Source organism: Siniperca chuatsi, linkage group LG22 (genome assembly GCF_020085105.1).
Source record: "Siniperca chuatsi isolate FFG_IHB_CAS linkage group LG22, ASM2008510v1, whole genome shotgun sequence".
In the NCBI taxonomy this organism is placed as follows: domain Eukaryota; kingdom Metazoa; phylum Chordata; class Actinopteri; order Centrarchiformes; family Sinipercidae; genus Siniperca; species Siniperca chuatsi.
This window is the reverse complement of record NC_058063.1, coordinates 18,355,196-18,493,414: the sequence shown is the minus strand read 5'-3', so window position 1 is coordinate 18,493,414 and position 138,219 is coordinate 18,355,196. Positions and strand designations below refer to the sequence as shown.

The following is a 138,219-nucleotide window of genomic DNA, read 5'->3' as shown; positions in this document are numbered from 1 at the left end:
TGTCCAGTCAGACTGCAGTATTACCCTAGGCCCATGAGTTTAACATACAACAAGAGGTTGCAAAAAAGATACCTTAAACCTGCATTCATTGATTTTTTTTTTTTGGCCACTTGGAGGCAGTGCAAAAAGCTCTAAACATAACACTGACATTATCACTTAATGTTATAAAGTTGATATGCAGAACGCGTTAGCAAACACTTCTCTATTTACACATCCAGCAGACACAGAGTAACGTTAGCTGACAACAACAACACTGAGAGCGGTAAAGGGGGACCAGTAAAGTTGTGGGCCGTAAAACCAAAACAACAAGCTCAAAGACAGTAAAACGCTCTGCAGAGTCGGTTGATAATTCTCTGCAGGTTTGTTACTACAAGCAACCCCATTCACATTACATGTTCACCATTTGATCCATTGTTATTATAAAATATTGTTTAGTGCAGCTTTAAGATCTGTTAACAAGTAATGGCACTTACGGACTCAAAAGACTGGACCTTCTATATTTTAAACAAGGAATTTCAGAGATTTGAGCTCGCCCAGTAGGCCCACACCTAACAAATAGTTTGAACCCTTCCCGAACTCAGTGTGTCTGGGGAAGGTAAAGAAAGGCTGACAAACTATTTATGCCCTCCAGGTATTTAAAACTTCATAAAAAAAAAAAAGCTTTTAGGATTGCAAAAAGAAATTATGAGTCAAGTCACACAGTATGTAGCTCCAGCACAACTTACAACTTTAACCCCACGTGGTGCTGGCAACTAATGAAAACCATGAAATTGTATTATTGCTCTGATATTTCTGCACTAAATTAGTTTTTTCTAGTGATATACTGCAGGGTTTTCAGCCTTTTTGGCCTCTGCTGGTAGTTAATCAAATGAAACAACCTGAAAAGGGAAAGTCATTCCTTGGTTGAACTGCACACGCAGCCTCTGATTGGGTGACGCGAGAAGGCACTGCTTCTGTTTAAGAGCTCTCAAGGCAATGAGGTTGAGAACTGCTGATAAAACTCAGAATTTAAAGAGGTGATAAGAGTGTGATTGAATCCAGAGAAAGTGGGAAATGGAAAGAAAACTTCTATAGGGCCAATATTCTCTCTGGTAGTTTTGGTTTAACCCCAGAAACATCACGTATTGGGGTACCTGAGTGTTGAGGGCTTGGATCGACCCATCCTTTCCTGTGACGACTATCACTGACCTCCACAACACACCTTAAACTAGATCTATGGTTGCAGTCAGAATGGTCTTCATCCAACATGTTGATCCACTGTTGAACGGCGTGTTGTAATTTTCCTCCATGGACACTGGAAACTAGCTTGAGGTCATGGAGTGCCACTGAGCCAATTTATGTCCCCGAGCTGCAATATAATCCTAACTCTGCACTTTTTGTAACTTCATGGAAGACATGCCAGGACATTTAACAACACTCAAGCACGTTCATTATTTCACAGAAGCTTTCATCTTACCCCCACATGGATATATATTGTGTTAAGTTTTCTTCTAGCATTAGCCAAACCCATTTAAAGAGGTAATATTAATGGCCAGTCTTGTTGTCCAACACCAGTATAATGGAGGTTTGGTTTAGCATTGTTAGTATTGCTTAATACAGGTTTTCTGTAAACTGGTCAAACTGCACCTTTGAATTTACCAGTTTACAAAAAACCTGTATTAGGCAATACTAACAATACTAAACCAATTAAGGCTAATTTAACTAAAGCACCAATATGTAGTTGTACCATTAAATGCACTAACTGACATTAACAGCCACTTCACTGCCTGGTAAGCAAATTATGATTTTGATGGTATTAGTCATAAAATGCTAACATTTACTATCTTAAAAACTCTTGTGTTAGCCTAAAAACGATTTACTTTATTTATTTTAGCAGTTATTTTGAACAGAATCTGCAAGGGTGCCCAGGGAAGTTTAACTGAGCAAAGCAAGGCTACGCTAGGTTGAACATTTTAAACATTTAATGGCATCGTTTTTAAGGTGATAGCATGTGCCCCTTTCCCACTCCAAGGATTGGTATACATGAGATGACACTGTCTGATGACTGCAGCCCAACACACATGGACTAAGAGAGCCAAGATTGTGGAGATTTCTGGTATGTAAATGACATGTGTTTGTTATTACAAAACCGAAGAGGCAGATATACACAATAGAAAGAATGGGGAACTGGACTAAAAGGTTTCCCTGAAGGTTTGACCAGGATACAGGCGAAATATTAAACATACTGTAGCCTACAGAAACATTTATACAGTGTAAAGCAATCCAGTGCAAAAACAACTGCAATAAGTTATACTTTAAACTTGGTACTTTAAACAACGAGGTGTTGATTCAGTTTTATGGTATGTTTGTATTAACTTGTATGTATTATAAATAGTCAATTTACCATGCATTCACAGTCATTTTCCCCGCATGAGGTGAAACAACTTTACATGGCACACATTGTAAAAAACTTAATGTGTTAATTAAGTTCACATGTGAGAACTACTGTATTTTGCTTATTAAAACACATTTCTCATTTGCTCTTTTTCTGAGCCAAAAAAATTGGCTTGTTGGTTTAATATTTTTATGGTGCGTACTCAACTATAAAAAAGCAATTGGATCTGGATTTTCCTGTAAAAACCTTAGTTAATAATTAATATTTCCATTTAAAGGCCCTGCTCACCCAGCAAGGTTTTCAGTTATTCTTGCTAATTAGATCTCAACTTGGTTTAAGTTGGGCACAGCTATGCTGGGAATTATGTGAGGTCTTCCAGACTCCATGTACCAATAAGATTCTCCTGTTAGAGTCCTGAGAAGACGTCTAATCAGCCACAACAATTATCATCACCTGTGTGGGTTTACCAAGCATGTGCAGGGAATTCTGAAGCTTAAGGTTTGTGCTCACTACATATTTTTCCTACTTAAATTGGATAGCTGTACATGTAATACTAGTTATGTTATACATAGTATTGTATGGTAGAAGTACAGAGCTAGTTGTGTAATGAGACTTTTAACAATAATGTTACAGTGACATGGTAATTTGGCAACTACAGTGATAGTCAAGTAAAATTTACCATGGCTGTACCACTGTGGTACTGACTCAATTACCATGACATTTCTTTATGGTCCTTTCTTATGATCATATGCAAGTCCATTATTTCTTTCTTAATTTACTCATCCCACTGCGAAAACATGTTAAAATCACATTTATCATATTTCCCTCAAAAGCCCTCTTGAACGTTCCTCAGAATTGTTTAACAGTAACAATCAGTGCAGTTAATTTATTGCAAAAGTTATTTTATTCTGCCACTAATACTTTGCCAACGCACTACTCTACTCAGATTCCAACTGTATCGCCTGCTTGCATCTTATCCCAAACACTGTTTAACTGTTTTGAACGCACCCTGGAATACAGTTACAAAAGCAATCAGTGGACTTTATTTGTACCAGAATTGATCATGCCTGTCACTCAGTGAATGAACAATGTCTGATCGACTCCACCACTCTGTGGCACTGCGCTGCCCTTAGCATGTTTTCCACATCCATTACATTTTTTTAAACGCAACCCACATTCATACTATAATAACTGTCCATCAAAGTATTGACAAGACATTTAATCATACTTGGTCTGTTGCATTATGGCTGAAAGTTTACACTGGAGCAGTTTTCTGTGCGTTACATATTTTTGGCTCAATTTTCTCAAACTTTCCATAACATGTCCCAGATTGCTATCGCAGTAACCTCCAGTCAGGTTTGTTTTCATACCCAATGCCATGCTATAGAAACTTTACATGCTCCCCACATATTGATCCCATTCCTGGTCTGGATGTTATTTAGCCTCTCAAACACTCTGCAGATGTGTGTTTTAGTAACCTGAAGTCCAGTTGATATTTGACGGAGGATTATTATGCTTGTCACTGATTTATAGAGCCCGTATGGCAGGTTAACTGCAGTCCTTTGCAGTCATATATGTCTTGATTCCAAGTCTCCGCCTGAACAGAACTTTTCCAACATTTCCGTCATATTCATCTATATCATTTTATGTTTGATTTTCATGGTTTTTCCCATGTGATCTTTCTAGAGAGTTGTGTTGCTGTTGTCTGTAAATGGCTGCTGCATTATTTAGAGGGTATTTTAAACTTTTGCTAAAATAAAATTAGAGAGCACAGAAGTTGTTTTTCTCCTGTGTTGCATGTTGGCAGCAACCTTTCCACCTATCCACCTTTCCATTGCACCAATCCCAAGCTTGCCCGTTTTTTACGCATAATCATTCTTCTTGCTCCTCTTTATAAGTTCACAACAATCTGTAAACATAACATTGACATATATGACCTTATAAAGTTGATACAGCCAACATGTTAGCCAACAGTTGCCTATTTACACATCCAGCAGACACAGAGCAACATTAGCATTGATTTGAAGTCGTGTTTTGGCAGCCAGGCAAATGTAAATCCAATATTCGCTCTCCTTTGAGCTCTGTTTTGGTCTCCACCAACTCCTGAAGGAAAAAACTTGCATGCAGTTGGTTTGTCGAGCTTCTTTTGCTGAAAACAGCTGCCTACTGTGTCTGGAAATGAGTTTGTTGAATCAAAACAGTAAAGCTTCGTCCGTAAAACCGAAACAATGAGCTGAAAGATGCTACAACGCTCTGCAGAGCTGAGGGAAAGTGCAGAATTACACACATGGTCATTTAATCCATTCTTTATATAAAAGCATTGATTATTTCAGCTTTAAAATATCCGACAGTTTGCAGATAGTTTTTTTTTTCCAAAGCAGATAACATAAACATTTTTCCCAAGATCCCTGGAATTAGTTTTTTGAGTAATTTTGACCTTGATGGGTACTGAGTGGGACATTTTACAGTTGGAAAAATAAACTTGCCGGTTCTCTCTGGTGGATAAACTATGTAATGGTAGGTCAAAATATCATTTAACATGACATAACATGGCTTACATATGAATGCTCACACAACTTTTGGCACATTCACTGGCAATGATGCTTTCTAAATTTCTGTACTGCCATTTGGTACCTATTGATTCAGAAATATCAGCAATAAGCTGGCGTAGTACGATTATTAGTGTAACTCTTCTGATATCACTTACTTTATCCTTCTCTGCATCTTGCTCATACTTTTTTGTCCTGATGATGTTCTTTGAATAGTTCCTCTCTACCTGTCTCTCTTAACAAGATACATCCAAACAAGTGATGTCCCCCTGATAACATTAATCAACTCCTACAATTTATAGTGTTTTCCTTCCACTAGAAAGCATCCTGTTAATGGAAATAGACATTTTTCTAAGGGAATATTTAGTTTCTGTTCCCAATCAGTGAATGACTGGATCCATTCAGTGAAACTGTTTTTGTTTTCGTCTCTATAGTTTGTTCACATCTTTCATTTGGTAAGGTTGGTTGCCTCCAGTGACATTTCATTTCTACGACGAACCTCTTCATCTGTGTGTGAAAAAGCGATGACTCTGAGCCACACAGCTTTTCATTTTCTCATTCTCCACGGGTTGTTTCCTTCAGCTTCCTGTGACAAACCCTTTGTGTGCCCAGCAGAGCTGCTTTAAAGACCTTATCAAAGGCTTAATAATGTTTGTTGCTTTACTGCAGGAATAACTGCATTGTTTAGGTGCCATGCAAGGTATTCTGATAGCACCACTCCCACTGATTCTGAAATTCCCATTTCCAATGGCCGGTAGTCGGGGCAGCAGGGTTGAAACGGTAGTATTGTTCTCCTTAAAAAGTGTGTGTGTGTCAGGTTGAGCACTGGCCCCACTTAGTCTCTTCAGGATGTTTTGGGTTTTGTGTGTGTGAGTGAGTGAGTGAGTGTGTGTGTGTGTGTGTGAGAATATGTGTGTGTGTGTATGCTTTGCAGCTTTATAAAACTAATTTCCTGGCTGGCTCTTTGGAAAACAGAGAGTATGTTGGGTAATAATACAGGAGATGTGGACAGAACGGCAGCACTGTTGAAATGAAGGGTGTGTGGCAGCGCTATGATGGATGTGTCGTGTTGGTGTATATGTATGTGTGTGGGGAGACGGAGGGAAAACGGGTGCAGTATGAAGAGAATGCTGATATGGAGATAACTGCTCTATGTAGGTGACTGTGGTGTGTGTGTGTGTGAGTGTATCAGGAAGGGTGGTTCTGTATTGGAGGGGCAGATTAAAAAAACCAATAGTTCTTTTGTTAACACTCATATGAAAACACAGTGGGTCAGAGAAAAGTAGATAAAGTGTTAAGTAAGACCAGTGGCCTCCGTTAATCAAAAAGTCAGTACTAGACAGGTATCAGGCAGCCACGATCAACAGTAGCCACTTCCTGGTGTGTCCAGGTACTTATCTTTTCAGTAGTGCTTGATATATTTGCATGTTTTGATCTATCGAAGACGTTTCCGTTGCAGACCTCTTCCTTGCTGCACTTGTCACTCTCCTTGACATAGTATATATAATTTATGTATTTAATAATATAATTAGGTACATAATAAAGGCCCGACAGTGCCTGAAAATTCAAAACACATCAATCTAGTATAGTGTTGATTCAACATGTGAAATGCCATGCTGAACTATAAAACTATATACTGTGTAAAATGCATTCATATGCAGTGGTGGAATGTAACAAGTACATTTAGTCAAGTATTGTTTGAGACAAATTTGAGATAGTCTTTTCTTTTTATGTGACTTTCTACTTCTACTCCACTACATTTCAGAGGAAAATATTGCACTTTTTACTGCACTACATTTATCTGACAGCTTTAGTTACTACTTACTTTAAAATTAAGATTTTTGCATATAAAACATGAAGAGTTAAATATGATGTTTTGTGATTTTCGTACTATTAGTTGGACAAAACAAAACATTGTGAAGGTGTCACTTTGGACTCTGGGTAATTGTGATAGCATTTCTCACTATTTTCAGGATTTTTAGAAAAACAACAACGGCCCTATCTAGAGCCAGTGTTTGGTTTGTCCATTCTGGGCTACTGTAGAAACATGGCCGTGCAACATGGCGGCCTCCGTGGAAAGAGACCCGCTCCCTCTGTAGATATAAATGGCTTATTCGAAGGTAACAAAAACACACTTATTTTTAGGTGATTATACACTAATGAAAACATACTTATAAATATTATATTGCATTTCTGCTAGGGCTGCACAATTAATCAAAATATTATTGAAATCGCAATATAAGTGCAATATCCAAATTGTAGAAGCTGCAATTTTTTGATAAAGATCAGATATGTGACAAAACAGCATTATAATGAAGTACTGTAGTGCTGCAGAGATGCCCCGGCCTACAAATCTTGTTCTCCAGATGTAATAAAAAATGTTTGTTTGGTACAGACCCCAACAAACGTCACATCATCATGATTTTAATAGTTTTTTCAGTGAAAATTGTGATGCAAAAATCATCATTCCCACTAATTGTACATCATATTACAATCGTAATATCTGTCAAATTAATCACTATTATTTTTTTTTACAACATCATGCAGCCCTAATTTCTGCCAATTGCGCCTCCTAAATGTTACATACTGGACCTTTGTAAGTACATTTTCCTGATTATACTCACATACTTTTACTTAAGTATCAAATCTGAATACTTCTTCCACCACTGTTCATATGTCATCTCTCACATGTACACATTTTCCTCCTCATGCCACACACATGCTTTCCTTGTTCCAGATTTATTAGTCTTGGAGTCTGATGTTATCATGGATGGATCTACACGCTGTCCATGCAGCAGCGAGGACACACACACACACACACACACACACACTCACATAGTACTTAAATTACACACATTCTTATCCCCTCTGCAGGGTAATGAAACTGGACATTCCTTACATTTACAAAGACACTGATACACACTTTGTCCACCAAATCACGAGGGAATTTTAGCATGGCTTATATAGCATCTTTATGAACCTTCTTTGATTTTTCATTACATTTTTTCATCCTGGTATTGATTGTGTTTTATCCACTAAGATAGACATGAAAACAAGTCTCTCTTAGTTATTTTATGTTAGAAGTTACTGTAGTTGTTTGTCTTTTTCATGTGGCATTCACTTTAGTTGTTTTGTCTGGGAGTGGTCTAGGAGCTGCTAACTTAAGCCAGAGCTGAATGTGAATCTCAGATGTTACTGCACTTTGCCTCAAATGTACTGTGTCAACATTACTGTCCTTTGTGTAATTATGATGGTCTATATGGATTTCATACTGGATTCTTTATTTATGGAGCTGAGAAGGTGATAGGCAGGACACGTATAGGAGGTAGTCAAGTCAATTTTATTTATATACCCTAATATCACAAATCACGATTTGCCTCAAGGGGCTTTATAATCTGTACAGCATACAACACTCTCTGTCCATATACCCTTGATTCGGATAAGGAAAAGAACAAGAACAAGAACCCTTTTAACAAGGGTTAAAGGAAAATGGAAGAAACCTCAGGAAGACGGATCCCTCTCCCAGGATGGACAGACATGCAATAGATGTTGTGTGTACAGAATAAACAGACAATTTCATCATCAGCCTGCCTGCGTTTTCTCTAAAACATCCATCAGTCACTTTAATGGCCTCATCTGACTTGTTTTAAATCCAGGAAATGTCAGAGTTCCATTGCCTGGATGAGTCATATAAACTGATGATGTATTGGCGACAGGTGTAACCGAGGCTAAGGGCCTCACTTTAACTTCACTTTAATGTACATTATGTGTGATGTAGATTTCTTTAGTCCTCACAGTTTGTAATTTTTTTCTTGATTCATTTGTGTTTTAGTGTTTTTATCAAATCCATAATTGAATTCATCCGAAGTTTATAGACTGAAATGCTGTAGTTAACACTGCCACATTTGCAGAAATGTTTATGAATGTTTATTGTCATAAATAAATAAAATGTCAGACTCTACTGATCTGACTTTGACAGCACTTGTGGATCAATGGCACTTTGTTTTGGCTCTTAAAACACTGATTGCTGTAAAGGTAACTCTACATTTGAAGGGAAACATTTCTAAAATATATATGGCCTGACTACTGCCACATTATTGATTGAATCTTTAAACCTGAAGAGCAATAGCGCTGTATTTTTATGTTCACAAATCACATAGATTACCAAACTGACAGCAGCAGAAAACCTAGTATCAACATTTTAAAGGCTACATCTACTACGTTAGTGGTCAAAGTTTGACAGCCTAGAAGAATGATGCACTGTAATCTGGTATTTAAGATTAACACGGGTGAGCCTGATTAGAGTGCTATAAATATAACTCCATAAAGCAATATTTTTGTATGAAATGATTCTTTGTGGTTCTACTGATCCCACTGAGAATCAACAGTCTCCTATGCAGCTCTATGCAGATTTCAGAATGATATTTCAGATCATTGTTTTGGTTTTGTGGCCCCCTGATCTCACCGATCTTAGATACTTTCAAAAACTGCGAAGTACTCGTTCACAAGTCACAACCGGCAGCAAGATGAAGTAAACAAGTAGCCGGTGAAGAGAGTCAAACATCTAACTCGAGACATTCAAGAGTTAGTGGACTGAACCAGGGCAAAAAGTGTGTGAATTTTGCACTTAAATTCAACAGGTGCCAAGAAAGATGAACATTACCAAACATTAACCAGCCTATTTTCTGCCCTCTCATGGTCAAATGTTGCTTACCACAGTTTTAAAAGGCAAAATTTGAAACGTGAACGTGATATCCCAGAAATTTTGAAAAACAAAAAGGTTGGCACTTTATTCTGGCTTTTAAATCATTGCACTAATTTGGATGGGGCTTGAGAGGTTATTCTGTAATAACAGGCCAACATTTCAGAAAGGCAACAGATATTACACCACTGGTCTGATTTTGGTGGTATGATACCTTTTGTTGCTGCTGCCTATATCCATTCTTATAGTGCTTTTGTAAATTACTAACCTGATCCTGTCAGGCATCTACAACCTCAGTCAGCAGGAGAGACCACTGGAAAAAATACATCATGGTGGTCTCAGCACAGGAATTTCGGTGGCCCCCTCTGCCTTTTTAATTTATGAGGTAATTTGTAACGGAGGCTCAGGATGTTGTCCTTGGCCCCCTCTGTTCACAATTCACATCATCTGCTCTGATCTGGATACCAAAAGCATGATTGCAGCCTTTATAAGTATTGGTTTGTGAGGTAGCAGCTTCATTAGGTGAATGAGATTAGTGACAAAGCACTTGCAGATGCTTTCGGTTTTGATGTGTTGCCTTGGTTCACACCCACACACACCCAGAGCAACACACCTAAAAACACACTGATGTTATTAAGACCACTGGACTTCTGTTTGTAGCATTAGTCCAGAGAAACACAGCTGCTGGTTTTATCTTTCTCCGACATAATACAGAATCGGATCCATAGAAAGGTGAGGATTGAGTTTGACAGGGAGATGTCTGAACAGTTTTGGCCTCCAAACCTACTTTCCCTCTCTGCTGTTCCTACTGTTCTTCTTTTGAGACTATTTGATTTACTAGCTTCAGCTAGTTATTGCTGTGTAACTGACATTACTGACTCATTCTGCAGACTTTGAGTCTTCTCTTCTTGTACTATTGTTACATAAGCCTTAGGATGTTCAGGTGTAGCCCGCAGCTAACTCAGTGACTCCATGACAATACTTCCTGTTTATATTACGCAAAGCAAGATGGGAACTGTAGTACTCGAAACATATGCATCCATGTCTCATTAACATTGTTCTTACGTGTTTGGAACACTGACACTCTCCTCTGTCCATTCATATTCAGATATTTGCTGTATGCTGAAAACCTATGGACATGCAGGCAATAACTCGAACAATTTCACTTTGCTTAAAACTTTTTTTTCTTCATAAAAACTTCCTTTGAATAAGCATAGTACCACTGAATACCAACTGATGCCATTTCTGTGTAGCCTAACATATCCTTAAATTACCAATACTGTATAGTATGCCTAACTAAGACATGTAGTGACTATTATATTAGCCTGTAAATAAAGGGAGTAAAAACAACCCAGGGGTCAAAAGTTTAGGACCTATTTGTAGGGGATATTTATGATGTTATGTCAATGATGAATTACCCACTGACTTTTTGGCAGCTAATTCAAATGGGATAAAACCAAGTCTGAAATTCACTACACATTTTAGAGACGTTGTTTGCTTCCAAAGTTATCACAAAACAATAAAACAAATGGGCTTGTTGTCTTCTAATATTTGATTTATTCGTTCATTGATTTGATTAAGCTTCCTTGTTATTGCTTTCCATGTTTAGATGCAGCAGTTGTGAGGTTTGCACTCTAAAGTAAAACAAATAATTCCTTCATTAATTTCTGCATCCATATTACAACGGATGGAAATGGAAAAATCCTGCCAAAAGCCAAAATTATGGCTGCATTTACGGAGAGCTCAGTTTGCACGAGATCGATATTATCAGGAGACCTCCGTTTTAACAAAATTATGGTAGGCAATTTGTGCTGGAATTTTTATTTGACGAATTACAGACAAGGTAGATTTACATGAGGTCACAATTACTGACAATCTCTGCAATTATCACAAATTACTGGATGTCCCCAGATAATAACATTTCTGCATGAATGTGGCGCAAGACACACACCAAAGGTGAGCTTCAGGTCTGGATTAACCTTTTAACCAGGCAAATTGATAATAAACACGTTTGTTATTTTATTGGCTTGGGGGAGCAGTTGTAGTCCAAATGTTTATGTGTGATTATGGTGCCCAAACAAATATATTTTGATGTGAAATGGGCTGCTATAAATGCTCTTATAATATAATATATATATATATATATATATATATATATATATATATATGATAAAAAATTACCAAAATGTATCAAAATTCCTAAATTTCATAGCTTCTTAGTAATGGAGAAAGCCCAATATTAAAAGTTTAGTTTTGAAAAGTTTAGATAATGAAACTGAAACATAAATGTTTAAATTTGGTTCAGTAATGATTTAACTGCCTGCAAGTCAATTTAACCTCCTACTGAACTACTGAAAAATCTAATGCAAGTAACATTTTTTCTTATAGGTTTAACTAAGGCAAAAATAAATGACTCGACACTGACATCCCCGTCTGACAACAGGCACTTTATTGGAGCACAAAATAACTCAAGGCACTAGGCAATCAACAGAACTTTTTACACGTACATTCCTCAAGTGGTATCAAATTAGGTTTTTAAGAAAAGAAAAAAATTTATATTGAACAATATCTACATTCATAGGCAGTGTTTTGAGGGAGTGTGTATGTATGTGTGTCTTTGAGACAAAAAAAAGGAAAAGAAAAATGTACAGATCTGAAAAAAATATAATCCAGGAAAACATAAAAGCTGTATTGCAAGTCTAGTTATGGCGAGAAAATAAATTAAGTGTGAATTATAAGGTGGAGTGCTAAGGTTGATACAGTTGGCCTGTAAGCAGAAGGTTGCTTGTTTAAATCCCGAAATCGAACTAAGTAGTACACACTCTGAAGTTTTAATTATACAAGCTCAGTCTCGTCAAAGTAAAACAGCAGTAAATAAGGTCTTGATGTCTGTGTGGCTTAAAACTGCGTCTGTGGCATGTGTTCCTACTCATTGTGAATTGTATATGAGTTACTGAATCTCTATTTATATGAGCTCACAATTGCAGGCCTCTAAAGTGTGGACAATTTGCCTGTCCTCACCTCTTCAAGGCGTATATTTATGCTTTGGGCTTTGATTTCAAGTTAAGGTTAGAGTCCTCGCAACTATAGTCATACAAACCCAATTATGTTTTTCTCAAACTTATTCTTAAATTGAAAGATCTGGAGGGCTGAAGGTCTGGATTGCATTTAACATCTTCGGTTGCCACATTTGATAAGTTTGCCAAATGTGATTATGCTGCTACAAACATTGTTTTTCATTGTGTAATGCTGAGACAAAAACTGGCAACAGCAACACATTATAGTCAGTGGAACAATGTCCATAATCTGGTCCTGATGAGTTGATATGTTGATCCATCTCAGTGCCAGCAACATGAGGTCACAGCGTATTTGCTACAGTCCAAGTGTGTTTATCACCAGCAACAGTTGGGGGTGGATATAAAAACTCACTAGCCACTTTCGCTATTTAACAACAATAAGTTTTATAAGTCACAGATGTTTCTTGGAGCTAGTGTGGATGCAGAAATAATCTCATTGGTTCAGTTGCAAGAGCCATTGAACCACTTTTCTAGGAAATTAGCTAATGAGCTAATTGGCATGAACTGTGATTAAATCATAAATATAACAGTGAGCTCTTTTTATCCATTCATGAAGGTGGTATTTATGTTATTGATGTTAAAAGGTCAGGAGACTAGCTCACTAACTAACTTAGGTATTTTTTAAACTTGGAGTAAGGCTAGTTATCTTATCCTGCTTTCTCTGCCTTGTCTTTTTTGATGAGATTTAATCAAACAAGGACATTATTTCTGCATCAGATGTGTGTAGCCCACACAGCATAGCTAAAACTACAATCTGCTACCAAACAATTGTTGATGAAAGGTACCCTGTAGAGTTTTTTAAATTTTTTTTAACATTAGTAGCGCTAGGGAGCAATGTTTTTATGGATGTTACCATGTACAGGGGCGACGCAACACACAGTCCTGCCATTGGTTTCAAGCTATTCCACCTATCAACAGTTGGTGATGTTAACACGACAAGAAATGTAGCAATACGCCCAAAAAAGGCGGGGAAGCTAGCAAAGACAGACATAAACAATGCAGGTTTTAATTACACATAGCTAGTCTTGAAAGATACACACAGTGCATTTTGGTGAGAAACGGTAAAAGTAAACATTTTTTGTTCACAACAAAACAAAACCTACACAGGGTACCTTCAACGTTTAAAGTAGAGACAAACCTCGGTAGACAAATCTCTCAGCTACGGCTACAGTGGCAGGCTGGTGGTGTTTTTCTGCCCTCTCCAAAGCCTAAGCAAAATAAACTGTTGCTGTTAGACAACCTGTCTGTAAAGCTGAAATAGAGCTATGTACATCCCTTGGAAATATATAATTATGTTCAGCAAGCCACACTATTTTAAAAATATAAACACAGCAAGGATCTTGGATGGGAGCTCCAAAGAGAACACAGCCAGAAACTGGTCTCAGTGCTGATTTATGTGAGGTTTAGATCTCAGAGCACTTCACAGTAACTGCTCAGTATCTTTCTCCAGCTCTAATGGAGAGCAAATGATGGACAATGTGTCCGACTCGCGGTCTGGCAATTTCTAATGTAATGCTACAAACTGTAGAAATGGAGTTCAAAAGGCACTTTTGTCCAAAACCACTTTTGTGCATTTTTCTGCAGAGCCACACACAAGAAAAGACACAAGACATAATTACACAGAGTATTTTACATAAATATGAAACATGGGCATTATTCAATAATACAAACGGAACTGCCAAATTCAACAGTACCGGGCTGTTTCCATCTTTGGGAATGTAATTGATTAAGTTGGCCTTGTATTGGATTCACAGCAGGCCGTTAACAAAGTGTTTGTTTCAAATGTCAGTGCACACTCTCCTGAACTCACATAAAATGACTCCAGCTGATTTGAATTGGCTAATTAGTTGTTTTTCTTTGAGAAATGCACGTTTCAGAGCAACACTTACATGAATTAAAATCTAATTTGATCACCTTGGTGGCATAAATCTTCTTTGGGCACCACAGTTGTTCAATGGTTAACAAAAAGGTCTTGGGTTTGGACCCGACCCGGCTGGGAAAGTTTGGTATGGTTTGAATTTTCTTCCTGTTTCTGCGTGGGTTTTTCGGGTGAATTGGAGACTTCAATGCAGTCAGAAAGTACAGTGACCGTGACACCCTCTTATATCCATAAAACTGAAATTCAACAATTTAACCTCCTACTTATTGTTTCATTACAAACCCAACCAATGTGCTAGAGTACAGAGCCAAAACAATTAAAACGCTGCGCCAATACTTCCTGATTTCACTGTACATTGGCTGTAGGTGTGAATGTGCTTGTCTGTTAGATGTATTAACAGAAAATTAGGCAGTCACCAGACTCATTGCTGAGTCGGTATCTTGGACCTAACTTGACTACTGATTAGAAATGAAGTGGCATCTAGATTTGGCCTCTATTTTTGTTACGATTAAATGATGAACTTATTATGTTTTTATGCCTCAAAATGCAGCCTTTGATTTAGATGTCTCCAGTTACTAAGAAGATTTGGGATGACATGGCCCCACACTGTGCAGGCAGATTAAAGCAGCATGTGTACTCGTGGTTTATTAATTTATTATCTAGCAGAAAGTGAAGTGTTGTGAAAGCGCCGAACGCTGAGGAAGCTCACTCTGCAGGGTGGTGCAAATGAAAAACATTTAAACTCCAGGAACTTGATTAACCAACCAGTGGGAGTCATGAGTTGTGTTTTCTGCAAAGAAATGATTTTTGGACTAAATCACAACAGGATTACTGCCAATTATTTGCAATAGTGGGGTACTTTATGGATCCCTGGAGGTTTTCTTTTGTCTCCCACTGCTACTCCCACTACTGAGGTCAAAGGTCAGCTGCAGACCAGAAACTGTGGAGTGCTTTCACTGTCTCCAGCAGAATGATTGCATCCTGGTGAGCATTGACTTGGGGAAATAGAGATCAAACGACGATGGTTAAAATAAAAAATTTAGATCAGCAGTTTGAAAGATTTTAGGCATCTTACCCCTTAAAATAAAGCTGTGTTTACTTGGAACCCATCGTCACTGGTTTAAGATGTTTGTGAGTTGTGGCCAGTTCCAACAAAACATCTCCAACTATCCAATATTTGACAAAAAAGCAAAGATTAGAGAGAAAAATACCCCCCAAAAATACAAATTTGTCGAGCAGAACTTAGTTTTTTCTTCTTCGCTTTCCCATTTATCATTTTGTAACCCCTCAGATTCACCTTGTGACCCTTCGGAGGGGACCCGACCCCCAGGTCTAGATTACATAACCTTAACCAATGTTTCTAAAGCATTTAAATGACCATATGACTGTGCGAAGGTTATAACTACATGTTGAAATACAGTCATAGAAATGCCTTCAAAAACAATGGTTATTTATAATTTTGATGTTTAAACAAAACTTTAACTTTTCAACCACTTTTTACCCCAGTTTTAACTTACGGCGGGGACACACAATACAACACAGACTGTTGAGCTGATTATGAATATGACTGGGGCGTGACGACTGATCGGACCAAATTGAAACTGGGTCTGTTCCAGTCTGCTGATAAAATCATACAGTGTGTGATATGTAAATATTATAATCTTAAATCTTTAGATCCAGTTGCTGCCAGTCGTTCTCATAAAAATGTTTTTAACACGTTAGATATTTGCGATGACATCACTTGTATGTCGCCTGAGGGAACATACCGGTAAATAAACAAAAGAAGAATGGCGAGCACAATCTCACTCAAACTCAAACTCAAACTCTTTTTTTCCTCCTTTTCAGTCCAAATTGCTCTGCATATAAACAGTGCAAGTGGTTGGTTGCCATCCATGTTTGTTTTGGTAAAAGAACACGTGACAATTGGCGTCTCGCGGGATATGCAGGTCGTCTACAGCCAGAACTCCAGTCACCACTGACCAGTTGTTCATTATGTTGTCTGGTTTATCCCAAGCTTTAGATGCCTACTGTAGACATCTTCTGACCTTCGAATCACCAAAACTGTGCTTACTGGGATAAGCTGTTGAAGGATGTTTTATTTGCTCACTACATTGCCACACTGTAAATCTCCACATACACAGCGAAAGTTCAAATATTTGTTTATTTTCTTAGCAACAATGTGCTACACATGTTCACAGCTACAAAACTGTCCAGTACAAACACACCTTATACACATTCAAATCAAAAGTTTTCCCAGCTGGCCTAGGGATTTAGGCTTTTAGATTACAAGTGTGTACTTTGCATTATCATCATCGCTGGACCTGTTTCAATGAACTGTTTGTTTTGGTTGGAGTACAAGAAAGAAAAGGCCGTATGATTGCTGAAGTTTAAATAAACTGACTTAGGCTCAAGTTCACGGAGCATCGGTGGGCTGAGAGAAAGCCCAACAGAAACGTGAGCAGGTGCATGCCACCCACCAAAAAACGCAGGTAAAACAGCAATCAAACACAAAATTAAATTTGCCCTCAATTTTGTGCACAGAAAAAGTTGTGTTTTCATAGCTTCCCTAACAAATCCATAGTTTAATGTAGCCTTGCATAGAGTGTACACACAGGTACAGGTGAACCGCAGTGTCAGAAGGCTGGGCTTAGCCCGGATGTCACCTTATTAAGTGTGTGTCAAAGTGTGTGTGTGTGTGTAAGCATATAAATCCTTTCCTCTCAGGGAAAACAAATTGAGGGTCACGTACACAAACAAAATTATGTGTGTGTATGTTTGTTTGACCTTGTTTTATGAATTGTCCATGCGAGCCAAGCCCTTTGAACAAACACATTCTGTAAGTGTACACACACACACACTCCCTCCATGCCTCTGACTGATTACTGACAGCTACCAGATGGCATAGGGAGGCTAGACAGTGTGGATAAATAAGTGTATGTCGGAGTGTGTTTGTGTCTCTTAACACTGCATGTTCCACTGGATGATGTGTGTGTGTATGTGTGTCTGCGGAGCACAGACTAGCCTGGATGTGGTCTGAGGTGATATGTGTGTACCTCCTTTATGTGCATACATGTGCATGTGTGTGCCAGCCAAAAAAACATGTAGGGGTTGAGTCTGTGCTAGTCGGCGCATGGTTTATGTCTGCGAATAGTCTCTCTCGCTCCTTCCAAGTCTTTCTTTATGTGTGTCTGTGTCTGTGTTTTCCTAAAATTCACCTTTTCTGTGACCGCTTGGCAGCCATATTGGAGGCATTCATCTCTTGTTCAACAGCTGTTGGTCTGTCTGAAAGTACAACTTGACCATGATTCTAACAGTTTCAGCACTAATACATCAAATTTTGTTTTCTTGTTAGCAACTAACTTTTATCTGTCCAACTAACTGTTACTATAATGTTAAAACACATCTGATTAAGTGGCTGGATGGTGCATACTAAAGGAACAGTTTGACATTTTGAGTTATATGCTTATTTGTTGTCTTGCCAAGAATTAGATGTGTTTGATACCACTCTCAAAACTGTCCATTAAATATGAAGCTACAGCCGGGAGACAGTGCTTCCGGTCTTTGTGCTAAGCTAAGCTAACTGTCTCCTGGCTTTAGTTTGATATTTAACAGAAAGCCATGACAGTGGTATCAAAGAAAGCGAATAAGCAACTTTCACCAAATGACAAACTATTTCTTTAATGTTAATCTTAGTTTCTGTGCTCAAGTAAGTGTGCTCCAGCTTCAGGTCAAGATGTAATTTTGATATTTTTGTGTACCATCAATTCTCCAGCCCTAGCTGTCATTTTTTGGTTTGTGATGAAACCAAAAAGCAACTGGTTTTGGTGATTCTCAGGACAACAGATGTCTAGGTTATAACTCTAATTTGGTGCAAAAGTGATTTTTTTCTTCAGATATCTACGTGTTTTAACAATATTTCAGTGAGTATATTTCAGTGTGAAGCAGGTTCTACCAACAAGCTGAAACATTGCTCTTAAAATACTGCCATAACTGTTTCATGTAACCAAGACTTCTAAAGAACCTAGACCTTTTTCTTTTGATCTGAAAATCACCTAAACCATGTGCTGTGAATGTTTTTTGTGTTTTTGCGACTAGCCTATTTGCACGTGTGTCTGTCATCTTGTTCCCGTACTGTGTGTCTGTTGTTTTCTGGTTGGTTACTTAACGGATCCTTAAAACAAAACTAAATGCAGCTTCACAGGGTGGACAAGAAAGACAAGATAGATCAAATTCTTTACATGAAAAGAAAGAAAAAGATTGTGAGGGAAATTGAAAGAGAGAGAAGAGAGTTCACCAACATAGACTGGTCGGGCTGCATACCACCCTCAGCCTCTTTCTCTCTCTTTCCTTTTATCTTCTTCTGCTGGGCTCATTCTTATTGGCATTTCTTTCATTCCTCCTTTCCTTGCAGACTCCTTTGCTCAGAAGGCACTCTATGCTGCTTCTCACAGTCTTATTACTGAATCCAGTACAAAGAAGTAATCCTTATCCTCCTCTTAAAAACACCCTTGCATAAAATCCACAGTTCTAGCATTGCAGGTAGATAGTCCTCAGCAAGATCCAAGTGGTTTTAAGTCCAGTCAAGGTAAAATACATATGAATTACTTTTAAAATCACAGTTCATTTTCTAAATATCATTCTCAGCCATTCATATGTTCAGTACGCTCATGGCACGCTTTAAAAAAAGTTATATTCCAGAAATCTTTTGCTTTGGTTTGATCATTTGATTTTGTTCTGCTACCATTCCACTGTCCTTCCTCACATATTCGATACAGAGGTTTGAGTTTTTATTGTGTGTACATTCTTCTGTCTGGAATCCAAATCCAAGGGTCCGATTGCTTCCCACAAAAAGGCTGTTGATGTGCGAGATACACCGAGATTCATGTGTTAATTTGGGATACAGGCAGCAGGGTGGCGTAATTTTTTGGGGTGATTCTCGTCTAACAGGAAGACCTCAAGGTTTTGAATGTTTTTCTGTGGTTTACTTTTCTTTTTGACATCCAAAAGGCAATTTCCTTCCTTGAGAATCAACAGAAAATCGATATCCTCACATTTACTTTCGCATGATAGCACATGTATCTTTGTATAGCTTGCTCTCGGCGGTTAGGTTTCTCTTAATGGTGAGTTAGGAAGACAAATCCACCCTTTATTTTCCCTTTCACCACATCATCTTGCTGCGTTCACTCAAGCGAAGCCTTCAAACCTCAATCCTTCCATCCGTCAATGCATCCGTCCAAGCAAACATTGAGGATCCAAGATCCAGGCCAACATCGCACAGCTCTGTCTAAATGACCTGTTTTCCAATCAACGGCTATTCAAAAGGCCCCTAACTCATCATCTCTAGCCCACCCATTTATGCATCCATTGTCCCATCTGTTCCTTTTTTCTTCCATCCTTTCCTCTCAGAGGTCTAGGCGGAAGGCGCCAAAGTAGCTGGAGGAATCGTCTGCGTTGACCATGGTTGGGGAAGAGACGGAGACGAAGAGCTCGTCGCCGGCCCTCAGCTCAAACAGTCCTCCCTGGTAGACAGAGTGGAGGGCGTACTCGGCGTCTGGAGCCCAGCACTTTGTTCCCACCCCCTTCAGGAGCTGCACAGAAGTGAAAATTAAGGTAAGAAAGATATATAACAGTTTGTATCGATCAAAGTGCCCATATCATTTCAAGTGAAAATGGGTTAATATACCTGTATAGGGCTTGGGTAGGAGGTTTTCTTGTAGACACACTGCACCAGCTGGTGGCTGACACTGCGCTGGTCTCCGTCACTGGCTGCTGGGGACGGATAGCGAAAATACACCTGTAGGCAGGAGAGAGCAGAGTAGGAAAAGATGATCAGATGATTAGGATTGTTCCACTCATACTATTAAGGCATGCATCTAAGACACTGAGAGGCACTTTGGATCAATGCTTAAAAGATTATCCAATTAATTTAGTTATTTTATCAAGAACAGCCAAGTATTTCTAATGTGTGAGGATGTATAGCTGTTCTGTCTGATATCATTAGAAACTGGATTACTTTGAGTTTATAACTTGTATAGGTTGACACCTTGAGCTCTGAGAACTTTCCTTGGGCATTTGACCTAATTTTCTGACAATTTATAGACCAAAAAATTAATTGATTAGTCTACAAAGCTAACTGATTGACATACGATACAAATGTACTGATTTATTGAGATTATTAATAATGAAAATAATCATTATTTGCAGCTGTACATTTGATAAGAACATCCACCAGTGTGCATGCCGTGGGTGGGATAAAATGAATACACTTAAAATGTATTTGAGCAGTATTTCTCTTTTAGGTCTCGATTGTCATCTGGGATAAACTACAAATGTCAAACAAGTAGTTAGCATTAATCAAAGTACTATAGGCCCACTTTTCCCTTAGATGCAGTCATGTGACAGTGCAAATGCATCACCACAACTATCATCACTTCAGCAACCATGTAAAAACACAAAACCTAATTTATAGGCAACAAAAATAGTAATTTCTGTAATAAAGAATATCATTTTCTATTTGTTTTATGGTCAAAAGGTGCTCATCCATGTGTGGAAAGAGAAAGAGAAAAAACAAATAGTTTTCCTCTGAATGAAATAATATTGAAAGTACAGTATGATCACCTGTGAGTACAGGTAGTACCGCCCATCTTGAGGCACTCGCAGCTTCCCATTGGACAGGGTCATGTTGTGAAGGTGAGCTCCAAAGCTCTGATTGGCCCATGTACGGACTACATGGCGACAGGACTGGTGGAGGCCTGGCGTGGGGATCGGGTAGGGAGGGAACCCTGTTGGAGAAGAGAGTGGTGAGAAACTAATTTAAAACAGAAGCAGGAAGGATGAGCTGCAGATATAGAAAAACAAACCAAAAAATACGCTGGCTGAATATCAAATATTCTAACAAGTAAGCATACCATGTCTCGAAATTATAGCTCAGTTCATAAAGTATGATTCTCATAAAAAGAAAAAGGGAGCCAAGGTACTATAGGCTGAGCAAAAGAGAGGAGCATCATGTCGACGAGTATTTTCCAAAAGCTAACCAATATACCTCGACTCAGGACAGTTAACCTGTTGATCCTAACTTTGCACGAGGTGTCCTGTTTAATATGGTTTTAACTAACAGCCAATCAGTATTTTTTGCATCTGTAAAAGTCAAGGCAGTTGTCTTTATTTAAAAACAATACACCATCAGCTCATCTGCTGGCTGGTTCTGAGCCAGCTATTACCCACTTGCCAGTGGTCAGCAAGGCTTTCCTTCCACATTCAACAAGCATCTTTTCCTGTGCATGCATGCATCATTTCCTGTCTCCCTACTTTATGCCTTCATCCTTCATGTGCATGTTTGCATATTGTCTAAGAATGGCAGCTTGCACTTTCAGCATAGGAAAACTGCAGAGAAGAGTTCATTGTGGGAACTTTTCAAATGCTACTATTGGTGTTCCTGCCGTAGTAGGGTAATTGCTTGTATCATAGCTACTTCTCTGTCATATGTTGAAGGTGTGTGTGTGTGTGTGTGTGTGGTAATGCTCTGGCTTGGCTAACACCCTATTGTTTCCTTCACATTTGTAAGATAATGGTTTATTAGAAAAAACATCAAAGGTCAACCCCCTTGCTGTTGTACTTCCTTATGAGAAATCCAGACTGAAAGCGTGAACCTCACCCTCTCTTCCTTCTTCCCTACACGCATACACACACAAATAACATATACAACACCATCTTTGCCCTTTGTCAGCTCAAGGGAAATAACATCAGGCGGACTTTGCCAGATTGTCAACACCCTTCAGCTTGCACGCCAGTCTCAGATGAAACGATACAAAGGTCTGGATAACACACACATGAAAAACACATTCCAGCTTTAAATTCCACGTTTAACAACACACATACATTTGTCATGTATATGATATGTATTGTCATATATGACGCTGTCCTAATAAATATCTGTTTTACTGTTTTATACATTGATATACCTCACTGATTTAGCCCAAAGCCAGTGCATAAAAGCTTTTCTTGTAGGAAAAAGCATCTGGCACGCGGGAAGTGATATTTATTTGAAGAACAATTGGTCAGACACAAGGAAACTGAATTCTTCAACAACTAAATGTTTCATATTTGAGATTAAGGTGGAATGTGCACAGAATAAGTAACTTTAATGGATAATACAAATTAATTTGATCCTTAATACAGCAAGTTTAAGTCCTAATGTTGCTTATGCTCCTCAGCCTGCCCTTCAAGCACCCTGTTCCCTAAACTTGCACAGTAAGGGAAGATTAAGGGATACCATTCAGTGCTCTAGAGCAGAGATCCTGAATTTATGTTAAAGTGTACGTGAAGATGATTAAGGCAATTTAAAGAATATTTTAAGGAATGTTTTGTCCCCTTGTGAGTTAGCATGAACAACAGCTGCTCCTACTATCCAGACTAAAATGTATGCTTTCATGCATCACTGTTTGAGTCACTGATGCTTTTTGAGGCAATTTTATAACATTTTGGCCATTTTGCTTCTCATTCGCTAAGCACACAATGCACCAATACGTCCCACCCCTGCTCAGCTGTGTCAGTGCTCCTCTGCCTTCATACACAAACTGTTTAGTGTCTTGTTTTTATTGCTTAGCACAAAAAAAAAAAACGGGTTTTCCAGTGCTTCCTCTAATCTTGACATTAATGATACACACAAAAAATAACTGTTTGTGATATGCAGTTTCCTTTTCTTTGCACTCTTCCTGAAACCCTTGACCCAAAGTAGTAATCTCAGCCTAACCACTGAGACACAAATGCCTCACCTTGAGAGCTGGTGTCTCTGAGGGTCAAGTGGGCAGATGGCCTCTGGGCCACCGATGTCATGAACTTTGACCCCGAGTTGTTGAACGAGTGAGGCATGGTTCTCGCTTCTGAGGGAGAGAAGAGGAAATGAAAGAATGTCATGATGCTGTTGCATTGTGGTCTCTGTGTGTGTGTGTGTGTGAGAGAGAGAGAGAGAGAGAGAGAGAGAGAGATCCTCACCTATGAAGGTTTGTTTGGAGATGATGTTCTCTGTCACCTGAAAGAGAGGGGAAAAAATATTGTCAACAACAGTAACATTTGTAGCTCACAAAAAATGATTGGCCATGATAAATGTTGACTAGAGATTTGTTTTCCCACTTGAATAGAGCTAAATGGTTTTGCTTGTTCTTAGTGTTTGTTTAACTTTTATGAATGTGAAGTTAATAATTAACCTGCAATTGTTCAGTATTTTCTTTGCTATGATGGATGAATAGCCCATACTGGTTGTGAGTGTGGTTGTGCAGACTGAAATGGTTGTAATAAACATGGTTGTAATTTATTTTATAGTTAACTCAAGCCAGTTTTATTCATATAGCCCCAAAGCTGACACGGAGGGCTTTACAATCTTTTACGACAGCCTCCTCAGACAACCTTAGACCTTTGGTTCGGGTAAGAAAAAACTCCCTTAAGCAGTTAAAAGGGGAGAAACCAGACAGACATGCAATACTGTAGATGTCGTAAATGCTGAGAAGACAGAAGTAGCAGTAGTAAGAATGACCATATTAAATAAAGTACAAACATATAATATTAAGTAAATATCTGTGTATAATAAATTTCAGGCACAGTGTAAACGTATAAGTAATATGCTTATGCATGTTTAATATGTACTGCACATATGTGCACATAACTTTAATTAGATTTAATAATGTTCAGTTGCTAACATTGAAGCTGGAGTTGAAATCATATTAAAATAAATGTATATACGTACAAGTATGTAAGTTTGTCCTATAGTATATATGTATCCTCTCTCAGTATTCTACCATTCTCGTGGTGTGTCTTGACTCTGCAGGCTTTTGCTATTAAGAATAATGATTCACAGAGTACTATTTTAGTAAATCAGAAAAAAAACAACACACAAACAGGAAATATTACGAAGAGCTTTTTTGCTTTCTTGCAGCTGTGAGTAGCTCCTCCCTTTCTGTTATGAGTTGCACAGTCTGTCAACACCACTCTCAGTTACTTTAGTGTAAATGGTGGCATGGAAATGGTAGAGTCTGGTTTGAAGTTGGAAGACAGGCCACATCTAACTTCTCCTCTCCTGCCTCCTTCCATCATTACAGTAATAAACTATAAACGTTGCCTAACATCTTCTCTCTGTCCTGTCTCTGTTTTATTTCTCCTGTTCCTCTATATCATCCCTCGCTCCCAGTGAGCCATCTCTGTTTCATCTTCCCCAGATGTAGACACAGCCAGGCCATGGAAATATATATGTACACACACACACGCAGATGCATTTTCTCACTCTCACGCACTCAGTAATTCGTCTTCTCTCACATGCTCATGCTAATGCTTTCTGTACAGACTGCACCTTGTTTATGTCTTTCCCACGTTGTAAATCAAGCTTCAGTCGCCCTTTTTCACATTTTTCATATATCTTTACTTTTTTTCTAACATCCTGTCTCTCTTCTCTCATCCGTTTATTTTAACTTAACATTTGTCACTTGATCACCTTTCATTCATAAATCCTTACTGTTAATCCTTTTCCCTCTTTCTCTGTCTACGTGCTAACCTTTTTACTTCTTTCCCTTTCTCTTATTCCCTGCTTTTCTTATATTTTTCTCAATTTCTCCTGCATTATGTCTTTCCTCCTTTTTATTTCTACCATTCTTTATGTCTGTTCACTTTTAACCAAGAGGTCACAGGTTTAATCACCCGTTACTAGTCATGTGGCCTGTCTAAAGTACCCTGAGGCAAGACACTGAGCCCCCTGTGGTATAAAGCTCCCTGATTAATTTACTGAAATGCCACAAAATCCTGAATATGATTAATTTCACCACTGTTTTTAATATTCATCCCGCTATAAGCGTGGTGTTATTCTTGGCAGCAGACCTGTTAATCCTGCACCGAACACTCAACCCAACCTGCAAATTGGACATGATCGCTCTGGGGTTTGGCGTGTGTGTGTGAGTGTGTGTGTCTGTGTGAATGCAAGCACGGGGCCCCCCACTTGTGTATACCCTATATACTCTAAGGGGAACCCAACACAGTAAAGTACAGAGCGTTGACCCGGGTGTGCTAGCTCGTCTCGCTAGGTGTAGCATGCCTGTCTCGGCGCCACGTTCCTCAACTCCCGAAAGCAGAAAATTACACGCTTGCACACTCACATACACTTAAAGACACAGAGAAAATTGCGAACAGATTTTTTTAACAAAAGCAAAAAAAAAAAAAAAAAAGGAAATGTGGGGGGATTTTTCAGATGCTTGGACCCACCGTGGGCAGGGTGACTCCAGAACAACATGTTTTCAATAGACAAGTTCAACATGTCTGCTGTCTTTAACGACTAAAAGCTCACATGGGACACTACTGGATGGCTAAAGAGTGAAATCAGCTGTAGAGGCTGCGTGCATAATTTATATTCACAGCAGTGGAAGCTTTCTAAGTTAGAGACTTCTGACCAGCTGCATGTTTAAATGTGAACACCACTGTCATGTAGAGTTAGAGTCCATTTTCAGTGTTTTCTTACTCACTGTTTGCATCTGGTTTGTATTTAGAACACATTGTATGGAGTTAGATATTAATACATTGTAGAGTGAAAGATGTCAAACCTGAAATAAATTGCAAAGACACTAAATTAAAGACATGAATGTGACAATTAAGGTAGTGAGGAGATATCGTAAGTATTTCCTGAACTGTTAGGTTGATTGGCGACTCTAAATTGCCCATAGGATGAGAGTGGGAATGGTTGTCTGTCTCTATGTGTCAGTCCTGTGATTGATGCCCGCCCCTCACCCAATGTCAGCTGGGATGGGCTACAGCCCCCCGTGACCCTCTAAGGAATAAGCGAGCATAGCTAATGGATTGAAGGACTGGATGGATTTTTCCTGAAGAAGACTTCTATGAACATATGAAAACACTCAACTTGGCACATTGAAAAGCAGCTAAAGCAGAAACAGATATTCTCAGCAGCACCACAGCACATGAGTGATTATTTCCATCAGGTGTAATCACATCACAACAGTTACTATGTAGAAACAGTACATTCTTGGCTTTACAGGTGGCTCCAGTGTGATAAAGTCAATATTCTGCCCTTTAAGTGAAAGGTCAATTACGGCTAACATCATGGGATAATCCCAGGTAATAAGTGCTTTAGCTTGTTTCAGCAGTTTGCTAATGGCAACAGCATGTATTGAAAAAAAACAGTGTCAAGATTAACCTTTCAATGATCTATTTCCATTTATCAGAATGGGTTATTTGTACCATATAGCTCCATAAAAATAAAACCTGAAATGCTTGACTTAAACTACTTTAGATGAATAAAAAAAAAAAGAGCCTGAAACAAACAAATTAGAAAGGTTGCACTGAATGTCATGCTGGTCTTACATTCATGGGAACAAGCATAAAAAGGCATTAATCTTTTCATTGATTAATAAAAACTCAAACAATTAACTACTGGTGGCAATTACGCAACATGTTACTAATTCCTACAATAATCTACAGTAAGGTGAGGCTATGTTTTGCATTTGCATTTTGCAGCCTCACCATTGTTTTTCTTTCCCTCAATCAAGTAGATTTCAATAACTACTGACTGCCATGTTTGTTAGATTGGAGAGTTTTTGTTAAACCAGGTCATTATTATTTATTACTGCAGTGAGCAGTATGCAGCATTTGGCTGCAACAAAAGGAGTAGGAGTTTCAGCAAATCTGTCTTTTTTCCCCATTATTTTCATCTTATTTTTATTATTATCAAGTGGGTTTTATTTTCCATCTTAGTTTACATTAATTATGGTATCCTATCCCTGTTTTTATGTTAATTCTATGTCTATTTTCATGTGAAGCACTCGGTGCATGTCACTTCTTTATTGTAAAGCACTCTGAGCTGCATTTCTTGTATGAAATGTGCTATACAAATAAAGTTTATTATTATTATTGTTATTATTAAATGAGTCAGATATGTCACTCCAAAACTTACATTAGAACCAGCACTGTCGGGATATACATGTACGATTAGTTAACTCTACTCTACATTCCCTCCAGTGCTCACAATAAGGATTTCTGAAATGATCCTCTCCTAGAGCTCTTCGCTTACTGCTAGTTCAAGCTAATCCCTGTTATTACATTCACTGTTGTTACATTCACCTCTTGTTTAAGGATGAATTATTCCTGAGGTGCTTTTCATTAAAGAGAGACCAGAGAAAAAGGCTGAAAAGGTCATAAACAGAACTGCATGGCATGCATGCCTGCGGGGCACCAGGATGACCTCTGATAACATCACTTAGGGGCTCCTGCAGATTTACTTGCCCTTCAAATGTATGTTTATATAACACTTCTAACTCTTTGTCCTATCAGCAAGCATGGTGAGTGAGTGAACAATATCCCCAGAATGCCTTTTTCTATACTTAACTATCCAGAAGTGTCGTAGATTTGGTGTGACATGCCTTCCTTTCCCTAGTTTGATGGATGCTTGTTGACAGTTCCATTATTATTCTTGCCTTCATAAAAGGACGATTTGAGGTGCGAATACTGTTTGGTCAAGGTGTAACACAATGACATGAAGCATGATCCCGCAGGAAAGTCTTATATATTTGTAGAAAAAAAAACCTTTTTATTGCATGAATTAAATCCTGATGTGCTAACGCTACCCTTAACCTCAACTTTCTAACCATGATCCTAACCACTAAACAACAGCCACAACTTTGCCACTCAGTGAAATGCTTTGTGATTAACTTTTTTAAAAGCAAGAAATACTCTACATCTTACCTTGCCAGAAAGTTAATCACAACATCTTGCCCCATGTGGCGCAAAGGCTTCTGGGTCTGCTTTCTGTCACCAGGAAGTCATGTTTATGTGTTTGTGGGCTTTGCCCTTAATGAGGGTTTTAGAGGTAGTCGCGTGGTGGTTTACTGTGAAAGACTACACTCCTGCCCTTGCTAAGTGGGCCGCTTTTGTTTCCAGTAAATCAGCCTGTAGCCTGTGATGTGACAAGCCTCAAAGTTCAAGTTAATTGCCAGCAAGACCGTATGTGTGTGCATGTAGGCTTGACTGACACCAGGGCACTGTCAGTGTGTGTGTGTTTCTATGGGCTTTAGGGCAGTCTGTAACAAAACAAGTCTAAAAACCTTTTCAGCTGCAGTAACAAAAACAAATAAACCTCCTCTTTCACCCTGTTTAGAACATAAGATAAAAATAGTCTGATTTCTTCACGTCATGCTTTGTCTGGCCAAAAGCTCAAAAAAGAAGGCATAAATAAGAGAAACAGATGGGAAAAATTAAAGGTTACTGTACAAGGGGAGAGAGAGAGAGAGAGAGAATAAAATGAGATGTTGTGGCAGGTCTTATCCACTTGCCTCCTGTTGCAGTTGTGGCCACAGCACAAAATACTGATGTCACAGCAGATATTTTACCTTTAAAGGTGCACTCCAGCAATTTAGTGTTACACTTTCATAAAGTTGGGACACTTGAAAGAGACTAATTTATAAAAGAATTCAATTAAAATTGAAGCAGCTGAAGCTGGGATAACCTGACTTTTAGTCCGTAGTATGGGCCAAGCTCCAAAACGCTAGATCCTACACCTCACACAATGTGACTCAATACTGTATTTCCTCTATCAAGACCCTCTATGCTACATACTGTAAATGCCCACTTCTTTCAAAATATACACCCCTAGTTTGTAATGACGTTTTTCTATTAACAATAGTGAATCTACATCCATGCTAGCAGAATTTAGGATTTTATTAGGATCCCCATTAGCTGATGCAGAACATCAGCTTCTCTTCCTGGGGTCCACACAAAACTTAAAAGCATGACAACAGATAAGACACTTACAGACAAAACAACCACATTATTTTTTAAATCAGAAAAAGAATTGGTCAAGACGAGCTGCTTTGTTCTGAGCCAGCTGCACTTTTCTTTGCAGCACCTGACCTTACCATTGGGCAATAGTCTAGATGTGATAAAACTAGAGTCTGCAGGACTTGTTTGGCCAAGTATGGTGTTAGAAAAGCAGAGCACCTCCTTAAAACAGATATATTCCTCCCCATCTTTACAACAAGAGAATCGATATGCCTTGTCCACAGCAGTTTACAATCTAAAATAACACCAAGAAGCTTTGAGTTCTCTACTTGCTCAACAGCTACATTGTTCAGCATCAGGTTCAGCTGGGGTCTAGAGCTCAAGGAGTGATTTGTACCAAACATAATGCTCTTAGTCTTTGATGTGTTTAAGACTAGTAACCCATTCTAGTAGCATCTGCAACTCTTTGTTGAGGGTTGCAGTGATTTCATTAACTGTGGGTGCATACATGTATATTGTTGTATCATCTGCATACATGGACACAGGCTTTTTTGAGGAGCTCTATGAGGCTGTACTCAGGCACAGTGCTGCTTTGAGCTAAATGTGAATGTCACCATGCTAACAGGCTCACAATGACAATGCTAAGACGCTGATGTTAAGCAGGTATAATGATCACCATGTTCGCCATCTTAGTTCAGCAACTTAGCATGCTAACAATTGCTAATTAGCACTTAACACAAAGTACCACTGAGGCTGATGGGAATGTCATTAGTTTTTGGTTGTAAACCAAAGTATTGGACAAATAGTTGACAAAACATTTCACTCAAAACCACAAATGTCAACCTCATGGTGGTGCTACAGAAAAAGGAATAACCAAAAATAAGTAGGATACCTCCTCTGGCAACCATGAATGTCTGTACCAAATTTCATGGTAATCCATCCAACAGTTGTTGGTGGACTAAGTGGCTTATTGACCGAAATTGCCATCCCTAGTGCCAAGCTGCCAGTGTGGCTAAATATTTAAGGTTTCAAGCCCTTTACAAGATATTATAGAATGATGAAAACATTGGTGGAGTGCCCCTTTAACAACTGAAAACACCAGTTTATGACATGGCTGATTAGGGTGCAGCAAGAAATGAAGCCAGAAATGATTTAACCTTTGGACAACTACAATCAAAGGATCATAATTTTAATCTGATCAAACCTGCTACCTTTGTGTCCCATTTCAAACTTTAAAATATCTTACAGAACTGTTTTGTTCTGTACAAGTTTCACTAGCAACTGATAGAGTCATTTGTAAAGGGAGTCGAACCATGCAGAGTAAGTGAGACTGCAGTACCAAAAATCAGAAGTTGGTGGGGAAAAAGAGAAAACCAGAGAGCGAAAGATGATGGAGAATTATAGGAAACGAGAAGAAGAGGAATGAGGACAAAAAAAAGTTGGGGAAACACAGAGGAGAGTTAGAGTGGACAAGTATGGAAAAAAAAGAACAGGAGGACAACTGAAAGAGAGGACTGAGAGGAAAAGGAGAGTAAAAGAGGGACAAGTATGCACATGAAGGAGCGTTTCTTCTGCAGATCAGCATTAGCTGCAACCCAATACTTTAATATGCTGCTCGACCCTGACAGGCCTGGACTGGAAATGTGTGTGTATTTGAGTGTGTGTCAGCAGTGTGTAGCTCTTTGAGCTATGGCGACAAACTCTTATCAACCCAAATCTGGTCTAAGAGGCAACCCATTCCTCACGTGTGTGTGTGTGTGTTTGTGTTGCCCAGTTTTTGTATGTATGCAAATGTGATTTCTGGGAAGTGTAATGCAGAAAAACAACATCAGCCGGTTGAGTGCATGTGTACCAAACATGGTGACGAAATACCTGCCTGTTTGTGTTCCTAATGGCTAATTCTGCTCCTTAAAGCTGGGTTGATGATTAATAAGTAACTCAGACTTTGTTTAAAGCAAGATTGGTATGTAGATTTGGAGAAAAAGGAATGTGAGTTTAAAAAAAAAATTAGCTGTGTTGTTCTTCCTGGTAAGGCCGAGTCAATGGGGGCACTTCTGTTTAAGAATAAGACATCCGTCATTCTAGGAAACTGGAACCAGCTCCAGAGTGATAACCCCACAAATTAAACGTCTGCACTGATAAAGTTTTTTGTATTGAATTCATGAAGCATTGTCTACTTTGGCCTTAAAACAATATTCCAGTGCCATTCCCGTGTACAACAAGGCTCCAAAGCATGTTCAAAAGCACGTTAGGCTGCAACTAATGATTATTTTTGCTACTGTTTAATCTCTTGATCATGTTGCGATTAATCAGTAATTGTTGAGTCTGTAAAATGTCAGAAAATACTAGAAAATGCCAATTGCAGTTTCCCAGAGCCCAAGTTGATGCCTTTAGATTGCTTTGTCTGACCAGCAGTTCAAAACCCAAATATATTCCATTTAAAATTATAGAAAAGGAAGAAAAGCAACAAATCTTTCCATGTGAGAAGTTGAAACAATTAACCGATTAACAAAATTGTTGTTGATTCATTTACTGTTCACGGTTTTAAAAGATGATTTAGCACTACACTTCTATAACACTGTCACTGTCACTCATGATGGACAGTTCATAAAAAATGGATCTTTTTTATTCCATACATCTTCTTCCTTGATAAAACCTGGCGTCTACATTACCTACAATGCACAGTTCGGTGTGTTATTCTAGTAACGGCTGATGTAGCCTCGAGGCTCTAGCCTCATGCAGAGATGAGGAGGAGGAAGGTTAGCAGGCTCATGATATGACGGTGGTCGGAGTCCTCAGACCAGCTGAGTAAATCTGGATGCAGAAGGAAAAGATTATACCTCATTGCATTTGCTGAACAGAAGCCAGTCCAGCCTGGTCTTGCAGAGCCACGGTGGCCAGAAAGTAATAAAATAAATTTTCTTATTTTTTAAAATGAGGGCAGAGGAGAAAGGCAGAAGAGCAGTGGAGGTTGACAGCATGTCAAGAAATCTGGTTATGTGGCTTTTTTTTAATGGCATCTTTTGTAACTTACAGCTCTTCTCACATCTGATCGTGTCGTGTTTCCTTCACTGCCTTATCAGATACTGTATTTCTCAGTGCTATGCAGCCTTAGCACAGCATATTCAGCCATGACAACAGGTAATAAGACACTTTTCTCCTCTATACCTCAGCCTTTATATCTACTTTACTAAAACGTTTCATGAAGGCTACATGGCCTAAACTATGATAAAGTATAAGCAGTACATCTGTTTATGTGTACAAGCAATGGCTAATTTGCTAAAAGAGTTATTGTACTGTAAGATCTGCACTCTGAGTAGAAAAGTCTGAATGATAAATAGAACGTCAAAGAACTGAAACTGCATTAAAATAAATCAACAATTAATTAATTGATCTTGAAGATTCATTACTGATCTTTAAAACAGTAGTTTGACAAAAATCCTTAGCTCACTTTCTGGAAGTTTTCCAGAGCTTTCAACCACATCTCTTGAAATTCCATACTAAGGCCACGTGATAACTAAGCATCTCCATGACAACTGCGCAAACTCCATCCACTGATGAAGGCAATGAGATGTGGCTGAAATCTCCAGAGAATTTACAATAAATGGACCTTGTGCTAAGAATGTTTTTGTCAAGAAAAGAAACTTCTTTACCTTAAATGCTCAATAAATGCTTCAACTGTGGAAAACCTTGACATTTTCTATAATGCAAAAGAATATTTGTTGCAGCTTGTAGCGTCAGGGTGACAAACCTGCTTTGGTTGTCACATTCAAACTTCAAATTCAAACCTGAAAAGCACAGTTGGCTAATTGCCTAAAATGTGTTTCATTATCCTAAAGCACATGGATCTTCTATATTAAGCTTCGAGTGATACTGCCAGTCGCCAGTCATCTGACTGTGATTTACCCACTCTGCCAACAAACAGGAATCGCTCATTAGCGAATAAAAGTTTTACGACAGGTAACGCACCAGTGGCTGACTCGATGCCAGTCACTGATAACCGACCTGTTTGGTGTGGGAGTTTCCTGCCAGACAAATGTTGTGTACAGCTAAGGAAGCAGTTGACTTCACACACATGAGAAAGGAGAGATTCATATCACCCTTTATTGCTTTTTCTAGTTTAGTTTCACCGGTCACATAGATGAGACTTTGGGTTATTAGCTCGGTTCTCTACCTCCCGCTCTTTTATCGATTTCAGCATACAGTTTCACAGCCAACAATGAAAACACGATAAAACTGTCTGCATAACAAACAGTGCATTATTGAGTCGGTTCTCACTTTGTATGTATATTTACCTTCCTATATGCGTTTGTTTGTGTTTCTTTCTGTATTGTTCTCTCTGGTTCCTCTGTAGGAAGACATGAACTACTGTGAAACTCTAGTCGAAGGGGCAGTTTCTACACAGCTAACTATTGCATTATTTCTCTCTCTTTCTCCTCCCTCCCTGTGTCTCTCTATGTCTCTCTGTCTGTCACCCTTAATCTCTTTCACAACATGGTTTTTACTCCTAAGGACACAAACAGCGTGAAACTAGGCCAGAGGCGGGATTGTTTTACTGCCTCAGTCTTCTGTTTCTTGGGCCCTCAGTGTTTTAAGTTTTGTTTCACATGAGTAAATACTAATATCACATACCTGCATGAGTACGTCATAATAAAGACACATATATGGTGTAATACAAACTCCAAGGATGCAATATTTAAGGTTTTCTGGGGGGGATATCATTGTTTTATGATTGTATTTTCTTTTTCTGTTCCAACTTCTATGTTCTCAATCAAATTCCTGATGTAGTAATAATCATATATATTAATATCTATATGTAGAGTAAATGCCATGCTTATACCCCTTACATCAAATTAGCGCTATAAATTTTGGGCTTAATTGATCCAATTGCTAAAATAAGTTCTGCATTTTATATCAGTATGTTGACAATCCTGCAATGAAGTGGATGTTGTAAATAAGATATCACCTAGGAATAATACACAATCTCTATTTGAAAATGTTCACGTCCCAATCTCGTCAGAATACTGTGGCATGTAAACAACTTAAGTCATCCGTGCTGATCGTTGTGTCCGTCAAATTCTGTTCCCAAAAATACGACGTGATACGGCATGAAAACAAGACCATCCTAGGTGCTTGCCTCAGCAGTACTCGTGTGTGCAGGCAAATACAATCATTGTCCTGCATGATATCCTCATACCTCCAGTCAGAATCACTTTTATTGTTTTAACATGGACTTTGATCTTGTAAGACCTTTTATAGGCATATAGTGCAGGAATAACATAATAACATATTATGTTAAATACTTCTACTGCACGTGAAGGAAGATTAGGTGGAGAACTGGCTTTGTGCAAAGTATATGGTAAACATGGGTCTACTGTAAGAGAAGTTAAGTACATATTTGGTTACCACAGGTTACATGAGTTCATATAAAAGTTGTATGTGCATTTTGAATATTGAATCATAGGTGGATTATGCTAAAAGTAAAGCTCATATTTACTATTATTTCCTTGTGTGCCAGAATACAGGTACATATTTTTTTATTATTTACAAAGATGTAGAGAAGTCTCAAATCGAATCAAAACAGGCTTTTGACCGTGTACTGTATCATGTAACGCGTTACATCGTGTAAGAGCATGTAATCCAGAAGAGAACATAAAGTCGGTAATGGACCAGTTAGATAAGATCCCCGTGCCCTGATGTTGTGATCCACATCCTAAAATAAACCCTCATTCAACATTACCCCTGCCTCCTGGACTTGTGAGTACACTGGTTTAATTCACAAGAAAGTTTGTAAGAAGAAAGAATTTAAGTAAACAGAACACACTTTACGACTTTACATCCGGTGTGTGCTACAGGCATCAATAAAGCAGTGTTACATGATGTGGCCAGTGTGTGTTGCACATGATGCACATAGCCTCTCCTAAAAATATGATCTAGTGAGCAAACTAGTGGCGGAGGATTTTTGGAAGTGGTAATCAACACTGACAGAAAGTGGGATTTAATTCAAAGTTATAAAGCAGTACAGTTGAACCTTTTCTGAAATCATCCGTGGTGAAAATGTTTGCTCAGCCGTCAAAACCCAGGAGACAGCGGTGGTTTGTCTCTTGTACTCTTGGAGCGAGTTCGAGTTGTTCTGTTCACAGTGCAAGCATTTACAAATCAGAGTTATTATTCATTTTATTAGAGCCACCCATATTTTATCTCCATTTTAGGTACTGGTGTAGGTATGGTATTTGTAGTTAAGTTTTTTCATATCTTTGCTTTTATTTTGTTTCAGTTGTAGTTTAAATATTTTGTATCTAGAAATTGTATTTTTAATGCATTATATATTGCATTATATTTTCATATTAATTTGATTAATTTGCATGTAGGTGAGATAGTGTTTGGTTAAGTCTTGTTTTGTCTTGTCAGTTGTGATTTTGTTTTGCAGCTTGATTAAGCTGTCAAATGTACAAATGTGTGTTCCAACACAATAAAAAAACACTGATTCATCTGTGTTCATTTTATATTGTCCAGTGATCCCACCCATCTGCTGCATCTGGCAGGTGAAAACAAACGCTATGATTCAGTTTGGCCCAGACTCGCCTGTCTGTGGTTTACACAAAAGCATCTCTCAAGACCACAGCTTCCTTTGAATATATTGTAAAAAAAAAAAAAAAGAAGCCCTTAGGAAATATATTTTATATAAAAACAAATCTGGCAAGTCTTGCTAAAGCCTGCAAGGTGGTGAGCTTCAAACGCTTATTATTTTGACTGTCAAAATAGGCCCATTTATCAAACGTTCAGCGTGGTTTCAGGCTTTCTGCATACAGTGTGATGACTTCATAGGAGTCGTGTGTTTATTCATTTATCTCACAGTTGTGTTTATGCCAACGTTTTTATTTTTCATACAGAATAGCAGAGGCAGACTGTGGTCAAGGAAGTCGGTGCACATCTAGGGAATAGGCTAAAAATAAAAAGAGATAAAAGGCTGAGCCAAGGAGACAGTGTGGTCCAGAGATGATATTAGATGTGAACACAACAATTTAAGAATTCACAGAAGCTCCTCCTGCGGCCGTGAGTGTACTGTGGGGACTTTATTTTCTCCCAGAAGGAAACTCAATAAAACCTAATCAACAAAAACATCCTTGATTGTGGTGAATGAAACCATGACTTCATCAGACGTGACCAACATGTCACATTTTCAAGGTTGCAGCAAAGCCTGCAGTATGTTTTAGCAACGACAATGTTGGGCCTGTTTATCCCAAAATACCTACTGTTGAGTATTTAACTGAAGCTAGAAGTCAAGTTTACCAGTTGTGATGTTATAACAATGTTTGGTCTGTAAATGCTCCATGTACAAATATGTAGATGCTGGGGACTTGCACAATGTTTCCTAGAGGTTTTTCCATCCTTATAAGGGTTCATTGGAGCAATGCTGCCTGTTTTAACCTAGAAAATATACAAAATTTAAGATGCTGTTGAAAAAACATTACATTTTCTTACGAAAATTTGATAAAACAGGACACTAAAATAAAACAGTGTTGGAAAATTTTTTAGATTTTAACAGCATCTAAATTTGGAAAAGTCATCAAAAATATGTTTACAGCCTGATCACACCAGAAAGTGAAATATTTGATTTGGCTAATTGGTAAACTATTGTATCTGGTAAGCTAACAGTTGGGAACATGCTAGCACTATTCAGCCAGAATAGCTCTCAAAGCTTCTTTCTATTTTTTCTGGACCGTTTACTCCTATCTGGAATCTTATTCCATAAAGAGTTACTGAGGGGGGGATAAAAGCTCTAACTATCAGTTAGCAAGGGACAAATCACAATAAGTTCACATAGTTTATTTAAATGATGTATTTAATCATCAACTCCTGTCTCATAACTGTCTGCAAACCATACCTCTTTTGTGGATGGTACAACACAGCTAATAAGCTACAATAACTTCCTCTATTTTGTACTCTCTGGCTCTCTGTTCCCTCAGAGGTCAGCACTATCAAGACGAGAGTCCATCAAAGTTGAACTCAATGCAAAAAATGTATGCATATTTACTCAGCCCCTACGAGCGAATCCAGTGATCGCTATTGTAATGATTTGATTTGGATGCAAAACTTGAAGTTTTCATCAAGGTTTCCTATATTGTGTTAATCAGATCATAAAAAAACTCTCGACACTTATTCCCCACTGCATAAGAAATACAATCCTGAGACTTATTCAGTGTTATTTTCCTTCAGCAGGTGTGAGCTGAGTGTGTTGCAATCTGCTGATGTTAGTTATTGCTCACACATGTATCGACAGGTTTCATCAAGAGCAATATAAATCTTGTCTGCTTTTTTGTCCCGCTTTCCACTTCCCTCACTCTGGTTGTGGTTTACCAACCCTTTAACCCTGCACCCTCTAATTTTTTTCATTTTGGATTCTCACTGTCTTTTCTACCTTTTATTCCCATATAAAATGTTATTTTTTTTTGAGTGAACCGTCTTCCAAGAACCGTCCATTCCTCCTTTGTTTGTCTTTTATGATCACTCAGAGCCAAGATAATAGAATATTTGAATAACATCTTCTGTGTATCAAAAAGGAGAGAAAGCTGCGAACAATGAACAGATCAGATTTTCTTTGGCATGATCATCAAACTGATCACTGAGTCACATGTTGAACTTGTTTAAGGGTCTTGAAGAAAAGTGAACAAGAGAATGACAAGTTTGAGTTAGTTTAAACCGCAGTTTAGGAGTAAAAAAGCTCTGGCTGTGCCTGGCTTCTTCCAGTACTTCCAAAGCATCAATAGATCATTTCTTTATTACAGTAAATGATGTACAACGTTTAGCTGGAAATGAAGGTAGGTGGGAAATCAGTTGGTGCACCTGTACATTGCTTACACTTTGCTTTAGTAGTAGGAAGGAAAGGGCTGATATGGAGAAGCTAAGTCTCATCAGGCTTTACTGACAAGTTAAAGCAAAGTTTAAGCTGCACAGGTGCTGTAGGAATGCTGACTGTGAGCTTTATTTTATGAGTTTTGAAATGTGTGTATACATATAAGACTTAAAACAAGTGAATAAGTTATTCATCTGACCCGAGCTTTCTGCTTTGGAGAAATCCCCCCAAGATGGTATAAGTCTTGCATTTGGCAGTTAATACATATATCGTGACAGCACTGAAGCTTCTTGTCTTTTGTATTAAACAAATAGCTGATGCTAAAGAAGCTAAAGAAACTTCAGTATGTGTAGTAGTTGGGATGTAAAGATGGAGGTAGGAGAGGGATTTTCGGGGGTCGCTGGACAGAAGCTTGGACTGAGGGAGGGTAGGCGACGCCAAACGCAGAGGTCTTTTGTGTTTGTGTATCATCTGGAAATCACTAACAACACTGCAGCCCTCCACCCCTCCCTGTCTGTGTGTGTGTATATATACACAGCATGTCGGTGACTGACATTTGCATTTGAATAGCCAACTGTAGAGTAGAGTAAGATAAGGAAGTGTTGCTCAGAATGAAACATGAAACAAACCCCAGATCAGACCAAGTGTTTGCCACTCAAAATAACAATGTTGCTACGGTTATGTCACATCTCTTCATTACCCGAGAGTGAGATGACCTACTTTTGATGAGTTCTGATTTATGATGAGGTGGTTACACCTACTTTCTGTATGAGTCTCACAGGAGACTCATACATACATTTTTAATTTTTCTCTTTAAGCCTACTAAAACCATAACCTTTAATCAAAACTTTAAATTCAAAAGGCAGACGCAAATACATATCACAGCAGCGTCATAGTAATATGAATTAATTAAATCTTAAAGGACAAGTCTGGTGATAGCTAATCGCTAACAATGAATTGATCCTACTAATAAGTATTGTGTGTGTATCCAAAGCTTCATATATCATTTTCCTCAGGACCATTAGCCTCCCTTGTTGACCAAAAACTATTAAAAACACATCAGTGAGGCACACCTTTGCAATGGATGTTCTTACATTATGATGAACACGAACACTGTAGTTTATTTTGAGTCAGTCCAACTGCTGTAAATACTCACTAGGGCACCAAATGTGTTAAGTGTGTTAATCCACGGCTGAAAATAGTCCCCAACAAATGAGATGGAAAAAAAGAGATGGAATAACACATTGCTGGTTTTGGTCTTTTCATGGGATTTGTTGACAATAATAAAAATATAGAACAACGCCAGCCTTATCCTTGAAGTGCACCACATACAGTTCTCATCATGGAGCAATGCGACTTTTGATGACCTTTAATAGACACCCATAGCACACATGCATCAGAAAGAGAAGAAATATTCAAAATCAAATGTGATCAAGTAGCTGCTTTTCTGTAGCCTTGTTGTGTGTCGACTTTGGGAAATAGGACAGTGGCAGATCCTGACACGGCGATGGGCTGGTGTTCGGATCATACGCAGCCTGTGTGTGTTGTCCTTTAGTAAACCTACCGTTATGAAAAAATGGTGCCATCACTTTTCACAGGATATGATGTGAAAATGTGTCCTTTTCACTAATTTCTGTAGTTAGATGGAGAAGGAACAAGAGAAGGGAGACATAATTATCTTTGCAACACACAGTCAAACTAGTGTCAGTGTTTTTAGAATAATAATAAGCGTTGCTAATTGTTCATTGATTTGAAAAGACTATACTGACCAAAGCTGACTCTTGCATGGGCCCATTGAGTTCATTTTGGAAAACTTATTTAAAGATCATTTTTGTGTCAAAGAACTCATGAGTTTTTAAAATCCTTAAAGGTAATGAAATGTTCATGCTTGATGATAAACTGCAGAGTCATGTGTCTCTTTGACTTCTATCAGAGCTTTGTGAATAAATGACTTTCAGTTCAGTGTTTCTCTGTGTACGGGGTCATTTCAGTACTATCCATTTAATTTCCTTTATTTGTAGATGATTTTTCAAGTGTTTCCTCAACAGAAGAACCATTTTAGCACAGATTTTAAACTGTACACTTGTAAAACACAAAGGTCATTTGGCAAACAAGAGAAAAGCAGAGGGAGAGATGAAAGGAACAGAAAGTCCACTCAGATTCTTACTGTGCGATATCAGAATAAGATAAGAGCAGACTGAGAGGCTAAGACATATTTTATTCATCAATAAAATTCAACAAATTGTACTGTGGCACAAAAAACGCCCTTGAACAGAGCCGCGCGCATCCAAATGCATAATTTGGTTTCAAAGAGCAGCTGAACTGAATTGCATGGTGCAATGCTTTCTGAAGGTTAGAACTTTGAAGCCTGCTGCGTGTCCGTCCACACCCTGACAAGTTATGTCAAAACAGCTGTTTTTCATCAGCAGTCAAAAGCCAAATATTTGCTATGACATCACTGCTTTGACATGGAGCAGATAGAGATACAGCACCCACAATACATCTGTGTGAGACAAAGAGATGCCAGTGGAGCTTTGTTTCCTTAAAGAAAGTGACCTTTGATTAGAAAATACTTGCTTGACGGGTCGACAGTAAAAAGTACCAATAAAACAGCTTCTTCTTGTTCATCTTTAATTATTATTATTATTATTATTATTATTATTATTATATATTTTAAAATCATACAAGAAAATAAAAAATCTGTTCTCAGATAGAATCGTACTTCGTACTGTCGTACTTTGTGAATTCATTTAGTTAAGTATCCTTAAGTCATCATTAAGTCCTAGTCTAAGTTTTACAAAACAATCCCAACTCAAGGTCTACTTGGGGGCTTTCAACCATATCACATGGTCTTCATCAGCAGATAATGGAGTTTGCTCAGTGGTCATGGAGATGGATCTGTGGACATGTGGGCTGTCCATGTCACTTTTAGGACTTCTATTCCTGAAAGTTAAGCATCAAAGTTCATTCTTGATCTTGGAAATAGTAGTTGATGCTGATGAAGATGGTGTGACACATCTGACCTCTGATCTTAAAAGCTAATTTTCCACTTGTCACAGCGGTTTCCCTGCAGCAACTTGTTAAGTGACAATGAGAGAACTAGGATGCAGGGATGGTGGCAAGCACACAATTTTTTTCGGAGCACTTTAAATACTCCTCGTCCGTGTTGGCCCATGATGAAGATGATGATGAAGCTCAGGTGATATGGTCAAAAGCTTCTGAACAGCTCCTAAATGGAACTCGAGGCTAGATTGTTTTGCTGTTTCCAAGGCCAAGAATGAAGAATGAACTTTGAAATTTAAGGTTGAAGTGCTCTAAAACTACACAACTCTTATCTGCTGATGAAGACCATGTGGTATGGTCAAAAGCTCCTGAACAGCTACTAAAAGGACCTGTCTTTGAAACTCAAGCTCATTTTTATATTTCATGACATATTTAGCAGGTGTTCTTATCCATCATTATTACCGAAAGACAAATCTCAGCACCCTGCAGACAAAATCATGATCAGTTCGGTTTCAGCTGCTATTTCTACACCTTGTGTTAACCCTGGCCTCCCTAAAAGGAAAGGTAAATCCCTTCTCTGTGCTGGGGAACCGGTTTTCACCCTTTGACCTAAACCGGAGGAAGGAAAAACATTCTTCAAACAAAATAACTGCAGTTCAGCCACTGTAGCATCTTGCCATTTGCACACAGTCAGCTATCTGCAGCACATGTGGTAAAATAGGATAAAATAAATCAAAGACATTCTTGGAAAACAATCAAGGCCACCTACTCTGCAAAAAACAAAAATTGAGTCCTTACAGTTAGACAGTCACGCATGCAGCCATTTTTTACCACACTGATCTTTGAGTAAGAGTGATGGTAAAGACACACCACAGCTGAGACCCAGGAGAGAATATCTGAGCGAGCGATAATATGAATTCCTGCTGTGACTGTTATAACCCAGGCCCTTATCCATCACTGCAACTGGAAGCTGAGATCTGATGCATTTCCAATTTTTCTCAACAGGTGCAGATGTTAGCGCTCTGTCTGTCTTAAACTGAGAACAGCAGGGTAGAAGAGCAAAGGAAACCCACTGAGCAATAGACCTCATTTTAACATCGCCTCTATGCTTTAGCTCTGATATAGACCAGGATTTATCAGCTACGTAAAACCAGAGTGTTTATTTTTTTGTCATAAACACAGATTCTGTTTACTGATATCCCACAATGCAATGTTACGTTAAGACTAGACGTCTACTAAACTTTCACTTTTCAACCTTGAATAGCCTTAATCTAAAGTAGATGTCTACAGACAAATAGACTTATAACAGACATCTATTAAACGTCAAATTGCCCAGTGGGAAGTTACTCCGGTCTCCAACACTTGAATACCTGAGCTTCGTAACACGCATGACATCCTAAATCCCCCTGTGCTGTTTCTCTCTTCTCTCCTACCCCATCACTCTCCTCCCTTCACACATATTTAAGTTGTTTTCATGCAGGAAGCTTCTGAAATATGATGACCTTTTTCACAACTGGCAAACCTGTCTACTGGGTTTTATTTTCTGCAGTCCTGAATGTGATGCAAGAAAGTATTTAAAATGGTTTCTGCTCTCAAAGGCTATTACCCTGCTATGATCATGTAAAAATAAGCAGTCTAATTGTTTACACTGAAGCAACTGCAAGTTGATTTTTATACTTTAATGAAATGAATTGAAACCAATGGCTTCCTAGATGGGATGCAAATCAATTTAAATGCTTATATGCTTTGGAAAATAGTCAGCAGTAATGTAAAGTATATCTGATTTGTAGTTAATGAGCTTAAATATGCAAAATCAGTGTGGTTCTTTTAAAATTTAGTCACAATAAAAGTCACAGACACACATACAAGTCACATACAAGTATTGGATTATTGTTTTGGTCGTTTAGTTAAATGTTTCTTGTACCCAGTGAACTTTAAGTCAGCCAAAAGGATTTTTTCTTCCCGCTATTTTGCCTCCACACAATGAGTGCATAATTAAAACCTCATTGTGAGACATTTTATTCTGGCCACTACCTTACCAAGTCCTTTTCTTTTCTCATCTCTCTACTTCTTCTCCTGCAGCACCTCTGTTTTTGGCTTCCCCTCTTTTCAACCACATGTCTTACATCGTTCTTTTTTAATTTTTTAACTCATATTAGCCGAAGCTAATATGAAGCCTCATCAGTCTGCCTTTGCCAAATCATGTGGATTTCTCTTTCCGTTTCTCTGGACAGTGTTTCTCATTGTTATGGACTCTCAATGTTTTATGTTACATTTTTATGATATAGGCTGACAAACAATAGTGTTTTTCATAAAAGTCACATGAACTTATTTGAAATTTGTCTACTTGGTTTGATTCTCGCCACCGTACAGTAGAACTTCAAAGTGATGCAAGGAAGAGTCTTCAAAATAATGTACTTTGATAGTGTAAAAATAAGCAGACTAACTGCTTACCGTGTTGGATTAAGTATACCCCGGGCAAGTTTTAAGTGTCTACAAGTTGTTTTTATATATGTTGATCCTAAAATGGTTTGGAAAACATGCAAAACATGCAAAACCACCAGTGTGGTCCTTTGTATTATTATTTCAATTTGAACTATTATTTGGACGTTAAACAAACATTGCTTGAACCCACTGAATTTTAACTCAGTCAGTATGATGTTTTCTTTCCCTTCTTTTTCCTCCACACAATGTTATATAATCAAAACCTCATTGTGATATATTTTTTTTTGCTTTCTTGGTAACTTTCTTACCAGCTCTTTTTCTCTTTTCTCATCAGTTCCTCCTTCTTCTCCTGCAGCACCTTTATTTTCTGCTTCCCCTCTTTTCCTCCACGTCTCTCATCTTTCATTTTTATTTGTTCCTGTCCAGCTGGGTTTGTTAACAGCTACTTTCCTTCTCACCTCCTCCCTCCTTTTTTTCTTTCATACACTATTTCCATTATTCCTCCCTTCTGTTACTCCAGTTTGGCTTCGTTCGGCCCAACCTCTGACCTTGACGTCTTTCAGTTCACTCCCATCACTGTGGTCTCAATATTTATCACCATCCATCTCATGCCAACACCACTATCACCATCACTGTCTTCCTCCGTCATCCTCTTGCACGCAGATTTGTCACATCATCACTCACTCATTAAATACAATTTGTACGCATGTGTGCCCCACAGAGGAATCTATATGCAGAGCCAACACATTTTATATAATTTCCATTAGTTTGGAAGTTTTAGTTTTCCATTCTAATACTCTGCTCCTTTCACACTCACCGCTTGTCATTCTCTGTTTTTTTATAACCGACATGACCGGGTGAGGCTGAACACGTAGCCAAACCGCATAGTTTAAGTTTTTCAGTGAACCAAATCCAAGCATCTGTTTTGGGCTTGTTGGACTGTTGATTTTGTGCCAGAGCTAAAAGGCACAGAGACAATGTGTGTGAGTTTGTGTCAGTGAATTCTCAAACGTATTAGTGAAGAGTTAGATAGGTTTATTGCATTTATGTGGGTAGTTAAACCTTATTTTTGACCTTGGACTTTTCAGATATCTGATATCTTAATCCAAAACCAATTATACATCCATTGCCAACTAGTCTTTTTCTTTTCCCTCTTAACTTGAATGGATACGGTTCATTGTTTCATGATCCTACCAGCACTAAGGGCGTATCATTTCCATCCAAGTACTATCAAAACAAAACATATTTCTACTTGTTGCAAAAGAGCATTGGATCAAATAGCCTTAAGTAGTTGATTTGCAGTAAGGAGCCGTGATCAGCGCTTCCTCCCAGCACCTGTTAGCTGCAACAGCCGGGACACCTTACAGACAAGCTTCAGCAACACGTGGCTTTGGTCAGACATTTGTCCTCAGGAATATTATCCCAGTGACCCTCTGCTACACATTTACACCTGGGACCTTCTCAGTACACCAGTACAACCACAGCGTCACCACTGAGGGTTAAAGGAATAGTTCAAAATTTGGGGAAACATGTTTATTCGCTTTCTTGCCAAATGTCTGATGAGAAGATCGATCCCACTCTTATATCTGCCAGTTAAGTATGAAGCTGGACCCAGGAGAAGGTCAGCCCCAGTTTGTGCCTCCCATGTATTAGCATACATTCAAGTCAAAGATATAACCGTTAGTTTCTCTAAAACATCATTAACTAGCGATGTTTGAAAAACCCAGAAGGTCGTTTGCAAAACTTACCATTGTTCTGAAGGCATTTCCAAATCCAAACAAAGATAGGATAGATAGATAGATAGGATTCCTGGATAGGAAACAGTGTCACAACTTGGGAAAACGGGTTAAAAATCTTTTTTATCGTGCAGCGAACTGAATATTTTTTCATACAGATGGTTAAAAGAGTCTTCGAGGATTCGAAAATACCGTCAGAACAAAACTATGTTCTGGGTGTTTCAAACATCGCTGATTAATGATCTTTTAGAGAAACCAATGGTTACCTCTGTGACCTAATACATGAGCAGCACAAACCGGGACTAGGAGACGGTTAGCTTAGTTTAGGATAAAATCCTGGAAGCAGGGAGAAACAGCTATCCTCACTCTCTCCAAAGGTCAAACCAAAAGTTGTCGTTTATTCACTTAGATTTTTGTACGGATTAACTCCCAGTTTTTATGCTAGGCTAAGCTAACCATCTCCTGGCTCCAACTTCATACTGAAAGGATAGATATGAGAGTATTAATCTTCTTGTGTACCTCTCAGCAAGAAAGCAGATAAGCGTATTCCCCAAAATGTCAAACTGTTCCTTTAAATGCCTTTTCCCAACAGATCTGGGGATTCAAGCCTGTGACCTGTTAGTCTATGGTCCAGAATCAGTGCTAGAAAAGACAATGAGAGCAATTGGTGGTGGTATAGCAGCAGGATCATTCCCATTCCTACGATTGTCAGATGCCAACCAAGGAGAATAAGGAACAAGCCAAGTCAGTAGCCAATCAAATAAACCAGACCATGTGAGTCACAAGGCACTGCAACTCAATCGTAGCAAGGAAAAATGCCTCAGAGAGTAATAAGGAAAAGCTCCCATTAGCCTGTAACGTACCACTGGCTTCCATCTTATCAGTGGCTACATCAGTTGCCAGCTTCAATGTCTTTTGTTTAGTACATTAGGACTTTTAGTCCTGCGGCATAGAGATCATGAGCTGCTACTCAGACCTCTCGGCTACTCCTGTCCTGTTGTGTCTTAAAAATACCAACAGGGGTGAGGTGAGGGGATTCAAGCTAGGTTTTTATTTTCTTTAATTTTGTAAATGTACGAGCATTTTAGGCTGTAAATGCTGTGCATATGCTTCTAGATTAGGTTATGTTAGAGAAAGCATTACTCATTCACCTCCATGTTTGTTTGATAAATGGAAATGGACATAAAAGAAAAAAGTACTGTAATTAAGGCCTTGATTGCTACATGCACAGTTAAACATTATAAAACTGGTGTAATTCAAACTGTTTAATTGCTATCCAGCCTCAGTATTCATCTGTATAAAATGTAAAAAGCTATATAGATTGTTGCCACGGTTTAAAATCTGGATCGCCAGTACTTTCACTGAAGCATTTTATAAGGAAAGAGACGGCGCCTACTTGGTCTGCCAGCTCGAACTAACCACCATTTTGGCTTTTTCGACTCAACAACTCCTTTTTTTGAAAACCTTAATCCTGTAACGCAAGTTTGACGAAGAATACAACAGGGTGTTGTTTTATAAGCTGTGTTGTACTGTTAGTCACCAAGACGCTCTACTGGAGCAGACAGGGGTTAAAATGTCTTGCTCAGGGATAGCTTGCCTTTTTCTCTGCTCTTTTTCAAGCAGCATCAGTACAAAAAAAAAAAAAAAACACCCGAAGTGCTGACATGGAAATTAATGGGATTTGGATTAGCTCGATAATACGTCTGTCCGCATGTGTGAATGTTTGGAAAAGAATAATGGGATATTAATCTGTTTGGATGTGTGTCACCATGCATTTTCTGTGTTACCCATTTACACAGGAGTAAAACTAGACGTTCCTGTTCCCGTCCACTGAGGACCAAGGGGGCATGGAGCAGCACTCTGCGATTGTATCATACAAGTAGAGCAGAGAGTGGGGTAGGGGGTGAAGAGGTGAGAGGTAAAGGAAAAAAGAAGCATATTGGGAGAGCAAGTAAGCCAGAAAGAGAGGCTTAAACAAAGGCAGACGGTGGTTTGCGTTTGTGTGTTTGTGTGGATGCTGTAGGAAATGAGGGGACTGAAAATATACTGCTGTAGGCGTCCAGACATTCAGACTAAGTTGGAAAAGTCCTCTTGGCTATGTCTGCAAGAAGATGACTTATATCAATGGAGCGACTCAGTGGGCTTATGAATGACTGTGTGTGTGTGTGTGTGAGAGTGTCGGGGGATTCTCAAACCACAGCTTCCTGGAGTCCTTGGTATTTTCATGCTGATTCAACATATGCACAGAAGGGAGTCTGACCTTAATGGGTGTCAGTCCCAATCTATTTACTTACTGCAGGAGTGTATGGGTAATAGTAATGTGACTGACTTGTGTTTAATTAGTGTATGTTTGTATCTCAGTGTGAGCATTTATTTTGCCATATGACTCCCAAGTTTAGACCTTTGAGCCCAGAGGAAACCATATATACAAAAGCTATTGGTAACAGTGGGTAGTGTTGTGTTTTTGTGTGTTAAAACACGTCTTTATATGCAATATGTGATATAAATCCCTGGCTGTGAAATCATCACCTGTCAGATTAGATCCCACTTATCAATGCCAACTAATACCACTGGGTTTAGTGTCTTGCTCAAGGACACTTTGACATGTGTACAGAAGGAGCCATGGATCAAAACCACCAACCCTGTGATTTATTGCTGCTCTACCACCTGAGCTACAGCTGCCCAAAAAAACAGTTTAACTAAATTTGCCTACAAACTCTCCCTAAAGGGCACGGAGGGAGAGACGTGAGGCAAACATACTGCGTGAGGTGAAAGGGACAGGTGCAATTAAATTACTTAAAAACCCTTAGCACCTGTAATTAGCATAAAAATGAATACTCCTTGGATAACTCAGTCAAATCTGAACACACAGTGAGGATATCATTATCTCAGATGTCCATTCTGACTAAATGTCCATAAATGTGCTTAGATTTAGCAAAAAAGACGTTCCTTACATACTGGTACCACTGCTGAAATTTCATTGGCACAAGTGACACAGTTGTAAGTGGGTGTCCACATTTATTTAAACTGTACTTGACTGAGGTCTGGCACAGGTTCATCAAGCATCGGTTTTACAGATAAAGCTAATAAAAGCCAAGCAGGTTCAATCCAAACACTTGCAAACAACACTGTGCAAACACAGCCAGAAGTGTATTTGCCAATCTGTGTGTGTGCTAACATGTACCTGAAAACACCCAGGGGCACAAAACTCTCTCAAGTACAGACTCATACACAAGTTAGAGCACATAAATGTAAACTTGTAGCAAAACAGGCTCAGTGGTGTTGATGCCATGAAGTCTGACGTGTTAGCAATGATAGAAAAAATAAGGCTCTAGTGCACTAGGTGCACTAGTTCTTATCAATGATTGATTGGCTTTGTGATACATTGTTGACAGCCTGAATCAGAAAGTCATGTTTGTACTTGCACACACCCTCGCAGGCAGCAAAGTCAAAGGTTAGGCACAGCCACAGAGCCATAAACTCTTTAATTAATCTCTGCACCATCACTAACACCACCAACTACCTCTCCACAGACGCTAAAAATATAGAAAATAACCCAAATGCTCAATTTCATTTTGCTTTTATCGCAAATTTGCAAATCTCCACAGCTAATGTTGGGTGCTTTGAAGTGAGTCGCTGTTACTTAGACGGTTAACTGTAAAGGTTTCTCTGGAGAAAACCAGTTGAGCAGCCGGCAGAGGTGCAGCATCAGTGTCATCACTGTCAGGTACAAATGGAGAAAAATGAGGTGGCTCACTTGTAGCTCTCTTGTTTCCAATACTACTAACGGTTCTCTTCCACTCAGTCCATCATATTTTACAGTTTACCTTTATATGATTAATACTCACTGTCTTATTAAGTGTTTTATTGTTGTTTCAAGGGTACACTTAAGTTCACGGCTTGAAATTAGATGATTGAGCAGATGAAATAGGCCATAAAGTTTAAACATTATTACTATTATTGAATATATACTATTATTATTAGTACATCTGCTGTTTTTAATAACAAAAAATGGTATAAGCCACCAATGAATTCCTTGAAACTGTCCAAAATGTTTAGAATTTAGTCCAAAAACCTCTCATAACAGCCTCCCATATGAGTTAATTTAAATAATGTGTTCTGGGACCTGGAACTCGTCACTCAATAATTTTAGCCATTTGTTGGACATACTGTATGTCTGAGGTAAACATTCTGCAGGAGATGGAGTCACGTTAGGACAAAAACTTAAGGATCTGTATCTTCTCAATTTGTCCATCTCAGTCTGTTTAAGTCAACACATATGCCCCTTATATATATTTATTTGATGAGCGTTACTCCCTCGCAGCTGAAGGTTTTTCCATTACGATGACAAATACGCCCAATTAGTCCCACCCTGAGGTACAGTTCTGCATCAATCACCACAGATGTTTCTCAGCTCGCTGTAACTGAGCAGACTCCTTCACGCTGAAACCAGCCTCTGCTCTTCATCCCCGGGTCAGCAGAGCCGGCCGCGTGCACACACACACACGTTCATTTAGGGTTAATATCCAAAATATATAATTTAGGGGTTAAAAATTATAGTCTGGATTTTCCATTTTATGGAAATGTTCCTTTTACCCCTATTTTTCTTATGATATAGCATACTAAGGACTGATCAGTTCTCTATTCTGATTGGTTGTGCATTGTTTGCTGCTTTCCTACAACAAAACACAGAGAACAAAGCCCATCTTGCCATCAACTACATTTATTTTATCCAGAGTACAGCTGAAAAAAAAAGCCTCTAAAGCTCCTTTACTAAAACATTTCCTTTATGTGAGTGTGTGTGAGAGTTTCCTCCGAAAATAATGTCCACCACTGGAAAACTATTGGACCTACTTTCCTGGAAACTGGACTCATACCAATAGCAATATCAATATTCTAATACCATAGAGGTTATTTACCATTAAAAGCCATTTATTCTACAAAACAATCATGTTTTAGGGGATTTATAGGGGAAATATATAATATTAAAAATCTGTGTGTACTGTACTTATTCTGAATGTCAATAATAATGTCATTTTTAAAAATTAAATTTTTCTTACCTTGGAGATGTATGCTTTGATGCCTTCGGCCAGTTTGATGCAGGGCTCTCCAAAGAGCTGGGCCAGCTGGTCGGGGATGTCCTGGTCCTTATCCAGGGCATTCAGTAAACTCAGGCACTTCAGCTCCTCTGTGACACCCTGGCTACGCACCTACAGAACAAATACAAATTAAAACGAAGAATTACCAGGGGTAGATATAAGCTATACTGCTTAAAAGGGTTAAAAAGTTAGAGTTTTACTGCCTTGGAGCAAACACTGACCATCTCTCTGCAGGATGTTTATATGGTCAATACCATAATGAGCTCCAAACCCATTATGGTGGTTCAATTCAAAAGTGAATGAATAAAAGTCCTCATCAACAGTCTCCATATAAACTGCTGGCACCCCCATTTACAGAACATTCACAGAGATTAAAAGTGTGCCAAATTTCAATTTTGTAATACATTTTGCAGAGTTACAGTGGCCCTCAAGCACAAAACATGAATAAAAGCCCCACACACCGTCTTGCTTACTGCTAGTATATTTATTTACGACGTTTCAGTCTACATGACCTTTATCAGGTATATGGATATACTGTATATTTAGATGCTGGGTAAATTATCCAATCAGAACACCACAAAAACATTTTTTTCTTAAAAAATAAATATATAGCATCACACGGTCAAAAGGTTAGAAGAGGACAAAGGTAAATAAGTGGCCAAAGTGCCAAAATCCATCATAAATTGTAATCTTACTATTTTATGTTGCATTTGTTTACTTTTTCTGAACATGTTTTGCTATTTTCAGCATTTTCTGGATTTTGTGCACATTTCGCTAAACGTGCTTTCACTCGTGAAGTGTAACTGTCCTTGGGGGACACTGTATATTTGTCTTATAGTGACTTGTAGAAAGAAAGACAGAAGAAAATGAAAGAAAGAAAACAAACCGCAGACGTTATGACCACTCTAAAATTGGGAATGAAACAACCAAGAGACCAAATGTAACTATAATGTTTTGGCACACGGACTGCTGGATCAGGCAGCTGAAACACAACTCCTTATGTAACAACACCGAATGCATGTAGGGTCTTACTGAAGAGTTTCTCCTGGAGTGAAGCGAACTGAACACACACACATACACACACACACATACTGTATATAGTACATCCATATCGAGACATCTAATAAGAGACAATTAAATGAACAATTCCTCTGAGGCAAAGGGGAAATTGTTTCTTTCCCCTTTTGCTACGCCTCCTGTTTGACAGCGACTTCCATCTGAAAAACGAAATGTTTTCACATAATTTTGGGCAGCACAGATCAAATAAGACATATTTGGGGAGTGAAATGTAGAGAGAGGCTTTTGTAGCCCACAGGCTGCGGAGTTATGTGCATGTAAGTGTGTATATGTGTGTGTGTGTACCCTTCAGGGAGGTTGTCAGCGTCACGGTCTGAAAGCCCTGCTAATGACTCTATAACAAGGACTGATGAGGAGAGAGAGATTACAGAGCTGCACTCCTTCACCCCTGTTCTTTATTTTTATTCATTTCTTTCCGTTTGACCCCTGTTCAAATGAAACCCATTCCTTTAGTCAGCTTTCTGTTGTTTCTGTTTCTTTCTTTGTCATCCCTGCTGTTTTCTCACCGATACTGTTCATGTTTATGCATGAGTGGATTTCCCTGTTCCTGGTGAAGATAACGGTGTGTCTATGTGTGTGTAAATTAGCTCAAACCAAGCAGGAAGGATGGGGCACTTACGGGAAAAGCTAGGTTTCTTTGTGAAAGAACGGGGCAACATCTCAACAGTCTCAACATGTTGCCCAGTCCTGAAAAGGATGACTCATGTCTTTAATGGCTTCATGTCTATTCAGGGACGAATCATAATGAGTCTAATTAGATGCACATGTCATTGTTCCAGTTGGTGCACATTCCGGTTACAAGCTTCTATCTAGATTTTGGTCAACTTTGGGAGGCTTGAAATTTCAAGATCAAATAAACAAAGTGCAAAAAGCTGAGAAGGATGCTGCCCTAACTGTCTGAATTTTACTTGCTCCAAACATCTAGAACATGTCAGTAAACTACACACAACATGCTCAAACACAAAACCAAAACTGTATTTGATCCTTTTTAGCAAAAGGGATGAGAAAGGCAAAACATTAGACATTAGAAGTCCAGTTTTCTTCCTGTTGGCAGATAAATTTCTGCTCCTGGGATCATAATTTAATTTGGGCACACATTACAAATCTAAAGATTTTTTTGTATGTGGATGGAACAATCTTCCCCATTATCGCCCCATTTTGAAGCTGTATTTTTTATACCAAAGTTTAGCATTGCTAGAATATTCTGAGCTGCTTTTTGTTCACCAAGGACCAAGGACTTCTCCAGTGCAAGTTAAAGTCCTGCATTCAAAGGTTTACTCAAGTAAAACTACAGAAGTATTATCAGCAAAAATGTACTTAGAGTATCAAAAGTACTCATTATGCATATTATCCCCTTTCAGAGTGTTATATTATTAATGTTGAAGTAGCATTTAAATAACATAATAATAATGCATCAAATTTTATAACATAATCATGTTTTGCATGCACAGTTTAATCTGAAATGTAACTAGTAAGTGTCAAATAAATGTGGTGGACTAAAAAGTACAATATTTCCCTCTGAAATGTAATGGAGTAAAAATATAAAGTAGCATACAAGTACTCAAGTATTTGCATAAATATCCTTAGTTACTTTTCACCACTGCCAAGGACTTAGGGAGCTTAAAAACTCCCGTTTCCATATACTCTTCATTGTCTTTCAGTATTGCGATGAGAGAAAAGGAAGCACAGTAGGTCGTCATATATCATCTGCATACAATCAGGACACATCCCAACAAAAACTGCTGACAGTGGAGTCTGGGCAGAGACAAAGAGGTGTGTGATGACAGCTACCACTGGCAGAAATGTTAGGGAGGTTCACACATGCATGAGTGGATCTGAGCTCGCTCACCCCGACAAATGGAGGTGAAAGTAGGCTTTGTTTCTTCCTTGCATGTCTGCCAAAACACACTCCCTACTTTGGTGGTTCTGGTTGAAGGATTAATTGTTATTGAAGAGTGTCTTTTGTATATGAGAATAAAAGGTTAGACTTTACAAGTCATGCAGGTGTGTGTGCGTGCAGGTCCGTGTGTTGCTGTGTGCGTGTGCATGCATGTGCACGAGTGTCCATTAAGTTTTGACAGGGCCGGTAGGGAGTGTCTCATCTATGTTAGTGAGGAGATAAAGTCTGTACACATCACTGCACTGAGCTAAAAACAAGATTAGCAGAGAAAACTTTCTGCTCCATTAGTACATGGAGACGAGGCCAGAGGCTAAACCAAGCTATGCAGAGAAACATTATCATCACGTTGATATACTTTCTTTTCTTCAGGTTTAAGCTGCACAAAGAAATGTCTCCATAAGTATAGTAAGTGAACTACTGAACTAACTGGACAGGATTCTTTTGTTATATAATAGTTTTAATCACCCAGAGTGTGTTTGAAGGTTGTGTATTAGCAGGTACTTGTAAACAAGACTAATAATCTACAGTCACACTAACTGCTCTGAGCTAAATGCTAATGTCAGCATGCTAACATGCTCACAATGACAATGCTAAACATGCTGATTTTAAGCAAGTATGATGTTTACCATGTTTCCCATCTTAGTTTAGCATGCAAGTATGCTGGCACTTGCTAATTAGCACTAAACACAAACTACAGCTGAGTCTGATGGGAATGTCATTAATTTTGAAGTTATTTGGTCATAAACCAAAATATTGGACAAAATTATAATTACGACCGATTGATGGTGCAATCCATCCAACAGTCAAAACCACAAATATTAACCTACTGGTGGCGCTAGATGGAAAGTGGATCACCAAAGTCATGGCACCATGGACATGTGTACCAAATTTAATTGCAATCCATCAAATAGTTAAGATATTTTAGTCTGGACCAAAGTGGTGGACCGACTGACAGACAGACATTGCCATCTCTAGAGCCACGCCGCCAGCGTGGTTAAAAAAAGGTTTCCTGGTCAAACAACTCAATAAGATTCAGGCCTGTTTGAGTTTTATCACATTGAACATATATCTGAGAGAGTTACAGCTCAAAGAAACATGTTATATGCCAAAATTTATTTATGCTCATTTAAAAACAGTATGGTACTGGCTGTAACTGGAAGTCAGCAGCACCACGGCGCCAAGCTGGTTCTTCCTCTTTCCAAGTCTGGTCTCTCTGCAGGATCTTTTCCTTAATTTTTCATCAACTTTTCTGATCCTACTAAAACCCTGCAAGCCAAATTCTGCAGCTCTGTCGGCTTGCTGTGCAGTTAGTCTTTCATTCCTCTCAGATGACTATTCTGTTGCATTGTCCTGTCATTGATTTGCATCATAACAATATCCTTTGTTCCTTTTGAGGCCAAGGAACTGAAATTAGATCTTAATTTAAGTGATTTTATCAGTTATTTCCCTTACTCATCGCGTTTTTGGTTTAGTAAAACTGTTGGAAAGCAAGGAGAAAAATGCGAGAGATTCTGTAGGCCAGTAGAGACATGCAAGCCTCCGGAGATGGGGGACCTCTACATCATTACCATGCTTTAGGAGCTTGCAGCTGGAACTGCTCCACAGGTTTTAAACATGAACAGTTAGATGAAGACCCTTCCCCCCTCTCCTGAGCACTCCTCCTGACAGCAGTTTCTCTTTGCCAAGTCCTGACTATACTTAGCCAAATCCTGAAAAATTGCAAAACTGGTCCCATAAGCTAGTTACGCCCAGATGATTCAACATTAACAAATCAATAAGCTGACAGCAGGTCAGCCTCGGCTGTTAGAATTGTAAAACTTCATGTCTTGGTTGTGTTTTAATAGAAATGACTTCTGACAAAGACTTGATTAATTACTTTTAATTCCCAAACAAAAGTCTTAAAAAGAATAATGATCTTACTAGTAGCCCATAATCTGCTTTGCAGTTGTGCTGTTTTTCTTCTTAAACAGCATACTTCACTCTTCACAAGGGGCATATATCCTTTTTTTGGCAAGCAACTCTTAAATTCTCTTCCCTGTAACTTGTCCCCTGAGCAGCGTATTTTCTCAGTGCGTTGACATCGATGACTTGCCCTTCCCTTGGCAGTGAATCCATCGGGCACGCTTAGCAGCCAAACGTAGGCTAACACATGCTAAAAACATTCAGCAACACCCGAGATCTGATGTAACTCTCTGTTGTGTTGTTAACCTAGGTTGAATGCCTATGTATGATACTGGCTCAGATGTAGGAAGAAAAGAGGAGTGGGTGAAAGTGTATGTAAATCAGATTTTCAGTTGACATTACCAGTGACAGATGTTTGGTCCTAACACCTCCACATCCTCTCAACACAGATTTTACACATAGTATGAAATAGTATGAAACAGCTGGCTAAATGTATGCCTTAGTGGTCTGCACCTGACTGATTCAACAAGTCCTCATACCTAAACAACAAAATAGGTTGATTTCCATTATCTTCCACAACAACCACATGACCCTTCAAAAACTACTTATTACTTAACTTACTTAACTACTTATATGTTTTCTGATCTGCCATTGTTAAGGTTAGGGAAAGATTGCTGTCATGGTTAAAAGAAACGTGTTAAAAGCGTGGTCTCCGCTGTCGAAGTGACAAACTTTGTACACCCAACCATTTCTAACCTCCCTTTAAAGACAAAAACATCCTGCTACATTCGGCTTTGCTAATAAGGTGTCATTATTCAAATGACCACAAGGAGTCGCTTTTCAGGTAAATATAAACTTTCTTTCAACTTTTCAACCAATAAAAAAGTATAAAAAAGTGAGACTGCTCAATGTAATCACCAGAAGACTTGGACTAAAGACAAGACAATTATCTGTGCGTTGGATATGTAAATACGACCTTCAATAGGACTGGGCATTGAACCTCAAAAAACGTTTTAGTGCAGACTGAAATTTGTCCCAAATAATTGAGTATAAAAAGTGTCAAGTACCAAAACTCGGTTTAGATGATAAAATAGGGTATTTATAAAAGCATGTTCTTATTCGTCACGTTTTGGTATCGGTTCTGAAACTAATATATTGTAATGACATCACATTTACATCTGGCAAATCGCATTTTCTTGCCGTTTGAAAAGGTTTTGAAAAGGTTTCTCAAACTGTCAGAATGTTATTTCAGGGCTTTGAATCCAAACTTTAATAATTTATAGCTAACTACTGTTCTCAAAATACAAGAGCTAAACTGGGATAGTCCCTGTTGGTCTGCTTTTGGAAACACGCACACATTTGAGTGATCTACACTCTTTTTATCCCTTTCTTAGCCAGAAGACATGTGGTCTCTCATGGCTGTCCATATTGAATTGGGTGACCGGGCTCCAGAGAGAGACAGAGAGAGGAAGGGTCCAGGCTGACAGAGCTCCTGTGATCCCAATGCCGGCTCTCTCAGGAAGCAGTGAACAATGCTTCACTGTTCCCTCCTTGTGTGAGTGTGTATGTGTGTGTGCATGCACATATGTATTACGTGTGTGTATCTGTGTGTGTGGCCTGCCCCTCAGTGTGTATGTGCAATAGAGTGTGTATGCAGGAGTGTTTGGCTGGCCCTCGCTGGACACCAAACCCTGAAAGGAATATCTCAGAGGGCCACTTGGAAACTCAGCTACAATTTTGTGTGTGTGTCTGTGCTGGTCTGGGAGTTCCTTGGCAGTCCAAAACTCTCATTTGAAGGGATTAGGAAGAGGAGAAGGTGGCCACGTAACTCAAATCCAGCAGGCCAGAGGTCTGAGGACCAAGAGTGTGTATGTGTGTGAACACAGAGGGAAAGAGAGGGACAGAGTTGGCTGTATTTCAGCATACTTTGTCTGTTCATACTGAACAGACAAGACAGAGAGCGGGGTGAAATAACAGCTGAGACCTCGCTCGCAGTGGCACTGCACATAAATAACTTTACCCAAACAAAGAGGCAGGAAGATACACAAGTTCAGAATTGAAATAAAACACGAGCCAGCTTCATCATGTTGAGTTACGCCCTGCTGTGGAACTCACAGCCTTGTGAAGGTGGAAAGCGTTCTAGCAGGTGTAAGGTGGAACTGGCAGAGCTATACAAGGCTGCATATCGTTAGACATGATTGTCAAGCTGATGTGTGATGTGTCTTCAGGCAGAAAGAACAACAGTAACAGAAGGACTTTGACTAAGTTTTAATGTCTTGACAAAAACATATGTACTCACAATTTGGAGTTCTTAACTGAGTGAATAATGTCTGGTAATGTATAGCACCTGTAGTGGTGGACAGTGGACACTAGAACTAGGGATGCACTGATCGAACGTTTTCTCCTAATTCTGATACCCACAACCTGCTGAACAACGTAGCCCATCTATGGTGATTTTAAACACCAGTCGGAAAAAGTTTCTCGCTAATAAGATGTAACATCAGTCCTTGTCTGAGCTGTTCTCCTTTATCAAGCTTTGTTAATCATGGCATAAAACCATTATGTAACATTCATTAAGTAAATCTTTGGTAACGTTAATGAACCTTCATTGTACATGCAGATGCAAGTGGTGTAGTATCAGCACTAGCTTTATGCATCAAAATTAGCTCAAAGCAGAAAATGAATGGAGCAGAACAGCAAATATTAAGTATTCATTGGTCGTTGACAGCTGGCCAATACCCAATCAGCCTAATAAGGTCAGTATCGGCACCAACAGAGATCCATTTGCTCGGATCTGGATATTCAGCTACAACAGGCTTTTATATATATATCTTATCGTACATCTATATTACTAATACTTTATATATAGTTATACTTTATATAATATTGCAATCGTAGGTTTTCGATTTTCATTTTACATTACATTATTTTAAGATCTAGGACAGAGACGTTGCACATGTTTGCATTTTTAATGATAATGTCTGTGGGTATTTCATTCTAGAGGTTGCATTCTCTGTATGAATCTCAGTCTGACTATTAGGCTAGTCTTTGTGCCCCAACCCCCCCAAAAATTGGAGCCCAAAACCATGCTGAATAAAAATAAATGCTGTCACTACTTTAAAAGGTTTTGCAACAGCGTTTCATATTACAGAGTTGTGAGTAGCAGTTATATAGTTGGATGTAATGAGACCTGGTGAAAAATGCATGCTGAACTGATTTAGTCTTACAAAGCCATGAACACCGGTACATTTATTATGAGGTGGGTGTGCTGTTGATTTATGACCTTTTCACTTAAGCAACAACTTCTTGACTGTTAAGATGAGACTTTGGCTTCATCTGCACTCAGACATTTGCACTCGGACTCTCTTTTGTGAAAACTTGCCCATAGCAATCGTTAAAAACTGCACTGTATGTAGTTTTTCTCACCTAAACCAGGAGACTCGTATGTTTGTATGAACATACAAGCTTCTGGTAATTAAGTGAGGTATGTGTGCAAGGGTGAGAATGAGTCCATTTAAGTTTTCATTTGACAGCGCATGTGTGTGTTTATGTACTTGCTTTTAAGTGTGTGTGCATAGGTTTATATCCATGATTTATGGTATTTAATGTAAATGCATGTGCGTGTCTGCAGGTTGGTGTGCAGCCTGTGTGTGTGTGTGTACGTCTTTCCCATTTTATCATCCCTTCAGGACTTCAGCGTATCTGGAAGGCGGCCAGGGTGGTGCAGACATTGATTTATTTGTTAAAGCTGTCTGATTCATCCCTGCTATTCGTTTGACGACCAACAGTTTTGTCAGCAATCCATCAAGTTGTAGAGCAATCAGGCTGGGACAATACAAGGAGTTTTTGATTGCCAACCATACACAAAGGAATTCAAGAGGAAAAAATATAGGCCATTTCGATTATGAACAGTGGATAAACTGTGCGTTTCTACCTCACTTCACAGTGCATGCCAAGTTTTTGTCTGCAGTGAAAAGACAGACTCTCCCCCACAAAAGGCCTGCCAGAGCCCCACACACATACAGAGCAGCTTTCAGGGGAGTATTTTGAAAATCGGAGCCAAAGACACAATCATTAGATGGTTTAGGAACAGAAACCACAGTTTTAACCTGGGTTCATGCAACAGCATGCATCCTGGTCTTGTCTCACATGTCAGCATCTGTTTGCTTCAGTAAAGGAACCAAACTGTAGACAGAGACATTTTCAGTGAAGATATCAAATGAAAAATCTACCTAACTAATAACGCGGTATGCTGTGGGTTTAACTCATACACATAGTACACATAGATGTATAAAAAACTGACACTGGTTATAAAAAGGCTTTGGCAATTTATCCTCAAATCACTGTTCATCACGAAACACGAGGAAGTCCCGGCCCTGGCCTAAAGGTGATTAAAAACCACCAAAACTGATCCTCAACTTCCGAACTCTACCTCCTCTTTCCCCCCGTCTCAATGACTCACTTGTCTCTCCTTGAAACGCCAGTCATTTGGGAATGTATGTTTGGTCTTTGTAAATTTCCCCAGATAACAGCAGCAGGTGCCTTAAAATGTAGTGATGAGTTGGCTTTGTCAAGGTCAAGACAATACTTAAAAAACGTCTTCTGATGAGTTGAATAAAAAGTGAAACAGTCAAAATCCTGAATCATGTGCAATGTTAGGGGAGTAATGCTATTTCACACCACATTTTAGGCATTTAGCTGACCTTCGCTCACAGAGTGCAACAGTGAAATAGCCTTTATTATGAACAACGAATACAAAGTGCAGTTTTAGAGGATGTGTGGGTCATTCTTTTCTCATCAAATTTCTTTCATATTTCCTGCTTAAATTTCTGACTGACCGAGCCCCAGAGTCTTCACTCTAAGCTGACTGAGTCGTCAAATTTCAATCACACTGCTTCCAGAAACTCGATTCAGGACTGCCTTTCTCTCTCACAATGATCTCACTCTAAATCCTGTCTCTTTGAACTTTGATTTCTGCTCTTTTGACATTAATGAGTGTGTATGGTTGATGGCTTACAGCCTTCAAAAAGCTGCTCTGATTACAGCTAAAGCTAAAGTCTTTCTTGAGAAACCATGATGTTAATCACAACACACAATCAAGGAAAACAAATATGAGATTAAAACACAACTCTGGAACTTCAAAAGTACATGCAGATATATATCATATGAGTCTCACGTGCACAGCAGACAGACAGCAGAATATACAGTTCAAGGGACAAAAGACTCCATATATCTCTCTGCATTTAAACAGTCAGCGTTTTATTGCTGCACATGTAAGCAGGGGTTGCAGCTGTAGCCGGAGGTAAAGCCCTTGTTGGGTGAGTTGTTTTAACTTGCTGGTGTTGGGAAAGGGGTGCAGAAAGACAAAAAAGAGATATTCCACATTCCCTAGAACCACGTAGGAACTGATTTATATCTCAAAATCAAAACAAATGAAATTACGCTTTGAAGGATGCTAGGCAATCTGTGTAGCTACATGATGAACATGAAAAGACTGAAGACAGCATGTGTGTTCAGAGAAATCTTATCAGCCTACATAAAAAATTAGGGTTATAAAGAAAAGCCATCCATTGCCACTGTGAGATGCTGTAGGTTTGTCCTGTTTGACCACATTAATTCTGGTGTCAGATACAGACATTGTGATCAGATCTGTTCCATGCACAAACACACAAACTGAAGGAGGAAAAAACACATAAAAAACGATCCCGTCATCCACTAACAAGACTACATTTAAGTCTGAAGAGATTTTGACATGCTATGGTTTCTGGCTACTAAAGTCTTTATAACTCCTGGTTCAACGCTCCCCACTGAGCTATAGACATCATTTCAACATCCACTCTATGCTTTAGCTCTGATATAGACCAGGATTTATCGGCTACGTAAAGCCTGGTTTTAGACCATATTTTAAAAACATCATTACATATTTAGAAATGCATAAAAACCTGTAAATATTTAACATAAGCACTGCACACCCCGCGTTTATTTTTTGTCATACACAGATTCTGTTTACTCATATCCCACAATGTAACGTTACGTTGTTACGTTAAGACTAGACGTCTACTAAACTTTCACTTTTCAACCTTGAATAACCTTTATCTAAAGTAGACGTCTACAGACAAACAGACATATAATAGACATCTATTACACGTCTTTTCAAAGTCAGATTACTCAGTGGGGAGCTTTAAATCATAGCAACAGACCAGATTTCAAACACACGAGAAAGTAGTGATTCTTCTTCACCAAAATGGATATGAAAACTTTACATATGGTCCTCACATTCAGTCCAGAAGATAGTCTGCTTCGGCTTAGAGGTATTAATGACATTACTGGCAAGCAGTTACTTCCTTTGTGTCCTGTTCATTGTGTGTTTGTGTGTGTGTTTGCTTTTTTTGTGATGAGGAATGCTGTAAGTGATCTATGTGTGCTGGATGCTTTGGTGATTGCGGGCTATTGTTTTAACTGCGAGCTACAATGCATCTATTTCACGCACCTGTGTTTGTGTTTGCACGATTGCGTGTATGCATTCATGCACATGTTTGTAAGTGCCAGTGTTCGTGATAGTGCGTACAACCCCACAGCAAGATAGCAGAATACCACTCCCTGCCTTTGCGTGTGGAACTATGACCTCTCTTTGTCAATTTTGCTGTTTTGGATTTCATCCAGTTTAAATAAAGTTTAAACTGGATGTTTAATAAAGACGTACAAAAGCAGGGCGGACCTGCCTGCTGATATTCCAGTCTTTTCTTTCTCTCTCTTCCTTGAACTTCCTTGTCCCTTAAAACAATCGAGAATGTTACTGTTTAGGTAAAAAGAGCTGTTAAGATTAGTTGTGATAAAGACACAGACTCTCTGTGGGTATCTCAGAGTTTATTGGGAGTTGTTTATAGGAGTGTGAGCTCTGTTATCTAAGTTAGTGGCGTTGAGAAATTAAGAGTCGCCATAAACTTTCATTCTCGTTCCAAGGGTTAAGTTTCTGGTTCTTGTCATCTGGCTTAGAACAGTGAAGAGAAAAAGAAAAGAGGGAGGATGAGTGAGGTAAAGAAAAGAGCAAGAAGAGGTCAGGACTTTCCAGTCTCCGTCACCTGTGCACGCATACCGATGGAAACGCTCGAGGCGGCTGAGGTGAAGTGATAGGGACAGAGAAAGAGAAATATTTAAAAGGAAGAGTAATGAGCTGTGTTCAGAGGCTGGATCTTCTTAATTGTGCGGACTACGAAAGTCCCAATATGTATTTGGTCAAGTCTCACAGAAAGCAAAACTAATGGTACATTCAGGCGAGTCAGTCATTTCCAAGTTAGTTTCCAATCACTGGGAAGTTGCCCTCAAATTTCAATAATAAACTGGGAAAACTTTTAAGATGTGATTTTTAACTTAAACACATCATGGACAACTGGCAAATAGTGCAACAGGTTAATACTCAATATCATGAACAAACAGCGGTGTTTAAACCTGGCTTCCATTTTTAGATCTTGGAGGGTTTTCTTGGTCTTCTAGTCCGTGTGAAATATTTACCAATGATTGTTGACTTGAGCACAAATACCTGGCAAATATTAAGTGGTCACATTATATTTCCAGATTCTACAAAATGATGACAATGGGATTAATCCTTGTCAACCCTCTAAACAATTTGACTGGCATTTCGTGGATTATGGGATATCAAGGACCACAAAAGATACATTTGTTGTGTCCACCAAATTCAGACAAAAGAAAGCTGCATTTCTTAGTTCATTTGGACCCGTTGGCGCAATCGTTGATGTAATCTGTCTAGACATGGGGACTTCTATGCTAGGCCCAAATTGGGATTCAACCACCAATTGAAAATGAGCTTAATGGTTGCTACTTGACAACCAATCTAAATTAGGCGAACAGCTGGACATCATTTGTAGGCCTGGTGTATACTTTACCTGAAGTAACCTCAAATTATTTAACTGCAGTTCTGATAGGCCAAACAACTAGTTTTAGCTTCCCCCAATGAGCCTCTTAGCAAGTCTGTTTTATGCAATTAAGCCTAAATTCAAGGCTATATTTTCAACTACTGGATGATTACATTATGGATTGCATTTGGGAAAATTAAAGTGAAGGAAAGTAAACAAAGTAAGGCAAATTAAAGGCCGATGCCTCACCAAAGAACACACAATGAAGTTGATAAATGAAGCAAAGTTTAGGTCAGCATGCTGCTGTGGGGTTCTCTGTGTGCCTGTGGGTGGGCAGATCCAGCATGGGTGGGCAAGTGTGTCTGTAAATGTGTTTTTGTGTGCGGAGGTGGTGAGCAAGTATGACTCAAGTGAGGCCTTTACAAGTGTTATTGTGCTGGCACAGATTATAGCTGATCTCTGTTTTCTCTGGTGGGGTCCAGACGTCCCCACAAGAATGAAAAAACAAAGAAAATGGGCTCTTTGAATGGCTGAAAAGGTTATTTTTAAAGACAAAGGATAGAATTATTTTTAGGGTTATTGTGAGAAATGCCAAAGAGGCTGAACAAGAAGAGGAGTAAAAATATCAAATGCTAACCCGTCCATTTTCCTTTCGTGCTCAACACGGTTGAGAGAAAAAACTAAAGCAATTTTTTTTTAAATGAACTGTATGACCTTTTAATTAATAAATACTTCTTTAAATTGGGATGAAAAAAATAATTTGCATGCTGAAATTGCTGAAGTGGAGGTGCAATGACATCACTCCCATGTGTCATAATGCATGCATGAGTGCCTGTGTGTGTTGATACTGTTCTGGCAGATGAGTAGCTGATGGTGTCACCACAGCTACCACAATAAACATACTGTTGACTTCTGGGAATGCTCTCTTGACACTTGCTTATGCAAAGCACAACAACACGCAAATATGACAGCTATATGATCTCACCGGGGAGATCACATTTTGAGAGAGAGAATATTTAATATTAGGAAGAAACTTATTATAATCAGTTGGGCCTGAAATATATTTAGCTTCCTTGTGACTTTAGCTCTAATATAATGTACAAATAACAGTGTAATACATTTATGCTGTAAATTACAGTGTTATTTACAGCCACTGTACCAAAACAAAGCCCAATATTTGCTCAAAAACAAACCTTTAACAGCTATTTCCTCAAAATAACATACTCCCTCTACACAAAACACTCAATATGCAGGGAATTTATGCTCTCTTATGTATGTTCACGCACATTAAAAATGTCATATTTATTGGATGACAGAGGTTTCCCGTGTTACCTGCACGCCTCAGCTTAAAACCACTTCACTCCTTCAGCTGCATTCTTCATACATGACTCACTTAATAGTTTAAATGAATAATAATAAATGATGTAATTATGATATAATTGTAAAGACATCAGGGCTGGTTCTGCAATCGTCTAACTAAATGTAAATATATGTAGAAGGATTTCTATCATCAGCGGTTGTTCAATTACGACTTACAATTAACTGTACTTTACACTTATTTTAATTGTATACTTATTTCCAGTTGGTACTTAATTTATCTTGCCTGTATTATAGTGTATTATATTCTGATTTGCTTAGTACTTCTATTCCTGTGTGCACTGACGTGATAGTGAGCTGCTGTAACAAAAGATTTTCCCCTCTGAGATCAATAAAGTATTTCTGATTCTGATTCTTTAACAAACTTGCTTTGAGGATAATTGTAGACTTGTGAAGCCTTGACACTGGGAAAAAAAAACCTACCACGGTTAAACTCTCCACTGTAACAAACAGTTCAAACATTTATTAGTTATGCCAATATTGCAGGTAACACTCAAAATGACTACACTTAAACTTTATCAAGCAAGACTTCAACAAGACTTTCTGCTTTAATCATTTCCTTTGCTTGACGAGAAGGTCAAAGGTTATTGTGAGCTGTGACTACCACTGTGACTGATCACGAGGCTCCAAATCCTTGAAATGGAAGCATTAATTGTTCAGATTGCTTACTGAGAAATGTGCTTTAAAATCCTGATAACAGAAACCGAGCGAAAAATATAATTTGCTTTGATGTGTTTACTTGCATTGTGGAGAATCAAAATAATACATAATACAACAAAGTCAGTAAATGGGTGGTTAAGTGTCCAGCTGGTTTAGCATTCGTTAGCGTTTCCTGATGACAGGAAACACTCAAGAGGATTGATCCCACACGTTTTCTTCAGAATAAATTTTTTATTTGCAATGTGTTTCTCTTTTCAGTTGTGATTTGAATCAGTCCAGCCTTATTTGGTAAAACCAGATCGACTGCATGAATTGCAATTTCAACGCCACACCAGCATGACACTACCACAAGCCTTTTCTGCGGCTATTTGTTGATGTGCTCAAATTTCACCTTTCAATTGAAACCATCATTGTGCATTTGTGCAGCATGTTGAGAAACATCTTGAGCAAGCGCTGAATGCTGCCTGCACTGCCAGCTCACACATTTGCCAACTCTTGAAGGCCAGAGAACCTGTTTGCGATCTAAACTGTTGGGTTTCTTTGCTACTATTTTGTTGTTTCCAAATGCCTTCACCTTTCCAACAATCTAAAGTAGGATGGTGAAGTTATTCCAGTTCTTATTGACATCTAAACTCCTTCCTCCATATGAGAAGGTCAAGGTTGTGATTTGAGCTTATGGCTGAGGAAATATGCTCTCGGATTTTCGAAACAGTTGCCCAGAAAAAGCCCAGAAAACAAAGCCCTTTATGTCTTTTTGTCCTCATTCTGAGAGAAACACTAGAGGAAACACATGCTAGTGGCATGGCTCTAGGGATGGCAATGGTCGGTCGGTCAGTCCACCACTTTGGTCCAGACTAAAATATCTCAATAACTATACGATGGATTCCCATGACATTTTGTACAGACATTCATGGTCTCGATACGATGAATCCTAATGTCTCTGATGATCCCCTGACTTTTCCTTTAGCACCAACATGAGGTTGACATTTGTGGTTTTGAGTGAAATGTCTCAACAACTATTGGATGGATTGCCATGGAATTTGCTACATTCATGTCCCCCTCAGGATGAATTGTAATAACTTTGGTGATCCATTGAATTTTTATCTAGCGCCATCCTCAGCACAAATTTTAATTTGTCCAATACTTATCATTACCAAATCCTTGAAAAACATCCTCCCATCCTCCCATGCTCCCAAACTCCCATCAGCCTCAGCTGTACTTTGTGTTTAGAGCTAATTAGCAAACACGCTAAACTAAGATGGTGAACATAATTAACATTATACCTACTACACATCAGCCTGTTAGCATTGTCAATGTGAGCACGTTAGCATGCTGACATTAGCATTTAGCTCAAACACTGCTGTGCCTAAGTACAGCTAGCCTCTAGCATGGCTGTAGACTCTTAGTCTTGTTAAAACATTTCATTTTTCGACAGTTTAGGGAAAGAAATTAAAAATAAGCCTTTGACTTCAGAAAATTGCCTTTTCAACCTTTAAAACCTCATCAGTCACAGTCTAGATGTTTCTGTCCCTTCCTGTTCATGATATTTTGGAAGCAGCAAGGCCTGAGATCTTTTTTTGAGTCAGCTGAGAAACACAATTCTAGATTGGACACATGTTTTCATAACATTCATGTAAGATTTTTATCTCCCCTACGAGAGGCCAAGACATCCAAGTAGCTATTTCTGGAAACAGCACTTCTGTCTTTTGTCCAAACAAGTACAGTATGTTAGCATTTCTTTGCTGCCTCTGGAAAGTCTCTTATAAGCGGATTGACTTCTTTATAATGATGACTCGTCCTGGTGCAGATCTAAACATAATCAAGTTAATGATTCGTTCATCCAAAGTTTAATTTCCTAGAGAGCTAAAATGACGGTGTAGCAGCCAACATCTGCTTTCTTAACCATGCTCATCTCCAACTTACAACAGACAAAACTTCTACCAAAAACGACAACATTATATAAAGTCACAGCCCGAAGGGAAGCTTCGACTGCCCGCCTGACAGCTTTTCTTATAAGGTTTTCCATTCAGCAGCTGAAGACAAAGCCAAAACCGTGCCCAGTGGTTGATTCATTTATTCATGGATGACCTGCGATTGCACATGTCCAAGAACCTTACAAGCTTCTAATGAGGCAGTGTTATGTTGTGAAACCCTAAGTCAAAAATTAGCTGCAGTCTGGAGCTCAGTGTAGAGCTGAGGAAGTGGAACATCAATGATAATGTTTTTGTGTTTTTTTGATCTACAAAAGCAATGATGATAGGTTACAATGGGCTTTCATTAAAAGCCAAAACCACAGTGCTCTTCATGGTCAGTGAGATATGAGAGAGACAAAGGGACGGCCAACACTAAGTTTTAAGGCGGATGCAACCGTTGTGGAAGTGGGACAAGAGTGGGTGGAAAGATAAAAGATAATTTGGGAGAGATTAGACGACAGCAAAGAAAAGCGTTCACTGGTTGTTTAATTGGTACAGAAATGAGAGCTGACATAGGGACAGCAGGGTCCTGTTACTGGGTTCTGAGTCAAAATGCTGATTTCAGAGAGAGAACAAGAGTGTGTGTGTGTGTGTGTTTGAGGAAAACATTTGAGTAGACAGACTTTCGACTGACACTAACAAGCCCTCCTTCTTGTGCCAGGACAGAGATGTCTGCCCATTCCCAGGGTTAGATCACGTTAGACCAACTGAGAACTTTCCGTCCAATTCACCGCTGGCAAATCAGGTAACACACGCACAAATTCATGCACACACACACACACACACCTTTTTTTGGACACAGCAGTATACATAAACACACACAATCTGCACATGTGCACATACAAGATATATTGTACACACATAGAGTACATACAGGAGATGGACATACAAACTGGTTTGCCAGTACATTGGGCCATTATTGACCTTATTATCAAATATTGGATAACAGGCATTCTTTGGTGGGGCCATAACAGCTAAAATTCAACTAAATTCAACTGCCGGCTGTTGTGGTGTCTGCAACTAACAATTAAAATAATTTCATTATCGATTAATCTGCAGAAATATTTTTCTTGATTAATCGTTTGGTCTATAAAATGTCAAAAATAGTGAAAAATGACCACCAATCACAAGTTCCTTAAGCCCAAGGTGATGTCATTATTTTGTTCGACCAACAGTCCAAAATCCAGAGGGTTCAAATTTGCTATCACTTAAGACAGAAAGAAGCAGCAAATCCTTATAAGCGAGAGGCTGGAACTTGGGAATGTTTGGCATTTTTTCCTGCAAGATGACCTAAATGATTAATATCAAAATAGTTGCCAGTTATTTTTCTGTTGATCACCTAAGCAAAAAAATGGTCACATTTAACGACACTGGATATAGTATCTTCACTGTAAAACATTAAATTGTCTGTGGTCTTCAAAAACCCTTGCAAAGCATGTTAATAACACATTTAGAAAAACCTGAAAACCCATTTTCTGTACTTTCTTTTCATTTCCCCCCTTTTTCCCTTCTTTTGTCACCCCCCCACCAAACTCAAGGTTTAGCTGTGGTTCAATTTGAAATGTTCCAACAGGGCAAAGTAGCTTCTTTTCCGCCTCTCCTTTGATACTATACATGTATAGAAAGTATGGGAAGGATTTGGTTACCATATGATGGGAGCCATATGGGGCCTTTACAGTGGAGATCGGAAATATGAGAAGATACATGGACGAGAGGAAGGACATTTTCGTTGTAGGAGGTCAACACGGAGGTCCATTCTCCAATTAATATACATTAAATCTTTAACCATCTGTTTCCTAGTAACACCATAAATTATAAAAATTGTTTCTGGAGACTTTTATTCACCCAAACTGGACAATTTTGCACAGGCACAGGCATTGGTTTTTGATTATGAGACCTTATATGGGAGTAAACGCTCATGCATGGGCTCCATTACTCTGCAGAGTCTGTATCGTTTAACTAACACATACTAAAAAAGTTTGGACTCTTATCCAGTGCCAACACACTCAGTTTAAGGCCAGACTGTTGGTTGTTTCTGACTGTGGAGGAGGTATTATATCAGCTATTTCTTCTTTTATTTCATCTCATCATAATTATGGCTTAGTTGTTGGACTTGCACAATTAAGTACCGAATACCATTTTTCGGTTTTTGCTGTTTTTTGCTATTCACCATTATTACCATAAGCCTATGGCATTTTACATTGCGGGGAATGCTGGTGGGGAGCAGCGCCGGAATGGGCACCAGAACCAGAGTCGGGAAAGCGGACAACAGACCGCTAGCTGCATGGCTAACTGAGCTAGGATACTAGGAGCTAAATCACAGACAGTTGAGGCAGAGCAGCCGAAGGATATCAGAGGGAAAAACAGAAAATATTTTCTCCATAAAATATGATCCAGTTTCACCAAAATCAGTGAATAAGTAATCAGTGAGGCCCACCCCTCAGAAACACTCTAAACACAATTTATATAATCGAGTAAGTAATTTCTTTGGCAAACATTTACTGGTTTCAGCTTCTCAAATGTTAGCATTTTCTGTGTTTTTTTAGTTTTCTCTGATACTAAATTAAATATCTATCCGTTTTGGACTGTTGTTCGAGCAAAGCAAGATATTTAAGACATCACCATGGGCTCTGAGAAGTTGTGATGCCATTTCTTACTATTTCCTGACATTTTATCGACCAATTGATCGATTGCATGAGAAAATAATTAGATAAGTTAGATAGATAGATTAGATAATAAGTTAGATTAATGTATAATGAAAATAATCACTAGTTCAATGTATTTCCTTGTGATATAATTTGTCTTCAGAAAAAAAATAAAAAATAAAAAGGTATAACTTCCTGTTATATCAGAAATAAGTTGTAATAATTACTACTGTGTGTTACCAGCCAGAGATAATGATTAACGAAAACTGATAGGAAATGGTAGAAAACAGATATTCAGCTGACTCTGCAGTCAACATGCTATAAAGATAGACATTATATTGCTACCAGGTGTATAGAAAGTTTAGCAGCACTGATATCACTTCCCAGATGAAGCAGATGTTTATTAGGAGCTTTAGTCCCCTCAAATCGCATTTATCAGCGCTTTATAGCCATGTTGACTGAGCAAACAAAGTGATAGCACACAGCACCAGCTGTTGGCACACACACACACACACACACACACACCACAGCTGTAGCCACATCCTAATGAGCATTCCAACGTGGGAACGCAAATATCCTGTTTTCACGTGTCAAGCTGTTAAACCAGGGTCGATTGTGTGTCTGTGTGTGGTTAGTCTGTATATCTGTACTCTATCAGATGACATAATGTATAGCAGCACACTCCTCTCCTGTTCTCTTATCACATATGAATAATCTCTCCCTTTGTTGCAGATCTCCCCTCTCCATATTTCATCTCTTTCAGCCTCACTGCTTCCTTATTTCCAACGATTTTTGTGACGTTTGAGACACCTTTGTGGTGAGGTTTGTAAAGGAGTACTAAAATCATAGAGGTATTTTATTTTTCTGCCTCACCACTGATTCACCATTTAAAGTGGCACTCCACCAATTTTACACATGAGTTCACCCATCACGAGAAGTATTTCTCAGCTTGTGAAAACAGTTGGCTCTAAAGGAAGCTTTCCAATATTTGACTATAAAGAAATGTAGGATCCAGTCCTTTTGGAGCTTGATCCATGTTAGGCATTGAACGTCAGAATATCTCGACCTCTGCTGCTTCCATTTGGACCTTTTTTTTTTATCTGTCTCGTGTGAATCCCCCAAATTTATGGAAGTGCAATACTCCAAACTGTTTTATATTTTTTGGACCTCATCTTCTTTTATGTCTGTGTATCATCATCATCATCTCCTCCTGTCGTCCCCCTTCACTTTTGTCTCTCTCAACTGTCTCTTTTCCACTTTCTCCTCTTCCCTCTCTCTTTCCTGTGATCCCTGCCTTCCTTTTCATCCTCAACCAAATGACCTGGCCATGAAAACACTGAGCGTGCATGCAGGTCTGTGCAAAGACACAACACTGTGTCTCACAGATGTGTCTCCACAAGTCTCCCAAGCGTGTGCCCCCCGAGTGTTTTTGTGAACATAACCAGGCCATCAAAGCATATATCAAGTGAATGAGAGCTTTTTTTTTTTTTTTTTTAGCAGGAAATCGAATCAGGACATTTCTTTTTATTTGTTTAAAAATGACTTGTATCACATATGATCATGGGAGTTTACTAAGAACAACAAAGAGCCAATTCTTGACAGAAAAAGAGACAGAATTTGTGTGTACTAGCCAACATGTCTTTTATTCAGAAATTTCAAGAGATAACTCAGTTGACGTCATTTTGGCCTTGTCATCCTCATTGAGTCATGAAGACGCAAGGCAAAAAGCAAAGCCAAATACATTCACCATCCATTAACCACATGCGTGTTTCCATGAAAGTACATGCACATTCAAGCCTCACTCTCTTGTTCTTTTTTGTGTGTTACACCCATATAAACACCTTACGTAACTTTGGAGACATGCCCACAGCTTGTTTAGATGCACAGAGCACACACACACACACGCACACACACCCACTGCCAAAGAATCACTTAACTTCTAAACTCCTACCTCATAAAAGAAAAGAAAAAAAAGTTCTTGTGTCACTCCTGAAAAATTTGCCCCTGTAACTCGATTCTCCAATGCGGACTTGAACCATAACACACAGACTGCAGGGGGGCGGGAGGTGAAAAGGAAAGAGAGAGAGGCAAGGTGTGATAGAAAGAGAGAGAGAGAGAGAGAGAGAGAGAGAGGAAGACTTGTGTGTTTTGGCAGCAGAGTCTGGTGTGGGAGGTTTATATTAGTTGCTTTGAATTAAATCTAAATATTTGCAGTGAGGGATTTGATTTTACTCTAAATTGGTAGCTGATGATGAACATGTGTAAAGTGTGTGTCTTTTTGTTTGTGTGTGGAGGAGAGGTTAAAGTTTGAATTCCTCTCTCTCACACAGAAATACACACTTCCCCACTCAATGACACCAAACCCCCCTGTAATGCACACGTGTAGCATGCCCCCCCCCCCAATCACTCATACACACACTGCCACATGTTTTTGTTAGGGCATCCACTGATTCTCTAATGGTAACTTTAACCTTGACCGTCACCAATAAAACCTGATCCAGTGTGAGACTCTGGGATAAATATACAGCAGATTTATGTACTAATGGAACAACTGGGCTATACTGTTCTATACTGCACTATAGGAGGTTGCGTCAGAAATGTCTGAGGCCACACAGGGAGGCAGGACTGAGAAATGGCTTTGTGTGGAGAATGGATGAAAATTACTGATATTAACAGGCTACTAACCCTATCTTCAACCAGGCTAGCCTGTGTGCAATCAGCCAGTAGTCAGTGTTGGTTACTTTAGTTTATTATAGCAGGAAGCTTTTAGCAGGTGCCAGCCAGATCTCATGGCTCACTCCCACTCACTTAAAGTGCCACACGTTCCTGTGACTAGACGTTATGCCAAGTGGATTCAGAGGCAGACTCAGACATTCAGAGTTTTCAGCCCTGCAACTGTTTTTAATCTTAAGTTTCATATTCAGCAAACAGTCGCTGCAGATCTGTCACTGTGAGCGGGAGGAAACACGTTCACAGTAACCAAAACAGCTCTGAAATTCAAGCAATATGTCCCTGGTTTGATTCTGGCTGCGGGACCTTTTCTGCATATCATAATCCATCTCTCTCCCCTCATGTTTCCTGTCTGGCTCTTCCTTGGTCATTAGCTAATAAAAAATAAAAAATAAAATACCACAAAAAAACAAGCAATATTTGTTTACCAACATAATCGACATGTATGCAGATTGTTTTGTTTTTCTTCTTTCAACTGTCAAATCAAGGCGTTTTTGTCTTGATTTGATAGTTAAATGTATAGAGAGAAAATATGAGGAGAGAGTAAGGGGGGTGACATGCAACAAAGGTGCCCGGCCGGAATCGAACCGGGGACGGTGCGATTACAAGGCATGCGTCTTAGACCACAAGGAATTTGTTTTTTAACAAACTACCAGTAGAGTCTGGAGAGGCAAGTTAAATTGTGGAGGACTGGATATTTTAAACTCAAATAATCCCAGTCGCCATGTACACCTGTATCTATGGCTGCTAATAACCCTTATTTTGATTATCAATTAATCTGTCTATTGTTTTCTCAATTAGTCGATTCATCGTTTTGTCTATAAAATGTAAAAAAAAAAAAAAAAGTGAAAAATGCCCACATCCCAAGGTCATGTGTGGCAAAGGAAAGCATAAAATCGTCACATTCAAGAAGCTGGAACCAACAGTTATTTGTTTAATGACTAAAACCACAGCAAAATAGTTTCAGATTCATTTTCTGTTGATAGTAGACTAATTGACTAATTGCTGCAGCTCTACTTGTATCTGTTTCTAAAGCAACGTAGCCGTCCATTCCTGACAGTCACAATTATTGCCTATGCTGAACTCACCTTGAATACAGAAATGATCCAGTGAGTTCAGTCCTGTTGACTATAAGCTTTTGAAATGTAATTATATGGTTGTCAAAGAACTGAGGTCCTCCTATCTACTTAAAAGACTTTTAACTTCAACCTTAAACCTACTGTAGTTTAACCCTAACACCTAATCCAACCTAAAATCTAAACTGTGACCCTAAAATTATTCCTGTAGCTCAAACATTATCAGGTATCTTATCTGACCTGTATTATAGTGTATTATATTTTGATTTGCTTAGTACTTCCATTCCTGTGTGCACTGACGTGATAGTGAGCTGCTGTAGCAAAAGAGTTTCCCCTCGGGGATCAATAAAGTATTTCTGATTCTGATTTCTGATTCTTCGGTGTGAATCAGACCACACACACAGACCCATGCACGCACACACACACACACACACACACAAATACACACCACACCACACAAACACACCGGGAGTATTGTTGTATATAAGGGTGAGTCAGGGCCTATCAGTGAACCCAAACAATAATAAAGTGGACCAGTGAAGTGTAAGGAATGGAATGTCAGTCTCTCTCTCACACACACACACACGCACACACACACACGCGAAGAGAGAGATAAAACAAAAAAACTCCAAATTTCACACAAATCAACACAAATGGCATGAGAACCTATAATGTGCACACAAACAACCACTGTACATCGAAAGTAAACATCAAAGCCTTACACCTATGATAGTTTTATAAAAAATAAAATACTGTAACTGTTCCAGATCTGGAGGCTCATAAAGGAAGTCATAAAACATGTGGGAATTAATCAAGTCTTAACGCAGATACAAGATGCAACATAACAAATTTTCCTCATAATGACCCACTGGACCTGCAGCTGAAACATGGCTAATATAGTTTCATCCCTCCAGCCTAGTTTTTCCACACAGATGAAAAAGATCTTAAATATAAGAAGACATCTTAAGAAATACATTAAAGGATGTCCAACACACTTGATCACAGTTATTTAATGTACAAAGAACATATCTGATGTAGTGTTATGCGTATAAAATGGACCTTTGATAACCAGTGAACAATAAATATAGCAAGCTTCCTGATATAAATAAAGAATTATTTCAAGAACAAACAAGCAAAGCACCAAATCGGTGTAATTTGTAAAGCGTAATTTCCAATTTTGACAAAGTTCTTGAACACCATAAAGTCTTATTGACTAGGATCAGAACGTCTTGAATTATTGGTCACTTGTACTCACTTTACTACCTGATGAAAACGTTATTTAATGAATGAATTAATAAGTTAGATAACAGACAAACATAACAGAAGTGCTAAGTAGGGCTGCAACTAATGATTCTTTTCATTATCAGTTAATCTGCTGAGTATTTTTTTTTTGATTAACAGAATAACTGTTTGGTCTATTAAATGTCAGAAAAAAATGTAAAATAAAAATACCCATCACAACTTCCTAAAGCCCAAGGTGACGTCTTCAAATGGCTTGATTTGATCGACCAACACTCCAAACCCCAAAGATATTCAGATTGTTATCACATCAAACAGAGAAAAGCTGCAAATTCTCACAATTGAGAAGATGGAACCAGAGAATGTTTTGCATTTTTGCTTGAAAAATGACTCAAACAATTAATCGATTATCAGAATACTTGCTGATTGTTTTTCTGACTTATCGTCGCAGCTCTAGTGCTAAGTTTCCTGCTCTTACCCGTTATTTTTTTATTGGACTTTTGTTGTAAGTTCATTATTTAGAAGCCCATAAAGATGCTCTGCCATTTCAAACTGCAATCTGTCTGACATTCACTAATGTCCACAAAACACACATTCAAAGTATATTAAAGTGAATAACCGGTTTTCACAAAGTGCCTCAACCAGCAGCAATGGACACAAAAGCAACAGAGGACATACATCCATGATACCAGGAGCTTCTGTGTTTACATGTGTGTATTTGCTTGTGTTTGAATGCCGCAGCACTGAGGCAACACTGGAGCATTCCTCATTGTGCGACGTTCATTGTTTCCAAGTATCTTTTGTCTTAACCGGTCTGGCATGGGCTGTAACTCTACTGCAATTCAAAGAAGTGCCTGTTTCCAGATTAAAAATAGCTGGCCTTCGCATGAGAACCAGGGGATTCCCCACATGCAAGATACATAGCTCCATGTTTTTCATTTCGTCTCTGTCCAGTATCATCTCTAAACTATTCCTTATGTGATTTCCTGCCACCTCCGACATGTCCGAAAAAGAAAGCCTGAAATCAACCCAATGATTAAGTTCTAAATGAGCTTTTGAACCCATTTAGTAAATCTATATATTCACTTATTATCTAAACAATAAAGTATATGAAGACATTTCTACAGCTGACACAGGATTGTTATTTCATGCCAGTAAGTCAATTGGAAGCAGACACAGCCGAACTCTGATACATAAATGTATGATTTAAAATTAGTTTTCATCCTTTATGTGGACACATTCACATATGCCATGAATGTCTCTGTTTTCTCTGTTGATGGCTCTCCAAGACAGATGTTGTATTCAACTCAACTTCAAAAGGCAGTGCAAAAATAGTTTTAACAGACAGAATCATCAATCAAAAGGAAAAGAACATGTATTTCAGCTATATTAGCTACTGAAGGCAGTGTATCAAAGTATTGTACAGTATTTGATCAACTCCATGATAGCCACTACATCTGCACTGGCACTTTTCATAAAAGATACAGAGGCTTATATCTTATATAAGTTATAACTTATGTGATCATTTCAGTATTCAAATATTTGTCCATCACACTGAATTCCTAATCGCTCGCTCACTGCACATCACTTTGGATAAAAGCAGCAGCTAAAAAGCTTGAAATGTCATTTAACGACTGTTTTTAATGAACACTAGCAGCAAAATCATTAAGAAAACATCAGATTTAATTTTTCTTTCTTCATTCTCAAGAGGAAATGTCGAGATGTTTTTTTTTTTCAGCCACCACACAGAACACCACAACAAAGTGTGGCAGAGAGATACTCAGGTTTTTCAAACGGCTAATATGTACACTTTCCATGAAGTGTGTCAGAAACCACATGTAATGCCTCTTGCTGTATACCACATAACCTTCTGGTATGTGGGCCTTTAAATCACAATGTATCGGGCAGGTAGTTTGTTTTTCCTGATACCAAATCCATAACAAAGAAAGGAGGAGGACAGAGATATACACAGAGTGACCTCTGATGTTCAATCTGGCTGATAAGCTTATCGCTCCCATATTTTCTGCCTCCCTTCACTGCAGATGAAGACAAGCTTTTCAGTTTCTAATAGCCACACAGGTACATGTGTATCTGCAGCAGGACTAATAACCAGTGCCACAAAGATCAGCCTTCTCAGTTTCCCCTTTCACTAACTGCAGCAGTGACAGCAGCTCTGCCTTTTGATTTATAGGGGGAGGAATTGAACCTCAGCTGTGCAAATAGTGCAGCAAAAGATGCTAAAGACTGTGGGAATGTTAGATGTTTAAAATACATTTAAGCATGTTAAGTTCTTCACAGCCGAGAACTACAGGCACATTGCAAATACATACAATATTGTTACCTGTATTATTTCAGGAGATAAAAGCTAAATCAAACCCCAGGGGATGGCCCACCTCCATCACTGACCCGCATATTTCACCTCTGCACACAACATCTGTATCCTACTTAGAAGCTATCTTGCCCTACAGCCTCAGACTACTCTCTGCCTACCCAAATGGCTACAATATGTTCCTTTAAGCACGCAATTTAACTGGCTTAGTTCGATAAACGCTGCTGGACAGACAGACTACTTATTCCCTCTGCCTCGATTTCTTATACATTTCGGATTGCATTGTTTAAAAAGTCCAGTCAGGCAAAGCTGTTTTCCAAGCGCATGTCAAGACAGAGAGCGGGGGCGAGCTTGGCCAAACCTCTTCCAGAAATGAATTACTCTCCAAACTAAAGTTTCACTTCATCTCCTAAAAAAACGCAATAATGTTTCTCTTATATTTCTGTTGTGACTTGAAGCAACTGTGTTGTTAAACCGTGTGTTTATTGACTTTTTGTTGACGTTTTTAAGATATCTGCACAAATGTGGCTATTTCTCGGTGTTTTTCACGCATCACTATAATAGTAAGAGTGCGTATGTGATATTCAGCTGTAAATTCAGACTCATGCTGATAGATTTATTTTCAGTTCAGAGCGCCTTCTCTGCAGCAAAACTAAATTTCCCACAAAGGGGCACATGTGGCCCAGGGTATAGCATATGAACTCTTAAAGTGAGTGGAAACCAGGTCTTACCTGCGATATGGACATGTTCAGGTAGAGAAAGAGCCCCGTGGTGGAGGCAATCTGCAGCACCACGACCACTATCACTACCATCGCCACCCACATCTTGGACGGCGCTTCCCGGCGCCTCGTCCCGCTCGGCCCGCCCGGCCCGCCGGTCGGGACCATCATGTAGGTGGTGGACTCGCTGCTCACCGATCTGAAATAATCCTGGTGCTGCTGCTGTGCGCTCGGAGTGGCCATGGCATTCCCGACGCATGAGCAGACCATAAAACCAAGGGAACAGCAAAACAACAACAGCCAACAACAACCTCCACAGACTTGACCCGAAACTTGGAGCAAAATTAGATCTCCATGCGTCCGCTGCCAATGGAGCTTTTCATTCCGAGCTCAGCGGGAGAAGGCTTTGGGGGTGGAGAAGAGAGGAGAGCTGCAGAGCAGGCAGGAGAAGAGAAAGACGACTTGAAAGTTACAGTTTGGGTCTGACCATGTCTGTTCAGCGTTCAACTGCTGCGTAAAGTGGGATTGGAGCTGCTGAAGGAGGCAGCGCAGGACTGATGAGCTGCAACCTAGAGAGATCAGCAAAGAGGGGCTGGCTTAACCTTTTCATCACCCTGGAGCTGTGGAGGACTCTCTCTCTCTCTCTCTCTCTCTCTCTCTCTCTCTCTCTCTCTCTCACTCTCTCTCTCACTTTCAGTTTAAAGGTGCTTTCTAGGCATGGGACACTAATGCCATACATTGCCAAAGTAGAACATAACAAGAAAAGCAATAGCAGATAGATATTTTCAAAGAACATTATTTACCCCCACAATTGTTCATTATTTGCACAAATACCTTTAGAAAGTGACTAAAATTAATATATTTTGCAGCTGATGTCCTACAATGTATATCCCTTTTTGAGAAGTAGGGATTTGCAAATTCATAATAGTTATATAGCCTATCTTTCATTATTTCAGAAAAAGAATATGTCACCCTGTCACTGCAGAGTAGAAAGTAGAAGCATTGGACTGCCAATGTCAACCTGTTTCTATAGCCAGACTGTGTCCACTTAAAATCGATGCACCACAAAGATTTGATGCATGTATATAGTCTCTGTTAAAGGTCAGATCTTTATACTTTCTTACCCATATGTGTCATGATATTTTAGTTCTTTAGAGACAGTGTTGTTTGGCTCGATTGACTAAGAGATTCTTGTCCTCAGCCTCAGTTTCAGGACGAGCTGGCAGAGGGCGCTCTGTCTTTTTTTTTTTGACTCACCTCGGGACTTTGTAGCTGTTAAAAGTGGATTGAAAAAAGATGAACAAAATCGATTCACACAAATTAATCAGGAACAATTCTGGTAATTGATGAATTGTGTGAAGCATTTTTTAAGCAAAAAGGACAAAAATTCACTACTTTTAGCTTCTTAAATGTGAATATCTGCTCAGAATCAGAATCAGAATCAGAAATACTTTATTGATCCCTGAAGGGAAACTCTTTGTTACAGCAGCTCGCCTTCACGTCAGTGCACACAGGAGAAAGTACTAGCAAAAAATATAATACAATACATTATAAAAACAGGTCAGAAAATAAATTAAGTACCAGGTGGGTATAAGTATAAAATAAAATAAGTGTGAAGTACCAAGTGGGTTTACCGGTTGATGATGATAATGGTATAATAATACAATGAATGCTGGTTTCCTTAGTCCTCAGTAATAATAAAGTGAATAGCTTTGGGTTATGGACTGCTGGTCAAACAAAAAACTGACATTTTATAGAAACTTTAAATAAACTACTAATAGATTAGATAATAGGCAGATTAATCAATAATGGAAACAATTGTTTGTTGAAGCACTAAATCAAAGCCTTTTTGAATTTTGATTGATTGAGTTATTTTGTAATAATAAAAAACAACGGCAAAACATCTCTGTCTTTACCCTCTCTCTCACTCTTTTTGCTCTCTGAGCTGCTACCTCCAGTGTTTGTCTATCTCTGGTCTAATTTACAGCTTTACTCTGTTCAAGAGCAAATATTTGCCTACCGCCCGCCAGTTTATCACTGTGAAACAAGTGTAGCTGTGACTAAATATTTGAACTCCAGTTTCCAAAAACACCACAAAGCTGCACGCAGGCCACTGACTTCAAGAGATTTATACATCTAGATTTTATTTTTGTCCACAGCCAAAAAACAAACAACATTTGAATGCCCTCTAAATCCCCCCCAAGTGGTCTGCAGATTTATAGATAAATATTTAACTTAAGATAAACAATGAATAATAATTAAATATGCTAATATTTTATATTTCTTTCATTGTCTTTCAAAATTAAAAATTGCTTATATTTAAGGGATGAGAGAGCCAAATCACCCATATATGATGTTGACAATGATAGTTATCCATCTTCCACAAGCAGCCAAAACCTGTCTGGTTTTAGTTTTCTTGGTCCGGTAGATTCAGTCCTGTCAGACTGTGTTGAGGGCTGAGATATATCAGCATTTCCTTGAGCTCTGTTTACCATGTCTGGTCTTTCCATCTCTTGCTCTGACAGAGACTATTTTTCGGACCGCCAAGCTCCTGAAAAACTCCCGAGCCAGAAAGCATGTTGTGTTACTATGACAACCGGCAACTGTGAGTTTTGATACGTTTGAAAATGTAACATAAAACGTAGTTAATAAATGTAGCTGATTTTTTTTTTGTGGTGAGACGTTATTAAAAACACACAATAAATCTTGCGGCACCCTTGGCCCGTCCTCTGGCCTCCCCACTTTGGGAACCACTGCTCTAAACAACAGCCTTTCCTTTGTTTCCTCTTCATCACCACAAACAGCTGGAAAGCGCTCTGTGTGTGCCCAGCAGTCAGAGCTGTTTATGAAGGATGGGAGGTAGAGGGGCTTGGGTCACTGCCAGTCCAACAGCTATGGAGCATCAAAGGGCCACGGGACTTTGCTCAGACTTTGATTAAAAAAGGAACAGGTTCAGAGGGGGTTGAGACCAAGTCAAGAGTGAGACCATAAGAAAATCGAGTCCAATTCAACACCAGACACTCCCTAACAAAGTTACACACTGCTCTTTTCTCTTTTCCTTTTGCACTATTTAGAATAGGGGGAGACCGAGGACGGTTGTGACAAAGAAAGCAGGGATAGTTGAAACAGCCCCACTTTCACCAAGAAGGGATGACCTAAGAGTCTTGTGGCGAATTTCATGTATGACCACTTCCTTCCTGACAACGCATGTGAAATTTCATAGCTGTGTGAAGAAGTATGCAGATTTTACAGCCAAAACACTGATTTTCAGGAATGAAAGTACTTTATTGGACAAAGTCTATGTTTTGATTAGTACTGATACTAAGAGTAGCCTCTTAGGTAAAATGTGAGGCATTTCATGCTAATTTCAAACCACCATGCTGCTACAGGTAGCTAAACAATGGCTGATAAGGGTGGGGATGGTGTTACAACTAACCTTGTAATGACAACTAAACACATCAGATAAGGTGAGGCAGGGAAAGACAATAAGGACTGTCTACTCAATCTGCCATGTGACATTGAGCAGATACTGCAAGAAATTACAAAACCTCAGAGAACAAAAGTAAAACTTTACAGCTGTGGTAAGCAAACAGCATGATTTCCTATTAATCTACCATAGAAAAGAATGTAAATACAAGGCTTGTATAAAATAATAAAATAAAATAAATATGACCTCATACAGTAACATCTAATACTGCCCAAATTTGCAGAGAGGCAGCAGGCTTTCTGAACAGTGCATGGTGCTGAAATTAAGTCTAATAAACATACCAGATGAATTACACATAAATAATATAATTTAGCCTATTTGACCAGATGTCACGGATACGCCAGTCTCCACCGTCTACTAATCATCCACACCTGCTCCCTATCACACTCCTGCTCCCCATCAGCTCCTAATCACAGCAAGCATAAAAAGCCCTGCACTCACCTCAGCCAGTTGTCCGACCTCGTTTGATACAAGGACTCCCCATGCTACTCTGCATAACCCCTATCGCCCTTCTCCAGCGATCTCCACACCAGCGAGTCTTCTCTCCAACAGACTCCCCCATCTCCATGCCTGCACACCTGTCTTACCTGGCTGTAACCTAATAAACAACCATCTGTCTCCATATCGGTGTCCCCAGCCTGCCTGTCTGTCCGTAACACCAGAACAGATTTGTGTCAACAACAGTAATTTTATCCAAACATAAATGAAGCAACGTATCAGCAGCAGCTCGTTATTGTGGATTACAGTCATTCTTAAAGTGATTTAAAAGTCAGCGGTGAGTTTTTTTTGTTATTGGCGAACCACAGGAAGATGTTGAAGTATTGACACATGCACAACAAATTTCTTCAGATGCACATTTTGTGGCGTGGTCTCAATTTGTAATTCTTCACTCTTAGTGTTACAACTTACCCCAGGTTGTGTTATAACTTACCTCGGTAGTGGGGCAGGTTGTAACAATGGAACTCCTTGTATTTGACATTATTCAATTCATTCTGTGGTACAGGTGGAGAAGTTGGAAACATTGCTATTTGTAGCAGACAAATTAGGGTACTTTGTGTCAAAATTTGAGAGCTCTAACACAAAAATTCTGCAAGTTATAGGTGCTGAGACAAAAAGTGTTACAACCATCCCGGTCTCCCCTAAGTGACTTTTTTGGTGTAACACTCCTCAGCATCGTAATCCGAGAGCTTTTTCTGAACTCAAGCCCGTTTGCACGCCCTGAGAATCTTTCATTCATGAAAGCTGCTGTCAAATCCAGAAGTCAAGTTCCCCTCAAGCAAACTCCAGTGAAATCCACCTGGGGCCTGCACCACATGTGAAAGCCATCTGTTCCCCTGTCTGGGATTTGACATGCCCATGCTTTCAGGACAATTCTTGGTGGCCAGGAAAGGGACGCTGCGGTCTGCAGGTTAGATGGAAAAAAATTCGGACTGAAAGAAATATGAAAAAAAACCAGATGGATAAATCCACAGCATTATAAAAAATAAAAAAAAACTGTGAAAGAAGAGTCAAATACTTTCCACGTCTACAAAAACGGTTGTTATGATGGAATTGACATTGTTTTTGGGTTTGGACTCCTTGACACCTGTGGATGGAGTCTTTGTCTGGAAGATATTTCAACACTGCAAGGTCATAAGTTTGACCCCTGAAACTCTCTGACAAAGAGAACGATTCTTAGCACCTGCAGTGATGCCTCTAGTCAAATGTACAAGTGTCCCAGTGAGATTTGCAAAGAAGCAAATGATCCTTTTTGGTAAGACTGTGGCTGACTTGCTGTAAAATTAGTTTTAAATTTCCTCTTTTCCCAAGGTACCGTCAAACCAGCAACTGAAGTTGACCACAAACAACATCCTCTGGGAAGACCTCCAAAAACAGAGATGGCAAAGCCAGAGGAGACGTTTAGTTGATTTAATGTGATACTCCCCCTAAAATCTATCTTTTGAGTGTGACACGAATTCTGTGGTCAGTTCGAATTCACAGCGGTTACAGTGGATTCCAATAGTGACAAGTTTTCACAGCAGAAAAAAAGTCCATAGAAACTTCCCCAAACTCTCCCGGTGAAAATACGACTGTTTGAGACATACTGGGCATATGGATGAACAGCAGAAAGGTGGATTATGATGCAGGAAGGACTGCATGTGTTATGTCAAGATCTGCTTGGAACCAGTTAGTTTGTGCCTCTCATGTTTTACCTTTACATTCGAGTCGCAGAGATAAGCATCAGATTTGCTGAAAAATAAATACCTGGTGATCTTTGAAAAATCTGTTGGGTCGTTTAACAACGCTTATCGCTGTTGCTATTGCTTACTTGGCCTACCTAAATTGTCCATTTCACCTGTCGCTGAGATTGTCGCTACTTGTTGGCAAAATAGGCACAACATGTTTACAGTTTTTGTTTAGGAAGTTAAATTTTTATTTTGTGTCTCGTGTTCATTGAAAATATTTTCTAGGTCTCCTAGTCTCTGGGGGCCAAACTGCTTTTATTGCTTAATGGGTAGGGTCGGCTCTACTGATAAGACTTTGTGTCCGCATAAAAATGTATACATCCGCATGTATGAGCTGTGGGATCCTGGCACAGCACTGAGATGCAGTCAAACAAAATAAAGTGGAGTGTTGGTGAACACAAGCAGAAGTGCTGTCAGGAGTGAAGAGAGGAAACAAACTGCCAAAACTTCAGTGATGCAATGTAAAATTTAATCCTCTAATGGAATATTGTGAAAGTCCTGACATCAAAATGTGTCAAGTTTTTTGCAATAAAAAGTACTTAAAGTTGCTCTAATCAACATTTTTATTTATAGGAGCAATGGATGAAAAGACTATATGGTGCTAGCAGGCCAGCACCAAACAGCAGACCTGATATTTCCCTCAGGAGTTGGTTGAGACCAAAATAGAGATACAAGGAGAGTGAGAATTAGATTTATATTCATCAGGTGATCAGAAACAGCACTTTTAGTAAATGCTAATGTTGCTACGTGTCTTCTGGATGTTTGTTCAGTTTGTTTGCTGCCAACCCCAAAGTATGCTCCTTTAAATATCAAAATGTATAGTACATGTCTACAGTACATGTTTTAGAGACTTAACATGTAAAGTTTATGTTAAATAGTTTTTGATTTACTCTGTTTCTTTTGGGCAGCTTTAACTTTTCATAATATTTCATTTTTCATTTTAGGATCAGGATTATCCTGTTATTCCACGTGAAATGTTTTTCAACAAATGAACTGGTAACGTCATATGTCAGATTAGTGAAGTCAAAACTGGAAAACTTCAAAGCAAAGGTGCCTCAAGACTGTGTTTATGTACCATAGTTGAGTGAAAGCCCCTTTAAAAATGACTTTTGACTCCCTAAATACTTCTTATGGTGATGTATGGTGTTAATTTAGATATAGTTTTTACAGCTGGTGGATAAGCACTATTTCATTTACATAAAGGGTAAATAAATAAATTTTAGGTGGGTTTACCCTCCACTAGAGCAGACAAGGATGTTAAGTACCTGTGACATTTATTTCCATTATAGTATGTAGAAACCCTCCTTTACATCCTCTGTGTGTCATCACACTTTTCCATCTCCCCCTTCAGTCTCCCTCTGTTTCTGGCAGCCGACCACCTGACAACACAACAAGCATTTCTCCAGATGTGTGTCTGTGTGTCCCCTCTGACACCACAGCTGTCCACCCAGCCCTGCAGCTTATCTATGTGCGCGTGTGTGACTGTGTTTATGTGTGTGAGTGTGTCAGTCAGTTAGTGTCATGTGGTGAGAAAACATAATGGTGAGCAGCAGTGGGAGTTAAAAGTTCAGACTAAGCATTCCATGACATATTATGTATCAGAGCAAAGGGACTATCGCATACTGCAGCCAGCTCAACGTGTGTGTATTGTGCTCTATTTGTGTGCGTATGTGGCTCAAATTAACAGCTAAGTTTTGTGGCATTTATATCCAAAAGAATTTAAAAACAGCAGTCAGAATTTGTTAGATTCAGAGTGAAATTTTCTATAGCTAATTTTACCCATAAAAAACACTTAAATGTAGTGTAGATGCTAAATCTAAGCGGTTACAGCTGTACTTAGGCGCTTTGAGACAAATACTAACATCAGCATGATAGATGCTCACAATGACAATGCTAACATGCTGATGTTAAGCAGGTTATGTTTCCCACATGCATCATCTCAGGCCGTGTTCAGACCAGCTTTAGTTCTGTGTGAAAAAAACGTAGCTCTCCCATTCATTTGAATGAGGCCAGTCCAGTTGCACAGCAGCGGGGGTGCCAGTGCAAAGGGATCGGGCAAAAAAGTTAACATATGTAAGGGCACATTCTTGGTGGAATACTTTGTAACATGAATGCTGTATTTCTATTGTTTAGCTTGTAATTGTCTTATAAACCACTGTGCAGTGTTTGGATGTCTAAGAAGCCTTCAAATGCACGGATCTTCACTGGACTTTCGGATCGTTTTTCATTGCCTCACCAGTACCTGAACCAGCACACTCCCACCAATGTGAACATTTGCTATTAGCGCTAAACACAAACTACAGCTGAGGCTGATAGGAATGTCATTAGTTTTGCAGGTATTTAGTCATACACCAAATGGTGGCGCTACATGAAAAGTAAAGGGATCACCAAGTTATTACAAATCACGAGGGGGACATGAATGTCCGTATCAAATTTTATCCATCCAACAGTTGTTGAGACATTTCACTTAAAACTACAAATGTGAACCACATGGTGGCGCTAGTGGAAAAGTCAGGGGTCAGGGGGAAGTCAGTAGGATTCATCCTCTTGGAACCATGAATGTTTATATAAAATTTCATGGCAATCCATCTTATAGGTTTTGAGATATTTCAGTGTGGACTCAAATGGATGACTCTGAACTATGTCGCCAGTGTGGCTAAAAATTCAATCTTCAATCTAAATGTTAAATCTACATCCTAATTCTAAAATGAATGGAGCCTTTATACTGTATGTGTTTTTAGTCTGTGCTCACAGTCCTTGTTGATCAATTTTTGTCCCACCCACATTAAGTTGTCAATGATAACACACACACTCCTATTAATGTTCACCCACTGACTTAGTTTTTCTCCCACTCACTGCATCTGTGTTGGAGACAGAGAGAAAAGTGCGTTGTATTGTTTGCAGATCTGTTTGTGTGACTGTGCACACATGCAGACATAAAAGAGCAAACATTAGTCTCTTTGTGTGTTTGTGACCCTGATTCAAACCCATTCCCTTCAATCTAAGAAGTGTGTGTGTGTACTTGTATGTGCAATAACAGATCACTAAGAACAATAAAACTCTTTATTCAAAACTGCTCTTTCAAGGTTCTCTTAAGCTCTTCTTTCATTGAATTTGGCTTTCTCCGACTGTGTTATTTAAATTGCTAACAATTTAAAAAAAGAAAAGAAAGGAAAGAAAAGAAAAACCCATTTTTTTATTCCTCTTTAGGATCACATCACTATTTGGTTAAGCACCATGGCTCCCTCTTCTTCCGGATCTGACCTCAGTAAGTGAGTATGAAAATTAGTTTTCTTCGAGCCAGAACACAACTTCATCCCAAATGCCAACATTCAGCTCAGTCCAGGGGATGAATGAATCATACTGAATCTATGAAGATTTTTAGGCCAGTTACAAGGGGAAACAACCGAATAACTTTCCAACATCGCCCTGGATCATAAAGGGGTGTAGTGCACCATTTACTTGTGGTGGGATACAAATTCATCAAACATCTATTTAGCAATTTCATCCTTTATTATAGTTCTATTTATAAAAGTTATGACTTGAAGGTGGTACTGAAAAAATATGTGAAGGGTCCATAATGGAAAAGAAAAGTGCAATTCATATTCAAAAATAAAGTCTTTATTCTGGTATTGTATTGTAGAAGACCTGAGCAGTAAAGCAAAATCAAGACAAACAAGTTATTGACAATGCACATAGACAAATAAAGCTTCAACAATCTGACATATATACATATATATATATATATATATATATATATATATATATATATATATATATATATATAAAACAACAAAACTTTTTAAAAATCAATTGTTGTCAGGTTAACCTCACTGACCTCAAGCTGAAAATACTCAGATACATTGCTCCTGTGTTGCCATCTAAAGGACATTTATGATTACTGCAGTTGGATCCAAGTTAAAATTGCATTAAAAACTATTAAGAGTTTTCCTGCTAGTGTGCTTTTTATTCATCTTGGACTAAAACCATTGCCTCAGGTTCATCATCCAGCATCTAAAATGCTTCCAGGACAAACGTGCCACAGCTCGTTACTATGAGTCAACCATCTTTTTGTTGGATCTCTGGTTAGTTTCTGCAATAAACAGGTAATATTTCACAATTAAACACTTCATCTGGATGAGCTTTGAGTGAACTTTACTGAGAAATACATTTGTCCCAAAAAATCTACTTCAGATTCTAGAACAACATTATTGCAGTAAAACACACTTCATTGAAAATGTCAGGCAGTGGCAGTCAGCCTGGAGGTAACGTGTCAGTGGATATCAATATTTTTGCTCTTTTGTGTGTGTGTGTGTGTGTGTTTACTAGTCATTACAAATATGATCCCATTAATCACATTAAAACACTAGACAACCATTTTAGCTTCATCAAGGGAGGAGGTGATGATGGTTTCAGCCAGTTGCTGGGCTAGTAGATGAAGATCGCTATTGTCGGCTACCTGCTCTCTGTTTTTGGCGCGCAAGACCCAGTCAAGGATGTCACATGAAAGAGCCTCCGCAAAAGCCTCCATCTTTGCACCATGGTGAGGTCCTACTTCAAAATAGTCACTTGCCAAATCATCTGTGGGCAGTGAGTGCATCAGATGCTCCATTAACTTCACCCGGGGGTCGTTGACGGCACTTTCTGAGTCGTCCGCTTCGTCCTTTGGGGTTGGCGGAGGAGGTGAAGGCAGGAAAACCTTCGCCAAGCCTCCTTTTAGCTTCCTGGCGAAACTGTGTCTGCTCCTCTCAAGCTCAGGGAGGAGAGGCGTGGTTGGAGGGGCGTCCGGGTAGTCGAGGGATCCCACGACGGGGAGCCCTGACTGGGACAGAGGTGGGTAGCAGGGCTGGGTGTCTTTGGAAGTCTGGATTTCTTTGCCTGGATCCATCTCTGTGTTCATGCCCCAAAAGTGTTTTTCGCTCTCAGATTCATCCATAAAAGACTGTTCACCATCCATCTTTACCCCAGCTGATCTTGAACTCTGGAAACCCTCTAGGTGATCCTCCACGTTTTGACCTCTACACACCTCCCTCAGAGCAACCTCAATCACTGCTGAGGCTAACTCTTCAGCTAACATCTCCTGGCTTTGATTAAATCCGGACACCCCACAGCCCGCCTCAGGTTCCGCCATTGCCATTTGGCTTATAAACGACTGGATTATGTTCTCGGTCATATTTTGGGCAAACTTCTCAAGGACCTCATTGTTTTGGTGGCTTCTCTTAAGGCCTTCAGAAATGCCAACGTTTTCTGGAGTGGGCTCTGGCAACCTTAGATCTGCACTCAGTGCCTGCATCGGATCCTGTGAGGATAAAAGCAATAATCTTAGTAAAAGTGAAGGAAATATTGTTTTTCCTGGAGCCTCTTTTTTTGGTGGAAGAATATGGTAAAGGCCAGTACAAGGCACAAGCACAGAAAAGAGCCCAAAGATGGTTGTAACCACTGCCTCGTTCCTATAATTAGTTCATTTTTGTATTTTTATTAGAATATTTCTTGCCAACATGTTCAGTTAAAGCCAGGCAGGACATAAATATTTCCCCTAAATGGTGCAGCATTTCCCTTTTAGTCTCTGCTCTACAAATATTTCTACATTCCTCGCCTGTTTCAGATTAGAGAAGAAATAGATAAGCTACAAATTGAAAGAATGTTATATTGTGTGTATAAGAAACAGCAAAAGAGAAAGCAATCAAGATGTATGTAAAACAGAGGAAGAAAACACAGGAACAGAGCAGAAAGTCCCCTCTGCAGCCTCAGATGGAAAGTAAGATTGAGGCCTCGACCACAGCCTGTCACCATATGAGCTGTCAGCCAGCCAGGATGTGACAAGCAGGAAGTTCAGTTTGGTATTAGATTAGCACAAAAGAACTGCTGGTGTCCACAGCAGCAACCTGACATTTCTCTTAACTCAGTTTGTTCACATCTGTAGTTAATGGAGATAGAGCTTCGTTTAATAATTGTAACTTCAATTCAAAACAGAAATAAAGCAAAGTAAATGTTACATGAAGAGTATTATGCTGTTGATCTCTGATGCATAGATGAAATCTGTATCTGTTTCAGTACAATGGAAAAAAAAAAGCTTTGGACAGACACATGAATGTTTGAAAGGGTCTTTGTTTCACTGAGCTTGATTCAGCAAACAGGTTTTTTCATCCAGTGAAAGACCAAGCCTGCAAGTGTGTAATTAATATGAAATAACATGGAAACTCATATTGAAACTCATCATTGCTCTCCAGGGCATGGATTCACAAAGCTTTATTTTTTTTTTTAGTTTTTTGTAACTGCTGTCATAGTCAGTCTTATGGATAAAAAGACTTTTGATTCTTGAAAGCTGTGTGTTCCAAAAAGGTTATTTTCATCTGTCTTTCCCAAATTCTCATTCTCAGAGAGTTTATCTCTTTCCTCTCTAAGCTCCTTCTTCATGCAGCCAAAGCGAATGACATTAAAGAGGTAGCTTTACCAAATGATTGTAGTCTCTTGGTGTGTGTGTGTGTGTGACGAACTTGTGTCACAGTATTATCCTGCAATTACTTACTTAGTGGACGATAGCCCGAGTTCAAAATGGACAGAGCCCAGAGAGGAGGACAAGATAGAGAATGAAGCGCAGATGTGGAACAAATTACAGCTAAAACAAAGAATGTTTTCTCTTGGCAATCCGACTTGGACATCCTGATGGGCAAACTAACGTGTATGAGATGAGGATGCTTCCTCCTTCCTTTATTCTTGGGTGTTCTTGTGTCACACAACCCTGTCTAAGCAAATTCTGTTGATTATGCTGGTACCTACTAATTTGAACACACCTCACCAACAGTCTCTTCTAACATCCAAAGTTTCTACAAAGATTTCTACCAGCACAAAGGCCAATAAGTGTGTTGCAAAATATTGTTGGAAATGCAATGCCTCAGATGACCTTTCATTCAAACTGTGTTTCTTCCACACCCATTTTCAGTGTTGTTAATGAAATGTGACAAATCCAAAGAAACCTCCTGAAAGGGAGTATTTAGGGTTTTAGAATCCACTTTTGGTGATTTATTACCAAAAATATTATGTATCATCTTTTGTTTTCTACACTGCAAGAAATTAGTTACCCTTTGTTAGCCCAAGAAAAAACTGGACAGATAAGACCAGAGATTTAACACTACAAAAGTAGATAAAACAAGAAAATATATAAAGGTTTCTTTACCCAAAAGATTTATGAATTATGGCAGATCAAAAGGTCAACTTCTGATTTATCATGATACCTCGCGAGACGCAGAAAGAATCTGGAGGGCTAGTTGGATAAAATTAAAGCCAGTTACGTAAATGTACTACAAAAAATGAAAACAAGATACAGGAAGCATCAGTCAGCGCATACTGCCTGTAGTACCAACTTACCAGTTAAGTAACGGGGTGATGGTTCGCTCTGTGGTGTCTCCGATGCGAATGAGTTTACACGGAAATGGTTTGACAAATGAGTCAAACACTCACTTCCTGTGTGTGTGTGTGTGTGTGTGTGTGTGTGTGTGTGTGTGTGTGTGTGTGTGTGTGACAGAGAGAGATAGAAAGGCAGAGTAAGAGAGATTGCGTGTTTGTGTGTGAGTGTTATTTGCAGCATTGACAACATGAGCAAATGACAAATACATATACATTATGTAAACAACCTGCTTCGGGTTTATAGAAAATCATTCTGCCTGTTTTATTCTTTTGCTTTGTTCATAAGGTCAAAATGATGAAGAGATGGTCACAAGAGGAAGAAGAGGAGGAGGAGGAGAGGATGTGGAGGAGGTAAAGCATCTCAGAGTCAGACCAGAACCTCAGCCAAATAGAATTTTAAATACAGTGCTTTTATGGTTTTACTCCAGTTTGGTGGACAACAGCCAGGCAATTTCAGTGGTGGGTACCTATAAAGTATTATAAGTAAAAGTGCTCAATGCAGAAAAATGTGCCCTGTGACTGTTATACTATTATATTGTCATGGTTTGAGGGTTTGGTTTAGGCATTTCCTGTTTTATTTTGATAAACACTGTTCTCCTCATGTGTCTTGTAGTTTTACTGCCTGTCTTTGGGTTGTTTTCCTTCCACTCTTGATTACTTGCCCCGCCCTGATTAGTTTCACCTGTGCGTTGTTAGCTCCCCTCACCTAGAGTGTATATAGTCTGTGTGCTTCGCTTGTTTATTTGTCAGTTCATTTTTGTCTTTATGTCAAGTGTCCTGACCTTTGTTTCCTGTGTTCCCACAGTGTTCTTTTGGATTGATTCTCTGTTTCTCTTGGACCTCGCCTTTGTATTTTTGAATTCCGATTATTGCTTGCTCCCTTGTTCTTGTATGTTGGACCGCTTCTCTGGTTTTGACCACTGCCTGCCTGATATCCGTGTAAGCCTTTTTCATCATTAAATCATTGAACTGTACCAGCCTGCCTCAATTGTCTGCGTTTGGGTCCAATCCCTTGTTTTCCCCCTGCTACTCTGCTTGACACTTATAACATATATCAGGCCTATTCAATTGGCGGCACGCGGGCCACATCCGGCTCAGAAGCAACCTCCGAGTGGCCCAGCATACATAAATCTGATGTATGACAAAATAAGTAAACTACATATATATGTATAGAAGTAGCTATCGAGTGAGCCATCTCGCTTCCTTCTCATCTCTGTTGAGAGTTGCTCAGTACCGATCGGGCAGGATGTTTACGGATGTAGCGACATGGCCGATCATATCTTTCACAAATCAACGTTTTCTCATGTGAGTTCTGACCACACTTAGTAGCTTTTCAAAACATCTGGCTATTGACAGTCACAAGTAGGGAAGTGCTCTACTGAAAATATGTCTCATTACTGTAGTGAAGTAAAAAGTACAATATTTCCCTCTGAAATGTAATAGAGTATAAAGTGACATGAAAAGTAAATACTCAAGGAGAATACAAGTACCTCAAATGTGTATTTAAGTACAGTATGTGAGAAAATTTACTTATTTACATTCCACCACTGGACAATTTAGACAATCCAACAAACTGGTCAGTTTTATTTAATTTTCTTATGATGCATTACTTCCATGGCCTTGAATTTAGTCTCCAAACCCCACCCATGCGGATTTCTTAGCAGCTTCAACTAAATCCTAATAATTATATAACTATTCCTCCCAGCTCTGACGGAGACACAAGCAATCTGGATAGAAACTGCTCTCATAAGAAGGCTTTTTGTCTTGGATGAGGACACCAGGGAGTGGACATGAAATAAAAGCAATGTTGTGAGATGATATCTCTCTGTGGACTTCGTTAGATGCCAGATTGCACTGTGTGAACTGCAGGCCTTGAAGCTGCGTCAGAGTATCCTGTTCAAATAAAGTGAACGTGGGGTGAGTGTTTAAATGGACTGGGCCCAGGGACTTGTTTGTTTTTTGTTGAACCTGTTCATTTTTTGCTTCACATGGAATTGAAACAAAAACCAAGCAATGTTTGTTCGTTTTGGAGTTTAATGATATTGTGTCCAGAGAGACTTAGTGTGTTTAAAGGGCGTATTCAGAAATGACATAGCTCTTTATGGCATTAATAGTGTTCTTTAAGTCAGAAGAGGATTAAAATGAATTCATCTAAAAGTTATTTCACTCTCTTAACAAGACTGAGATACACTTTATGGCCTCTATTCCCGTTATTCAGACAAGAATCAAAGATGACCCTCCCAAACTAATGGCAGCTGGATGGATGTTAGCTGCCAGCTTCCCCTGGTGTACATCCCGGATCTGCTCTCTGGGTGCACAAATGTGATTTTATGACCCTCTATTATCCAAACTGTAACTGCAGTAACTCTGTGTTGTGGGCCCACTGTGCTCTTTCTGCTCCAGTTCAGGAAATACTTATCTGAGTGTCGGTGAGCTCATTGCTCAACGTTATCATTCAAATAGATTTTAAGGGTCATTTCAGTCTTGTGTGCGTAAAGGCAGTGGAGGAAGAAGTACTCTGATCCTTTACTTTAGTAAAAGTAACAATACCACAGTGTAAAAATACTACTTCTTCTAATTCTACTTGAGTAAAAGTACATAAGTATTACCAGCAAAATGTACTTAAAGTATCAAAGTACTCACTATGCAAAATGGCCCCTTTCAGAGTGTTAAGTTTTAGAGACTTCAAGGTCCTGAAAGATGATATATAATGTTTTTATTGTACGCACACAAGTTAATCATTTGTGTATCCAAGTTATTATCGTGTGCAACTTCGCCGACTCTCCTGAAGAGAGTCCAAGTGAATTGTTAGGTCTCTGTAAATAAGATTATAAAGAGTACGGTCTAGACCTGCTCTGTAGGACAAGTGCAATGAGATAACTTCTGTTATGAATTGGCGCTATATAAATAAATTTGAATTGAAAAAGTACATTATGATGTCACATAAATCCCAGCAGAGCTTTGCACGACTACAACCTGAGCAGGTCTTTCCAGCAACATAACTGAAAAGGAGTATAAGTATAAAGTAGCATGAATTGGATATGGATATACTTACGTAAAGTAGAAGTACCTCAAAATTGTACTTGAGTAAATGTATTTTCCACCACTGTCTAAACGGCATGGCTTGCCTTACACAAGTGAACCAAAAAGACTAAATCATTTTAAAAATAAAATATAGCCTCTGTCTTGCTGTATTCTGCATTTTTGTGAGGGTTTTATGCCACATTATGTCTTATTTATCTCAACTATGTGATGTAAACTGGGAAAACAGTTAATGTCAAACCATCAGTGCTAATTAAAATAAGACGAATATTCAATGAATGAATAAGTGAATGTATTGAAATGATGTATTGTGAGGGTTGTGGATGCAGGTGAAAAACATGGAAGCAAATCAGCAAATGTCACCATTCACAGAAAGCTTGTAAAACTGCTTTGACAAATATTCTTAACTCAAGGTCCACTTACTAGCTGTTTTAGAGCTTTCAACCGCATCTTGTGGTCTTCATTGGCGGATGGAATTTGCTTAGTTGTCATGACTGATCAATATCCTGTAATTGAAGCTGTAAAACACCACATTTTCAGTTTAAGATCATTTAAGACCTTAAATTCAGATACCATAATTTCAATTACTTTGCAGTTCTTAAATAGATTATTTTAAATTACTTAATGAAAATCAGATGTGAGTCTATAGTGCATGTGTGCTTAGATTTCTATTTAAGATAAGGTAGACCTAGAGCTTTATTCACCAGTATATAATATACATACATGGTGAATTATAATATGCATAAATAGTAACAAAAATAGAAAAATATGTAAACAATCATATAAATGTAGAGTATGAATAAAAAACGTAATAGTGAATTAATAAATGATGGACTTGTTTGACAGAGTACTACTAATGAACATAATCTATGTCACGTGTATATTTCCCTTTTGTCTGTCCTTGAATAATCACAATCAATTGAAACTTCTTGGTCATGAGGAAAACATCAATAAAATCCCAACGTTTAAACAGCTATTGGTTACTATGTTTGAAAATCCGACATGCTCCTCCTCCAGGGTTCGTTGCATTTAAGTCCAAAGAAACGAGGTGGGCGGAAGTAATTCATAAACTCACCTCACCTTTTTGAATGGATTTTGCTTAACTAAATAACACACTTACCAATTACATAACATAGCAACGTAAAATATAACAATAACTATTGTTATTTCTAACGCGTTTGCGTTGGTAATCAATATTCTTCACATTGACACACCGGACGGAGCCGTTGTTATGAAACCAACGCTCCCTAGCAACTGCATTCCTTGCGACTTCCTGATTGGTCCGCCTGGCTCAAATTCCAGCCAATGAGAACGAGGCGCAGCAGATTTGGATCCGCAGCTGAAGCACTTTTGTTTGAGCTCCCGTCTACGAAGCGACAGAGGTGCAAACCTGGACTATTTACAACAGTCAAATAAACTACATGCGACGGTTTCCGTCCCTAAACGAAGCGATTGAATCAAACGAGCAGGAATAGTAAAACACGGTAAGACAAAGCAATAATTTGGGCGGTTTTTAGCTCGATATTTTAGATGCAGAGCCGGTTCACGTGTGGAAACCCCACCCAGCAAACACAAAGATGCATAACGTGTTTACCTACTCGGTTTTATCATCTTGTTATATGCAGCTAGCTAAAACTGTTGAACAGCACAGCAACACCTACCCGCCCTTTTTTAATTTTTTTTTGTGTGTATATTTTTCTTTGCAAAGCAGATCACAGTGCAGCCGCTGCGGTGTTTGTTTTCGGAGGATAAAGTTAAAGGAGCCAGCCATGCCTGTACCGAGGGGAAAGAAACCCACAGTCACCGCTGGGAGCACGATACCCAAGCTTACTGCAGCAAAGACTGAGAACCAGGTAAATAAAACATGCACTCATGTTGGTTTAAATAGCCTGCTTGCCAGCAGTGGGAAGGCTGTAAACAAAGCAGACAGTGCAGCAGCCGTACCACAAAGTGCATGACGCCAGGAGGGCAGCGTTTAAAATGATTGAGTTAATGAGATTTATGCTAAAATGCAAGCAACCTCCTTTCTATTTGCAGCCTGTGATTTGTCAGTGGTGGTGTGTTTTCAGTTTCCTGTTGTGTTGCAGGAGGAAGGCCCGCAGGTGAAGAGGGCCTCCTCCCCTCCTCATGGGGCCCCCAAGAAGAGGACTGCTTTTATCGACATCACTAATGTAAGTCTTTTCTTAGGGGTTTGGTGTTTTTGGTAGTGTGAACAGCATTCAAATTCAGGGTTAAAGCTAAATAAACATATTAGATTTAGCAGTTGGATTTAAGGATTCAGACACTTTGTCTGCAGGAGATAAACTATCCTTTATTCACTTAAAACTACCAACCTAACTACCAATATTTTCCAGTTGCCAGAATTTGCTGACAATATCCATCCCTGCATGATTAATATAATAGTTTCATGTTCGCTGGCTTTATAATAACAATTTTTCCTGAGTGGGAATGTTGATATCAGTAAAACCATGTTTGTTTTGGTCTAAATGATCACTTAGCCTAGTTAATATAACCTGGTTCAGTTTGCATGTGATGTAGGAATGTAAAAACCCCTTTCACACTAATCTAGTTTGGGAAATACTCTTGTAAGTGTTGATGTCTGCTGTACGTGGTTTCATTTTAGTCTATTACAAAACAGCACAAATTGATTAGAAACATTTGTCAGCCTGGTGCATGTATTTGCTACCTTTTTAGTCATAAAATTGTCTTCCTGGCTGCTCTTTTTAGTTGTTTTAGTACTTACGATGACATCAGTGTTTGCTTATCGATTATGTTCTGGGCTAGTTTTCCTGTCGACATATCAGACGTATTCAACAGCTAGCTCTAAAGTGGATGTCTGAGCCTCCTGACATCACAGTAACGGAGTCTCCTCTGATTTGATCTGCTTTATTCATACTAAAGCCACAACGATGCACAGAAAATTGACTCGTGGCGCTGTCAGGGAAAATTGCTGGAACATGTAGGCGTTATGGTGCATGAGTGAAAGAGTCCTTTGCTCAACATTTGCAAGATGTTGATAATCTAGTTTCACCCGAGTGTCCCTTTTTATTATTTACCTTACTACAATACTGCACATGTGATAGTGTGTTTTTTTTTTTTTTTTTTTTTTTTTTTTTTTAAATGACATTTGGTCTTGAAGGTCATTGACTAAACATAATTTTTTGTGTTTTTAAAGCAATTTTACCAGCAAATTTTCGTCATATTTCAGACCTGGTTTTTGGCCCAAAAACACACGAAGCAGCGGGAAGGACGATGTGTTGTGGTCGCATGTGTCATTCCTTAATAAACATGTGAAGGGGAATGACGAGAAACCTGAAAAGGCACACCTTAAAGGTTTTGAAATGTAGACAGGGGACCTGAAAAGTACTTAAAAAAATAAATTTAAAAAAAGCTTTCACATTTCATCAGCATCTGAGAGGGAGAATGTTAGGCTGCTGTCTGGATGCAGAATGAGTCTTGCTGAGCTCTGCATGTTCTCCCACGGTGTGTTGTTTTGTCTTAACCGCTCGCCGGCAGGCTAGCAGCGTGTGTCTGTCAGACTGTCTGCCCTACAGTGACGGCAGCTTCAGGACAGTAAGTGGGATACTGTACGTGTCTAACACTTTGGTGGCGGTCACCATGTGTTGCAGTGAGAGAAGCACGGTGTAGAACCAGGGTCTGAAATGAATACATCTGGAATACCAGTGTAATGCCATGTTCATATTATCACGGGAAGACGATTGAAAGCCTTGGACCAATTCCACCCTAAGGTGGATAAACCTAAAAAAGGCTGTTTACCTGTGGAAATTACTTCTGTGCATACGTGCATTGTTCAACACTAATTCGGCTTTAGTGGAATGGCCTTTTTAAAAATGTAGTCTCTGAAAGTGTCCCTGCTGGCCACCGTACACTCTTTGACTGTAAACAAGTCGAAATCAAAGTCAAACCATCGCTCTGTATTCATGAGGTTAAGTGTGTCAGCACTTGTCAGTTGGATTTTTCACACATTAACAATTTTGTACACGAAATAGCACAGAAGGAGTGTAATACTTCCTTAATTAATGTTAAAAAACACTTTTGGCCAGTTAAAATCATTTTTCAAAAGGTACATTTTTATTTATTTATTTAAAAAAATGTTTGACGCATAAGCTGTAGTGTGTGTGTGTGTGTGTGCGCGTGCTTATGAGCAACACACTGCTTCCCTGGGTTTCGGTGTGACGGTGTAATTGGGCTGGCAGTAGTTCTCCACTGTGGTGTGAATGTGTGTACTCTGCTACCTCACCTGGGTGTGAAACGAGCACCGTGTTTGTACGTTCTCCTCACAATCACCAAAGCTGCTGCTGTGAAACCAAGCAGAGAGGTTTGACTCGCTGATGCGCAGTTTTGTACATTTTGACTGTTTTCCCAAAAGACTCTTGGCACATTAACGTCATTTATGAATGATGATTGGGATCAGACTGTAATGTCCAAATCTTATTATACTACTTACTTAAAACTTCTAAATGTTTGTTATTGGAGAAATAGAAAATGAGCGAAGAAGTGGGTGATTTTAGACACAATCTATGATTTAAAAATCCTAATCTCAACTTGACTTTGTTCACAGGCTCATAAGGTTCAGATCAGCCTTCCAGGGAGGAAGAAGGAAGCGGCGAAGAAGCAGGCAAAGAAAACAAGCTCCACCTCGGTGTCAAAGAAGAATCATGCCAACCTGAAAAAGTAATGCGACCATGCTTTCTTTTAACCGTTTACTCTCCACTAGACTTAAATTCTTGCTATTTCTCCCGTAGTTATCTCCTCAGTCTTCAATTTGCAGCCTCTCTCCCTCTGCAGGTCTTCGTCAGTGAGCTCAGAGGGAACTCCGGCTGAGAAAGAAAAGGCTGATGCACAGGAGGAGAAGGAAGAGGAGGCCCAGAAGGATGTAGCAGCTCCAGTAGAAGAGCGGGTGGCTGCTTCGCCCCCTGCTGCCCGTGAAGTGCCAGCACACCTTCAGAAACAACAAGTAAGGACAATTATACACCCCAAAGAAGCTTCCGACCTGTACAAATGATTTGGAAAGGTTGTCCTCCTTTACTCATATTCTCTCCATCCTTGCAGATCCCAGAGGAGTTTGACATTGACTCTGAGAACTCGGAGGACTGTTACATGTGTCCAGAGTATGCGAAGGACATCTTTGACTACCTCAAACAGAGAGAGGTGAGCCAAACCAAAACACTGTTGCCAAATTCTAAAAGGAGTTTGAACCGTGTTCCTTGGATTCCTTGAAGTAGCTCTTTTCCCCCAATTTGGTTATAGAAAAGGCAATTTTGGAGGACAAAATCTGAACGCAAATCTGTTTTCATCTCATCTCTCTTCTGTTTGCAGGAAAAGTTTGTCCTCTGTAACTACATGCCCCAGCAGCCCAGCCTCAACCCCGAGATGAGGGCAATCCTGATTGACTGGCTGGTGGAAGTACAGGTGAGTTTTCCTGGTAGCCTGCTGTGTGTGTGATTTTTTTTTATTATTTTTTTGTTTTTAATAAGAGATTTCAAGGGTGTAAGTGGATGGGTGAGGTAATCTATTTGAAAATTTGAAGAAAAATCATTGCTAATTAAAACTCCAGGGGGTTCAAATAAACTTTAAAATTTCAAGAATGTAATTACAAAAATCAAGTGGACGCTCACTTTGCTGCTCAGTTGGATGCCAGAAACTAAATTACAGCTAAACAAAGTTTGTGTGTTGCTAAATGCCATGCTGCTGCTCCAGTTTCTTTCTTTATTCTGTTTGTGCAGCTCATTGACTGGATTCTGTTTATTTGCATGTCTGCTTGTTTAGGAGAACTTCGAGCTGTACCACGAGACCCTGTACCTGGCCGTGAAGATGACAGACCACTACCTGTCCAAGACCCCAGTCCACAGGGAGATGCTGCAGCTCGTCGGCTCCACCGCCATGCTCATTGCCTCCAAATTTGAGGTAAGGAATAAAAAATAAATAAATAAATAATAATAATAATTAAAAAAAAAAAGCCCACTAAGTCCAGTTCCTTCTTTAACATGACTGAAAAGTCTTTAAGATTTAACATATCCTGCCAATCCTTAGTTGACCCTGGCATGACTAAAAGATCCGTTTCTCCTTTTAAAGATTAACTCTGTATCGTAAAAAGAAATCCTGTTTTATTGGGTTTTGGGTATGATTTTTGTTTTGTTTTTTAAAGCTCTGGCTTTGTTAAAGTTCACTCAGCATGACAACATATAGCATTTTGAAGAACACCAGTAGACAAATGAAGGTGAGCATCAGTTAAGAGACTCACAAGCCCATGTAACAAACATGAAATGGGATCAAAAGAAAAGAGAAGGTGGACCTCGACCATGCTTACTGAATTAACCTTACAACATTAAAAAATCCCAAATACAATAAAGGAGGGAGGATTACACTCTTACACCAACTATAGTTTTCCCTGACACCTAAACCACTGCTTTCTGTATATTTTGATGACCCCGCAGGAGCGCAGTCCGCCATGTGTCGACGACTTTCTTTATATTTGCGATGACGCGTACAAGAGGGAGGAGCTCATCTCCACGGAGGCCACCATCCTGCAGACGCTGTCCTTCGACATCAACATCCCCATCCCCTATCGGTTCCTCAGACGCTATGCCAAGGTGTGTGTGTGTGTGTGAGGTGGACACTTTACTTCGTTTAGCTCTCATATCTTCCATCACCTTGCAAAAACCTAACTGCATCTCTTCAGAAGCCACAAAGAGCCTTTTTGTTTGTGGGAGTTTGACTCTGGCGTGCGTGCGTGCGTGCGTGCTCGCTCTTCACAATCTCTTGAGGTCCGCCTTCCAATATCTGAGTGTTTGCTGTGCTGTCTCTGCAGTGTGTGAGTGCAGGCATGGACACGCTGACTCTGGCCCGGTACTACTGTGAAATGAGTCTCATGGAGATGGAGCTGGTGTCGGAGAGAGGCTCGCTGCTGGCCTCAGCCTGCCTGCTGATGGCGCTAGTCACCAAAGACCTCGGAGGATGGGTAGGTTTTTAAATAATTTTTCTCCTTAAACTCTTCTTTACACTGCAGCTGTGTCCTGATCGTAGCCTTTTAGCTCTCTGTTTAGCTGTGTTTTTAAATTTATTTTTTTGCTAGAGCTAGGTTCACCTTTGTCACCATACCAGATTTTGGACTTGGAAACATTAAAAAATGTCAGTGAACAACTTTCCTTATTGCAGTTGACTTCAAAACAGATAGAGGTGTTGATGATAGCCAGGTGTCAGTTTTTTGTAGACTGTGTGGTGTTTGAATCATTGGAGGGAAAGGCTTAAAGACAAAGAACATTAATTACAGTGGCTGTTTTAACCCAAATTGTTGCTTGATCTGTTGTAATGTTTGCTGTTATTTCAGTGTGGTAGAAACACAAACCTGAGGCACTAAAGGAACTGATGACTATATCGTTGTAAAAGGCTATTTGTTTGCTCTACAAGTGAAATAGGCTCCTGGCACTTCTGCTGGCCACCAGTTAGGTGGATTTAAACTCTCAACTGTTTGACTAGGCTGTATTTTCAGTCCTGCATGAAGAGCCAGATTGCAGCTCTGTCTAGTCAACAATCCCCCTCCTTTTTTCATTTAAATGTAAATTGTTTTTCCATGTAAATTTGAGTTATCATTGCAGCAGTACTAAAAAGGATATTGGGTGATTTTATTTTGTTCCTGGGCTGACTCCAGAATCAGCTGCGGTGCGGATTTTTTGCAATTTATAAATGCTAATGTTTTATACATTAGCATTTATAAATTGCAAAAACCTGCACAAACACATTGAAAACTGCTGAGTAATGTAACCGGAGCAATGAAATTTGTATTATCTTTTTTTTGTAGCTTTAAGGATTCAACGTGGCTACATTTTTGTCTCGTGTTTTCTTGTGCTGCAGTGTCCCATCCTGCAGTTCCACTCCGGCTATCAGACGTCAGATTTGGCGCCCGTTGTCAGAAAGCTCTACGAGATGCTTTTAGCTGCTCCTGATGATAAACTGAGAGCCATCAGAAACAAATACTCTCACAAGTAAGTCTTATAAAACCCATCCATCTCATTTATAATGAAGTGGGTAATGTAGATAAACAGTCTTGTTAATTGATTCTTTAATATCTTTCAGGGTGTTTTTCGAAGTTGCGTCCCTGCCGTTGGTCAACATTGACATTTTGGAGAAAGCGTTATCTCAGTGAGATGTCACCTCCCAAAAAATCAAATCTTGCCAGTCTGTATATAATTTGTTAATGTTTAATATTTATACACATAGTCTAGTCTTGTCTTATCTATTGGAAATAAATCTTTAATGCCAGTTTGTGATGGAAAAGAGTTTTAATGTGGGCATTTGTTATTAAGAAGTTTGCCAGTTTAACGTTGTTAATAATGACTTTGTTTTAGTGTAACATTTGATTACACTTTTTTTACATTCATTTTAACTTTTTATAATATAAAAGACAAAAATCTTAATTCATTAGTAATCTGTAAGCCCCGTCGGTGTGTACAACAAAGTATACGTTTAAGTTAATGGTGAGATGGAGAATGCTTATTTTTACTGATGAATTATGCACTGGCCCATAAGTTTTATAGGTTCATATATTGCTGAAGTTAGCCGGTATGCATATGTGTATTTTCATACATTGTACAGTGTTTATCATGTTAATATTACTATGCTAATTATTTGTATAAAAGACGACCGGATGATGCTATGCTATTTTTAAATGGCTGTCATGCGTACTCTTAAAATAAAGATTTTTTTTTTTTTTGGTTATTGTTTGGTAAAATGGCTGTTCATCATTTGGGTTAGAGGATTTTTTAAAATTAAATTGAATCCAGTATCCTTGTGTGGATGTAACTGTAAGCTGCATTTGGTCAGAGCATCCTTTAAACCTGACTTGTACAGGGTGTGTGATTATGTTGTACGGCCACTAGAGGGCAATAATTCACCATGTTCCTCCTCCAGGCTCAGATACTTCTCTGCAGGGTCTGCCTGGTGCTTCTCAGCCCAAAGTGAAATATATAATGACATACGATCATTAGACAGGAGAATCACTAAAGTCCTATTTGTTCAACAGGCTACAGAAGCCATGTTGGGCTACTGTTGATTCTATAATCTAATATCATTTTGTCTAGTTGAGCTTGAATGTATGTTCTTGACCTTTTTGAAATTGAGTTGGACATAAAATTCTTAACTAGAGGACCACTTTCTAGCTTTTCAGTGTTATCAGGGTCCCTGCCGATTCTTAAAACGTCTTAAATTTAGTTTAGTTAATATTCAAGGTCTTTTTATAATGTCTGGAATTTTAGGAGGGGAGGCAGAATGAATGGGCGTTTCAATTATTATTTTTTTTCCTTCAGTTTTTATGTTTTATTTTACCGGTATTTTATGAATCCCAACAATGACCATTTCAAAACATTCAAACTTGGCATAATGGTAAACACTAAGTCTCCAGATGAAATCTCAAAAGCACAAGCGCCGTGCTGAAGTAGTATGCCCTTAGAGTCGCTGCTGGTAGTTTGGCTGCAGGTACGGAGATGATTTGTTTCTTGCGAATATGTTGCTCTGCAGTGGTGGAATGTAAATAAGTACATTTACTCAAGTATTGTACTTAAGTACAACTGCGAGGTACTTCTGCTCCACTACATTTGTCCGACAGCTTTAGTTACTATTTTTCAGATGACAGTTTTTCATACCCTTCCTGTCCAGTGTAAAGCCGTGTATTTCCACATGTGATTTTGAATGTTTGTGATAAACTGAAGGATTAAGTGTTCCTTTATGGGTTGAGAAAATTATCCTACTTCTTTCAGATAAACTATTTAAAACCTCTTGGATCCACTTTTTTTTTTTTAAGAGATACATGGTTCTCATAGGACAGCGACGCTACAAACATATAATGATTTTATAGACCATGATGCATTGCGGTAGATTAAACTACCCAACATTATATAAAGTAGTTAACATTAGCTCAACCTTAAACATCTACAGCAGTAAAATACAACATACACATTAATGCAGCAGTAATATTAATCCAGAAACATTATATAATAGAAAAACACTGACAGGGAGCATTTTACTGCAGAATGAGTACTTTTACATTTGAAACTGTACTTGAAAAGTACATTTGGCTGATATTTACAGCTTAAGTAAGGTTTTGAATGCAGGACTTTTACTTGTAGTTGAGTATTTTCAGTGTGGTATTGGTACTTTTTTTACTTTAAGGATCTGAATACTTTTCCCACCACTGCTGCTCTGGCAATGCCTTCAGCTTCCATTCATCAGACTACCTCCATACAGTTTTATTTTCCTTATTGAGGAGGCACTTATGTTAGCTAATGTGCACTGAATATTTAAAATATTCAAATTCAATAAAACTCTAATGGTGTATACTGTAGTGTACTTTGTCGATTTCTTTTGCTGCCGTAATGGTTTTATTTTTTCCTTTTACAGGTATTAAAAAGGTCTTAAAAGTCATTATATTTGTACTTTTAAAATGTGCAGATACCCTGTACATGCTCTACTAAATGGGCTCTGAGTTAAGAATTATGTCAAAATTTAAAAGTGTAGTGAAAGCAGCAGCTTAACAGTCCTCCATCAGCGTCTACACAGGATGCATTCAGGCACAGTCTTGAGTTGTAGGTCATGAGCTTTTTGGCAGCATATTCGGCTCGTACAGATGCTCACATTGTCGGACTGTAGTATAATATTAAATGTTGAAGATGGGTACATTTTCCCCTGAAGTTCAGTCAGTCCTGAATTAGATAATAGTGCATTTACTGTAAGTGTGCCATTCCCACAGTGAATCTTAAAAACTTTGTTTTCTGCCATGTGCTATACAAATTAACTTGCCTAGCCCTGATATCTTGTGATTAGCAACTAAATATTTAAACTTTTGTTAAAGCTCCCTGAAGGTCTGTCCTGTACATCTCAGAGATGTGCAGTAACCTTAGTTTGTTCCTTTGGTTGCAACAAAACTAAGTGAATTCCGTGGATAACACTAGGATGAATGTGATTGCTGAAGGCCATCTTTTGGTTGAAACTGGGCCATAAGTGAGCTTGCAGGCAATCTGTGTTACTTCTAAAGGATTTAAAGGGACATTTGTCTTTGTTTATGGCACTAGGCATTTTGGAAGCCACTTTTCTCTGACCGTTACATGCCAGTGCAATATTTTCACAGTCTGCTTGCACAGTAGATAAACAGGTTCGTCAGTAATGTTCATACCTGTTTGCATTTTCGTTTCAATCTCAACATTGCTTCTAAATTTAAGTCTTGGGCTTGTAGCCAAACTTTGACTACTAGTAGTTTTTATGATCAAACGCTATCATGTGGCTTTCCCCCCAAAATCCTCAGATGATGATCACCAGTGTAGCAGTTGGCTTGCTCCTGGTCTTTAGAGATTTGTACAGATCAATAAGTTGACCAGATGACAGCTCTGATTGTGAAATCCCCCGCTTTTGCTGCCTCATTCTACAGAAACCTGCTGTGGCTAAGTGACAGCCTGCGAGAGGGGGGTAAAGGTGTGGAAATTGATTTTGTGTCCTCAGATGGAACTGGGGCAGACTGGGTCTGCTCAAACTCAAAGTTTCACTTTTGACCATAACAAACTTTCTCTTGTTGAGCACTTACCTAGAGAGTAGACATGTTAAACACCATGTTTGCTTACATTTATTAACAGGCATCCACGTTTTCTTCTTTTAGTCACCTGGGTTTCTACTCAATTTCCCCCCAAATCTGCCTCCTCTTCTTCTGCTTCTATTAGTGATTTTCTACATTTCCCAAAGCGACTTTCAACAGTGAACTTGGCACTTGAGTGGTATTACATTCAGCTAGGATTTTATGTCTATTTGGCCACAGTGGAATGGAGTCTTGATCCTTCCTCAGCAACATTCTGTCGTTGCATTGCATCATGGTCCTTTGAGGCTGCTGCCACTTAAGAAACGGATAGATCTGCCTCTGAATGATGGATTTCTCACTTTATAACTGTTGAACTGCAGGTGCAAAGTAGTGAGTCTTGGAAGTACCTCTTGCTCTTAAATTCTGATGATTTAAATGAGTGTTGGGTTTTTTTTGTAAAATCCAACTGTAGTTCTTTTGGAAATGCCAGTTATCCAAGGTAAGAATTTAAATACAAAACAACATATGGATCCAGCTGGCTGTTTTCTAGCAGTACTAAAGGCTTTCAGGTATTTTTCTTTTCTTGAAGTACCTTGATCAAGGACACCTTGATGGCTGTGGTGGAGGAAAGACGGTTTAGTCTACGTATATACCTGCACAGATTTCCATCAAACCAGCGACCATCTGGACCACAGACCCCGTCTCTAACCTTTTAGTGTATTTTCCTTTTTAAAAGTTAATCGCAGAAACAGATTGATGATGAAAAAAGGATAATTACAGGTGGCTAGAGGGAAGGTAGTGAGCCTGACTCTGAGAATAGGCCTGTCTTAGTCATAAACTCACTGTTGTTAACACACACACATACAGTATATGGATCCCTGCCAATTCAATTCACTGGCCATCATCTCGCACAGACACTCCACTGCTGCATCTGCGCCTGGAGACTTCTGAGCCCATTCTTTCTCTGTTATTCACTCAATCAATTAAAGTGATTGATTGACTGCGATGTGTATGTGTGCTTGTGCGTGCATTCGTTCCCCCCAGTTCACTCAGAGCCACACATCCCAATAACTCAGTCTGATTAAAGTGTGCTGGTGGAGATAGTGCCCATTCGGCCGGGCAGATACGCATCTAAACTGGCGCTGCCAAACCGCATATGAGCTATTGATCAGTGGAAAGCTGGGAAACGGGCTTTCACTCTGTTAGCTTTGCACAATCAGATGGAAGTGGCCAAGAGCCGGCAGCTTTGCAGTCTTTATTTCTCACTTCTGAGATGCAGCTGCTGTTCAAAACTTCTGAGCTGGAGAATAAAGGGATAGTTTGGTTTTCAGGGGATTTTCTATTTTTCTTACTTATCCACAGTCACATAACATCTTGAATGTCTTTCTTAAGTCTCTGCAATGCCGTTTTGAAGCTTACGACTGTTACTTGCTAAGATGAGCAACCATTATCATTCAAACTTCAAACTGCATGCAGAGTCATGAGTTTGTCTGGCTTTGGATAAATTCCCCTTTACCTCACAGCATCACAGCCTGGTTTCAGAGAGTCAAATAGTTCTGATGTTTTAGTGTAAAAAATATTAAGTTAATTTATCTCTGCAACATGGATATATTACGAGAACTGGATACTGTGTTCCAGGATGTTTATTGGCCTGTAGAGCATGATCATATTCATATGCCAACTGACTTCCTGTTGGCTCCCCGCACATAAATGGTATAAAAATCATTTACTAATACTAAGCTCTCCAAGACTTTTCAAATTTTTTTGAACCCAATGGCTCAAATTTTGACAATTGTTTTGTCTATGTGCTTAGCTGTCTCTGTGTGGACTCTGTCTCTCATTTGGCCCGCCAAAGACCTTGGTGATCGATTAGTTAGAGCTAGACAGACTCTTTATCTGTAAAGACCTTTGAGTCACACTTGTTATAAATCTTGAATTGGCCAAGCTCGGCTAATCAGAGGGATACTTGGGGAGGGGATTTTGGCTGCAAGTAGATCAAGATGGAGCTGCTAAGGTGGGGTTTTGTCCCAGATTGCACTTCAACTGCTGCCATGAAGCAGAACTGGCTGCAACCAGCTGTAAAATATTAACACCTGAAATTGATTCCCAGCAAAGTTGAAATTAGGGAGGCTTTTGCAATTTGCAATAAAGGTTTGCCTTAAATTGATTCACTTAAAGGGGAACTCCACAGATTTTACACATCGAAGTCTGTTTACAGGTCTTGGGGAGTACTACTGCATATGTGAAAAAAGTTGTATAAAGCCTCTTGTGGCTCCAGAGGGAGCTGCGCCAAGTCTGATAAATTGCCTCAAGTGATGTCACTTGAGTCAGCGTTGGTTGGGGATGAAGACTAGAATTTTGAAAATGAAAAAAAAAAAGTTAGAAAGAAGTGAGCTTACCAGACCCCTCTGTAGCACACTCCTTCAGGCTAGCGGGTCGAGGCTACATTAGCTGCTACTAGCATTACACACCAGAATCTACAACTGAAATGTCTGCGGCTGAGTTGCATTGTGGGTAATATAGGCGCAAGGTTTTGACAAGGAAGAAGAATGTGTGGAATAAAAAGCTGATATCTTGCTTTTGATCCTTTTGTAAAAATGAGTACAGCAAAAATGAGTCGACAATGTTATAGGAGTGCAATGCTAAATCGGTGGAGTACTCTTTAAAGTTTTGGGTTAGGGGGTTAGATGGTGCTGCATGATACTTGTTCTGTCCTGAGCAGACACTGTTTTGTAAAAAATGATTTCTTAAATCAATATTCAGTTAATTATATATAATTAATTCAGTACCTTGATGTCTGCAGTTCTTCTGTAGGAGTGACTCAGTCCAACTCATCAGCAACTCCCTCCCTCTCTCTTTCTCCTTCTGCCCACCTCTCTCATTCTGTTTCCACCTCTCTTTTTTATTTTGCTTTAACTCTGTTTCTTGGACTGAACTGCAGGTTTACAAAACAAAAGCTAGAAACTACCAATTGTCTCTCACTGCATATGTGCGTTTCAACGTGTGTGTCACGGTGTGTTTCCTGTTGCTCACTGATACACGGTGTGTTTTGGGTCTGCTAGCGCTTGTCTGCTTGCGTAGTGTGTGTCTGGCTAATTGTCTTGGCCGCGCTGCATTGCCATTAGCATTCCCAGTTGGACGGAGACGAAAGGGCAACTTCACCCTGTCTGAGAAAAGAGGGATTGAGAGAGGAAAGACAGAGCGGGAGGTGAGAAAACATATGAGCCAAAACAATAGAGCTTCTTGGATTTGGCTGTTGCTTCTCCCAGTGATTGTGTTTGTGTGTGCGAATGGCAAACGTTTGAGAATCGAAACAAGCAGCATGAATATGGATGCAGTGACCGGGGCTGCAGAGCCAGTGAATACATCATCAGAGACACCACTGTGTGAGTGTTTAAAAAACTGGAATAATAACAGTACAAACGTCTCATTTTCTGACCTCTGTAACCCAGATCTTTAGCCCTTAATGAAAAAGGCAAAACAAATCTGAGGAACACAGAGTTTAAAATCGGCATTGTTTGTTGTTTTTATGGAGGCTGTAAACTTTAATGTTTTAATGTTTACTGCTGCTTTGTTTTATCATATATTCTCTGATGTATGTCCTGCTTTCTTGTACTTATTAATTGCAAGTGTCCTAATTAGCTCTGCACTTTTAAGTGCAATGTTGTTGACAATAAATGGCAACTACAACTTACTTTTGACCCTTTTGTTCCACGGACAAAACATTCTATTGTTATCTGAAGGCATACCCACTATTATTCTAATGCTAGGGCAAAGGGCACACAGTAAGGAGTGTGTGATGTAAATTACATTAAGTGCCTATAACGTGTACTATTTGTTTTGAACACATTGTGTCAGTATGTAATTACTGATTACTTTTATTGATTAACAGCAAGACTATTTGTGTTCATATTTAACAGGTTTGTGATCCATCAAAAACAAACTTGAACTTTAAACTGCTTGTAAAACTAACACTAACACACATCTCAAGTCCTCTGTTCCGGTTCCTTCGTCTCAAAATCAATGGGTTTTTTGAATGGGTTTTTGGTTAGATGCCTAAAATAAGGTCTGTGGTGAACACAAGCTGAAGAGATTTTCATGTTTTGTTCTACGACATAAACGTCAGTAAATACCCCACTCGTGTGGGATGCGACCACAAGTCATCGGATGGAAGTCGTTGGTTTTATCGTTGGTTTTATCGTTTTACCGACCGATGTTGCCCAGTGGAGACTCTGGGTTCGTGCCGTAAGGTAAGCTCACGTTACAATGATTTCCATGTCAACACCACACTTACTGGCTTTACGTGGTCACGGTGAAACTTTAATGATGCATAGTGCTTGAAGCAACGCTAACGTTAATGTTGACTGCCACATGAAGCAGTTAGACAGTTTAACATAATGCCAGGATTTTCTTGAAGCAAGCATTACATTTCGCATAACCAGAGCAACATTTCCGTAAACTGACATCTTAAAATCGCTGCTTTATTCACTGTAACAGATTTAATCTTACCCTATCCAAGAACTTGTTGATTTTGTCATTGTTTATTAGATTAAAGGCACTGTGAGGCGTTTAATGCCTTAAATGGCATTAAATGCTACGTGTAGACCTACTGACTCGTATAAGTTTTTGATTGAAAGATTCATATTTAAATGTGGATGTACTGACTATTAATGTAACTTAATTTGAATTCTGAAATATATATATATATATTCTTAGGCTTGAGTGTACTCCTTGCCTAAAGTTTTCTTTCACCTAAATTAGGCCATGGGCCAACTATAGTCTACATTACAGGAATAATAGCCTGCAAAATTCCATAAAGTATAATAAATAAATAACTAAAAATGCTACATTGTTTGAAGATTATTATGCAATAACTGTAATTATGAATTTACTATGAATTTAGTTTGTCTGCAGTTTAAGCAGTGACTGATGCCAGTAGTAAAGGAAACCATGGTTTGACATGTTGAAAATTTGAATGATTACATAAAATAATCATTATAATCTTGTAATGACTGTAGGATAGCCTGTACAGTAAGTTGTAAATTGTGGGTCTATTATAATTATAAATGATTTTGTGTGCACCCTGATATTTGTGCACTTGGTTATTGCATGTGTGAGGATGTAACTTCCATTAAACTAATATTGTATATCTTCAACTTTTCGCCCAGACGAGCAGACAGGCAGCCCAGTGCCCACTCCCTCATCTGTAGCTGTCATAAGAAAAGTCCCTGTTTTCTATGTAGCCACAAATGTTGCCCCCATTGGACAAAATAGTGAAGATCATTCTTACTGCCTGAGTGAGGAAAACACTGATGGGAATGAAACTGATCCACTAGCCATGGATGGAGAGGAGGAAGGAGCTCCACAGCTTATGACTGATAAGGAGGAAGAATATCCACTATCTCAGGCTGCTGTAGAGGGTCCTCAACCCCTTACCAGCAATGTAGAGGAACAATCAAGTAGTAAAACAGTTGAAGAAGAGATGCAGTATGAACGAAGAAATACGATTCAGCTCGAGATCTAGCTCGAGCAGTCCACAGCAGGGTTGAGGTCTCTCAGGGATAAGTAGAGTTACTGTTGTGACAGTTATTCTGCCTCTCAGCTGAGTGAAGGTGTTCCTCATATGGAGACGGGATTGCCAGATAAAGATACCTTCAGTGCTGTATGTGAATATGTTGCTCGTTTTGAGGGTTCCATCACATACGAAGCTGGTTGGAGCAACTGAGAAAACCAAATTTTAATTTATGACCCTCTTGAAACTCCATCATAACTATACACACCTGCACCTGGCTGCGCTCCCACTGCAGTATAAGCACTGTCAGGAACATTAATAGAGGTTCTTTACAGGCTCCTTTTTAAGGACCTACTCTGCATATCGTGGCATGCACTCCTTTAAACTACTCCTTGGGGTGGCACCGAATGGCGTGATCACATACTGCAGCAAACTTTACCCAGGATCAGTAAGTGATAGGGAAATAGTACTGTATTCTGGCGTTCTGGACCATGTCAAGCCTGGAGACCTGATTTTGGCTGACAAGTGATTCCTGATCTAGAATATACTGCATGAAGGAGTCATTGTAAACATTACCCCATTCCTCAATCATGGCCATCTGACACACAGCTAAGCACATGCCACAAAGCTGAACAGCTGCACAGAATAGGATTAATGTTGAGAGGGCAAATGCCCGTTTGAAAGAATTTAGAATCCTGAAATTCATCACATCTCATCTGTGACACTTTGCAGATAAACTGGTTCAGGTATGCTGCGCATTGGTGGACCTCCTCTCATAAAAGAAGCGGCAGCAGTATTGTGTAAAGAAAGGCTGTCTTTCTCCAGCCAGCCAGCAACACCAGTCTCTCTTCCTCCAACTAGAAGAAATGGTTTCAGTATTTATTAAGATGTTTTAATATGATTTAATTTGTTTTAATTTCTTCCCTCTGATTCTGGATCTCTCTGGTCATTTGAGAGCTTTTTTAAATACATTTTCACCTCATCTCTCAAGGTGTTTTCAGCAAGACACAACATATCAGGTCCTTCCCTGGAGAGAGAGGTTATTCTGGACTTTGCCCGAGCGCTTTCCATTCCTTCCAAATTGGACATTAATCAAGTCATCTGTTATTGTCACTCCTCTTTTCCAAACCAGGGTACTTCCTGTCATTTCTCGCCTCTATTGTAACTACTTCTGAGAGGTTATTTAAGCTGTGCAGCAGAACAAATTCCTTTACTGTCATTTCTCTTTGTTAGATATTGCAGCCCCATCTTCAGTACAGGATACAGGTACAGTCTCATTCCCTCTGATCACACCTTTTCTATAAAGTTTGTTCTCCAAACTCAGGCACAGAATTTACTCATTTACTTTAGCACTGTTCTTCTTACTAAACTCTGTGCTTTTTGTACTCAGTCATCTGCAGAAAATGACAAAACTTAGTAATTTAAAAGCCATTCACCCATTTCTGTCTGCCTCACTTCGTTCTTTCATGCCCTAAGAAACTGCCATCCTAAAATTTCGTCCTCTCTTGGTAACATTCTGATCCCACTAAGTGAATTGTAAGTTATTCACACAGTTCACCTCCCCATTAACATCAACGGATGCCTTCCTTTACGCAAGCTCCTGAAACACTTCCCACTTCTTTGGTAATCAATTAACCCGATCCCTTCAGATTCTTCAAAATGTACACTAAACATAGCAATCCATGTAGCAGTATTACTTCTACAACTTTATGAATGTCCCATTCCATTGCTTTAAGCAGTCAATTTAAGAAAAAAATTAAGGCAGATTACAAGTCTTATTTTTCTGCTTTCTTCTGCAGTAAAATTTTGCTTTCACATTTTCCCATTATTCCTTTATTGGCAAATTTCTACTACTCAAGTCAACTCGATTTTATTAATATAGATCTATAATAATAACAAATTTGCCTCTAGGGCTTTGCACATTATCTGTACAGTATATGACACCCTCAGTCCCTAGACCTACAATTTGGATAAAAAAAGTCCTTACGGCTCACCAATCAACCTTAATTTATCAAGGCATTGCGAACACTCAGGCACATGACTTATCTCACATTTAAGAGATAGCAGAGTCTGATTTTGAATGATTATCAGAGAGCAAATCTGCTGCTCTTAACAGCACATGTGAATGAACAAATGTAAGGAAACCATCATATAATATGAATGTGAAATCTTATTCTGGAAAATAACTAGCAACTACACTTATCAAATGCACGTAGTGGACACTAATTCTAAAATCTCAAAAAGAAATTTGAGAGTAATCTCTTCTTCTTTTTAGACTTTTTGTCCAAACCAGCCTGGTTTCCGTGGTGGTTTCTCTCTGAGCCCACTCCTCTTCTTTCCTCTGCAGAGTCTGCTGAAATGAAGCTTTCTCCTCTGCTCTTTTCAGTGCAGCCACGATCTTGGTGTCCTCCTTCTGTTGCTGCTCCAGCTGTGCAAGGTAGGAGGGCTTTTCTTAACCTCCTCCTCCAAGTCCAGGGCCTTCACCTTGTTCTTTTCCTTTGAGGGCCTCACTGGTGCAGAGTTTGGCTCTAAGCTCCTCAGTTTCACAGTGAAAAGCCTCTTGGTCCTCCCTGTGTTTAGCAGCCTGCTCCTCCAGGTCTTTCTGAGCTTTTAGGAGCTGCTATTGCTGGAGCTTCTCCATTATTGCTGCCCTCTCCTAAGGCTGCTCAGTGTGTTCCTGTTGCTTCCTGCACCACTGGTTCTTTAAAGCAGCCGTCCCCTCAAAGCCAGGTCTCAGTTCTTTCAGGATTTGGGAAGACTTTGTTCTCAAGGTTGGAGCCTCCTCACACCACTCTCTAGCAGGGTTGCTGTTTTGCTGCTGCAGCTTCTTGTTGGCCTCATGCAGTTTAAGATTCAGGATTGCCATGATCTTATCAGCAAGAATCAGCCCGTTAACAGCGTTCATTCTTTCCATGCGAGCCTCACTCAGCTCAAATTTGAGCTTCTGAATCTCCTCCTCATAAGACCCAGTCTCATTGCTGCGAGCCCATTCCAGCTGGTCTTTGAGCTTGTGCAGTAGAGTAGTTGTACTTGCTGTGAACCTCTTCCAGCTGGGTCTTTAAATTCCAGTCCTTTCGCTCCGCAGCTGCCCATCTGCAATGAAACAGATGCTGCTGGAACTGGGAGTCTTCCAGCTGGGCTTTGAGAGCAGAGTTCTCCTCCATCAGATCGTATCTGACTCCGCCCTCTTTGTGTTTAAAATTGGACTTGCCCTGGCGATGCCAAGTCCCCGCAACGTCCTCGGTGTTTCGTTTACTGCCATCCAGCTTTGTGTTGTGCTGGATCTCCATGTTTATTCTCTTTGGTTTGTGTCGCTTCCATCATGGCTGCAAAATATCTAGTGAAAAAATGTAACTTTCCATATAGGGTAGTACTTACTCTGTGTTTATGGCTTTTTGGTTTCATTTGCATAGAATACATTAATTTATAGAAAATATTTTGTTAAATAGTCTTGTATTTGCATATAGTCTATAGTTCTATCATAAAATCCAGATTCAACATTTTTTTTTTTTCAGATTAGGAAACACATTGCACTTCTAGAAGTCTCCTACAGCTTTAAGAATATAGTAAACTGTCCCATATGCTTCATGTTGAGCTTGTCCCAGACTCTGGTCGTCACCTGTATGATAGATGACTGCGCTGCTGACTGGGTTGAATTACAATTTTCAGATTCAACAGTAGGACAGTATCTCTGAGAGTTCTTCTCTTCCATTACACCACGATGCTGCAGCCTTTATCATCTGTCAGGACCAACAATACATCAGGTGGCTGATCTTTTCCCGGCTGAAAAGAGCAGGTGTGTGTGTGTGCATGTGCATGTACAGGTGTGTATTTCATCCTCTTTTCTCATTCTGGATCAATGCGTGTTGCGCAGTGAACATATCTGCCTTTCTTTCTACGCCAAATTACAACCCAAAGCCCAGTGTCCAGCAGAAATAGGACAAGATAGTGAGGACAGAAAAAGAAAAAGACGCTGAACACATCATTTCACCCAGCTCTCTACAAATACTGTAGAGGTGGCGTGTCACATCAGACTTCACTGTGAGATTATCAGAAAACACGCATCGCGTAGCGTGACTTCTGAATTAAAAGTGCTCACTTGCAAATCCAGCTCTTTAAAAAGTGACATTTTATTGAAATATGTGCATTTATTATTATTATGTAAACACTAATCCAAGGTTTGTTGCCAGATCATCTATGAAACACATCTACACAATCTACACACTACATACAATTTCAACCCATCTGTCACCGCAACCTGGCAACCCACACCCCGATCGGGCCAGCTAAGTTACATTAGCAAAAAAATTGACTACCCACACGGCCAGTTTGGCATGCTTTGTTTTGAACTGGCTGTTGTGCCCTTCCTCATTGAAAACTACATCCGAAGGGTTCGCATCTCATTCAAATAATGCAGCTAACCAACGGAGGCTGGTGAGTGGAGTCATTTTTGTGACTGCTTCCATGATCTCAGACTCAAATGCTAATAGTTGCATGGGTGTTGAAACTTGTTTAGATTCATTTTGATCACCTTTAGCCTATTTATAGACTTTATATTACGATTAAAATACAACAATAACAATTAATATAATGAATTGTTCACATTTTAAAAAATCAATCAGACAGCACATTGTGGTAAATTCAAACATTCAGTGTACAGTTTAAATAAACTCAGTACTGTGTTTCAATACACTGACTCCTAATTGTTTATTGATCCTGTTTTATCTTTATACAATGTATAAGTGATAAATAAATTATCACTTATTGTTATTGCACCATTTGTTTTGGCTTTGGTGCCCTACATTTTGGCCGCGATGCTCCAATAAATTTGTATTTATCAAAGGCCAAAGTGGCCTTACCCTAAATAAGACTTCATTCCAGGCCTGCTAAAGTAACCGCTAACTACTGCTAACTGTAGCTGCCACTATTAGCTGACTCTGCCCTAGAAGTCGCCAGATTACGTCACACGCTCATTTGCATGTTGATGACGTCATCATGTATTCATTTGTATACAGCTTAGTGCAGTGAGGTATAGATCACTTTAATTTAAGACATATAAAACGTAGATAGAGAAATCTTTGGCCAAATAATCACAACCTCACTACGGGGACATCGGGTATTTGAAGTAAAAAAAGTAACAAAAAAAAAAAAATCTACAAAGGGAGGGAGGAAGGAGAAGATCAAACGAACAATCTAAATATTTACAAGATCAAACTATTTACATATTTACAACATGTAGTAACATCTTAATCCAGAGAGAAAGACTGAGAGAGAAGCACAAACGGACTATTTACAAATGTACAAGCTATGACATCCTAATCCAGAGATCCGGAGAGAAAGAGTTAAGCTGCCCCACACGCCGCACACTGACTGCCTGCGCACAACGCAAGGAGAGAGACACTGTTGGCAGAAGAGTCGCATCATGCATGGGAGTGAATTACAATATAATATATTTTAATATATTTCTCGCCTTTTCCCTGATGGTCTGAATAAGTCGCTAAATCTAGTGACAAAGTCGCCAAGTTGGCATAGTCAGACCTATCTCCACACTTCATTATAGTGCTGTGCCAGCTAGTTGCTGCCCCTGGCAGGCTTCCAGAAGGTGGCCAATCCGAAGAAAGTGGGATTTTAGGGAGGGGGGCCTTAAAGGCACAGCACTAAAACTGAGAGTTCAGACAGAGGGTGAATAGAGGTGCTCTAGCAATGGACAGTATGAGAAAAATAATGTGTTTTTTGAACATTAAAGCATGTTAACATTTCCTAGTAGACACTCAAAATAAAAATATTAACCTGAAAATTAGCATAATATGGGACCTTTAAATTTTTGTTGCCTCTTTGTTAGACATTTCCATAATCTGTGTGTGTGTGTGTGTGTGTGTGTGTGTGTGTGTGTGTGTGTGTGTGTGTGTGTGTGTGTGTGTGTGAGAGTGAGAGTGAGAGCGAGAATTTTTGTTTTAATACTGGTGTGTGTGTGTTAAAGAATAAAAGATAAAGAATAAAGAGAGAGAACAGCCTCTGGGAAGAAAACTGGAGAAAATAAGTGCACAGACACACACCAAAGACACTGACACATGAACACACACACAGTGAACCTCAGCAGGCACTTCTTTGTGGAACAATACGACGCCCAGAGGTCAGTGTCACTTAAGTCTGAAACCACCAGAGAATAACAAAGAAGTGCATTTTCCCTCCAAGGAAGTGGATTTAACATTCAGCACTAAAAGCTCAAATCTGACCTGAAACACATTTCACAAATGCCATGTAATATGTGTGTGAGGTGAATCCAAAGCTGAGACTGATCATCCTTTTGACCTATTGAAATAATTTCAGTCATGTTGAAGAAATGCAAAAGGAAGGTTAGAGTTTGGTCTTCTGTTTTGGCTTTTATTTTGGCAGTATCATCTACTTCAAACAGCACAACCAGTTAAAAATATTCCTCTTAGATCGTCTTACACTATTATGTATGATCGCTTTACATATTTTCACAAAATAATGTTCTTTTTTAAAAGGAGCAGATTATTTTAAATGGATTTTAACTTGGATTTTATTACCGTGCACCCCAAAGTTTTTTCCCTGTTGCATAAAACCGCTGACACATGCAGTTTACAGAAAACAAGGTTCTCTTGTGACATTAGGAACTCAGAAAATGTGTATGTTAGAAAGTAAGGCGATAAATGGGAAGAAATTGCAAATGAGCTGCACCAGATTATATATATATTAAAAAAAGTTAAAATACAGAATACTCACAACTTCCCTTCAGGTGCCTGATAATTTTAATAGATAATACAATTGTCATGCTACACACATAGAACATAATTAAATTAAAGTTAGAATAGGGTAACTTATAAAATAAAATTAAACAATATATATAGTTATTTATGTATATATATATATATAAGGAAATAATTGAATTGCATTTTTTAAATTTGCATCTGGTGGAAAGTAAACAGCAGATAGAGATAGTGATAATAATATGGTTTCCGTCTTCACAAAAAAAGCTCGACATTTGGGAAACAGTGTCCGTCCACTTTGCCTGTGTTTGAGCACCAAGCATCATCGATGTAAACAGAGTCCTCCTCCTTTCATCTTGCCGGAGTCTTGCACTCCGTCAGCTCGGAACACGGTCCGCCCGTCGAGTACTTGATCTGGGATGTTGATGGAGCAGGTGTCTGTAAAGATGTGGGCACAACAGTATCTGATTTCCCATTGCTTGGCCAGAGTGAGTACCATTTCGTCAGCCAGGAGCAGCCCTAAATCCTACCTGGGCCAGCATGGCTCCTATCCCGGCCTGCCCTCCTCTCCTCCTGGGGCGATCACAGCACCCGCCGTTGTACCTGTTACGGTTGTTACTAGCTGGGTGGATCGTGTCAAGGTCCGCTGCTCTTTAATCCAAACCCCGGCTTCCTTTTACGATGACGACGATGATGTATTTCTGTCATAGGTAATACGTGTTTCAGCAATAAAGCCGAGAGAAAAGTTTTTTTAAATAACAGATGAAAAAACAAGAATGTAGCTAGCAGAGTTTGAAGGAGCTACAGGCCGCAGCCATTGCCATAGTCAAAATCTCCTGTTTCAGTTGATTTGCAATCAGTCGACATCCAATCAGACATCATTCAATGATGTTTCAGCATTAAAGCTGAAAAAAACAAACAGATTAAAACAAGGAGCTACCGGCTGCTGCATCTACATGCCGTTGTGACAAAGCATTTTAAATAATAATAATAATCAGAAAAATAATGGTGGGTGGACTAAGTTATTAACATAAACTAATATAATAATAATTCTGGGCATAATATTAACCACTAAAATGTCCAGGGTGCTACATTTGTGCTACAAATTGTATTATAAAGTACATTTTTAATTGTGAAAGTTGATTTTTTACCAAGATGTTTGTGTTATAATATTTTTTTAAATCCAATTTTTCACTTGTTTTTAATCATCAAAATAAACACAGAAAATTCTCACATTCAGTTCAGTATTTTCTGTTTTTTAAATGTGAAAATAACAAAAGCTATGATGTATGATTTACTACATTTCCCAGGATGCTTTTCATAAACCCACAAAGTCATGACATAAACGTATTGTTTTCAATCAAGGGTGGGCGTATGGCCTCCCAGTTCACGATCATTTGGCCGTTGGTGTGATTGCAGCTGTGTCCCTGTCTCATGGCTGAATTGCATTCTGGTCTATTTTCTGCCGCTGTGGGTGGAGAAATAGGTGTCTCTGCCTCTACTGTGATGAATTTCAACCTTGTGTTGAATGTCGCTGAATGAAACTGAAGGGATGATACTGAAGCTATTACCTCTGATGTCTACATTTGGCCTGTTATTGATAAGACAATGACACCATTAGGCGAAAAGATGGACAGACTTGTGCTGTGCAAAAGCGGGCTCTTATAAATATTAGAAGGCTTTGGTTTTGTACATGGAGTCTGTAATGAGCTCATGACAATATGCATTAACATAAATAAACACTCCAGGTGATAAACCTCCCAGGCCTAGATTCACATGGGATTCCTGTGTGCGTTTGTGTGTTTCAGAGTGAAAAAGCAATTGAGTTACAGAGACAGATGTTTCTTTTCAAGCAGGATGCCCTCAAACATGCTGCTGAACAAAGCAAGAATCCAAAATTTTGGATCACCATCTGAGAGAATCAACTTGTGGCTGCCCCATTTTTGTGCAAATGAGCAGTTTATGTGTTTGTGTATTGAGCCTTTCCAAGAAAAAGCAAGTTATTAAAAGTCTTTATTTCCATGCATTATTAGGTAATGGGGCCATGTGCCGAATAGCTTTCATATCCATTAAAGTGTCTTTTAAGTGAGAGCTGAGCCACAGAGCAGATCTCTCAATTTAGCGGTCAGTCTTCGTTCTGACTCTTGCTGATGGTCAGTGACTGAAAGAATGAGATTGCAGATACAAGAATGAGTTGAAATGAGGTTTCTCTGGGTGTCTGGCTTCGCTCTTCGTGCCGGGGCGTAGAGCTCACCGATTCAAGACGACCTCTGCTGCTCCTTCACATCGAGAGGAGCCATTAGAGGTTGTTCAGGCTGTCTGGAATTGGAGATTATAAGGTGGAGGGAGATGTCGGGGCAAAAATCCAAGAAACGCTGGAGGGACTTCAGCTTTCAGCGTGCCTGGGAGTGGCTGGGATTCCCAAGAGAAACAGGAGGGGAAAAAGTGATCCTGACCTGGGTAACCTTCAGTAAAGTGGACAATTATGTATGATATTTTTTTCTTCTACCAATAAACTGCAGTTCATGCCATGGCTTTTAAAGATGCTGGAAACAAATGTTTTTTGTATTGAATTTGAATGGGAAAAAAAACAAGTAGACCATTTTTTTCTTCTATTGCATGCCTTATGGTCAATTTATATATTTTTTGTTTGAGGACATGTTTAATTATTTTGGAGTCCACCCTCACCGCTACCATCAGCTCCACCTTATTGCCCAAATTTAGGATTAGTTCCCAATGAAGGGAAATCTTAAGAGTACAGCATACAACGATATTTTCAATCCTTCAATTCTCTTACAAATTATTTATATTGTGACGGCCACTCTGGTTGGTTTTTGCCCTGCTGTTTTCTGTCTCCAGGGCTGCAGGCCTGTCGGACTTTAATCAGCGGCATGGGACACACCTGGGCACATCTGGGCCAGAGCAGCAGCAGCCAGTCCAATTGGAAGAACCCCCCCCCACACCTCTGTGCTGTGGCTTTTGTTTTCTTTTCTTTGTTTTTACAACACAACATCCATGCAGCACATTTTTACTCATCCACTCCCTACACTACTGACTTTACAGATACCTCCCACCTATTTGTTTTGATTATTTTGTTGTGAATAAATTACTTTATTATTTGTGTACCTGAGTGTCTCCCATTTTTGTCCCAGTATAAGAGCCTGGCTGTGACAATATACTGCTAATTTTAAACAACAAATAAATGTAATGCTTCATTGATTAAGTTTGAGGAAAATGTATTAATGAATTAATTTGCAAAGTTGTAAAATGTGATCATATCTGCAGAACATTCAAAGACATCGTATTTCATTTGTTTTTCTTACAATATCCACTCCAGGCAGCTAAAGCATGATTAACATTTTTATGGTGAAGATTAAAGTTAGGGGAAGATCATGGTCTTGGTTTAATTTTCCTATATTTAACCAAAATATTTTAGACCATTTTGTTCTTCCAACTTTTTGGCAACATGCCCATGTCCCTGTGCACAAAGCCAGATATGTAAAGAAATGTTTCTCCCAGTTTGCTGTGTTCAGAGCCCTGAACTCAACCCCATCCAACACTTTTGGGATGAACTAGAATTCAGACTTCCAGCCAGGCTTTGTTGCCCAACATCAGTGTCCCTGCAGGTTCCAACATCTGTTGGAAAGCCTGAAACCAGAAGAGTGGAGGCTGTAACAACAGCAGATTAATGTCCAACCTTATGGTATTTAATACTGTAAATTGACATATCATTTATCTTCTTTGCTGCCTTTCCTATCCCTTTCTTTGCTCTCTTGCTCCTCCCATCCTCTGCTTTGTTCCGAAATCTTGCCTTCCTGTCTCCACTCTCCTTCCTCCTGTTTGTTCGATCTGTCTTCCTCAGTAGTTTACATCATAGCCAGCTGTCAGATCTGCCTGGATTTGGACATAAAAGCCAAAGCATTAAACAGTTTGATATCAAGCTTCCTGACTGATGAGGCTGTATGTCACCAAACCATTGGGGCTCCGTGGAAACCACTTAACTGATGTCTGACCTGTGAAGTGTTGATCATTTTCACATCTTTAACCAACAAACATGACCTGTTCTCTGAATTTTGTTTGACGTTTGGTTTAGACACTGAAGTCTGTGGATTTCAGCCTGTCAAATAACAAGAGCCACTATAGCAAATAAAAATCAACATTAGGTTTATTTATAAAACGATAAATGAAAACAAGCCTGCTTACACAACTGTGATCTAACAGGTTTCTATCCTATCTGAAATATTTAACACTTTTAATATGTAGCTACTGTAAACATGATGCAGCATGATCACACGTTTAACGTCAATTTAGTTTTCTATTTTTTTTTTCACGCACAGTGACTGAACAAAGCTATGATGAAATGCAGAGAGAGGTGATGCAAATGGCAATTTTTGCATGTGGGTGAGACAACAACTGCACAAAATCTGAAAAAACAACAGGAGAGTGTTTTCTGACCTTTGTGTGGGTTCATCTTGATATATACTCGTTTTCTTCCCTCTTTCTTACCTTGAACCCTTTAAAAATTTGATTCCCTGCTTTTCTGTTATTCTGTTATTTTTCTCTGGCCATTAACACACATAATTCTGCAGTCCTATCAGTGGTGGACTCAGGATATTTGAGGGGCAGGGGCGAAAAAAATGGGGAATCACCTGCATGTGGTGGGGCACCAGCGCACAGAAAGATTTCTGGCTTGTAGGGCAGCCCATATCGCACTTTATCATGCTTTCTCCACTGGAAAGGCACCCTAGAGAGCACTTCATTGTGTTTTCTCCACTGGAAGGGCACCCTACAGGGCACTTCATTGCGTTTTCTCCACTGAAAGGTCACCCTAGAGGGCACTTCATTCCGTTTTCTCCACTGGAAAGGCACCCTAGAGGGCACTTTATTGCATTTTCTCCACTGGAATGGCACCCTAGAGGGCACTTCATCTCGTTTTCTCCACTGGAAGGGCACCCTAGAGGGCACTTCATCGCGTTTTCTCCACTGGAATGGCACCCTAGAGGGCACTTCATTGCGTTTTCTCCACTGGAAGGGCACCCTAGGGCAACCCCTTCCCTGAGTCCTCCAGTGAGTCCTATCATTACAAACTGCTGCCACTCTGGAGCAGTTGTTGTCTCAGCATGTGTGTTTGTGTTCATTCATGTGGCAGAAAGAGTGACAATCAGCGAGGCAAATGATGCAAGAAGCAATGTGTACGTAAAACAACGTGCGTACATTAGCCGAAACAAATACTCACGGATTCTCACAGAGGAAAGAGACACAGGAACAATCACAAGTGCTTGGCTTTGTCTAATGAGCCACAGATAAACACAGAAACTCAGTGTGATTAGATGTGTGAAGAGCTGCGAGGAAACCAACCGCAGAACTGACAAGAGCCCAGTGTTCTGCTGATGCCACCATGCTGACTTCTGAAAAAGTGTAACTGCAGTTAAACTAATGAATGAGTTTTTGAGGGAATACAGTATGCACAGTGTAGGCTACTATGTGCAGTTGGACTTATTATCCAAGTGTAGGTGAACATTTAAAACACTGGTAGAATAAAGGTAAATATCAACTGGAAATGAATAACATTTATTGAAAATTTTGATGGCAAGAGAGTACATATTTTGCTAAATTAATATATAGATATTCACAAACTACAGGCCCATGAAGTTAGGAGATAGGACATGATCCATCCAGGGTGAACACTTTTGGTTGTGAAGAGCCAGTAGGTGGATGATGAAACCTCTTCGGTTGAATCTCACAGGACAATCTGACAATTATGGTGGTGATGGGGGCAACAATATTACATAATGAAGGACAGAATCAAAAGATTTAAAAAAAACAGTAACCAACAAAGGGTTGGATCATAGAATGCACAAAGAAAGTTGAAGTTGTGAATGAATTTACAAGCAGAAACAAAGAACATCCTTATTGAAATGTCTCAGGAAGGTTTTCATTTTTTTCCTCATTTTTAACAATATTTCATAATAAGAACTTTGCAATTTCACATTACATTTTTGCACATTCAGCTGACCTGCTGTGCGCTCACTAAAAGACTCTTTACACTATTGTGACGGCCCTATGCCTTATGAGAGAATGAGTTGGTCTGTCTCTGCTTCCCTCTTTCTTCCAGATCCTCCCTAATTATTTGGTCCCTCCCACCTCATTGAGGGATTGGTGTCACCTGTTTGGAACCTTTATAAGCTGGGTGATTCCAACATGGCTCTCTCTCTTCCAAAAGGCTGTTTTGGTTTTGATTGTGTTTAGTTTAGCCTTGGTTCATGTTACAGGTAGTTAAAGTTTGCACCTACAGTTTCCTAGCACCCAACACCCACACTTCACTACTGATTACTGACTTTACACCTCCTAGTTTGGATTTGTTGAGTTATCCTTACAAAATTATTTGTTTACTTAAGCTGTTAACTGTGTGGACCTCCATTCTTTGTTATGCTCCTGAACGAGCTGGGCATAACACTATCAATATTTGTTATGAATCAACTTCCCCTATAATTACAGTAGTACAAAATTACATAGTTCTTTCTATGTGTTACAGCCTCAAAACAAAAATGGCAGAAACAGAGACTATAATATATTAGAAGCCATCACAAAGTTACTCCATACAAACAAAGCTTTATTGCAAAGGGTAGTAACTAACAACCCAGAAGAAGGCTGGGAAAGGCCATGGGTCAACTACATATTAGGCTGTCCGACCCAGGTCTTCCACTAAACAATCTGTGTGAACATAAACTAACTGAAACCTAAAACTTGAAAACAGAACTACTAGTGACCTCCAACACAAATCAAAATCAAAGTAACTGCAACATAACAAAAGGGCTTTGTGCTGGCTGGAAGCTAGTCTCAATCTTTATTCTTATGGGCATGCAGCCTCAGTCAGCTCAGATGCTCTCTATTAACCTGACAGAGGCTGGTAAAGAGAAGACAAGATGATTTACAACAAAGGAAAAACAGGGCAAAACCAAGGGCAAGTAAACGCCAGCGGAGCATGCAAATAAATTAAATTATACATTTAAAGTAAAATTTGAATTTTGAAATTGTTGTTTAAAATGTCTCCAAAACAAGTCATCTTGCCAGTAGCAATGGCATGGTGTAAACAGTAATGGGATAATAACTGTTAACAGATTACTTAAGTTATCCAGCTAAACTGAGCAGAAGTGAAGTTTGGGTTCCATTGCTGTGTCATTGCTTAGCCCTACCTACACCCCACGATCTGCATGGAGTCTCTGATTTTCTTCCCAGGGGGTTTTTGTCACTCCCCAAAATGTTGCTCCAGGGAGTGATGAGGTCAGAGCCTGGATGCCACACATCAGCTTTCATGCTAATAGTGATCAATAAACTATTCTATGTGACTATATTTTGTCTGCAATGTATGCATACTTAGTAGTAGTTCAGTATGAACAACTTAAATTCTCTTCTGTCATTTTACCAACACACAATAAGTACATCTATATTCACAACTTTCCTCACAACAATGGATATCTGTATTTCCCTTCAGGGTGGGTGAAATTATTTAAGATTCCTTTACATTTAAGAGAATAACAGGGCAGCTAATCAGCAGGAAGCTGCTTATGAACATATTTAACACAACTGACAACACAATTTTATTTTCACTTGCAGATACTTATTTTGGGACGTAGTATTGGAGTGATAATGGAAGCAACAATAAAACAGAGATGTTGCAAGTTATGTTTGCTGACTGTCCTGTTTGTGGGCATTACATATATATATTCATCTTCATTTTTCCTGATCAGTGTATCAGAACTACACCATAAATATCTTCTGCTGCTTTGCTATTCATGTGCAACCATCTGGATGAGCTTTTCTCCCATGTGTTTCCCTATACTTAACTTGTTGTGACCACAGGAAGAGATTCCTTCATTTTAGGGTGTAAGAAGCGGAATTGAGGATATGTTAATAATGTGGTAGATATTTTAGGGAATAATTGAGGGATTATCAAGTAACATCTCTGTAATTGTGTGTTCTTTTATTTAAGTCCCTACAAAGAAAGAAAAAGACTCTATGATAGGAAGCCTCCACTTTCTGGCATAAACGCTGAAAGGAGAGAGAGAGAGAGAGCGAGAGCTTTGATGAAGAGCTAAATCTGTTGGGAAGAACAACCTTTGCTGGAGAGGAACAGGATGATTCCAGCAGTCTGGTCTTTAGAAGGAGGAGAAGAAGATTACAGGATGAAGACGAGGGATGAATGAAGGAGAAGAAAGGCTAAATTCCTAATCCAGAATTTAATTTCCCACTTAAACTGACATTTATATAGATACATTCACACAGATACCAGCCCTTTACCATGAAATGAAGCGGAAATGTCGAGCCTTTGTAACGTGGGATGATGTGAGCAGCTTGTAATGACAAAAATCTGCTGTTAAGAAGGAATTTAAAAGTCGCCCTGTAACCGAAAGTCATAGGTTCAGAAGAGGAAAATTATATAGGAAAAGGTTTGATATAAAGTGTCACAGTTGGTGATTTAGTTTTGAATTGTTACCTCAAAGGAAATCCAGACTTAAATATAAATATAAACAATATATTGACAATGTTGTTTTTTAACGTGATAAATTTAAAGCAATATCAGTCAATATTTCTATATTAACAATGGGTCACATTGTTGTAATGGACTGTGTAATGTAAGAGGGGTGTCTCATCTGAAATGTTTTCAGTGAAAAAGCTGTGAAAATCCCACTGTGTGACAACTTCATCCAGATCTTAGTATTCATTCAGTTGTCTGCTTTTGTCTGCGTTTTTCTCTGCCATCTACTAACTCTCATGTCATTACAGATCCAGCCACCTGACCTTCCCCACCCACTTACTCACCTGCTTCCCATTTCCCTAATCAGCCTGGCAGCATATATACCTGTCCACTTCCACTCGATCTATGCCAGGTTGTCTAGTTTGCATCTGCCTAGTTTTCTAGCCTTTGTTTTTTGTCTCCTTGATTCTGCCTGCTGACCTTTACAGAGCTTTATAACATGTTTCAGTTCATTGTTTAGCTGTCTGGCACGCAACTTTACTGTTTTGGTTCACAAAACATTTGTCTTTTTGTAAAATGTCTTATATTTCAATCAAATGTAGTGCTTCTCGAAGGGTACTATATGAACTGTTTTTGAGTATACAGTGCATTTTTAAAATGTCTTTGACACAATAACAAAAGGAAAACAAAGTATATTACAAAATGCCAAGAACATATCCTTTCATATAATAGATGTTACATTTAGAAAAGTAAACTGAAGAAAATATGAAAAATAAGTAGCTAAACTTTAATGGATGAAGGTGAGTGGACAATATGAGAGATAAATGAAGACAAAGTGACATGAATGTGTTAAAACCTGGACATATAACCTTTTTTTGATAAACAATGAGGACAAATTCTGTAATATCTGACTTGAGGTGAATATAAATGTTGGAGTAGTCACATTTACATTACAGTCTATAGCAAGGGCATTTCTTGGAGTTGACAAGGTCTGGGGCTAAACCCAGACCATCTGGGGCTGAGGACTTGGTGTGTGTGCATGCTGAATTTTTTTTTATTCGTCCCTGCCGTTCTGCCGGAAACACTACTGCCTAAATTTCATAAAATTTTTCTGCATTGTATGATTACTGCTGTTTGCTGTGTTGGATGCCTGTTCTTCTTGAGATCTTCATGCAGGGGTCTTCGGTCTGTTCCTGAGTCCAGGATGAAAACTAAGGGGGACAGAGCTTTTGCCTTCAGGGCCCGCGAGGCTCTGGAAAAACTTGCCCGAAGAAATTAGGTCGTCTGAGTCAGTGTCTTCTTTTAAGTCTATTCTCAAAACACATTTTTATCGGAAAGCATATCCTGATCTTATCTGAGCTGTCTGTTTATTTTATTGCTTTTATGTATTTTATTTCTTTTATATTTTATCATTCACTGTGGTATTTTATTTTTTATATTTTTTTATTCTCTCTTTTTGTGAAGCACTTTGTACTTTGTTTTGATAAGTGCTCTATAAATAAAGTTTTATTATTATTATTATGTTCTCTCATGTTGCTGCTGACTTGAGAAGTTAAAACAGATACTAACATTCATAATGAATATACATAAAATATAAACTAGCTACTTTCCTCAAGACCTAGAATCTGCTCTTGACTACAGTTCTACTTACTACTGTGCTATTTAATTTGCAATATATTTTGTGGTGGTCAGTAACAGAATGAACAAACATAAAACTTTTGACTACTTTCTACTGTATACTACACACTACAGTTAAGGTAATTACAGTACAGGGGAACTGTTACCAAAGATGGCTCAACCAGTCAAAACTGTCTATACTTATCTGTTGACAAACAGGGAGATGCATAAATGATGGCAGACACCCAGTGCACCACCAAACTGATATTTACCATGGAGGTATTAGTACTATTTATGGAATCAGCAGAATCTCTAACCTATTAGAGCCTCTGACAGACAGTAATGTTAGTTTTTTTTTATGTTAGTTAGTTTTAATTTAGTCCCTTTTTTACTTTACTTTTTACAACTTTTTTTAAACTGTACAGTGTCCTTGAGTTTGTGAAAGACACTTTCAAATTCACGGAGAGCAGTGGACAGAATGAAGTGTGCACTAAAGAAAGGAAATATTCTTACACCTATTTTATTTTAAGCAGAAAAATACAACCGTAACGTTACACCTCCTGAATTCACATTTTTCTCTTTCACATGACGTGACTTGTAACTTACAGTTTTTCTCAATTGCTAAAACACTAAACCCTATTGTCTGAACCAAATGCTCAGTTGCCATAAGCACTTTTCACCTGTTTAGACACAACTTGCCAACACATTTTCATTGTGATGCACCCGTGCTGCATAATGGTGAGCACAGGTGACAAAAGTCAAACACAATTAAAGCGCAGATGTCACCACTTGAACACAACAACTCAAAATTGATCACACTTGTGGCTAATGATGTGAGGGAACATATAAAGTAAGCCAGTTCAGAGAGCACTGGTTTGTGAGGCCCTACAATGGATAGAAATCTGAGAGGAAGAGTTCGTGTGAGAGGAGGTCGAGGTGGTCAGCGAAGACCAAGAACAGTAATATCTGATGAAATCAGAGCTACTGTGATTGACCACGTTCTTGTCCATGGTATGAGCATGAGGGAGGCTGGACAAAGGGTACAACCAAACATCAGTAGATTCACTGTGTCCACCATAATCCGAAGATTTAGAGAAGAGAACAGGTAATTACCTTTTTTTTGACATTATAGTACAGTATGTAAATGTTGACAGCAATTACTGTATGACATACTATATACTGTACCACAGTATACTGTAAGTAAATATATGTTTCAGTACATCACTGTACCAATATACTGTAGTATTGTAATGGAGGGTTGGTCTAACTGTTTGTAGGCCTAGTATTCCATGTATATTTCTGTACTTTATTTTTACATGGGCTTACTGTACACCAGTGGCAAACGCATAAGATTTCTGTTTTGTCTTTTTGTACAATTGCTAAATGCACAGGGTTTTTTTGTTTTGCAACATGCATTTAGCCTACAGTGAACAATAAACATTTATTTCTCCAGCTTCATGTCCTGAGCATTGTGTTTTCTATTTTTCTACGTAGTGTTTAGTGACTGTTCAGTAGTGTTTTTAATTTTGATTGACTCGGGGCACGATTTGACAACATAGTTCAGTTTTGAGCACAGATTGAACTGTTTTGAGGTGAAAGTTTGGTTTTGCAAGAAGAGTCTGAGGTTTTGTGAATGTACTGTAGCTTGAAAATTGTGTTTTGTGTTCACAGTTTAGAGAAAAGGAGAGCAGCTTTCAAGAAACGTGTCTTAGCAATCGAGAAAAACTGTAACTTGAAACTTATAATAACTCAACGTTTACATTTGGTTTCACATGGGACATGAACGATGGTGTGTTTTTTGCTAGTTTGGTGTCACTAGCCCAACATTGCTAACGGTTTAGCTGGCTACAGCGCAATACAAAGTAGATTAGCTGTATACAGTCTATGGTATATATATATATTTACAAATGTTTTCCTAACTCAGCATGAGAGGATGTTTGTGCAAATGCTGTGAAGAATTGATAGACCTGTCAGCCAATAAGACGCGAGTATTTTCATGTATTTTCCTATGAACCCTCTCTAATTGGTCTTACCTCCGCTCCGTTACGTTCAATGAATATACAAAATTACAACACTGCCGTCTTCTTTAGTGACAAGACGCTCAAAGTGGAGAATTATTCGGGGCTAAAGAAAAAATCTTAGGGGCTACAGCCCCGAATGCCGAGACCGGGCAACACCCATGGTCTATGGCAACCTCTTCCTCTGTTTATGCGAACCAGGTGGGGTCAAAGAATATCCACTATCACAGCCATTTATCTACATTGGGGACTATTTTACAGCTCAGATTTGGATGAAATGTCCACATAAGCCAATTTCTTTTGAATCCCTTAAATCGCCCCTCTAGCAGTCTTATCTTATATGAAATGCATTGTAGGAACATGAAACAAATTCCACAGAAATCTGGAATAAATGATATCAATCTCATCTATCTTCATGCTAAATTGAAACCGACCCTCTGGGAGGTTTCCTTTTCCCGCTGATGCAGCTCCATTTTACAATGAAGATAATCCAATTTCTAGTTGAATGACCCGCGTAGTGTCAAATTGTTTTAACTGCACCGGGGTAAGAAGTGATAAAGTAAAGCCAAGGAATGAGAAATGTTGGAAAGTAGAAGAGGCAAAATAAAAATGTGGAAGAGGAGGATGAAAATTGGGTAATACAACGGTAATATAAAAGGAGGGAGAGACAAAAGCAGGAGGAAGAAATGTGAGTGGAAAAAGGGGAAGAAAGGGAATAAAATTAGAATGGTAGGAAAAGGGAATAAGGAGAAGAGGAGGAATGAAGAATAAAGGAAAACAGAGGGATGAAATAGTAAAAAAAAACAAACAAACAGCTAAATTAAAGCTAGAAATACCCCCAAAATAGGAATTTGTGCAATAGAAACCAGATTAGAGGTAGAGGAGAAAACATTAACAAAGGATTTATTGTTAAATATTCACACTAACTCTCTTCCAACTTCCTTCAACAGCACAATAACTCTTTTTTATTAAAGAAAACAAAACAAGACTAGAGGCAGATTTAGACCAAATCTGGCGCTGTGGTGAAAACGCCAGTCTTCTCATTCATTTCGGTGGGGGTAGTCTGTTTATGCCCGCAGTGACCTGCAGTGAAAGTTGAAACAGGGTCAACTTTTTCAAATAAAAAAATTGGCCTGATGATGGCACTAGATGAAAATCACCCACATTAGTAGGACATGTCATCTGGGAACCATGAATATCTGTACCAAATTGTGTGCTCAGCCATCTAGAAGATGTGGAGATATTTCAAAGGATAAGTGAAAACGTTTACCTTCTGGTGGTGCTACAGGAAAAGTCAGGGGATCACCAAAATCAGTAAGGTTCATCCTCTGAGGATCACAAATGACTGTGCAAAATTTCATGGCAATCCATTCAATAGTTGTTGAGATATTTCAGTCTGGACCACAGTGGTGGACCAGCTGAGAGACCAACATTGCCATTGCTAAAGTCATGCTGCTAGAGTGGCTAAAAAGCAGCAGTAGCTTAGTGAAAAGTCTGAAGAGGAAGATGTGATGGGCCAGCTTTATTCAGAAATTCATTCTTTCTTCCAAGCTATAAGCCATGTTCTTATTTTTCCAAAATGGCTGTATAAATGGAGAAGATGCAACCGGGCTTAGACAAGACCAGAATATAATACAAGATGGACTCATTTTGAATACAAGACTTTTGCTCCTCCTTCAAGGCTATACTTACAAATTTGGCCATGTATGGAGATCAAAATGTCATTCCTACAATTATGGTTCTGTCAACATGTCAGGCATCACAAAATGCTGAAGATGTAATTTTATTTTATTTATTTGACTTTTGGCGGACTTTTTAGAAAACCAGATGACTATATAATTTCATTCAATCAATCAGCACAGTCTGCTTAGATAGAAGTGAGGGGCAACCATGATGGAAGGGTAGTACTTGCACTGGCTGAAAGCCTGATGCATGCAAATATGCATAGCTGGTTAATTAACCTGTCAATCACACATCAAAGGCAATGCCCAGGAAAGAGCAGTGTTGAGAGCTGCAGTGAAACTGGAACTTCCAGATTAAGTAAGACAAACTTCTTCCCCCTGTAAATATTAATCTAACAGCATCCAAGTTTCTGATAGTGGAGGCTCATCTTTTTTTAAACTATTCATTATAAGTTGTCTTATGTTTCCACTGTTATTTTGTCCTGTTGAGTCTGTAATCTATGAATGCAGCTTGTAATCAGTGAAATTTGTCTCTTGTGCATTGGTCTTCTCAACATCTCACCCACTCTGTTATTTCTGCACTGACTGATTTACCTAAACAGGTGAGGATGAACCAGTTCAGAGCATTTACAGCTGTGCTTAATTTGTCTTTGTCATCTGACCATTACTGTAGTAATGAAGAGAAGAGCGACAATAAGACACTTTTTTTTTTTCATCCTGTAAAGCCAAGCAGACACTGCACGGGTTAAGCCTGATTTTAGCTCTTAATTGGTCTCCGCCGACTAATTTTAGAATCGGGCTGACTTTCTGCCAGATTGGTTGTCATTTGACGTGCAGTTTGAGGAGGTCACGATGCCTGATTAATAGCCCGAACAATCTGTCTCTCGGACGATCAGACGGATTTCTGGCAGTTCAGAAATTCTGGTCAGCTGTCTTGCAGTTTGAGCAGTTCCACAGTCCGATTTCCCTCATGGCTGCTGTCAAAAGATCCATTATAAACTGTAGTGAGCTTGTTTTGCTATTACTGCGGTAGTATTTTACATGTTTTAGCTAAAACTGTGGTCTTCAGACTGCTGTGATATAAAACTGAACTCCACTGCAGAACAGACAGACTGTACTGTCTGCACCTTCCGTCTGCGGCTCCATATTTTTCCATTTTTCTTCTTGCTTTCCATTCATAGCAGAATAGCACACAGTAATGCTGACACGCAGTCACGTTGTTTGAACAAACTTTATTGGAATTATCAATGGACAAAATCGACTGGAGCATAAAAGTAGCAGATTAAAATGTATAATGTGAGTTAACACAACACACAAGATTAATAAAAAAATACACTGTCTTCCTATCTTAAATCATCATTACATTGTTTTTCAGTGTATTTTAGTTTTACTGACTAAAAACTGATAACTCAACACCTGTGCACATGGCAGACAGTGATCAGAAGCCTGGATCAGGTGTTTACAGTGTCCCGGTTTCTATTGTTGCATTACAGCTGGCATATTCAGGTCTCTCAAAACCAGGAGAAGGGCTCATCCATGTGCCTGAGACTGGGATACTCCAGAATCCATGTAATATCCATATAAACACACTCTTCTTAGAATATGGACGTTTTTCTTTTTCAAAAAGATAGATTAAAGAAACTAAATGGTGGATTGCATTGAATTACAGAAGCTGAACAGTGGTTAGCCTGGATGTGATGTCAGGACTCTTCATGTTTGGAAGTTTTCCTTGTCTGTAACAAAACAGCATCAAGTGATGCTTTGAATCGGGAAATAAAGATGAGAAAATTGCTTATGTCGATGCCACAGAGACAATTAACACCTATTTAGTAAAGAAGGTCGTCCCTATACTTCACTGCCGAGGCTTTCCTGTACATTACATTAAGAGTTCAGTGAAATGAGAGAAAGGGAAAGTAAAAGAACAAGACTGTGTGTGTGTGTGAGAGAGAGAGTGAGAGAGATCCATCCTTAATACATATGAGTGTTTGCTTAAAGATTTCTGAGTTGTCTTGCATACCTAAAAACTTAGGTGCTCACCGCACTGTGAAGACAATATGCATCAGTATGATTTATAACCAAACAAAGCAACCTTAGTGAGTAAAATGTGTAGAGGTGTGTGTGTGTGTGTGTGTGTGTGTGTTTGTGAGCGAAACACTTATGGCTGGCCACTGAAGCAAACAAAAGCTAGTTCAGGACTGTAGCTGAGGCTGCAAAGAGGAAGATTAAAGCAATTTACTCTTGCGTCTCTCAAACACACTTGATCACTCTTTCTCTCTCACACACACACACACACACACACACACACACAGGCTTAGAAATCAACAAAGAAATTAAAGATGGGAAACAAAGATGAAGGTATAAGAAAGTTTAAGTGGGAAAAGAATGAAGACACCCAGTTCATCTTCACATCTCACACATACAAACACACTCTCTTGCACATTTACTCAGTGCAAAGACGGAGATGTGCATGCACACACACACACACACACACACACCAGGCCATAACAGCGACTCAGTGCTTAGTCATATTTGGCTCCAAGGATAAATTTTTTTTCTGCCCTGAAGAAAAGTAGGAAAGTCAGAGGAACCGCGAAAACACAGCTGCCTACAGTATGTTCAGTTCATGAGATGTTTCCACCACGACTGTCTGATTCAACAGCCACTGTGGCTGTTACAACTACTGCTACTATCACTGATAGTCCTGAACTGAAAGTGCAACTACTACGGCTACTTCCGTCATACTTACCTGCTACTGGATCGACTCGACTCTGGATCTTCCAACACTAGCTCTATTTTTCACTTAGAAGACATCTTTTTAATGTGGCTTTTAATTTGGGATACTTGTACTTCCTCAGAATTGGTGCTTTTATTTAAATTTTCACTGCTTACTATTTATTCCTAATATTTTTTGTTATTTTTCTTAAAGCGGCTATAATCAATATTTTTACAACAGTGTATCAAATGACATTGTGAAAACATTGTGACAATGTGAAAGGGGTGGCTCGTAGTGATGAACCTGCAGAGAATTATCACTGAATCTGCATCTAAATGTGAGCCCCCCCCCCTCGGCTTTACAGATTTCCAGCTCATTGTTTAGCTGTCCGGTCCGCAACTTTACTATTTTGGTTCACTCTCCCCGCTCTCATAGCACTTGTTTTGGCTGCAGCAGGTAGCTGTTTCAGTGAAAAAGCTCTAAAAACACAATGTACACTACCTGCTCAACACCAAATGGCAGACAAAGTTAGCGACTAGCTAGTGAACATAGTGGATCATTTAGCAGCTACAGAGACAGATATTTCCCCCAGGAGTTGGTAGAGACCAAAAACAGAGCTAAAAGAGAGTGAATATTGGACTTACATTTATCTAGTGAACATAAACACAATTCCAATTAAATGAGAACGTTGCTCTGTAAATGTTGGATTTGTCAATAACAAACTGCTTGCTAACACGTTTGCCATATCAATCTTAAAAGGTGATATGTCGCTGTTGTGTTCATAACGTGTTTCAGCTGCCCCCAAGTGGCCAAAAAACAGTTATTGCATGTTTAATGTTTTAAGGTTGTTGTTATAAAAGATTTTATTCATTGTGGTTGTTTGCTTTGTTCTAGTTCTCTGCTTAATATTGATTTTAATCCTGTTTTTGGGATGTATCTCTGCATAAAAGGTGCTTTACAAATAAAGTGTTATTATTATCATTATCATCACTGCTGTAGCTACTCCAACTACTAATACTAGTTAGTTTAGTTTTTATTTCTGTGTCATGGCCCATTCTACATCAGATTTAGAGACATCAGTCTATATCAGACATTAAAATACAGCAAGACATCCTCCAGTGACAGACAAAGACATCAGTCATAACCAACATAATAACTAAATGTACATCATTTCAGGTAAATATGTTTATGTCCAAAACTTCAAATAAAATGGGCATTGAATAGCAGGAAAAGAAAAAAAAGAAATCACATGTTACTAAAGGCTTAATTCACTTAAAGGACATTTCCCCTCATTTCCCTGGCTTTCTGACAACTGACAACAACTAACTTAAATGTTTCATATGTGAAAGCAGCTCAGTCTTTGTGCATTATCCAAATTTTTAAAGTGTATTTCTATTTTTATGCTACTAAACAATATATTACAGAGGACAATATAAAACAAAATGGAACCTACTACTACTACTACTAGTAGTAGTAGTAATCATATTACCATGTTGTCGATTTAAGGATAAAAACCCACAAAGATTGATGGTGACTCTTTTCTCATTAGGTTGTGTAACAGTGGTGAGGTGGAGAGATTCAACAGAAGCTCACTAACAATGGCAGCATCTTAACTTCACCATGAGTCATTACACATAAACAGTGAGTCAGCACTGAGACAGAGTTGTAACAAGCTCTGCAGTGTGCTGCTGTTTATAATGCTCTGTTTTAAAAGTAAGATTTCTGTCTATCCTGTTTTTGTCATTATTGGACAGTTATTAGTCCAATATTCACTGATCATTTAGCCCTGATTTGGTTTAATATTGACCAATGTTTTAGTCTGTTATTCACCTGTGTTTTAGTCCAGTGTTGATTGGTGTTTAACTCTGTTTAGACCAATATTCACTGTCTTTTTAGCCCTGTTCTAGGCACCGTTTACTGGTGTTTTAGTCCTGATTTGGTGTAATGTTCACTGGTGTTTTAGCCCTGGCTTTGGTCCATTGTTTACTGGTGTCTTAGCGTTTGTGTGCACTGATCAGCCTCACTTTTCTAGTATGACTACTCTTGTATGTAACATGCATGCCTCTGAACTGACGGCATTCACTGCTGCAGTGATTTCTGCCACTCCACATACTTCTTTTGTTTTTTTCAAACACCACTACTCAGGTTTCCAGACAAGATTCATTGTCTTCTTCCATTAAAGGCAATTTTTTCCACATGCCATTGTTCCAGAAGGATATAAACAGAACAATATATATGCTACACAGGTTAATTGTGCGGGTATTTTCTACTGTGGTGAATGTGGGATGGACAGTATGTCATTATGTGAAGATATTTATGCTAATTTTTCATAAAAATGAAATGTGCACAGTGAACTTCGGAGAAAAACTTTTGTACAGATAAGGTACAAAACTCTCATACATTCAGTGTCTGACTGTCATTCTCTATTACCGACCCTTCTCTTGTTTGATCAAATTATATCTGCTGTTTTTGTCAGAGGCATTATGTCAATAGCTCTGTAATAATGGCAACATTTCAATGTGTTTTTTGTTAAATGCCACTTAAGAGTCACAGTGTTCTCTCTCTTAATTGGCTTTTCTTGTCTGACTTTCTTACAAGGTCGCTGTTTTTTCTTTTTCTTCTCAGGGCTTTGCTCTTTACATTAATGTGATGAAAAGAAAACTTGGTAAAAGATATATTGCTGGTTACATATTCATTCTGCCCATTTCTGTCCCATTTTCTCTTCTTTGAGCTTCATCTTTCTCTTTCATTTTCAAAAGAGACACAAATGAGATACATTATGTAAGAAAGCATTAAAAATTACACTCAAAAGTAATGGAAATGGACAACAATAGCAAGGACACCTTTTTTTAACAATCAGAACGTTTCTCTTCTAAGCCTCTGGACTGATAGAAAAAGATGCTGGTAAAACATGTTTCAGTATAATCAAAATGAATAATGCTTACTAACAAAGAAGCAAAAGGAAGACACGCAGAGACTAAGTGTTTCTACATCAGGGAAAGAAATCAACTTATTTTCAGGAGGGTGTTTCTCGACCCTGAGTCAGATTTGTTTTTATCATATTTGTGTTCTCTGTGAGCTACTGTGTGAGAAAAGTCCACAAACACACAATTTACACCACTGAGACTAAAATAATAATACCCCCTCACAGCCACAGACTAACAATGAGACTGTTTCTGTTGCTTCAGGCTGCCTGCTAGTTAGTTTTCAGATCAGCCACCCAGAACATATTGGAGTGCGGGTTTGTCACAAATGATCTACAGTGGCCTGTTGGGGACAATAGTTGCATTCATGTGTGAATATTTGAAAATTAAAATTAAAAAAGTAAAAGGAAATGAAAAATAAGGTGCATTTGGCCCAATTAGGTTTTATTTCAGAGGAAGTTTGTGAACCTTGAAGGGCATTTAAGGGCAATTTGATCTATAAATACACAAAGCCACATGCCTACAAACATAATCAGAGTGGGGATGACACATAAACACACACCTAATGAGTGCTCAAACACACTTGGAATCAGTGCATGTAATTTTTCACCCGATTGATCTTGCAGGCCAGGGGAGAGTGCACTTCCCTGCCAGGTTAAGAGGCAAATGTGTGTGTGTGTGTGTGTGTGTGTGTGCGTGCACAGTCCTCTCAGGAGCTTTATGAGAAATGACAGAGCGGGATACCAAACAACTCTCAGTGTTTCAGGTTTTGACAGCGAGCTTATGAGGGAATTTTCACCTTGTATAAAAGGCATT

At 39.0% G+C, this 138,219-nt stretch overlaps 3 protein-coding genes and 1 long non-coding RNA gene across 10 annotated transcripts; 2 read left to right on the top strand and 2 right to left on the bottom strand.

Moving 5' to 3' along the window:
* Positions 1–16,724: 16,724 nt before the first annotated feature.
* Positions 16,725–78,580, bottom strand: tnfsf10l (TNF superfamily member 10, like). Its single transcript, XM_044184742.1, has 7 exons — positions 77,998–78,580; positions 50,446–50,595; positions 23,576–23,612; positions 23,356–23,463; positions 21,200–21,363; positions 20,265–20,375; positions 16,725–20,169 (listed from the first exon to the last, which is right to left on the bottom strand). The coding sequence occupies exons 1-7, from the start codon at positions 78,253–78,255 to the stop codon at positions 19,984–19,986; spliced, it is 1,014 nt and encodes a 337-aa protein (XP_044040677.1). The 5' UTR covers positions 78,256–78,580; the 3' UTR covers positions 16,725–19,983.
* On the top strand, positions 20,067–92,042 carry LOC122870512. 2 transcript variants are annotated; one of them, XR_006376591.1, is made up of 5 exons: positions 20,067–20,191; positions 67,909–67,992; positions 86,908–86,965; positions 91,391–91,455; positions 91,910–92,042. It is a non-coding gene; the product is annotated as an uncharacterized LOC122870512 (long non-coding RNA). The 2 variants fall into 2 exon arrangements; XR_006376590.1 differs by lacking the exon at positions 86,908–86,965.
* Positions 87,297–95,386, bottom strand: si:dkey-171c9.3. 2 transcript variants are annotated; one of them, XM_044184743.1, is made up of 3 exons: positions 95,267–95,386; positions 94,570–94,664; positions 87,297–88,996 (listed from the first exon to the last, which is right to left on the bottom strand). In XM_044184743.1, the coding sequence occupies exons 2-3, from the start codon at positions 94,636–94,638 to the stop codon at positions 88,064–88,066; spliced, it is 1,002 nt and encodes a 333-aa protein (XP_044040678.1). In that variant the 5' UTR covers positions 94,639–94,664; positions 95,267–95,386; the 3' UTR covers positions 87,297–88,063. The 2 variants fall into 2 exon arrangements, with proteins under 2 accessions (XP_044040678.1, XP_044040679.1); XM_044184744.1 differs by lacking the exons at positions 94,570–94,664; positions 95,267–95,386 and adding an exon at positions 91,066–91,141.
* An 88-nt stretch (positions 95,387–95,474) lies between these two features.
* Positions 95,475–102,885, top strand: ccnb3 (cyclin B3). Of its 5 annotated transcripts, none has more exons than XM_044184739.1 (13): positions 95,475–95,630; positions 95,858–95,999; positions 96,234–96,317; positions 97,663–97,719; positions 98,729–98,841; positions 98,956–99,124; positions 99,220–99,318; positions 99,487–99,579; positions 99,937–100,074; positions 100,605–100,760; positions 100,979–101,128; positions 102,022–102,152; positions 102,244–102,885. In XM_044184739.1, exons 2-13 carry the CDS (start codon positions 95,916–95,918, stop codon positions 102,311–102,313), a joined length of 1,344 nt encoding a protein of 447 aa, XP_044040674.1. In that variant the 5' UTR covers positions 95,475–95,630; positions 95,858–95,915; the 3' UTR covers positions 102,314–102,885. The 5 variants fall into 5 exon arrangements, with proteins under 5 accessions (XP_044040674.1, XP_044040672.1, XP_044040675.1 ...); XM_044184737.1 differs by having other exon boundaries at positions 96,216–96,317; XM_044184738.1 differs by having other exon boundaries at positions 95,491–95,630; positions 95,855–95,999; positions 96,216–96,317.
* Positions 102,886–138,219: the final 35,334 nt, after the last annotated feature.

Excerpts from the sequence above, each read along its gene's own strand:
- si:dkey-171c9.3 (XM_044184743.1), bottom strand. The coding sequence starts at position 94,638 with ATGACAACTAAGCAAATTCCATCCGCCAATGAAGACCACAAGATGCGG. Across the intron at positions 88,997-94,569 it reads TGAAAGCTCTAAAACAGCTA|GATCCGATGCAGGCACTGAG; the intron begins GTAAGTGGACCT and ends TTATCCTCACAG.
- tnfsf10l (XM_044184742.1), bottom strand. The coding sequence starts at position 78,255 with ATGGTCTGCTCATGCGTCGGGAATGCCATGGCCACTCCGAGCGCACAG. Across the intron at positions 23,464-23,575 it reads CTCCAAACAAACCTTCATAG|AAGCGAGAACCATGCCTCAC; the intron begins GTGAGGATCTCT and ends TCTCTCCCTCAG. Across the intron at positions 21,364-23,355 it reads CAGAGACACCAGCTCTCAAG|GGTTCCCTCCCTACCCGATC; the intron begins GTGAGGCATTTG and ends CTTCTCCAACAG.
- ccnb3 (XM_044184737.1), top strand. The coding sequence starts at position 95,916 with ATGCCTGTACCGAGGGGAAAGAAACCCACAGTCACCGCTGGGAGCACG. Across the intron at positions 98,842-98,955 it reads AATCATGCCAACCTGAAAAA|GTCTTCGTCAGTGAGCTCAG; the intron begins GTAATGCGACCA and ends CTCCCTCTGCAG. Across the intron at positions 99,580-99,936 it reads ACTGGCTGGTGGAAGTACAG|GAGAACTTCGAGCTGTACCA; the intron begins GTGAGTTTTCCT and ends CTGCTTGTTTAG.